Source organism: Xiphophorus maculatus, chromosome 10 (genome assembly GCF_002775205.1).
Source record: "Xiphophorus maculatus strain JP 163 A chromosome 10, X_maculatus-5.0-male, whole genome shotgun sequence".
NCBI classification, from domain to species: Eukaryota; Metazoa; Chordata; class Actinopteri; order Cyprinodontiformes; family Poeciliidae; genus Xiphophorus; species Xiphophorus maculatus.
The window spans coordinates 4,935,961-5,051,662 of record NC_036452.1 but is presented as its reverse complement, the minus strand read 5'-3'; the positions used below and the strand labels follow the sequence as shown (position 1 = coordinate 5,051,662).

At 46.3% G+C, this 115,702-nt stretch overlaps 10 protein-coding genes across 10 annotated transcripts; all 10 read left to right on the top strand.

Annotated features, from left to right (window-relative positions):
* Window positions 1–7,346: 7,346 nt before the first annotated feature.
* Window positions 7,347–23,258, top strand: LOC111609911 (mucin-2-like; the record flags this gene model as incomplete). Its single annotated transcript, XM_023341202.1, has 5 exons — window positions 7,347–7,386; window positions 11,317–12,630; window positions 13,705–14,474; window positions 19,422–21,377; window positions 22,587–23,258. Coding segments are annotated over 5 exons (4,752 nt in total), but the record flags the coding sequence as incomplete, so codon positions are not given.
* Window positions 23,259–24,767: 1,509 nt separating this feature from the next.
* Window positions 24,768–27,047, top strand: LOC111609910 (mucin-5AC-like; the record flags this gene model as incomplete). The annotated part of the gene is made up of 2 exons (XM_023341200.1): window positions 24,768–25,616; window positions 25,854–27,047. Coding segments are annotated over 2 exons (2,043 nt in total), but the record flags the coding sequence as incomplete, so codon positions are not given.
* A 3,378-nt stretch (window positions 27,048–30,425) lies between these two features.
* Window positions 30,426–33,581, top strand: LOC111609909 (mucin-5AC-like; the record flags this gene model as incomplete). The annotated part of the gene is made up of 3 exons (XM_023341199.1): window positions 30,426–30,974; window positions 31,239–32,498; window positions 33,066–33,581. Coding segments are annotated over 3 exons (2,325 nt in total), but the record flags the coding sequence as incomplete, so codon positions are not given.
* Window positions 33,582–34,841: 1,260 nt separating this feature from the next.
* LOC111609908 (mucin-2-like) lies at window positions 34,842–42,515 on the top strand (the record flags this gene model as incomplete). Its single annotated transcript, XM_023341198.1, has 4 exons — window positions 34,842–35,414; window positions 35,811–36,611; window positions 37,203–38,114; window positions 41,805–42,515. Coding segments are annotated over 4 exons (2,997 nt in total), but the record flags the coding sequence as incomplete, so codon positions are not given.
* A 2,367-nt stretch (window positions 42,516–44,882) lies between these two features.
* Window positions 44,883–48,593, top strand: LOC111609907 (mucin-2-like; the record flags this gene model as incomplete). The annotated part of the gene is made up of 3 exons (XM_023341197.1): window positions 44,883–46,274; window positions 46,788–48,169; window positions 48,233–48,593. Coding segments are annotated over 3 exons (3,135 nt in total), but the record flags the coding sequence as incomplete, so codon positions are not given.
* Window positions 48,594–50,825: 2,232 nt separating this feature from the next.
* On the top strand, window positions 50,826–52,849 carry LOC111609906 (mucin-2-like; the record flags this gene model as incomplete). Its single annotated transcript, XM_023341196.1, has 2 exons — window positions 50,826–51,845; window positions 52,787–52,849. Coding segments are annotated over 2 exons (1,083 nt in total), but the record flags the coding sequence as incomplete, so codon positions are not given.
* A 1,906-nt stretch (window positions 52,850–54,755) lies between these two features.
* LOC111609905 (mucin-5AC-like) lies at window positions 54,756–56,311 on the top strand (the record flags this gene model as incomplete). Its single annotated transcript, XM_023341195.1, has 2 exons — window positions 54,756–55,742; window positions 56,264–56,311. Coding segments are annotated over 2 exons (1,035 nt in total), but the record flags the coding sequence as incomplete, so codon positions are not given.
* Window positions 56,312–73,068: 16,757 nt separating this feature from the next.
* On the top strand, window positions 73,069–73,926 carry LOC111609874 (mucin-5AC-like; the record flags this gene model as incomplete). The annotated part of the gene is made up of 1 exon (XM_023340744.1): window positions 73,069–73,926. A coding segment is annotated over one exon (858 nt), but the record flags the coding sequence as incomplete, so codon positions are not given.
* A 16,485-nt stretch (window positions 73,927–90,411) lies between these two features.
* On the top strand, window positions 90,412–92,579 carry LOC111609904 (mucin-5AC-like; the record flags this gene model as incomplete). The annotated part of the gene is made up of 3 exons (XM_023341194.1): window positions 90,412–90,954; window positions 91,594–92,303; window positions 92,558–92,579. Coding segments are annotated over 3 exons (1,275 nt in total), but the record flags the coding sequence as incomplete, so codon positions are not given.
* A 231-nt stretch (window positions 92,580–92,810) lies between these two features.
* On the top strand, window positions 92,811–96,720 carry LOC111609855. The gene is made up of 5 exons (XM_023340647.1): window positions 92,811–93,235; window positions 93,360–93,476; window positions 94,780–94,867; window positions 95,089–95,350; window positions 95,439–96,720. The coding sequence occupies exons 1-5, from the start codon at window positions 93,109–93,111 to the stop codon at window positions 95,604–95,606; spliced, it is 762 nt and encodes a 253-aa protein (XP_023196415.1). The 5' UTR covers window positions 92,811–93,108; the 3' UTR covers window positions 95,607–96,720.
* Window positions 96,721–115,702: the final 18,982 nt, after the last annotated feature.

Here is a 115,702-nt window from a genome sequence, read left to right as displayed (position 1 = left end):
GAAAATAGAGTCAGTGATAAAACATGCTGGTTTCTGTTCTGTTCGGTGAGACCACTGACTGGAGAGATAAGGCATCAGGATTGTGTAATTCTGCCTGTTAGCCTGGTTTGGAGCAGGCTAGTTGCACGGGATAAATCGGCATGGTCACTTATGCGCTGCTGCTTTTGTGAAATTGAATCAAAGCTTAATTCAGCTAGGATATCTGGAAAATCCTGGCTAAATCCGCTTTCCTGGTTTTGAGAAACAGCTGGAGGTTATTACTTGATCTCATACAGAGAATTCCTTGTTATGTTTGAGCGGGGCTGGACGATGTGGCTGAAAAACATATCTGTCAGTATCAATAAATGTTTTTTCTTTTAAATATCTGAAATACTGCAGTTTTCACTCCATGCCATAGGTTTTTTTTAATTATTATTATTTCTAAGCAGTTATGAGGTACGGTGGCGAAACCTTAACCTGCTACTACGCAAGTTCCTCAACAAGTTGTTGCTAGGTAACCAAAGAGTGAGTAAGTTAGTTAATGCCACTTACATGGCTCAGCTGGATGTGACAGGTTTAGTGGCTAAAGCCTTTGCATCCCCTAGAATGCTGGGAGAGTCATGGTTGGGAGAGAAGATCCCAGTAGACCATCAGCTTCTAAAATACCCTGACTGCTGCATTTTAAGTTACTTAAATCTAATTTCTTCCTTTTCTGATGCTCACTGTAAAATTCACCAAGTCATCCTCAACGTCAATGGTTGATTTGCTATTTAAGTTAAGAAGTAACTGAACAGGGTTACCTTAACATGTGGCCGGAGGGGCAATAAAACTAAACATACAATAAACCAGAGGTCATGTTATATTTAAGAAAAGAAACCAAAAGCTTAAATGTTAAAAGTTAGCTAGAAACCAAATCAAAAACGTCTATCCTTTTTTAAATGCGATCGTTACACGTGGTTTTGAACGTTTAAATTTAAAGTTTATTTGTAACTTGATTGACTTGAAATCATATAGCTGAAATGTGCTGAAGTGCAGCACATTTCAGCTGAAATACATACCATTTCAGTAACAGGACAGTTCAAAGTGCTTTACATCATAAAAACACAAAAATAAAGCCATAAAGGCTACATACAGTCAACAATGAACACTTTTACAGCTAGGATGAACACTTTTACAGCTAGGATTCTTGAAGGTTTAGTAAGCTATAGGTTTGAACATCAACTGAAGAGCTCTGTCAGTGACAGACTGCTGCATCCTCAGTGTACAAAGGAGCGTTATCGCAGATCCTTGCTCCCAGCAACTAGTCGTCTGGGGGATTGGTATAAGAATTGCTTGGATGATGACACAAGCATGAAACGTCTCACAGATGTTCACTATCAGATGGCGATCAATTCCAGAGGTGGAGCCATTTTAAAATGTAAATGCATTAGCAACAGTTGCTAGATAACCACTTTTGCATAGCAACCATCTGCTAGTCACTACTACATTTTTATTAAATATTCATACAATCTTTGCAGTTTATCATGTTATCACGTTAGGCTTTGTAGACAATAAATTACATTTTTAAGTCTTCAGTATCAAATGTTGTTTTTAAAAGAAACAGCATTTGGTTCTGAAAGCCTAAATTATTTATACAAAAACAATTTGTCCATTTTTTCAGGTCCTACAAGCATAGTGGTGTTGTGGCTTGTTGGTGGTGGTGGTCTTGTAATATAGATGTTGTCGGTGATGAACTGATAGAAATTGAACATCTTCATAATGCCTTCAATTGCTGCAGAGTCATTTAAATCAGCCATTCATTTAAGCCAGGAGTTCAGCAGCAGGGAAACATGTGAAACATGCAGGACAGGAGGCCCTGACCATGGGACTTCTGTAGAATCAAGACAACATCACGCAACACGCCCATTTACTGCATGTGCATTTTTTTTTTTACAAGCAATTTAGCGATCTTTACTTTGACTCCTTAGGTCCTTATTGCCCAGTAACGCCCTGGGAGGAGTAGTTACTGATTGATATTTCCCATCAGGAATGATTTCACACACATGTTACATTTTCAGACTCTCAGGTGTCATCGACATCATAGTTTGTATTGCCTCCAGTCTTTTTTATGAGATTTAGTTTTTCAAGTTTCTTTCTACAATGGCTAATACGTTGATTGTGACTTTCATCATCTGGATTGCTGTTACCACTATTGGTAAGTGATTGTGGTTTTGTATATTATCTTTAAATTACCCTGTTTATTAAAAGTTGTAGAAAATACATTACTAATACAAATTTATTTGTCTACGTGAGGTTAAAATGGTGGCTGCTCTGATATTAAAGTAGAAACAGCTTCAGTCTATAAGAAAGGTGAATGGAGAGTTTAATAAATGGATTATATCTGTTGGAAAATATAAATTTGCTTTTTTTAGATCCCATAACTAAAATTAGCCCTGGTAACATAAAGGAGACAACCACGATTACTTTGGCTTTAAAATTAATAGCACAGCGCCCAGAAATGTTTAACTTTATCCACATTATGCTGTTAGTCTTTTTGCAAATTGCAACAAATTAATATCTTTCCACAAAATTCTACACACAAATTTTGCGTTTCCAAACCCTCAGAATGCTCAAGAACTGCGCTTTAATTCTGCTCACCCCCGTGAGCGCTCAACTGTGGAGCAATTAATCACCAATAAAATACTGGTGGCGTTTTATTCGACATGCCACTAATGTTGGCCATCAAAGAATAGTTTTTTTTTCTAACTATCCACTTTATTCACATCAATTTCTATTTTCTGAAATTGTTTTACTAGGCAGATCTAGACACTTGTGCACTTTTACCTGGCAGAGTGATACATCCTGTACCTCATAAGTGAGGGTGAAAATCTGCCATAACTGAACAGAGAAAACAAAAAGTCCACAAGAAGATTAAACAGCTATTTACTGTGTCACTGTCGCTTGGAAGAAAACAAAGTTTTATGTATTAACGTCCTTTGTCGTTTAGTTATTTTCTAAATATATTGTGTATTTTTAAAATTTTTGTTTTTTTAATTCTAATTTTCCCGTAACTTTCTACTTTTCTCAGTCTGACTACATCATTTCTAAACATTAAATCGGGTATTATGATCGAACACTTGCTCGTTACTTGAGCAGTGTCTTTCTAACATTTTATTTTTACTCTTGAGTAATTTCTTGGACGGCTACTTTCACTCCTCCTGGAAAACAGCGCGCCTTTATCCCGTTATATTTTATAGAGCCGTCGGTTAAACCTCAAACCCTAAAGCAGCCATGAACATTTTTGTATATTAGTTACTTTGTTCTTGTCTTTACTGCAAGCAATAGGGAAATATAATAAAGCTATAAAAAATAATAATAAATCACACGCGAGTCAATCGATCAGCGAATTACGGACGCAAGAAACCGCGACGTCGGTCACTATCAACATTTATTTAACTCATTGTAAACTTAATTGAACTTCAACTTTGTGTGCTTAAACATCACCTGGAGAAGGTTGTGCGGATCAGCGGCTCCACTCTGCTGGGCTGCAGACAGACTGCCTCTCCAATGCGGCTGTGACTCAGCAGCCTGCGCGACCGCAAAGCGCTGCTGAGTTACAGCAGGGCCGTAACAAAGTTTTTCAGGGACCTAAAGTTATACTTATAATTATTATTTTTTGTGTGTGTGTGAATTAAGGCTACAAGAGACTTCTGGACAAAAAAGAGTTCGTTTTTATAAGTGTGATTTTAATATTTCATAAATGATTCTAGAAGTTTAGGTGATTCTAAACTTCTTCCATTTACGAATAATGGAGGCCACTATTTTAATTTGGACTTTCAAAGCAGCAGAAATCTTTGTTTCCCATATTTGTGCCACAAGGCGATCTTGTCTTGGAGGTGAACACAGAATTACCTTTGACTCCATGCTATCTGACATACCGTCATCTGTAGTAATGGGATGTTTGGCTCTTTTCAGAGAGCTGGCTCTTGTGGCACGGCTCTTTGTAAGGTATTTTACCTTAGCCTGGCAAATACGAGTGTTTCGTAAAAAATGTTCCATTCAGAATATTTCTTTTTTTACTTGTCTAATGTTTTATGTTCTATATCAAGGAGATGGAAAATTACAGACTAATTTTGAGCTTCATCAGCGAAGTATTAAGCAAATGCTGTGAATACTTATGTTTTTTAAATTTTTTAATAAATTTACAAAATACTCAAAAATATTTCCATATTGTTATAAGGTACCATGGTGTGAAACAGCGCCCACCCCCTTCTTGTTTGTCACACATAAAAGTTTGAGAACATCAAAGCAATTGACATCTTATTCAAGGACAACACAGCCACAGAATGCAGTTTTTAAATGGTGTTATGTATTATCGGAGAAAAAAAAATCATGTCCCTGCGTGAAAAACTGATCGGCCCTCTCTTTTAAAACACCTTCCCTGGCTCAGCTTCTCTCATGACTCATTCTAAGGAGATGAGCTATCCTGAGTTATTGCTGTAATTATGCTGATATAGGCTTAGGCTGCTGGAAGATAAACTCACCCTTTTCTTCTTCTACTGCTCTCCAACTTGTATTATTTGCTGTTATTTAAACTGTCAACATTATGTTTTCTCTGGGGGTTTTTTTCCTCTCCATTGAAGCTACATCAAGTTCTGTTTGGGTTTGATTCAGCCAACAACTAAAAGTTGTCTCTGTTCTGCTGCTATCATTTTCATTAAAATAGAAAGCAGTCCCTGAGTTCTTTTATTTCTTTTTGTGCATCTGTTCTATATTCTCAATTGGTCGTGGCAGATGGCCATTCGTACTGAGCCAGGCTCTGGTTCTGCTACAGGTTTCTTCCTGTTAAAAGGGAGGTTTCCTCTTCCATTGTTACTATATGCACATACAGTGATTTATGTAAAGTCAACAACTACATAAGCAATTGTCTACTGTCAAACATGCTCCTCCTGGAGGAGTGAAAGCTGCAAGTCAATGATGCAATCTGATGGCATTCCTTAAATAGAAAACTTTTCAAACTAATTTGAATAATGAGTTGAGGTTTAGGTTAACTAGGCATTATTGGGATAAAGGTGTAATTGAATTGAAGTTACTTTTTAGGAAAGTGTCATAAAAGCAATTAATTATTCAATCAATGAAGTTTATTTCTACAGCACATTTAAAAAACATGGCAGTTCAAAGTGCTTTACATTGGGAAAACAAAAAAATCCATCAACATATGTTTATAGTCAACATATCTGAAAATCAATTACAAACATTACATTTTGCCAAGTGCTGTCAGGAAAATGATCAAAACACATAAAATATGTTGGACAATGTTCCATTTATTATGGTTAAAAAACAACTCTAAACAGGTGGTATTTTAGTCTTGATTTAAATGAACTCAGTGTTTCAGATGTTTGGCAGTTTTATGGAAGTTCATTCCATACATTTGAGGTGCATTGAAGCTCAATGCTGCTTCACTATATCTGGTTCGGGGGATACAGAGCAGACTAGAAAGAAAAGAGATTAATGGCCTGAAAAACTGATACAACAGCAGATGTTTAATGTATTTAGGTGTTAAGTGCCTTTGGTGATGTATAAACTTACAAAAGTAGTATAAAGTATAATCTTTGAGCTACATGGAGCCAGTGTAAGGATGTTAGAACTGGGGTGATGTGCTCTATCTTTTTGGTTTTAGCGAAAACACCAGCAGTAGCATTGTGGATTGGCTATAGCTGTCTGATATACCTGTGAGGATATCTTTAAATCAAATGACTAGATGACATTTATTGTCAATTGCTGAAATTTAGAGAAGTTGAAATAAACTGAATTTTATTTAAACTTTTTTAAATTTCATGATTTAAAAATGATATCATGCCAAGACTGAGCTGTAAAAATAGTTTTCCTGCAAGACAAAGTTACATAGACAACACATTGGATACATTCATAACAAACATAAGTTATCAGGAAATGTAAAAGGTTCATATGTTTTAGGGCGTCCAGTGATCCGCTTGTTTTTCTCCTGTGTTTCTTATCTAGTAATGAAAGCGGAATTGTTGGAAATGTCATCTATAACTACATCCAATGCCACAAGAAGTATGATGAAAACTACACAAACTCCAATGAGAATTTCAGCATCTCCAACAAAAACTACAGCAGCTAAAATGACAACTTCAAATCCAAAAACTATAGCATCTCGAACAGCTAGAATATCTGCAAAAGCACTACAAGATCCATCGAGAGAAAAAGCAGAAACAGCAGCACAAATAACAATCAGAGCAGTTCCAACCACAACCACAGCAGCTGCAACCACAACAACAGAAGCACCAACAACAACCACAGCAGTTCCAACCACAACCACAGCAGCTGCAACCACAACAACAGAAGCAACAACAACAACCACAGCAGTTCCAACCACAACTACAGCAGCACCAACTACCACCACAGCAGCTCCAACCACAACTACAGCAGCACCAACAACCACCACAGCAGCTCCAACGACAACTACAGCAGCTCCAACAACAACCACAGCAGTTGCAACCACAACCACAGCTGTACCAACCACAACTACAGAAGCACCAACCACCACCACAGCAGCTCCAACCACAACAACAGTAGCTCCAACAACAACCACAGCAGTTCCAACCACAACTACAGCAGAACCAACAACCACCACAGCAGCTCCAACCACAACAACAGCAGTTCCAACAACAACCACAGCTGCTCCAACCACAACTACAGCAGAACCAACAACCACCACAGCTGCTCCAACCACAACAACAGCAGTTCCAACCACAACTACTGCAGAACCAACAACCACCACAGCAGCTGCAACAACAACTACAGCAACACCAACCACAACAACAGCAGTTCCAACCACAACTACTGCAGAACCAACAACCACCACAGCAGCTCCAACCACAACTACAGCAGCTGCAACAACAACTACAGCAGAACCAACAACCACCAAAGCAGATCCAACAACAACTACAGCAGCACCAACCACAACAACAGTAGCTCCTACGACAACAACAGCAACACCAATCACCACCACAACAGCTCCAACCACAACAACAGCAGTTCCAACCACAACTACTGCAGAACCAACAACCACCACAGCAGTACCAACCACAACGACAGAAGCACCAACAACAACCACAGCAGTTCCAACCACAACTACAGCAGCTGCAACGACAACTACAGGAGCTCCAACCACAACTACAGCAGCTGCAACCACAACTACAGCAGCAACAACAACAACCACAGTAGTTCCAACATCCACCACAGCAGCACCAACGACCACCACAGAAGCTCCAACCACAACTACAGAAGCACCAACAACCACCACAGCTGCTCCAACCACAACAACAGCAGTTCCAACCACAACTACTGCAGAACCAACAACCACCACAGCAGCTCCAACCACAACTACAGCAGCTGCAACAACAACTACAGCAACACCAACCACAACAACAGCAGTTCCAACCACAACTACAGCAGCTGCAACCACAACTACAGCAGCTGCAACCACAACTACAGCAGCACCAACAACAACCACAGTAGTTCCAACATCCACCACAGCAGCACCAACGACCACCACAGAAGCTCCAACCACAACTACAGAAGCACCAACAACCACCACAGCTGCTCCAACCACAACAACAGCAGTTCCAACCACAACTACTGCAGAACCAACAACCACCACAGCAGCTCCAACCACAACTACAGCAGCTGGAACAACAACTACAGCAACACCAACCACAACAACAGCAGTTCCAACCACAACTACAGCAGCTGCAACAACAACTACAGCAGAACCAACAACAACTACAGCAGCACCAACCACCACCACAGCAGCTCCAACCACAACAACAGTAGTTCCTACGACAACAACAGCAACACCAACCACCACCACAGCAGCTCCAACAACCACCACAGCAGTACCAACCACAACGACAGAAGCACCAACAACAACCACAGCAGTTCCAACCACAACTACAGCAGCTGCAACGACAACTACAGCTGCTCCAACCACAACAACAGTAGCTCCTACGACAACAACAGCAGAACCAACCACCACCACAGCAGCTCCAACCACAACTACAGCAGCACCAACAACAACCACAGAAGCTCCAACCACAACTACAGAAGCACCAATAACCACCACAGCTGCTCCAACCACAACTATAGCAGAACCAACAACCACCACAGCTGCTCCAACCACAACAACAGTAGATCCTACGACAACTACAGCAGCTCCTACCACAACCACAGCAGTTCCAACAACCACCACAGCAGCTCCAACCACCACCACAGCAGCTCCAACCACAACTAGAGCAGCACCAACAACCACTACAGCTGCTCCAACCACAACAACAGTAGCCCCTACGACAACAACAGCAGCACCAACCACCACAGCAGCTCCAACCACAACAACAGTAGCTCCTACGACAACAACAGCTGCTCCAACCACAACTACAGTAGCTCCTACGACAACAACAGCTGCTCCAACCACAACAACAGCAGCTCCAACCACAACTACAGCAGCTGCAATAACAACTGCAGCAACACCAACAACCACCACAGCAGCTCCAACGACAACTACAGCAGCTCCAACAACAACCACAGCAGTTGCAACCACAACCACAGCTGTACCAACCACAACTACAGAAGCACCAACCACCACCACAGCAGCTCCAACCACAACAACAGTAGCTCCAACAACAACCACAGCAGTTCCAACCACAACTACAGCAGAACCAACAACCACCACAGAAGCTCCAACCACAACAACAGCAGTTCCAACAACAACCACAGCTGCTCCAACCACAACTACAGCAGAACCAACAACCACCACAGCTGCTCCAACCACAACAACAGCAGTTCCAACCACAACTACTGCAGTTCCAACCACAACCACAGCAGCTGCAACCACAACAACAGAAGCAACAACAACAACCACAGCTGCTCCAACCACAACTATAGCAGAACCAACAACCACCACAGCTGCTCCAACCACAACAACAGTAGATCCTACGACAACTACAGCAGCTCCTACCACAACCACAGCAGTTCCAACAACCACCACAGCAGCTCCAACCACCACCACAGCAGCTCCAACCACAACTAGAGCAGCACCAACAACCACTACAGCTGCTCCAACCACAACAACAGTAGCCCCTACGACAACAACAGCAGCACCAACCACCACAGCAGCTCCAACCACAACAACAGTAGCTCCTATGACAACAACAGCTGCTCCAACCACAACTACAGTAGCTCCTACGACAACAACAGCTGCTCCAACCACAACAACAGCAGCTCCAACCACAACTACAGCAGCTGCAATAACAACTGCAGCAACACCAACAACCACCACAGCAGATCCAACAACTACAGCAGCACCAACCACCACCACAGCAGTTGCAACCACAACCACAGCTGTACCAACCACAACTACAGTAGCACCAACCACCACCACAGCAGCTCCAACCACAACAACAGTAGCTCCAACAACAACCACAGCTGTTCCAACCACAACTACAGCAGAACCAACAACCACCACAGCAGCTCCAACCACAACAACAGCAGTTCCAACAACAACCACAGCTGCTCCAACCACAACTACAGCAGAACCAACAACCACCACAGCTGCTCCAACCACAACTACAGCAGTTCCAACCACAACTACTGCAAAACCAACAACCACCACAGCAGCTCCAACCACAACTACAGCAGCTGCAACAACAACTACAGCAGAACCAACAACCACCACAGCAGATCCAACAACCACCACAGCAGCTCCAACCACAAACACAGCAGCTGCAACCACAACAACAGAAGCACCAACAACAACCACAGCAGTTCCAACCACAACCACAGCAGCTGCAACCACAACAACAGAAGCACCAACAACAACCACAGCAGTTCCAACCACAACCACAGCAGCTGCAACCACAACAACAGAAGCAACAACAACAACCACAGCAGTTCCAACCACAACTACAGCAGCACCAACTACCACCACAGCAGCTCCAACGACAACTACAGCAGCTCCAACAACAACCACAGCAGTTACAACCACAACCACAGCTGTACCAACCACAACTACAGAAGCACCAACCAACACCACAGCAGCTCCAACCACAACAACAGTAGCTCCAACAACAACCACAGCAGTTCCAACCACAACTACAGCAGAACCAACAACCACCACAGAAGCTCCAACCACAACAACAGCAGTTCCAACAACAACCACAGCTGCTCCAACCACAACTACAGCAGCACCAACCACCACAACAGCTCCAACCACAACAACAGCAGTTCCAACCACAACTACTGCAGAACCAACAACCACCACAGCAGTACCAACCACAACGACAGAAGCACCAACAACAACCACAGCAGTTCCAACCACAACTACAGCAGCTGCAACGACAACTACAGGAGCTCCAACCACAACTACAGCAGCTGCAACCACAACTACAGCAGCACCAACAACAACCACAGTAGTTCCAACATCCACCACAGCAGCACCAACGACCACCACAGAAGCTCCAACCACAACTACAGAAGCACCAACAACCACCACAGCTGCTCCAACCACAACAACAGCAGTTCCAACCACAACTACTGCAGAACCAACAACCACCACAGCAGCTCCAACCACAACTACAGCAGCTGCAACAACAACTACAGCAACACCAACCACAACAACAGCAGTTCCAACCACAACAACAGAAGCACCAACAACAACCACAGCAGTTCCAACCACAACCACAGCAGCTGCAACCACAACAACAGAAGCAACAACAACAACCACAGCAGTTCCAACCACAACTACAGCAGCTGCAACAACAACTACAGCAACACCAACCACAACCACAGCAGCTGCAACCACAACAACAGAAGCACCAACAACAACCACAGCAGTTCCAACCACAACCACAGCAGCTGCAACCACAACAACAGAAGCAACAACAACAACCACAGCAGTTCCAACCACAACTACAGCAGCACCAACTACCACCACAGCAGCTCCAACCACAACTACAGCAGCACCAACAACCACCACAGCAGCTCCAACGACAACTACAGCAGCTCCAACAACAACCACAGCAGTTGCAACCACAACCACAGCTGTACCAACCACAACTACAGAAGCACCAACCACCACCACAGCAGCTCCAACCACAACAACAGTAGCTCCAACAACAACCACAGCAGTTCCAACCACAACTACAGCAGAACCAACAACCACCACAGAAGCTCCAACCACAACAACAGCAGTTCCAACAACAACCACAGCTGCTCCAACCACAACTACAGCAGAACCAACAACCACCACAGCTGCTCCAACCACAACAACAGCAGTTCCAACCACAACTACTGCAGAACCAACAACCACCACAGCAGCTCCAACCACAACTACAGCAGCTGCAACAACAACTACAGCAACACCAACCACAACAACAGCAGTTCCAACCACAACTACTGCAGTTCCAACCACAACCACAGCAGCTGCAACCACAACAACAGAAGCAACAACAACAACCACAGCAGTTCCAACCACAACTACAGCAGCACCAACTACCACCACAGCAGCTCCAACCACAACTACAGCAGCACCAACAACCACCACAGCAGCTCCAACGACAACTACAGCAGCTCCAACAACAACCACAGCAGTTGCAACCACAACCACAGCTGTACCAACCACAACTACAGAAGCACCAACCACCACCACAGCAGCTCCAACCACAACAACAGTAGCTCCAACAACAACCACAGCAGTTCCAACCACAACTACAGCAGAACCAACAACCACCACAGAAGCTCCAACCACAACAACAGCAGTTCCAACAACAACCACAGCTGCTCCAACCACAACTACAGCAGAACCAACAACCACCACAGCTGCTCCAACCACAACAACAGCAGTTCCAACCACAACTACTGCAGAACCAACAACCACCACAGCAGCTCCAACCACAACTACAGCAGCTGCAACAACAACTACAGCAACACCAACCACAACAACAGCAGTTCCAACCACAACTACTGCAGAACCAACAACCACCACAGCAGCTCCAACCACAACTACAGCAGCTGCAACAACAACTACAGCAGAACCAACAACCACCACAGCAGATCCAACAACAACTACAGCAGCACCAACCACCACCACAGCAGCTCCAACCACAACAACAGTAGCTCCTACGACAACAACAGCAACACCAACCACCACCACAGCAGCTCCAACCACAACAACAGCAGTTCCAACCACAACTACTGCAGAACCAACAACCACCACAGCAGTACCAACCACAACGACAGAAGCACCAACAACAACCACAGCAGTTCCAACCACAACTACAGCAGCTGCAACGACAACTACAGGAGCTCCAACCACAACTACAGCAGCTGCAACCACAACTACAGCAGCACCAACAACAACCACAGTAGTTCCAACATCCACCACAGCAGCACCAACGACCACCACAGAAGCTCCAACCACAACTACAGAAGCACCAACAACCACCACAGCTGCTCCAACCACAACAACAGCAGTTCCAACCACAACTACTGCAGAACCAACAACCACCACAGCAGCTCCAACCACAACTACAGCAGCTGCAACAACAACTACAGCAACACCAACCACAACAACAGCAGTTCCAACCACAACTACAGCAGCTGCAACAACAACTACAGCAGAAACAACAACAACTACAGCAGCACCAACCACCACCACAGCAGCTCCAACCACAACAACAGTAGCTCCTACGACAACAACAGCAACACCAACCACCACCACAGCAGCTCCAACAACCACCACAGCAGTACGAACCACAACGACAGAAGCACCAACAACAACCACAGCAGTTCCAACCACAACTACAGCAGCTGCAACGACAACTACAGCAGCTCCAACCACAACTACAGAAGCACCAACAACCACCACAGCTGCTCCAACCACAACAGTAGCTCCTACGACAACAACAGCAGAACCAACCACCACCACAGCAGCTCCAACCACAACTACAGCAGCACCAACAACAACCACAGAAGCTCCAACCACAACTACAGAAGCACCAATAACCACCACAGCTGCTCCAACCACAACTATAGCAGAACCAACAACCACCACAGCTGCTCCAACCACAACAACAGTAGATCCTACGACAACTACTGCAGCTCCTACCACAACCACAGCAGTTCCAACAACCACCACAGCAGCTCCAACCACCACCACAGCAGCTCCAACCACAACTAGAGCAGCACCAACAACCACTACAGCTGCTCCAACCACAACAACAGTAGCTCCTACGACAACAACAGCAGCACCAACCACCACAGCAGCTCCAACCACAACAACAGTAGCTCCTACGACAACAACAGCTGCTCCAACCACAACAACAGCAGTTCCAACCACAACTACAGCAGCTCCAACCACAACTACAGTAGCTCCTACGACAACAACAGCTGCTCCAACCACAACAACAGCAGTTCCAACCACAACTACTGCAGAACCAACAACCACCACAGCAGTACCAACCACAACGACAGAAGCACCAACAACAACCACAGCAGTTCCAACCACAACTACAGCAGCTGCAACGACAACTACAGGAGCTCCAACCACAACTACAGCAGCTGCAACCACAACTACAGCAGCACCAACAACAACCACAGTAGTTCCAACATCCACCACAGCAGCACCAACGACCACCACAGAAGCTCCAACCACAACTACAGAAGCACCAACAACCACCACAGCTGCTCCAACCACAACAACAGCAGTTCCAACCACAACTACTGCAGAACCAACAACCACCACAGCAGCTCCAACCACAACTACAGCAGCTGCAACAACAACTACAGCAACACCAACCACAACAACAGCAGTTCCAACCACAACAACAGAAGCACCAACAACAACCACAGCAGTTCCAACCACAACCACAGCAGCTGCAACCACAACAACAGAAGCAACAACAACAACCACAGCAGTTCCAACCACAACTACAGCAGCACCAACTACCACCACAGCAGCTCCAACCACAACTACAGCAGCACCAACAACCACCACAGCAGCTCCAACGACAACTACAGCAGCTCCAACAACAACCACAGCAGTTGCAACCACAACCACAGCTGTACCAACCACAACTACAGAAGCACCAACCACCACCACAGCAGCTCCAACCACAACAACAGTAGCTCCAACAACAACCACAGCAGTTCCAACCACAACTACAGCAGAACCAACAACCACCACAGAAGCTCCAACCACAACAACAGCAGTTCAAACAACAACCACAGCTGCTCCAACCACAACTACAGCAGAACCAACAACCACCACAGCTGCTCCAACCACAACAACAGCAGTTCCAACCACAACTACTGCAGAACCAACAACCACCACAGCAGCTCCAACCACAACTACAGCAGCTGCAACAACAACTACAGCAACACCAACCACAACAACAGCAGTTCCAACCTCAACTACTGCAGTTCCAACCACAACCACAGCAGCTGCAACCACAACAACAGAAGCAACAACAACAACCACAGCAGTTCCAACCACAACTACAGCAGCACCAACTACCACCACAGCAGCTCCAACCACAACTACAGCAGCACCAACAACCACCACAGCAGCTCCAACGACAACTACAGCAGCTCCAACAACAACCACAGCAGTTGCAACCACAACCACAGCTGTACCAACCACAACTACAGAAGCACCAACCACCACCACAGCAGCTCCAACCACAACAACAGTAGCTCCAACAACAACCACAGCAGTTCCAACCACAACTACAGCAGAACCAACAACCACCACAGAAGCTCCAACCCCAACAACAGCAGTTCCAACAACAACCACAGCTGCTCCAACCACAACTACAGCAGAACCAACAACCACCACAGCTGCTCCAACCACAACAACAGCAGTTCCAACCACAACTACTGCAGAACCAACAACCACCACAGCAGCTCCAACCACAACTACAGCAGCTGCAACAACAACTACAGCAACACCAACCACAACAACAGCAGTTCCAACCACAACTACTGCAGAACCAACAACCACCACAGCAGCTCCAACCACAACTACAGCAGCTGCAACAACAACTACAGCAGAACCAACAACCACCACAGCAGATCCAACAACAACTACAGCAGCACCAACCACCACCACAGCAGCTCCAACCACAACTACAGCAGCTGCAACAACAACTACAGCAACACCAACCACAACAACAGCAGTTCCAACCACAACTACAGCAGCTGCAACAACAACTACAGCAGAACCAACAACAACTACAGCAGCACCAACCACCACCACAGCAGCTCCAACCACAACAACAGTAGCTCCTACGACAACAACAGCAACACCAACCACCACCACAGCAGCTCCAACAACCACCACAGCAGTACCAACCACAACGACAGAAGCACCAACAACAACCACAGCAGTTCCAACCACAACTACAGCAGCTGCAACGACAACTACAGCAGCTCCAACCACAACTACAGAAGCACCAACAACCACCACAGCTGCTCCAACCAAAACAGTAGCTCCTACGACAACAACAGCAGAACCAACCACCACCACAGCAGCTCCAACCACAACTACAGCAGCACCAACAACAACCACAGAAGCTCCAACCACAACTACAGAAGCACCAATAACCACCACAGCTGCTCCAACCACAACTATAGCAGAACCAACAACCACCACAGCTGCTCCAACCACAACAACAGTAGATCCTACGACAACTACTGCAGCTCCTACCACAACCACAGCAGTTCCAACAACCACCACAGCAGCTCCAACCACCACCACAGCAGCTCCAACCACAACTAGAGCAGCACCAACAACCACTACAGCTGCTCCAACCACAACAACAGTAGCTCCTACGACAACAACAGCAGCACCAACCACCACAGCAGCTCCAACCACAACAACAGTAGCTCCTACGACAACAACAGCTGCTCCAACCACAACAACAGCAGTTCCAACCACAACTACAGCAGCTCCAACCACAACTACAGTAGCTCCTACGACAACAACAGCTGCTCCAACCACAACAACAGCAGTTCCAACCACAACTACTGCAGAACCAACAACCACCACAGCAGTACCAACCACAACGACAGAAGCACCAACAACAACCACAGCAGTTCCAACCACAACTACAGCAGCTGCAATGACAACTACAGGAGCTCCAACCACAACTACAGCAGCTGCAACCACAACTACAGCAGCACCAACAACAACCACAGTAGTTCCAACATCCACCACAGCAGCACCAACGACCACCACAGAAGCTCCAACCACAACTACAGAAGCACCAACAACCACCACAGCTGCTCCAACCACAACAACAGCAGTTCCAACCACAACTACTGCAGAACCAACAACCACCACAGCAGCTCCAACAACAAAAACAGCAGTACCAACCACAACGACAGAAGCACCAACAACAACCACAGCAGTTCCAACCACAACTACAGCAGCTGCAACGACAACTACAGCAGCTCCAACCACAACTACAGAAGCACCAACAACCACCACAGCTGCTCCAACCAAAACAGTAGCTCCTACGACAACAACAGCAGAACCAACCACCACCACAGCAGCTCCAACCACAACTACAGCAGCACCAACAACAACCACAGAAGCTCCAACCACAACTACAGAAGCACCAATAACCACCACAGCTGCTCCAACCACAACTATAGCAGAACCAACAACCACCACAGCTGCTCCAACCACAACAACAGTAGATCCTACGACAACTACTGCAGCTCCTACCACAACCACAGCAGTTCCAACAACCACCACAGCAGCTCCAACCACCACCACAGCAGCTCCAACCACAACTAGAGCAGCACCAACAACCACTACAGCTGCTCCAACCACAACAACAGTAGCTCCTACGACAACAACAGCAGCACCAACCACCACAGCAGCTCCAACCACAACAACAGTAGCTCCTACGACAACAACAGCTGCTCCAACCACAACAACAGCAGTTCCAACCACAACTACAGCAGCTCCAACCACAACTACAGTAGCTCCTACGACAACAACAGCTGCTCCAACCACAACAACAGCAGTTCCAACCACAACTACTGCAGAACCAACAACCACCACAGCAGTACCAACCACAACGACAGAAGCACCAACAACAACCACAGCAGTTCCAACCACAACTACAGCAGCTGCAACGACAACTACAGGAGCTCCAACCACAACTACAGCAGCTGCAACCACAACTACAGCAGCACCAACAACAACCACAGTAGTTCCAACATCCACCACAGCAGCACCAACGACCACCACAGAAGCTCCAACCACAACTACAGAAGCACCAACAACCACCACAGCTGCTCCAACCACAACAACAGCAGTTCCAACCACAACTACTGCAGAACCAACAACCACCACAGCAGCTCCAACCACAACTACAGCAGCTGCAACAACAACTACAGCAACACCAACCACAACAACAGCAGTTCCAACCACAACTACTGCAGAACCAACAACCACCACAGCAGCTCCAACCACAACTACAGCAGCTGCAACAACAACTACAGCAACACCAACCACAACAACAGCAGTTCCAACCACAACTACAGCAGCTGCAACAACAACTACAGCAGAACCAACAACAACTACAGCAGCACCAACCACCACCACAGCAGCTCCAACCACAACAACAGTAGCTCCTACGACAACAACAGCAACACCAACCACCACCACAGCAGCTCCAACAACCACCACAGCAGTACCAACCACAACGACAGAAGCACCAACAACAACCACAGCAGTTCCAACCACAACTACAGCAGCTGCAACGACAACTACAGCAGCTCCAACCACAACTACAGAAGCACCAACAACCACCACAGCTGCTCCAACCACAACAGTAGCTCCTACGACAACAACAGCAGAACCAACCACCACCACAGCAGCTCCAACCACAACTACAGCAGCACCAACAACAACCACAGAAGCTCCAACCACAACTACAGAAGCACCAATAACCACCACAGCTGCTCCAACCACAACTATAGCAGAACCAACAACCACCACAGCTGCTCCAACCACAACAACAGTAGATCCTACGACAACTACTGCAGCTCCTACCACAACCACAGCAGTTCCAACAACCACCACAGCAGCTCCAACCACCACCACAGCAGCTCCAACCACAACTAGAGCAGCACCAACAACCACTACAGCTGCTCCAACCACAACAACAGTAGCTCCTACGACAACAACAGCAGCACCAACCACCACAGCAGCTCCAACCACAACAACAGTAGCTCCTACGACAACAACAGCTGCTCCAACCACAACAACAGCAGTTCCAACCACAACTACAGCAGCTCCAACCACAACTACAGTAGCTCCTACGACAACAACAGCTGCTCCAACCACAACAACAGCAGTTCCAACCACAACTACTGCAGAACCAACAACCACCACAGCAGTACCAACCACAACGACAGAAGCACCAACAACAACCACAGCAGTTCCAACCACAACTACAGCAGCTGCAACGACAACTACAGGAGCTCCAACCACAACTACAGCAGCTGCAACCACAACTACAGCAGCACCAACAACAACCACAGTAGTTCCAACATCCACCACAGCAGCACCAACGACCACCACAGAAGCTCCAACCACAACTACAGAAGCACCAACAACCACCACAGCTGCTCCAACCACAACAACAGCAGTTCCAACCACAACTACTGCAGAACCAACAACCACCACAGCAGCTCCAACCACAACTACAGCAGCTGCAACAACAACTACAGCAACACCAACCACAACAACAGCAGTTCCAACCACAACAACAGAAGCACCAACAACAACCACAGCAGTTCCAACCACAACTACAGCAGCTGCAACGACAACTACAGCAGCTCCAACCACAACTACAGAAGCACCAACAACCACCACAGCTGCTCCAACCACAACAGTAGCTCCTACGACAACAACAGCAGAACCAACCACCACCACAGCAGCTCCAACCACAACTACAGCAGCACCAACAACAACCACAGAAGCTCCAACCACAACTACAGAAGCACCAATAACCACCACAGCTGCTCCAACCACAACTATAGCAGAACCAACAACCACCACAGCTGCTCCAACCACAACAACAGTAGATCCTACGACAACTACTGCAGCTCCTACCACAACCACAGCAGTTCCAACAACCACCACAGCAGCTCCAACCACCACCACAGCAGCTCCAACCACAACTAGAGCAGCACCAACAACCACTACAGCTGCTCCAACCACAACAACAGTAGCTCCTACGACAACAACAGCAGCACCAACCACCACAGCAGCTCCAACCACAACAACAGTAGCTCCTACGACAACAACAGCTGCTCCAACCACAACAACAGCAGTTCCAACCACAACTACAGCAGCTCCAACCACAACTACAGTAGCTCCTACGACAACAACAGCTGCTCCAACCACAACAACAGCAGTTCCAACCACAACTACTGCAGAACCAACAACCACCACAGCAGTACCAACCACAACGACAGAAGCACCAACAACAACCACAGCAGTTCCAACCACAACTACAGCAGCTGCAACGACAACTACAGGAGCTCCAACCACAACTACAGCAGCTGCAACCACAACTACAGCAGCACCAACAACAACCACAGTAGTTCCAACATCCACCACAGCAGCACCAACGACCACCACAGAAGCTCCAACCACAACTACAGAAGCACCAACAACCACCACAGCTGCTCCAACCACAACAACAGCAGTTCCAACCACAACTACTGCAGAACCAACAACCACCACAGCAGCTCCAACCACAACTACAGCAGCTGCAACAACAACTACAGCAACACCAACCACAACAACAGCAGTTCCAACCACAACAACAGAAGCACCAACAACAACCACAGCAGTTCCAACCACAACCACAGCAGCTGCAACCACAACAACAGAAGCAACAACAACAACCACAGCAGTTCCAACCACAACTACAGCAGCACCAACTACCACCACAGCAGCTCCAACCACAACTCCAGCAGCACCAACAACCACCACAGCAGCTCCAACGACAACTACAGCAGCTCCAACAACAACCACAGCAGTTGCAACCACAACCACAGCTGTACCAACCACAACTACAGAAGCACCAACCACCACCACAGCAGCTCCAACCACAACAACAGTAGCTCCAACAACAACCACAGCAGTTCCAACCACAACTACAGCAGAACCAACAACCACCACAGAAGCTCCAACCACAACAACAGCAGTTCCAACAACAACCACAGCTGCTCCAACCACAACTACAGCAGAACCAACAACCACCACAGCTGCTCCAACCACAACAACAGCAGTTCCATCCACAACTACTGCAGAACCAACAACCACCACAGCAGCTCCAACCACAACTACAGCAGCTGCAACAACAACTACAGCAACACCAACCACAACAACAGCAGTTCCAACCACAACGACTGCAGAACCAACAACCACCACAGCAGCTCCAACCACAACTACAGCAGCTGCAACAACAACTACAGCAGAACCAACAACCACCACAGCAGATCCAACAACAACTACAGCAGCACCAACCACCACCACAGCAGCTCCAACCACAACAACAGTAGCTCCTACGACAACAACAGCAACACCAACCACCACCACAGCAGCTCCAACCACAACAACAGCAGTTCCAACCACAACTACTGCAGAACCAACAACCACCACAGCAGTACCAACCACAACGACAGAAGCACCAACAACAACCACAGCAGTTCCAACCACAACTACAGCAGCTGCAACGACAACTACAGGAGCTCCAACCACAACTACAGCAGCTGCAACCACAACTACAGCAGCACCAACAACAACCACAGTAGTTCCAACATCCACCACAGCAGCACCAACGACCACCACAGAAGCTCCAACCACAACTACAGAAGCACCAACAACCACCACAGCTGCTCCAACCACAACAACAGCAGTTCCAACCACAACTACTGCAGAACCAACAACCACCACAGCAGCTCCAACCACAACTACAGCAGCTGCAACAACAACTACAGCAACACCAACCACAACAACAGCAGTTCCAACCACAACTACAGCAGCTGCAACAACAACTACAGCAGAACCAACAACAACTACAGCAGCACCAACCACCACCACAGCAGCTCCAACCACAACAACAGTAGCTCCTACGACAACAACAGCAACACCAACCACCACCACAGCAGCTCCAACAACCACCACAGCAGTACCAACCACAACGACAGAAGCACCAACAACAACCACAGCAGTTCCAACCACAACTACAGCAGCTGCAACGACAACTACAGCAGCTCCAACCACAACTACAGAAGCACCAACAACCACCACAGCTGCTCCAACCACAACAACAGCAGTTCCAACCACAACTACAGCAGCTCCAACCACAACTACAGTAGCTCCTACGACAACAACAGCCCAACCAACCACCACCACAGCAGCTCCAACCACAACTACAGCAGCACCAACAACAACCACAGAAGCTCCAACCACAACTACAGAAGCACCAATAACCACCACAGCCTCTCCAACCACAACTATAGCAGAACCAACAACCACCACAGCTGCTCCAACCAAAACAACAGTAGATCCTACGACAAGTACTGCAGCTCCTACCACAACCACAGCAGTTCCAACAACCACCACAGCAGCTCCAACCACCACCACAGCAGCTCCAACCACAACTAGAGCAGCACCAACAACCACTACAGCTGCTCCAACCACAACAACAGTAGCTCCTACGACAACAACAGCAGCACCAACCACCACAGCAGCTCCAACCACAACAACAGTAGCTCCTACGACAACAACAGCTGCTCCAACCACAACAACAGCAGTTCCAACCACAACAACAGCAGTTCCAACCACAACTACAGCAGTTCCAACCACAACTACAGCAGCTCCAACCACAACTACAGTAGCTCCTACGACAACAACAGCTGCTCCAACCACAACAACAGCAGCTCCAACCACAACTACAGCAGCTGCAATAACAACTACAGCAACACCAACAACCACCACAGCAGATCCAACAACTACAGCAGCACCAACCACCACCACAGCAGTTGCAACCACAACCACAGCTGTACCAACCACAACTACAGAAGCACCAACCACCACCACAGCAGCTCCAACCACAACAACAGTAGCTCCAACAACAACCACAGCTGTTCCAACCACAACTACAGCAGAACCAACAACCACCACAGCAGCTCCAACCACAACAACAGCAGTTCCAACAACAACCACAGCTGCTCCAACCACAACTACAGCAGAACCAACAACCACCACAGCTGCTCCAACCACAACAACAGCAGTTCCAACCACAACTACTGCAGAACCAACAACCACCACAGCAGCTCCAACCACAACTACAGCAGCTGCAACAACAACTACAGCAGAACCAACAACCACCACAGCAGATCCAACAACAACTACAGCAGCACCAACCACCACCACAGCAGCTCCAACCACAACAACAGTAGCTCCTACGACAACAACAGCAACACCAACCACCACCACAGCAGCTCCAACAACCACCACAGCAGTACCAACCACAACGACAGAAGCACCAACAACAACCACAGCAGTTCCAACCACAACTACAGCAGCTGCAACGACAACTACAGGAGCTCCAACCACAACTACAGCTGCTCCAACCACAACAACAGTAGCTCCTACGACAACAACAGCAGCACCAACCACCACCACAGCAGCACCAACCACAACTACAGCAGCTGCAACCACAACTACAGCAGCACCAACAACAACCACAGTAGTTCCAACATCCACCACAGCAGCACCAACGACCACCACAGAAGCTCCAACCACAACTACAGAAGCACCAACAACCACCACAGCTGCTCCAACCACAACAACAGCAGTTCCAACCACAACTACAGCAGCTCCAACCACAACTACAGTAGCTCCTACGACAACAACAGCAACACCAACCACCACCACAGCAGCTCCAACCACAACAACAGTAGCTCCTACGACAACAACAGCAACACCAACCACCACCACAGCAGCTCCAACAACCACCACAGCAGTACCAACCACAACGACAGAAGCACCAACAACAACCACAGCAGTTCCAACCACAACTACAGCAGCTGCAACGACAACTACAGGAGCTCCAACCACAACTACAGCTGCTCCAACCACAACAACAGAAGCTCCTACGACAACAACAGCAGCACCAACCACCACCACAGCAGCACCAACCACAACTACAGCAGCTGCAACCACAACTACAGCAGCACCAACAACAACCACAGTAGTTCCAACATCCACCACAGCAGCACCAACGACCACCACAGAAGCTCCAACCACAACTACAGAAGCACCAACAACCACCACAGCTGCTCCAACCACAACAACAGCAGTTCCAACCACAACTACAGCAGCTCCAACCACAACTACAGTAGCTCCTACGACAACAACAGCTGCTCCAACCACAACAACAGCAGCTCCAACCACAACTACAGCAGCTGCAATAACAACTACAGCAACACCAACAACCACCACAGCAGATCCAACAACTACAGCAGCACCAACCACCACCACAGCAGTTGCAACCACAACCACAGCTGTACCAACCACAACTACAGAAGCACCAACCACCACCACAGCAGCTCCAACCACAACAACAGTAGCTCCAACAACAACCACAGATGTTCCAACCACAACTACAGCAGAACCAACAACCACCACAGCAGCTCCAACCACAACAACAGCAGTTCCAACAACAACCACAGCTGCTCCAACCACAACTACAGCAGAACCAACAACCACCACAGCTGCTCCAACCACAACAACAGCCGTTCCAACCACAACTACTGCAGAACCAACAACCACCACAGCAGCTCCAACCACAACTACAGCAGCTGTAAAAACAACTACAGCAACACCAACCACAACAACAGCAGTTCCAACCACAACTACTGCAGAACCAACAACCACGACAGTTCCAACAACCACCACAGCAGCTCCAACAACAACTACAGCAGCACCAACAACTACCACAGCAGTTCCAACCACAACGACAGCTGTACCAACCACAACTACAGCTGCTGCAACCACAACTACAGAAGCACCAACAACCACAACAGCAGCTCCAACCACAACAACAGTAGCTCCTACGACAACAGCAGAAGCACCAACCACCACCACAGCAGCTCCAACAACCACCACAGCAGTACCAACCACAACGACAGAAGCACCAACAACAACCACAGCAGTTCCAACCACAACTACAGCAGCTGCAACGACAACTACAGCAGCTCCAACCACAACTACAGAAGCACCAACAACCACCACAGCTGCTCCAACCACAACAACAGTAGCTCCCACGACAACAACAGCAGAACCAACCACCACCACAGCAGCTCCAACCACAACTACAGCAGCACCAACAACAACCACAGAAGCTCCAACCACAACTACAGAAGCACCAATAACCACCACAGCTGCTCCAACCACAACTATAGCAGAACCAACAACCAAAACAGCAGTTCCAACCACAACTACAGCAGCTGCAACCACAACTACAGTAGCTCCTACGACAACAACAGCTGCTCCAACCACAACAACAGCAGTTCCAACCACAACTACAGCAGCTCCAACCACAACTACAGTAGCTCCTACGACAACAACAGCTGCTCCAACCACAACAACAGCAGCTCCAACCACAACTACAGCAGCTGCAATAACAACTACAGCAACACCAACCACCACCACAGCAGCACCAACCACCACAACAGCAGCTCCAACAACCACCACAGCAGTACCAACCACAACGACAGAAGCACCAACAACAACCACAGCAGTTTCAACCACAACGACAGCGGTACCAACCACAACTACAGCAGCTGCAAAGACAACTACAGCAGCTCCAACCACAACTACAGAAGCACCAACAACAACCACAGCAGTTCTAACCACAACTACAGCAGCTGCAACCACAACAGCTGCTCCAACCACAACAACAGTAGCTCCAACCACAACAACAGTAGCTCCTACGACAACAACAGCAGCACCAACCACCACCACAGCAGCTCCAACAACCACCACAGCAGCTCCAACCACAACTACAGCAGCTGCAACAACAACTACAGCAACACCAACAACAACTACAGCAGTTCCAACCACAACCACAGCAGTTCCAAGCACAACTACAGCTGCTCCAACCACAACAACAGCAGTTCCAACCACAACTACTGCAGCTGCAACAACAACTACAGCAAGACCAACAACAACCACAGCAGTTCCAACCACAACCACAGCAGCTCCAACCACAACTACAGCAGAACCAACAACCACCACAGCAGCTCCAACCACAACTACAGCAGCTGCAACAACAACTACAGCAGAACCAACAACCACCACAGCAGATCCAACAACAACTACAGCAGCACCAACCACCACCACAGCAGCTCCGACCACAACAGTAGCTCCTACAACAACAACAGCAACAACCACCACCACAGCAGCTCCAACAACAACCACAGCAGTTCCAACCACAACTACAGCAGCTTCAACGACAACTACAGCAGCTCCAACCACAACTACAGAAGCACCAACAACCACCACAGCTGCTCCAACCACAACAGTAGCTCCTACGACAACAACAGCAGCTCCAACCACAACTACAGCAGCTGCAACAACAATCACAGCAGTTCCAACATCCACCACAGCAGCACCAACAACCACCACAGAAGCTCCAACCACAACTACAGAAGCACCAAAAACCACCACAGCTGCTCCAACCACATCAGTAGCTCCTACGACAACAACAGCAACACCAACCACCAGCACAGCAGCTCCAACAACCACCACAGCAGCACCAAGAACCACCACAGCTGCTCCAACCACAACGACAGAAGCACCAACAACAACCACAGCAGTTCCAACCACAACTACAGCTGCTCAAACCACAACTACAGCAGAACCAACAACCACCACAGCTGCTCCAACCACAACCACAGTAGATCCTACGACAACTACAGCAGCTCCTACCACAACCACAGCAGTTCCAACAACCACCACAGCAGCTCCAACCACAACAGTAGCTCCTACCACAACCACAGCAGTTCCAACAACCACCACAGCAACTCCAACAACAACTACAGCAGCACCAACAACAACCACAGCAGTTCCAACCACAACTACATCAGCTGCAACCACAACTACAGAAGCACCGACAACCACAACAGCTGCTCCAACCACAACAACAGTAGCTCCTACAACAACAACAGCAACACCAACCACAACAACAGCAGTTCCAACCACAACTACAGCAGCTGCAACAACAACTACAGCAGAACCAACAACCACCACAGCAGATCCAACAACAACTACAGCAACACCAACCACCACTACAGCAGCTCCAACCACAACAACAGTAGCTCCTACGACAACAACAGCAACACCAACCACCACCACAGCAGCTCCAACAACCACCACAGCAGTACCAACCACAACGACAGAAGCACCAACAACAACCACAGCAGTTCCAACCACAACTACAGCAGCTGCAACGACAACTACAGGAGCTCCAACCACAACTACAGCTGCTCCAACCACAACAACAGTAGCTCCTACGACAACAACAGCAGCACCAACCACCACCACAGCAGCACCAACCACAACTACAGCAGCTGCAACCACAACTACAGCAGCACCAACAACAACCACAGTAGTTCCAACATCCACCACAGCAGCACGAACGACCACCACAGAAGCTCCAACCACAACCACAGAAGCACCAACAACCACCACAGCTGCTCCAACCACAACAACAGCAGTTCCAACCACAACTACAGCAGCTCCAACCACAACTACAGTAGCTCCTACGACAACAACAGCTGCTCCAACCACAACAACAGCAGCTCCAACCACAACTACAGCAGCTGCAATAACAACTACTGCAACACCAACAACCACCACAGCAGATCCAACAACTACAGCAGCACCAACCACCACCACAGCAGTTGCAACCACAACCACAGCTGTACCAACCACAACTACAGAAGCACCAACCACCACCACAGCAGCTCCAACCACAACGACAGTAGCTCCAACAACAACCATAGCAGTTCCAACCACAACTACAGCAGAACAAACAACCACCACAGCAGCTCCAACCACAACAACAGCAGTTCCAACAACAACCACAGCTGCTCCAACCACAACTACTGCAGAACCAACAACCACCACAGCAGCTCCAACCACAACTACAGCAGCTGCAACAACAACTACAGCAACACCAACCACAACAACAGCAGTTCCAACCACAACTACTGCAGAACCAACAACCACCACAGCAGCTCCAACCACAACTACAGCAGCTGCAACAACAACTACAGCAGGACAACCAACAACCACCACAGCAGATCCAACAACAACTACAGCAGCACCAACCACCACCACAGCAGCTCCAACCACAACAACAGTAGCTCCTACGACAACAACAGCAACACCAACCACCACCACAGCAGCTCCAACAACCACCACAGCAGTTCCAACCACAACTACAGCAGCTGCAACGACAACTACAGGAGCTCCAACCACAACTACAGCTGCTCCAACCACAACAACAGTAGCTCCTACGACAACAACAGCAGCACCAACCACCACCACAGCAGCACCAACCACAACTACAGCAGCTGCAACCACAACTACAGCAGCACCAACAACAACCACAGTAGTTCCAACATCCACCACAGCAGCACCAACGACCACCACAGAAGCTCCAACCACAACTACAGAAGCACCAACAACCACCACAGCTGCTCCAACCACAACAGCAGTAGATCCTACGACAACTACAGCAGCTCCTACCACAACCACAGCAGTTCCAACAACCACCACAGCAGCTCCAACAACAACTACAGCAGCACCAACAACTACCACAGCAGTTCCAACCACAAGGACAGCTGTACCAACCACAACTACAGCTGCTGCAACCACAACTACAGAAGCACCAACAACCACAACAGCTGCTCCAACCATAACAACAGTAGCTCCTACGACAACAGCAGAAGCACCAACCACCACCACAGCAGCTCCAACAACCACCACAGCAGTACCAACCACATTGACAGAAGCACCAACAACAACCACAGCAGTTCCAACCACAACTACAGCAGCTGCAACGACAACTACAGCAGCTCCAACCACAACTACAGAAGCACCAACAACCACCACAGCTGCTCCAACCACAACAACAGTAGCTCCTACGACAACAACAGCAGAACCAACCACCACCACAGCAGCTCCAACCACAACAACAGCAGCACCAACAACAACCACAGAAGCTCCAACCACAACTACAGAAGCACCAATAACCACCACAGCTGCTCCAACCACAACTATAGCAGAACCAACAACCAAAACAGCTGCTCCAACCACAACAACAGTAGATCCTACGACAACTACAGCAGCTCCTACCACAACCACAGCAGTTCCAACAACCACCACAGCAGCTCCAACCGCCACCACAGCAGCTCCAACCACAACAACAGTAGCTCCTACGACAACAACAGCTGCTCCAAACACAACAACAGCAGTTCCAACCACAACTACAGCAGAACCAACAACAACCACAGCAGTTCCAACCACAACTACAGCAGCTCCTACGACAACAACAGCTGCTCCAACCACAACAACAGCAGCTCCAACCACAACTACAGCAGTACCAACCACCACAACAGCAGCTCCAACAACCACCACAGCAGTACCAACCACAACGACAGAAGCACCAACAACAACCACAGCAGTTTCAACCACAACTACAGCAGCTGCAACCACAACAGCTGCTCCAACCACAACAACAGTAGCTCCTACGACAACAACAGCAGCACCAACCACAACAACAGCAGCTCCAACCACAACTACAGCAGTACCTACCACCACAACAGCAGCTGCAAAGACAACTACAGCAGCTCCAACCACAACTACAGAAGCACCAACCACCACAACAGCAGCTCCAACAACCACCACAGCAGTACCAACCACAACGACAGAAGCACCAACAACAACCACAGCAGTTCTAACCACAACTACAGCAGCTGCAACCACAACAGCCGCTCCAACCACAACAACAGTAGCTCCAACCACAACAACAGTAGCTCCTACGACAACAACAGCAGCACCAACCACCACCACAGCAGCTCCAACAACCACCACAGCAGCTCCAACCACAACTACAGCAGCTGCAACAACAACTACAGCAACACCAACAACAACCACAGCAGTTCCAACCACAACCACAGCAGTTCCAAGCACAACTACAGCTGCTCCAACCAAAACAACAACAGCAGTTCCAACCACAACTACTGCAGAACCAACAACCACCACAGCAGCTCCAACCACAACTACAGCAGCTGCAACAACAACTACAGCAAGACCAACAACAACCACAGCAGTTCCAACCACAACCACAGCAGCTCCAACCACAACTACAGCAGAACCAACAACCACCACAGCAGCTCCAACCACAACTACAGCAGCTGCAACAACAACTACAGCAGAACCAACAACCACCACAGCAGATCCAACAACAACTACAGCAGCACCAACCACCACCACAGCAGCTCCGACCACAACAATAGTAGCTCCTACAACAACAACAGCAACAACAACCACCACCACAGCAGCTCCAACAACAACCCCAGCAGTTCCAACCACAACTACAGCAGCTTCAACGGCAACTACAGCAGCTCCAACCACAACTACAGAAGCACCAACAACCACCACAGCTGCTCCAACCACAACAGTAGCTCCTACGACAACAACAGCAGCACCAACCACCACCACAGCAGCTCCAACCACAACTACAGCAGCTGCAACAACAACCACAGTAGTTCCAACATCCACCACAGCAGCACCAACAACCACCACAGCAGCACCAAGAACCACCACTGCTGCTCCAACCACAACGACAGAAGCACCAACAACAACCACAGCAGTTCCAACCACAACTACAGCTGCTCAAACCACAACTACAGCAGAACCAACATCCACCACAGCTGCTCCAACCACAACCACAGTAGATCCTACGACAACTACAGCAGCTCCTACCACAACCACAGCAGTTCCAACAACCACCACAGCAGCTCCAACCACCACCACAGCAGCTTCAACCACAACTACAGCAGCTGCAACGACAAGTACAGCAGCTGCAACCACAACTACAGCAGCACCAACAACCACTACAGCTGCCCCAACCACAACAGTAGCTCCTACCACAACCACAGCAGTTCCAACAACCACCACAGCAGCTCCAACAACAACTACAGCAGCACCAACAACAACCACAGCAGTTCCAACCACAACTACATCAGCTGCAACCACAACTACAGAAGCACCGACAACCACAACAGCTTCTCCAACCACAACAACAGCAGTTCAAACCACAACTACAGCAGAACCAACAACCACCACAGCAGCTCCAACCACAACTACAGCAGCTGCAATAACAACTACAGCAACACCAACAACCACCACAGCAGATCCAACCACAACAACAGTAGCTCCTACGACAACAACAGCAACACCAACCACCACCACAGCAACACCAACAACCACCACAGCAGCTCCAACCACAACAACAGTAGCTCCTACGACAACAACAGCAACACCAACCACCACCACAGCAGCTCCAACAACAACCACAGCAGTTCCAACCACAACGACAGCGGTACCAACCACAACTACAGCAGCTGCAACGACAACTACATCAGCTCCAACCACAAGTACAGAAGCACCAACAACCACAACAGCTGCTCCAACCACAACAACAGTAGCTCCTATGACAACAACAACAGCACCAACCACCACCACAGCTGCTCCAACCACCACAGCAGCTCCAACCACCACCACAGCAGCCCCAACCACAACTACAGCAGCTGCAACGACAACTACAGCAGCTGCAACCACAACTACAGCAGCACCAACAACCACTACAGCTGCTCCAACCACAACAACAGTAGCTCCTACCACAACCACAGCAGTTCCAACAACCACCACAGCAGCTCCAACAACAATTACAGCAGCACCAACAACTACCACAGCAGTTCCAGCCACAACTACAGCAGCTGCAACTACAACTACAGAAGCACCAACAACCACAACAGCTGCTCCAACCACAACAACAGTAGCTCCTATGACAACAACAGCAGCACCAACCACCACCACAGCTGCTCCAACCACCACAGCAGCTCCACCCACCACCACAGCAGCCCCAACCACAACTACAGCAGCTGCAACGACAACTACAGCAGCTGCAACCACAACTACAGCAACACCAACCACGACAACAGCAGTTCCAACCACAACTACTGCAGAAACAACAACCACCACAGCAGCTCCAACCACAACTACAGCAGCTGCAACAACAACTACAGCAGAACCAACAACCACCACAGCAGATCCAACAACAACTACAGCAGCACCAACCACCACCACAGCAGCTCCAACCACAACAACAGTAGCTCCTACGACAACAACAGCAGCACCAACCACCACCACAGCAGCTCCAAATACCACCACAGCTACTCCAACCACAACAACAGCAGTTCCAACCACAACTACTGCAGAACCAACAACCACCACAGCAGCTCCAACCACAACTACAGCAGCTGCAACAACAACTACAGCACCAACCACCACCTCAGCAGCTCCAACCACAACAACAGTAGCTCCTATGACAACTACAGCAGTTCCAACCACAACTACAGCAGAAGCAACAACCACCACAGCAGCTCCAACCACAACTACAGCAGCTGCAACAACAACTACAGCAACACCAACAACAACCACAGCAGTTCCCACCACAACCACAGCAGTTCCAACCATAACAACAGTAGCTCCTACGACAACAACAGCAGCACCAGCCACCACCACACCAGCTCCAACCACAACTACAGCAGCTTCAACAACAACTACAGCAGCTCCAACCACAACTACAGAAGCACCAACCACCACCACAGCTGCTGCAACCACAACAACAGTAGCTCCTACGACAACAACAGCAGCACCAACCACCACCACAGCAGCTCCAACCACAACTACAGCAGCTGCAACAACAACCACAGCAGTTCCAACCACAACGACAGTGGTACCAAACACAACTACAGCAGCTGCAACCACAACTACAGCAGAACCAACAACCACCACAGCTGCTCCAACCACAACAACAGTAGCTCCTACGACAACTACAGCAGCTTCTACCACAACCACAGCAGTTCCAACAACCACCACCGCAGCTCCAACAACAACTACAGCAGCACCAACAACAACCACAGCAGTTCTAACCACAACTACAGCAGCTGCAACCACAACAGCTGCTCCAACCACAACAACAGTAGCTCCTACGACAACAGCAGCACCAACCACCACCACAGCAGCTCCAACCACAACAACAGTAGCTCCTACGACAACTACAGCAACACCAACAACAACCACAGCAGTTCCAACCACAACCACAGCAGTTCCAACAACAACCACAGCAGAACCAACAACCACCACAGCAGCTCCAACCACAACTACAGCAGCTGCAACAACAACTACAGCAGAACCAATAACCACCACAGCAGATCCAACAACAACTACAGCAGCACCAACCACCACCACAGCAGCTCCAACCACATTAACAGCAGTTCCAACCACAACTACTGCAGAACCAACAACCACCACAGCAGCTCCAACCACAACTACAGCAGCTGCAACAACAACTACAGCAACACCAACAACAACCACAGCAGTTCCAACCACAACCACTGCAGTTCCAACCACAACGACAGCAGCTCCAACAACCACCACAGCAGCACCAACCACCACCACAGCAGCACCAACCACCACAACAGCAGCTCCAACAACCACCACAGCAGTACCAACCACAACTACAGAAGCACCAACAACCACCACAGCTGCTCTGACCACAACAGTAGCTCCAACCACAACTACAGCAGCTGCAACAACAACCACAGCAGTTCCAACCACAACCACAGCAGCACCAACCACAACTACAGCAGCTGCAACCACAACTACAGCAGCACCAACAACAACCACAGTAGTTCCAAAATCCACCACAGCAGCTCCAACAACAACTACAGCACCACCAACAACTACAACAGCAGTTCCAACCACAACGACAGCTGTACCTACCACAACTACAGCAGCTGCAACCACAACTACAGAAGCACCAACAACCACCACAGCTGCTCCAACCACAACAACAGTAGATCCTACGACAACTACAGCAGCTCCTACCACAACCACAGCAGTTCCAACAACCACCACAGCAGCTCCAACAACAAAAACAGCAGTACCAACCACAACGACAGAAGCACCAACAACAACCACAGCAGTTCCAACTACAACTACAGCAGCTGCAACGACAACTACAGCAGCTGCTACCACAACTACAGAAGCACCAACAACCACCACAGCTGCTCCAACCACAACAACAGTAGCTCCTACGACTACAACAGCAGCACCAACCACCACCACAGCAGCTCCAACCACAACTACAGCAGCTGCAACCACAACTACAGAAGCACCAACAACCACAACAGCTACTCCAACCACAACAGTAGCTCCTACGACAACAACATCAGCACCAACCACCACCACAGCAGCTCCAACAACCACCACAGCAGTACCAACCACAACTACAGCAGAACCAACAACAACCACAGCAGTTCCAACCACAACTACAGCAGCTTCTACGACAACAACAGCTGCTCCAACCACAACAACAGCAGCTCCAACCACAACTACAGCAGTACCAACCACCACAACAGCAGCTCCAACAACCACCACAGCAGTACCAACCACAACGACAGAAGCACCAACAACAACCACAGCAGTTTCAACCACAACTACAGCAGCTGCAACCACAACAGCTGCTCCAACCACAACAACAGTAGCTCCAACCACAACAACAGCAGTTCCAACAACCACCACCGCAGCTCCAACAACAACTACAGCAGCACCAACAACAACCACAGCAGTTCTAACCACAACTACAGCAGCTGCAACCACAACAGCTGCTCCAACCACAACAACAGTAGCTCCTACGACAACAGCAGCACCAACCACCACCACAGCAGCTCCAACCACAACAACAGTAGCTCCTACGACAACTACAGCAACACCAACAACAACCACAGCAGTTCCAACCACAACCACAGCAGTTCCAACAACAACCACAGCAGAACCAACAACCACCACAGCAGCTCCAACCACAACTACAGCAGCTGCAACAACAACTACAGCAGAACCAATAACCACCACAGCAGATCCAACAACAACTACAGCAGCACCAACCACCACCACAGCAGCTCCAACCACATTAACAGCAGTTCCAACCACAACTACTGCAGAACCAACAACCACCACAGCAGCTCCAACCACAACTACAGCAGCTGCAACAACAACTACAGCAACACCAACAACAACCACAGCAGTTCCAACCACAACCACAGCAGTTCCAACCACAACGACAGCAGCTCCAACAACCACCACAGCAGCACCAACCACCACCACAGCAGCACCAACCACCACAACAGCAGCTCCAACAACCACCACAGCAGTACCAACCACAACTACAGAAGCACCAACAACCACCACAGCTGCTCTGACCACAACAGTAGCTCCAACCACAACTACAGCAGCTGCAACAACAACCACAGCAGTTCCAACCACAACCACAGCAGCACCAACCACAACTACAGCAGCTGCAACCACAACTACAGCAGCACCAACAACAACCACAGTAGTTCCAAAATCCACCACAGAAGCACCAACAACCACCACAGCTGCTCCAACCACAACAACAGTAGATCCTACGACAACTACAGCAGCTCCTACCACAACCACAGCAGTTCCAACAACCACCACAGCAGCTCCAACAACAACTACAGCACCACCAACAACTACAACAGCAGTTCCAACCACAACGACAGCTGTACCTACCACAACTACAGCAGCTGCAACCACAACTACAGAAGCACCAACAACCACCACAGCTGCTCCAACCACAACAACAGTAGATCCTACGACAACTACAGCAGCTCCTACCACAACCACAGCAGTTCCAACAACCACCACAGCAGCTCCAACAACAAAAACAGCAGTACCAACCACAACGACAGAAGCACCAACAACAACCACAGCAGTTCCAACTACAACTACAGCAGCTGCAACGACAACTACAGCAGCTGCTACCACAACTACAGAAGCACCAACAACCACCACAGCTGCTCCAACCACAACAACAGTAGCTCCTACGACTACAACAGCAGCACCAACCACCACCACAGCAGCTCCAACCACAACTACAGCAGCTGCAACCACAACTACAGAAGCACCAACAACCACAACAGCTACTCCAACCACAACAGTAGCTCCTACGACAACAACATCAGCACCAACCACCACCACAGCAGCTCCAACAACCACCACAGCAGTACCAACCACAACGACAGAAGCACCAACAACAACCACATCAGTTCCAACCACAACTACAGCAGCTGCAACGACAACTACAGCAGCTCCAACCATAACTACAGAAACACCAACAACCACCACAGCTGCTCCAACCACAACTACAGTAGCTCCTACGACAACAACAGCAGCACCAACCACCACCACAGCAGCTCCAACCACAACTACAGCAGCTGCAACAACAACCACAGCAGTTCCAACCACGACTACAGCGGTACCAACCACAACTACAGCAGCTGCAACAACCACCACAGCAGTTCCAACCACAACTACAGCAGGACCAACAACCACCACAGCAGCTCCAACCACAACTACAGAAGCTGCAACAACAACCACAGCAGTTTCAACCACAACCAGAGCAGCACCAACCACAACTACAGCAGCTGCAACCACAACTACAGCAGCACCAACAACAACCACAGTAGTTCCAACATCCACCACAGCAGCACCAACAACCACCACAGAAGCTCCAACCACAACTACAGAAGCACCAACAACCACCACAGCTGCTCCAACCACAACTACAGCAGAACCAACAACCACCACAGCTGCTCCAATCACAACAACAGTAGATCCTACGACAACTACAGCAGCTCCTACCACAACCACAGCATTTCCAACAACCACCACAGCAGCTCCAACAACTACCACAGCAGTTCCAACCACAACGACAGGTGTACCAACCACAACTACAGCAGCTGCAACCACAACTACAGAAGGACCAACAACCACAACAGCTGCTCCAACCACAACAGTAGCTCCTACGACAACAACAGCAGCACCAACCACCACCACAGCAGCTCCAACAACCACCACAGGAGTACCAACCATGACAGAAGCACCAACAACAACCACAGCAGTTCCAACCACAACTACAGCAGCTGCAACGACAACTACAGCAGCTCCAACCACAACTACAGAAGCACCAACAACCACCACAGCTGCTCCAACCACAACAAAAGTAGCTCCTATGACTACAACAGCAGCATCAACCACCACCACAGCAGCTCCAACCACAACTACAGCAGCTGCAACCACAACTACAGAAGCACCAACCACCACAACAGCTGCTCCAACCACAACAGTAGCTCCTACGACAACTACAGCAGCTACTACCACAACCACAGCAGTTCCAACAACCACCACGGCAGCTCCAACAACTACAGCAGCACCAACAACTACCACAGCAGTTCCAACCACAACGACAGCTGTACCAACCACAACTACAGCAGCTGCAACCACGAATACAGAAGCACCAACAACCACAACAGCTGCTCCAACCACAACAACAGTAGCTCCTACGACAACAACAGCAGCACCAACCACCATCACAGCAGCTCCAACAACCACCACAGCAGTACCAACCTCAACTACAGAAGCACCAACAACCACAACAGCTGCTCCAACCACAACAACAGTAGCTCCTACGACAACTACAGCAGCTGCAACCACAACTACAGAAGCACCACCAACCACAATAGCTGCTGTAACCACAACAACAATAGCACTTACGACAACAACAGCAGCACCAACCACCACCACAGCAGCTCCAACCACAACAACAGTAGCTCCTACGACAACAACAGCAGCTGCAACAACTACAGCAACACCAACAACAACCACAACAGTACCAACAACCACCACAGCAGCTCCAACCACAACTACAGCAGCTCCTACGACAACAACAGCAACACCAACCACCACCACAGCAGCTCCAACAACCACCACAGCAGTTCCAACAACCACCACAGCAGCTCCAACAACTACAGCAGCACCAACAACAACCACAACAGTTCCAACCACAACGACAGCTGTACCAACCACAACTACAGCAGCTGCAACCACAACTACAGAAGCACCAACAACCACAACAGCAGCACCAACCACCACCACAGCATCTCCAACAACCACCACAGCAGTTCCAACCACAACGACAGCGGTACCAACTACAACTACAGCAGCTGCAACGACAACTACAGACGCACCAACAACCACCACAGCTGCTCCAACCACAACAACAGTAGCTCCTACGACATCAACAGCACCACCAACCACCACCACAGCAGCTCCAACCACAACAACAGCAGCTCCTACCACAACCACAGCAGTTCCAACAACCACCACAGCAGCTCCAACCACAACTACAGCAGCTGCAACCACAACAACAGCAGCACCAACCACCACCACAGCAGTTCCAACCACAACCACAGCAGCACCAACCACAACTACAGCAGCTGCAACCACAACTACAGCAGCACCAACAACAACCACAGTTGTTCCAAAATCCACCACAGAAGCACCAACAACCACCACAGCTGCTCCAACCAGAACAACAGCAGTTCCAACCACAACTACAGCAGAACCAACAACCATCACAGCTGCTCCAACGACAACAACAGTAGATCCTACGACAACTACAGCAGCTCCTACCACAACCACAGCAGTTCCAACAACCACCACAGCAGCTCCAACAACAACTACAGCACCACCAACAACTACAACAGCAGTTCCAACCACAACGACAGCTGTACCTACCACAACTACAGCAGCTGCAACCACAACTACAGAAGCACCAACAACCACCACAGCTGCTCCAACCACAACAACAGTAGATCCTACGACAACTACAGCAGCTCCTACCACAACCACAGCAGTTCCAACAACCACCACAGCAGCTCCAACAACAAAAACAGCAGTACCAACCACAACGACAGAAGCACCAACAACAACCACAGCAGTTCCAACTACAACTACAGCAGCTGCAACGACAACTACAGCAGCTGCTACCTCAACTACAGAAGCACCCACAACCACCACAGCTGCTCCAACCACAACAACAGTAGCTCCTACGACTACAACAGCAGCACCAACCACCACCACAGCAGCTCCAACCACAACTACAGCAGCTGCAACCACAACTACAGAAGCACCAACAACCACAACAGCTACTCCAACCACAACAGTAGCTCCTACGACAACAACATCAGCACCAACCACCACCACAGCAGCTCCAACAACCACCACAGCAGTACCAATCACAACGACAGAAGCAACAACAACAACCACAGCAGTTCCAACCACAACTACAGCAGCTGCAACGACAACTACAGCAGCTCCAACCATAACTACAGAAACACCAACAACCACCACAGCTGCTCCAACCACAACTACAGTAGCTCCTACGACAACAACAGCAGCACCAACCACCACCACAGCAGCTCCAACCACAACTACAGCAGCTGCAACAACAACCACAGCAGTTCCAACCACGACTACAGCGGTACCAACCACAACTACAGCAGCTGCAACAACCACCACAGCAGTTCCAACCACAACTACAGCAGGACCAACAACCACCACAGCAGCTCCAACCACAACTACAGAAGCTGCAACAACAACCACAGCAGTTTCAACCACAACCACAGCAGCACCAACCACAACTACAGCAGCTGCAACCACAACTACAGCAGCACCAACAACAACCACAGTAGTTCCAACATCCACCACAGCAGCACCAACAACCACCACAGAAGCTACAAGCACAACTACAGAAGCACCAACAACCACCACAGCTGCTCCAACCACAACAACAGCAGAACCAACAACCACCACAGCTGCTCCAATCACAACAACAGTAGATCCTACGACAACTACAGCAGCTCCTACCACAACCACAGCAGTTCCAACAACCACCACAGCAGCTCCAACAACAACTACAGCAGCACCAACAACTACCACAGCAGTTCCAACCACAACGACAGGTGTACCAACCACAACTACAGCAGCTGCAACCACAACTACAGAAGGACCAACAACCACAACAGCTGCTCCAACCACAACAGTAGCTCCTACGACAACAACAGCAGCACCAACCACCACCACAGCAGCTCCAACAACCACCACAGCAGTACCAACCACAACGACAGAAGCACCAACAACAACCACAGCAGTTCCAACCACAACTACAGCAGCTGCAACCACAACTACAGAAGCACCAACCACCACAACAGCTGCTCCAACAACCACCACAGCTGCTCCAACAACCACCACAGCTGCTCCAACCACGACAACAGCAGTTCAAACCACAACTACAGCAGAACCAACCACAACTACAGCAGCTGCAACCACAACAACAGTAGATCCTATGACAACTACAGCAGCTACTACCACAACCACAGCAGTTCCAACAACCACCATGGCAGCTCCAACAACTACAGCAGCACCAACAACTACCACAGCAGTTCCAACCACAACGACAGCTGTACCAACCACAACTACAGCAGCTGCAACCACGAATACAGAAGCACCAACAACCACAACAGCTGCTCCAACCACAACAACAGTAGCTCCTACGACAACAACAGCAGCACCAACCACCATCACAGCAGCTCCAACAACCACCAAAGCAGTACCAACCTCAACTACAGAAGCACCAACAACCACAACAGCTGCTCCAAGCACAACAACAGTAGCTCCTACGACAACTACAGCAGCTGCAACCACAACTACAGAAGCACCACCAACCACAACAGCTGCTGTAACCACAACAACAATAGCACTTACGACAACAACAGCAGCACCAACCACCACCACAGCAGCTCCAACCACAACAACAGTAGCTCCTACGACAACAACAGCAGCTGCAACAACTACAGCAACACCAACAACAACCACAACAGTACCAACAACCACCACAGCAGCTCCAACCACAACTACAGCAGCTCCTACGACAACAACAGCAACACCAACCACCACCACAGCAGCTCCAACAACCACCACAGCAGTTCCAACAACCACCACAGCAGCTCCAACAACTACAGCAGCACCAACAACAACCACAACAGTTCCAACCACAACGACAGCTGTACCAACCACAACTACAGCAGCTGCAACCACAACTACAGAAGCACCAACAACCACAACAGCTGCACCAACCACAACAACAGTAGCTCCTTCGACAACAACAGCAGCACCAACCACCAGCACAGCATCTCCAACAACCACCACAGCAGTTCCAACCACAACGACAGCGGTACCAACCACACCTACAGCAGCTGCAACGACAACTACAGACGCACCAACAACCACCACAGCTGCTCCAACCACAACAACAGTAGCTCCTACGACAACGACAGAAGCACCAACAACAAACACAGCAGTTCCAACCACAACTACAGCAGCTGCAACGACAACTACAGCAGCTCCAACCATAACTACAGAAGCACCAACAACCACCACAGCAGTTCCAACAACCATCACAGCAGCTCCAACAACAACTACAGCAGCACCAACAACAACCACAACAGTTCCAACCACAACAACAGCTGTACCAACCACAACTACAGCAGCTGCAACAACAACTACAGCAGAACCAACAACCACCACAGCAGATCCAACAACAACTACAGCAGCACCAACCACCACAACAGCTGCTCCAAACACAACAAAAGTAGCTCCTACGACAACGACAGAAGCACCAACAACAACCACAGCAGTTCCAACCACAACTACAGCAGCTGCAACCACAACAACAGCAACACCAACCACCACCACAGCAGCTCCAACAACCACCACAGCAGTTCCAACAACCACCACAGGAGCTCCAACAACAACTACAGCAGCACCAACAACAACCACAACAGTTCCAACCACAACGACAGCTGTACCAACCACAACTACAGCAGCTGCAACAACAACTACAGCAGAACCAACAACCACCACAGCAGATCCAACAACAACTACAGCAGCACCAACCACCACAACAGCTGCACCAACCACAACAACAGTAGCTCCTACGACAACAACAGCAGCACCAACCACCACCACAGCATCTCCAACAACCACCACAGCAGCTCCTACCACAACCACAGCAGCTCCAACAACAACTACAGCAGCACCAACAACAACCACAACAGTTCCAACCACAACGACAGCTGTACCAACCACAACTACAGCAGCTGCAACCACAACTACAGAAGCACCAACAACCACAACAGCTGCACCAACCACAACAACAGTAGCTCCTACGACAACAACAGCAGCACCAACCACCACCACAGCATCTCCAACAACCACCACAGCAGTACCAACCACAACGACAGAAGCACCAAAAACAACCACAGCAGTTCCAACCACAACGACAGCGGTACCAACCACAACTACAGCAGCTGCAACGACAACTACAGACGCACCAACAACCACCACAGCTGCTCGAACCACAACAACAGCAGCTGCAACCACAACAACAGCAACACCAACCACCACCACAGCAGCTCCAACAACCACCACAGCAGTTCCAACAACCACCACAGCAGCTCCAACAACAACTACAGCAGCACCAACAACAACCACAACAGTTCCAACCACGACAGCTGTACCAACCACAACTACAGCAGCTGCAACAACAACTACAGCAGAACCAACAACCACCACGGCAGATCCAACAACAACTACAGCAGCACCAACCACCACCACAGCAGCTCCAACCACAACAACAGCAGCTCCTACCACAACCACAGCAGTTCCAACAACCACCACAGCAGCTCCAACCACAACTACAGCAGCTGCAACCACAACAACAGCAACACCAACCACCACCACAGGAGCTCCAACAACCTCCACAGCAGTTCCAACAACCACCACAGCAGCTCCAACAACAACTACAGCAGCACCAACAACAACCACAACAGTTCCAACCACAACGACAGCTGTACCAACCACAACTACAGCAGCTGCAACAACAACTACAGCAGAACCAACAACCACCACAGCAGATCCAACAACAACTACAGCAGCACCAACCACCACAACAGCAGCTCCAACCACTACAACAGCAGCTCCTACCACAACCACAGCAGTTCCAACAACCACCACAGCAGCTCCAACCACGACTACAGCAGCTGCAACCACAACAACAGCAACACCAACCACCACCACAGCAGCTCCAACAACCACCACAGCAGTTCCAACAACCACCACAGCAGCTCCAACAAAAACTACAGCAGCACCAACAACAACCGCAACAGTTCCAACCACAACGACAGCTGTACCAACCACAACTACAGCAGCTGCAACCACAACTACAGAAGCACCAACAACCACAACAGCTGCACCAACCACAACAACAGTAGCTCCTACGACAACTACAGCAGCTGCAACCACAACTACAGAAGCACCAACAACCACAACAGCTGCTCCAACAACAACAACAGTAGCTCCTACGACAACAACAGCAGCACCAACCACCACCACAGCAGCTCCAACCACAACTACAGCAGCTGATACAACAACCACAGCAGTTCCAACCACAACTACAGAAGCACCAACAACAACCACAGCTGCTCCAACCACAACAGTAGCTCCTACGACAACAACAGCAGAACCAACCACCACCACAGCAGCTCCAACAACAACTACAGCAGCACCAACCACCACCACAGCAGTACCAACCACAACGACAGCGGTACCAACCACAACTACAGCAGCTGCAACTACAACTACAGCAGCTCCAACCACAACTACAGAAGCACCAACAACCACCACAGCTGCTGATACAACAACCACAGCAGTTCCAACCACAACTACAGCAGCTACGACGACAACTACAGCAGCTGCAACCACAACAACAGAAGCACCAACAACCAAAACAGCTGATCCAACCACAACAACAGTAGCTTCTACGACAGCAACAGCAGCACCATCCACCACCACAGCAGCTCCAACCACAACAACAGTAGCTCCTATGACAAAAACAGCAGCACCAACCACCACCACAGCAGCTTCAACCACAACTACAGCAGCTCCAACAACAACCACAGCAGTTCCAACCACAACGACAGCAGTACCAACCACAACTACAGCAGCTGCAACAACTACAGCAGCTGCAACCACAACTACAACAGCACCATCATCAACCACAGTAGTTCCAACATCCACCACAGCAGCACCAACAACCACCACAGTAGCTCCAACCACAACTACAGAAGCACCAACAACAACCTCAGCTGCTAAAACCACAACAACAGCAGTTCCAACCACAACTACAGCAGAACCAACAACCACCACAGCTGCTCCAACCACAACAACATTAGCTCCTACTACAACTACAGCAGCTCCTGCCACAACCACAGCAGTTCCAACAACCACCACAGCAGCTCCAACAACAACTACAGCAGTTGCAGCGACAACTGCAGCAGCTCCAACCACAACTACAGAAGCACCAACAACCACCACAGCTGCTAAAACCACAACAGTAGCTCCTACGACAACAACAGCAGCACCAACCACCACCACAGCAGCTTCAACCACAACTACAGCAGCTGATACAACAACCACAGCAGTTCCAACCACAACGACAGTGGTACCAACCACAACCACAGGAGCACCAACAACCACCACAGCAGGTCCAACCACAACAACAGTCGCTCTGACAACAAGTACAGCAGCTGCAACCACAACAACAGCAGATGCAACCACAACAACTCCAACCCCAACTACTGCAACTGCAGCTCCAACTACAACCACAGTAGTTCCTACCACAACTCTGACTACAATCACAGGATCGCCAATTAAAACCACAGCTACTCTATCTACAACCACAGCAGCAGCAACCACTCCAGGTCCCACCACAACATCTGCAGCTCCAACAACCACCACAGCAGTTCCAACCACTACGACAGCAGGACCAACCACAACTACAGAAGCACCAACAACCACCACAGCAGTTCCAACCACAACTACAGCAGAACCAACAACCACCACAGTTGCTCCAACCACAACAACAGTAGCTCCTAAGACAACTACAACAGCACCAACAACCACCACAGTAGCTCCTACGACAACAACAGCAGCACCAACCAAAACCACAGCAGCTCCAACCACAACAACAGCAGCTGCAACTACAACTACAGCAGCACCAACAACAACCACAGCAGTTCCAACCACAACGACAGCAGCACCAACAACAAACACAGCAGGTCCAACAACCACCACAGCAGTACCAACCACAAAGACAGAAGCACCAACAACAACCACAGCAGTTCCAACCACAACAACAGCAGCACCTACCACAACTACAGAAGCATCAACAACAACCACAGCAGTTCCAACCACAACTACAGCAGCACCAACAACCACCACAGCAGCTCCAACAACCACAGTAGCTCCAACCACAACAACAGTGGTACCAACCACAACTACAGCAGCTGCAACGACAACTACAGCAGCTGCAACCACAACGACAGAAGCAGCAACAACAACCACAGCAGTTCCAAAAACAACCACAGCAGCACCAAGCACAACTACAGCAGCACCAACAACCACCACAGCAGCTCCAACCACAACTACAGCAGCTGCAACCACGACTACAGAAGGACCAACCACAACCACAGCAGCTGCGACCACAACTACACCAACTGTGACCACAACTAGAGCAACTCCAACCACAAGCACAGCAGCTGCAACCACAAGCACTGCAGCTCCAACCACAACAACTGCACCTCCAACTACTGCAACTGCAGCTCCCACCACAACCACAGCATCTCCTACCACAACCACAGCAGCTCCGAACACAACTACACCAACTGCGACCACAACTAGAGCAACTCCAAACACAAACACAGCAGCTCCAACCACAACCACAACAGCTGCAACCACAAGCACTGCAGCTCCCACCACAACCACAGCAGTTCCGACAACAACTACACCAACTGCGACCACAACTAGAGCAACTCCAACCACAAGCACAGCAGCTCCAACCACAACTACACCAACTGCGACCACAACTAGAGCAACTCCAAACACAAGCACAGCAGCTCCAACCACAACCACAGCAGCTGCAACCACAAGCACTGCAGCTCCAACCACAACAACTGCAACTCCAACTACTGCAACTGCAGCTCCCACCACAACCACAGCATCTCCTACCACAACAACAGCAGCTCCGACCACAACTACACCAACTGCGACCACAACTAGAGCAACTCCAACCACAAACACAGCAGCTCCAACCACAACCACAGCAGCTGCAACCACAAGCACTGCAGCTCCAACCACAACTGCAACTCCAACTACTGCAACTGCAGCTCCCACCACAACCACAGCATCTCCTACCACAACCACAGCAGCTCCGACCACAACTACACCAACTGCGACCACAACTAGAGCAACTCCAAACACAAACACAGCAGCTCCAACCACAACCACAGCCGCTGCAACCACAAGCACTGCAGCTCCCACCACAACCACAGCATCTCCTACCACAACCACAGCATCTCCTACCACAACCACAGCAGCTCCGACCACAACTACACCAACTGCGACCACAACTAGAGCAACTCCAACCACAACCACAGCATCTCCTACCACGACCACAGCAACTCCGACCACAACCACAGCAGCACCTACAACCACCACAGCAGGTCCAACCACAACAACAGTCGCTCCGACGACAACTACAGCAGCGGCAACCACAACAACTTCAACCCCAACTACTGCAACTGCAGCTCCAACTACAACCACAGTAGTTCCTACCACAACTCTGACTACAATCACAGGATCGCCAATTAAAACCACAGCTACTCTATCTACAACCACAGCAGCAGCCACTCCAGGTCCCACCACAACATCTGCAGCTCCAACAACCACCACAGCAGTTCCAACCACAACTACAGCAGAACCAACAACCACCACAGTTGCTCCAACCACAACAACAGTAGCTCCTAAGACAACTACAACAGCACCAACAACCATCACAGCAGCTCCAACCACAACAACAGCAGCAACAACAACAAACACAGCAGGTCCAACAACCACCACAGCAGTACCAACCACAACTACAGCAGCTGCAACCACAACTACAGCAGCACCAACAACAAACACAGCAGGTCCAACAACCACCACAGCAGTACCAACCACAAAGACAGAAGCACCAACAACAACCACAGCAGTTCCAACCACAACAGCAGCACCTACCACAACTACAGAAGCATCAACAACAACCACAGCAGTTCCAACCACAACTACAGCAGCACCAACAACCACCACAGCAGCTCCAACAACCACAGTAGCTCCAACCACAACAACAGTGGTACCAACCACAACTACAGCAGCTGCAACGACAACTACAGCAGCTGCAACCACAACGACAGAAGCAGCAACAACAACCACAGCAGTTCCAAAAACAACCACAGCAGCACCAAGCACAACTACAGCAGCACCAACAACCACCACAGCAGCTCCAACCACAACTACAGCAGCTGCAACCACGACTACAGAAGGACCAACCACAACCACAGCAGCTGCGACCACAACTACACCAACTGTGACCACAACTAGAGCAACTCCAACCACAAGCACAGCAGCTGCAACCACAAGCACTGCAGCTCCAACCACAACAACTGCACCTCCAACTACTGCAACTGCAGCTCCCACCACAACCACAGCATCTCCTACCACAACCACAGCAGCTCCGACCACAACTACACCAACTGCGACCACAACTAGAGCAACTCCAACCACAAACACAGCAGCTCCAACCACAACCACAGCAGCTGCAACCACAAGCACTGCAGCTCCAACCACAACAACTGCAACTCCAACTACTGCAACTGCAGCTCCCACCACAACCACAGCATCTCCTACCACAACCACAGCAGCTCCGACCACAACTACACCAACTGCGACCACAACTAGAGCAACTCCAAACACAAACACAGCAGCTCCAACCACAACCACAGCAGCTGCAACCACAAGCACTGCAGCTCCCACCACAACCACAGTATCTCCTACCACAACCACAGCAGCTCCAACCACAACCACAGTAGCATCAACAACTACTGCAGATGCAACCACAACAACCACAGTAGCAGCAACCACAACTTCAGCAGTACCAACGACAACCATAGCAGTTCCAACCACAACAACAGCGGTACCAACCACAACTACTGCAGCTGCAACGACAACTACAGCAGCTGCAACCACAACATCAGCAGCACCAACAACCACCACATCTGCTCCAACCACAACAACAGTAGCTCCTACGACAACTACAGCAGTTCCTACCACAAACACAGCAGTTCCGACAACAACTACACCAACTGCGACCACATCTAGAGCAACTCCAACCACAAGCACAGCAGCTCCAACCACAACTACACCAACTGCGACCACAACTAGAGCAACTCCAACCACAAGCACAGCAGCTCCAACCACAACCACAGCAGATGCAACCACAAGCACTGCAGCTCCAACCACAACAACTGCAACTCCAACTACTGCAACTGCAGCTCCCACCACAACCACAGCATCTCCTACCACAACCACAGCAGCTCCGACCACAACTACACCAACTGCGACCACAACTAGAGCAACTCCAACCACAAACACAGCAGCTCCAACCACAACCACAGCAGCTGCAACCACAAGCACTGCAGCTCCAATCACAACAACTGCAACTCCAACTACTGCAACTGCAGCTCCCACCACAACTACACAAACTGCGACCACAACTAGAGCAACTCCAACCACAACAACAGCATCTCCTACCACAACCACAGCAGCTCCGACCACAACTACACCAACTGCGACCACAACTAGAGCAACTCCAACCACAAACACAGCAGCTCCAACCACAACCACAGCAGCTGCAACCACAAGCACTGCAGCTCCCACCACAACCACAGCATCTCCTACCACGACCACAGCAACTCCGACCACAACCACAGCAGCACCTACAACCACCACAGCAGGTCCAACCACAACAACAGTCGCTCCGACGACAACTACAGCAGAGGCAACCACAACAACTCCAACCCCAACTACTGCAACTGCAGCTCCAACTACAACCACAGTAGTTCCTACCACAACTCTGACTACAATCACAGGATCGCCAATTAAAACCACAGCTACTCTATCTACAACCACAGCAGCAGCAACCACTCCAAGTCCCACCACAACATCTGCAGCTCCAACAACCACCACAGCAGTTCCAACCACTACGACAGCAGGACCAACCACAACTACAGAAGCACCAACAACCACCACAGCAGTTCCAACCACAACTACAGCAGAACCAACAACCACCACAGTTGCTCCAACCACCACAACAGTAGCTCCTAAGACAACTACAACAGCACCAACAACCACCACAGTAGCTCCTACGACAACAACAGCAGCACCAACCAAAACCACAGCAGCTCCAACCACAACAACAGCAGCTGCAACTACAACTACAGCAGCACCAACAACAACCACAGCAGTTCCAACCACAACGACAGCAGCACCAACAACAAACACAGCAGGTCCAACAACCACCACAGCAGTACCAACCACAAAGACAGAAGCACCAACAACAACCACAGCAGTTCCAACCACAACAACAGCAGCACCTACCACAACTACAGAAGCATCAACAACAACCACAGCAGTTCCAACCACAACTACAGCAGCACCAACAACCACCACAGCAGCTCCAACAACCACAGTAGCTCCAACCACAACAACAGTGGTACCAACCACAACTACAGCAGCTGCAACGACAACTACAGCAGCTGCAACCACAACGACAGAAGCAGCAACAACAACCACAGCAGTTCCAAAAACAACCACAGCAGCACCAAGCACAACTACAGCAGCACCAACAACCACCACAGCAGCTCCAACCACAACTACAGCAGCTGCAACCACGACTACAGAAGGACCAACCACAACCACAGCAGCTGCGACCACAACTACACCAACTGTGACCACAACTAGAGCAACTCCAAACACAAGCACAGCAGCTGCAACCACAAGCACTGCAGCTCCAACCACAACAACTGCACCTCCAACTACTGCAACTGCAGCTCCCACCACAACCACAGCATCTCCTACCACAACCACAGCAGCTCCGAACACAACTACACCAACTGCGACCACAACTAGAGCAACTCCAAACACAAACACAGCAGCTCCAACCACAACCACAACAGCTGCAACCACAAGCACTGCAGCTCCCACCACAACCACAGCAGTTCCGACAACAACTACACCAACTGCGACCACAACTAGAGCAACTCCAAACACAAGCACAGCAGCTCCAACCACAACCACAGCAGCTGCAACCACAAGCACTGCAGCTCCAACCACAACAACTGCAACTCCAACTACTGCAACTGCAGCTCCCACCACAACCACAGCATCTCCTACCACAACAACAGCAGCTCCGACCACAACTAGAGCAACTCCAAACACAAACACAGCAGCTCCAACCACAACCACAGCAGCTGCAACCACAAGCACTGCAGCTCCCACCACAACCACAGCATCTCCTACCACGACCACAGCAACTCCGACCACAACCACAGCAGCACCTACAACCACCACAGCAGGTCCAACCACAACAACAGTCGCTCCGACGACAACTACAGCAGCGGCAACCACAACAACTTCAACCCCAACTACTGCAACTGCAGCTCCAACTACAACCACAGTAGTTCCTACCACAACTCTGACTACAATCACAGGATCGCCAATTAAAACCACAGCTACTCTATCTACAACCACAGCAGCAGCAACCACTCCAGGTCCCACCACAACATCTGCAGCTCCAACAACCACCACAGCAGTTCCAACCACTACGACAGCAGGACCAACCACAACTACAGAAGCACCAACAACCACCACAGCAGTTCCAACCACAACTACAGCAGAACCAACAACCACCACAGTTGCTCCAACCACCACAACAGTAGCTCCTAAGACAACAACAACAGCACCAACAACCACCACAGTAGCTCCTACGACAACAACAGCAGCACCAACCAAAACCACAGCAGCTCCAACCACAACAACAGCAGCTGCAACTACAACTACAGCAGCACCAACAACAACCACAGCAGTTCCAACCACAACGACAGCAGCACCAACAACAAACACAGCAGGTCCAACAACCACCACAGCAGTACCAACCACAAAGACAGAAGCACCAACAACAACCACAGCAGTTCCAACCACAACAACAGCAGCACCTACCACAACTACAGAAGCATCAACAACAACCACAGCAGTTCCAACCACAACTACAGCAGCACCAACAACCACCACAGCAGATCCAACAACCACAGTAGCTCCAACCACAACAACAGTGGTACCAACCACAACTACAGCAGCTGCAACGACAACTACAGCAGCTGCAACCACAACGACAGAAGCAGCAACAACAACCACAGCAGTTCCAAAAACAACCACAGCAGCACCAAGCACAACTACAGCAGCACCAACAACCACCACAGCAGCTCCAACCACAACTACAGCAGCTGCAACCACGACTACAGAAGGACCAACCACAACCACAGCAGCTGCGACCACAACTACACCAACTGTGACCACAACTAGAGCAACTCCAACCACAAGCACAGCAGCTGCAACCACAAGCACTGCAGCTCCAACCACAACAACTGCACCTCCAACTACTGCAACTGCAGCTCCCACCACAACCACAGCATCTCCTACCACAACCACAGCAGCTCCGAACACAACTACACCAACTGCGACCACAACTAGAGCAACTCCAAACACAAACACAGCAGCTCCAACCACAACCACAACAGCTGCAACCACAAGCACTGCAGCTCCCACCACAACCACAGCAGTTCCGACAACAACTACACCAACTGCGACCACAACTAGAGCAACTCCAAACACAAGCACAGCAGCTCCAACCACAACCACAGCAGCTGCAACCACAAGCACTGCAGCTCCAACCACAACAACTGCAACTCCAACTACTGCAACTGCAGCTCCCACCACAACCACAGCATCTCCTACCACAACAACAGCAGCTCCGACCACAACTAGAGCAACTCCAAACACAAACACAGCAGCTCCAACCACAACCACAGCAGCTGCAACCACAAGCACTGCAGCTCCCACCACAACCACAGCATCTCCTACCACGACCACAGCAACTCCGACCACAACCACAGCAGCACCTACAACCACCACAGCAGGTCCAACCACAACAACAGTCGCTCCGACGACAACTACAGCAGAGGCAACCACAACAACTCCAACCCCAACTACTGCAACTGCAGCTCCAACTACAACCACAGTAGTTTCTACCACAACTCTGACTACAATCACAGGATCGCCAATTAAAACCACAGCTACTCTATCTACAACCACAGCAGCAGCAACCACTCCAGGTCCCACCACAACATCTGCAGCTCCAACAACCACCACAGCAGTTCCAACCACAACTACAGCAGAACCAACAACCACCACAGTTGCTCCAACCACAACAACAGTAGCTCCTAAGACAACTACAACAGCACCAACAACCACCACAGTAGCTCCTACGACAACAACAGCAGCACCAACCAAAACCACAGCAGCTCCAACCACAACAACAGCAGCTGCAACTACAACTACAGCAGCACCAACAACAACCACAGCAGTTCCAACCACAACGACAGCAGCACCAACAACAAACACAGCAGGTCCAACAACCACCACAGCAGTACCAGCCACAAAGACAGAAGCACCAACAACAACCACAGCAGTTCCAACCACAACAACAGCAGCACCTACCACAACTACAGAAGCATCAACAACAACCACAGCAGTTCCAACCACAACTACAGCAGCACCAACAACCACCACAGCAGCTCCAACAACCACAGTAGCTCCAACCACAACAACAGTGGTACCAACCACAACTACAGCAGCTGCAACGACAACTACAGCAGCTGCAACCACAACGACAGAAGCAGCAACAACAACCACAGCAGTTCCAAAAACAACCACAGCAGCACCAAGCACAACTACAGCAGCACCAACAACCACCACAGCAGCTCCAACCACAACTACAGCAGCTGCAACCACGACTACAGAAGGACCAACCACAACCACAGCAGCTGCGACCACAACTACACCAACTGTGACCACAACTAGAGCAACTCCAACCACAAGCACAGCAGCTGCAACCACAAGCACTGCAGCTCCAACCACAATAACTGCAACTCCAACTACTGCAACTGCAGCTCCCACCACAACCACAGCATCTCCTACCACAACCACAGCAGCTCCGAACACAACTACACCAACTGCGACCACAACTAGAGCAACTCCAAACACAAACACAGCAGCTCCAACCACAACCACAACAGCTGCAACCACAAGCACTGCAGCTCCCACCACAACCACAGCAGTTCCGACAACAACTACACCAACTGCGACCACAACTAGAGCAACTCCAACCACAAGCACAGCAGCTCCAACCACAACTACACCAACTGCGACCACAACTAGAGCAACTCCAAACACAAGCACAGCAGCTCCAACCACAACCACAGCAGATGCAACCACAAGCACTGCAGCTCCAACCACAACAACTGCAACTCCAACTACTGCAACTGCAGCTCCCACCACAACCACAGCATCTCCTACCACAACAACAGCAGCTCCGACCACAACTACACCAACTGCGACCACAACTAGAGCAACTCCAAACACAAACACAGCAGCTCCAACCACAACCACAGCCGCTGCAACCACAAGCACTGCAGCTCCCACCACAACCACAGCATCTCCTACCACAACCACAGCATCTCCTACCACAACCACAGCAGCTCCGACCACAACTACACCAACTGCGACCACAACTAGAGCAACTCCAACCACAACCACAGCATCTCCTACCACGACCACAGCAACTCCGACCACAACCACAGCAGCACCTACAACCACCACAGCAGGTCCAACCACAACAACAGTCGCTCCGACGACAACTACAGCAGCGGCAACCACAACAACTTCAACCCCAACTACTGCAACTGCAGCTCCAACTACAACCACAGTAGTTCCTACCACAACTCTGACTACAATCACAGGATCGCCAATTAAAACCACAGCTACTCTATCTACAACCACAGCAGCAGCAACCACTCCAGGTCCCACCACAACATCTGCAGCTCCAACAACCACCACAGCAGTTCCAACCACAACTACAGCAGAACCAACAACCACCACAGTTGCTCCAACCACAACAACAGTAGCTCCTAAGACAACTACAACAGCACCAACAACCATCACAGCAGCTCCAACCACAACAACAGCAGCACCAACAACAAACACAGCAGGTCCAACAACCACCACAGCAGTACCAACCACAACTACAGCAGCTGCAACCACAACTACAGCAGCACCAACAACAAACACAGCAGGTCCAACAACCACCACAGCAGTACCAACCACAAAGACAGAAGCACCAACAACAACCACAGCAGTTCCAACCACAACAACAGCAGCACGTACCACAACAACAGCAGCACCTACCACAACTACAGAAGCACCAACAACCACCACAGCAGCTCCAACCACAACTACAGCAGCTGCAACCACGACTACAGAAGGACCAACCACAACCACAGCAGCTCCGACCACAACTACAGCAACTGCGACCACAACTAGAGCAACTCCAACCACAAACACAGCAGCTCCAACCACAACCACAGCATCTCCTACCACAACCACAGCAGCTCCGACCACAACTACAGCAACTGCGACCACAACTAGAGCAACTCCAACCACAAACACAGCAGCTCCAACCACAACCACAGCATCTCCTACCACAACAATAGCAGCTCCAACCACAACCACAGCAGCTCCGACCACAACCACAGCATCTCCTACCACAACCACAGCAGCTCCGACCACAACTACACCAACTGCGACCACAACTAGAGCAACTCCAACCACAAACACAGCAGCTCCAACCACAACCACAGCATCTCCTACCACAACAACAGCAGCTCCAACCACAAGCACAGCAGCTCCGACCACAACCACAGCATCTCCTACCACAACCACAGCAGCTCCGACCACAACTACACCAACTGCGACCACAACTAGAGCAACTCCAACCACAACCACAGCATCTCCTACCACAACAACAGCAGCTCCAACCACAACCACAGCATCTCCTACCACAACCACAGCAGCTCCAACCACAACCACAGTAGCATCAACAACTACTGCAGATGCAACCACAACAATGACAGTAGCAGCAACCACAACTACAGCAGTACCAACGACAACCATAGCAGTTCCAACCACAACAACAGCGGTACCAACCACAACTACTGCAGCTGCAACGACAACTACAGCAGCTGCAACCACAACTTCAGCAGCACCAACAACCACCACATCTGCTCCAACCACAACAACAGTAGCTCCTACGACAACTACAGCAGCTCCTACCACAAACACAGCAGCTCCAACCACAACTACACCAACTGCGACCACAACTAGAGCAACTCCAACCATAAGCACAGCAGCTCCAACCACAACCACAGCAGCTGCAACCACAAGCACTGCAGCTCCAACCACAACAACTGCAACTCCAACTACTGCAACTGCAGCTCCCACCACAACCACAGCAGCTCCAACCACAACCACAGCAACTCCAACTACTGCAACTGCAGCTCCCACCACAACCACAGCATCACCTACCACAACAACAGTCGCTCCGACGACAACTACAGCAGCTGCAACCACAACAACAGCAGCTGCAACCACAAGCACTGCAGCTCCAACCACAACAACTCCAACCCCAACTCCTGCAACTGAAGCTCCAACTACAACCACAGTAGTTCCTACCACAACTCTGACTACAATCACAGGATCGCCAATTAAAACCACAGCTACTCTATCTACAACCTCAGCAGCAGCAACCACTCCAGGTCCCACCACAACATCTGCAGCTCCAACAACCACCACAGCAGTTCCAACCACGACGACAGCAGCACCAACCACAACTACAGTAGCATCAACAACTACTGCAGATGCAACCACAACAACAGGAGTACAAACAACAACGACAGTAGCTGCAACCACAACTACAGCAGCACCAACAACTACCACAGCAGTTCCAACCACAGCAACAGCGGTACTAACCACAACTACAGCAGCTGCAACGACAACTACAGCAGCTGCAACCACAACTACAGCACCAACAACAACAACCACAGCAGTTCCAACATCCACCACAGCAGCACCAACAACCACCACAGCAGTACCAACCACAACGATAGTAACTCCTACGCCAATAACAGCAGCACCAACCACAACTTCAGCAACATCAACAACAACTACTGCAGATGCAACCACACAAACAGGAGCACCAACAACAACGACAGCAGCAGCAACCACAACTACAGCAGCACCAACAACCACCGCAGCAGCTCCAACCACAACAACAGCAGTTCCAACCACGACAGCGGCACCAACCACAACTACAGCAGCACCAACAACAACAACTGAAGGGCCAACCACAAGCACAGCAGTTTCGACCACAACTACAGCAACTCCAACCACAACCACTGCAGCTCCAATTACAACCTCTGTGGCAATAACGAAAAGCACACCTGCTCAAAACACAACTACAACAGCTCCAACAACAAACGCAGCAACTTCAACTGCTATAGCAGGAGAAACGACATTTACACACCCTCCAAGTATGTTTTCTACTTTACAAATATACACAATTTAGCACACATAGTTTCATTAACATAGCTGAAATTACTTAATTAAATCATGAAATTCTGACATCGTACCTTTGTGTTTCTTATCTCAATTTTAAAGATGCATGTGCTTCAAATCCATGCCTCGGTGGAAGCACCTGTGAGGAACGTGATGACCACACCTATGTGTGTTTGTGTGTAGCTGGAGAAGTTTACAGTCCTCAAGGCTGTCAAAAGGGTATGTGTATGAATGTGAAGTAACAAGGAATTGTAGTACTTTGCTTAAGTAAGGCCTTATGGTGTTTACAAAATATGTTCAGTAAACAGACTTAGCTGTTCATAAATCAACAAGTTCTTTTTTCATTTCTTTTTTGTGTATCACTTAAGTTTAAATACTGAAAGTAGTGCCAACGTTCCACCAACACAGAACATGCAGTGTGTAGGGCAACAAGTGGGAGCACAAGAAAATGTAATTTTTGAAAAAATCATCATCATATTTAATGATTTTATATAAAGACATGTTTAAAACAAAAGAGATTGCTGGATGATGGTTGGATGTTGCTCACATTCTGTGCCCCTCTGGTCCACCTTTCCTTATACTGATGCTGTTTCACAGAAATCAGAGCAGCCATGAGCAACACTTGGTGGTGGCTGATAGGGAAAAATTAGGAAAAAAAGTTTAGAATTGTTCTGGTTTCTGGTGGATGTTAATATTGTTTAATTTGATACAGAGGTCGCGATATTTTCCGTATTCAAGCGTTTTTTTTTTTTAAACGACCGGAAAATTTAAAGCCCGTCCGTCATTTGACAGGTTATAATTAACACCGTCGTCTGGTGCACTTGGGCAGACATTATAGACTTTATGCAAAGATTTCATCGCAGAGTCAACTAAAGTCAATTAATTTACAAAGTCCTTTTTGAAAATTATCTAATGGACACTGAACTAAATGCGTCTTTCTGGCAGTGTGTTGAAACGTTATGGACCGGACGCTTTGGAGTGAGTCTGGTTAGGAAGCGCATTCCAAACCTTTGGTAGACATGGCGCGTTTAATTCAAGTCTCCATTACAGACCAGAGAAAACTAAGGAGAATACAAAATTGTTTTAATCCATTTATAGTCTAAACAAAGGAGCCGCCAGTTTATCTTGAGGAAATAAATAACGGTGCAGACGTTAATTTGACCATAACACGCGCAGTGCGCTGCACAACCAATGCAGATGTGGCTCCGCCGCTGCGAAGAATTAAACTTAACTCACTCTGCAGTTTCAACATGTGGAGCCTTCTTGATGCACGTTACCCTTACACACCCAGGAGAGTTCAATTGATCAGTTTGGATCAGACAGATCCAACTGACAGATGAACTAGCGGAGATTTCTCTGCAGATGGGGCCCAGGAGGAATTTGAGAGACGCTATTGTTCAGACCCCAACGGGTGAAGTGCTCGTAATTTAAGTGGAGTCGTTTGAATGAATTTATTATAAGTTATTGGGGCCACAGTCAATGGTTTTTGTCACTATGGAGAAAAGTTAGATGCGTTCATCTGCTTTATGTGTGATGGTATCTGGATTCACGGTTCAACTAGGTGAATATTAACTAAACTGCATAAAAATGCAGCTAAATAGCCGATGTTAATATGGTTATAATTTGACGGGTAAAGATAGTACATGTCCAATTTTTTTTAATGTTGTCTGTCAAGATGACGGATAACAAAAAAAAAGTCTAGCGCGAACTCTGATTTGATATTTCAGATATTTTGACAACTAATGACAAGGAGAGCAGACATTTTTGTGCCCCGGTTTGCACTTGCTTTTCAAACCCGCTAAACACAACAAAAAACAGCACCCATTAACTGGTTCAACTTTGATAAATTGCATTATAGATTGAAAGTCATTATACTTCCATGTCTTCCTACCCGTAATTTTTCACTTTCTGATATTCATTTGAGCATAGAAGCAAAATACATTTCCCTGCTATACTGCTCATTGTTTTGCTGAAGCAATTATGCTAGTGCTATCTCTTTGTTAGATCCTGTTTGCGTATGCTATCAAGTTTGCACCTGCTCTTATACATGCAAACCTTTAAAGATGAGGACCTCATTTTTTTTCTTCAAAACTGAATTTTCTTTATAAAATCTGTTTAGTCATATTTTTTTCTGATTTTGAGGCACAAAGGCTAAGACTCACTGCTGACTGCTTCTTTGTTGATAGACTGGTGGTTGATCTTTGTGATCGTTGCATCTGTCTTCGGATCCCTCCTCATCATCATGTTGATTGCTCTGCTGTTGGTAGTAAAGAAGTAAGTTTGAACCCACTTTGGTCTTGTTTTTTTGTTCTTTTCTAAATCTGCATTCTAACCCTTGTATTAGATAACAATTTATATTACTTATGCAAGGTCATTTTAAAATTAAGTGATTTTACCAATTATTTACCAATGGTTGTAGAAATCTAACTATAAACACAACACTCTACAACACTGGAGACAGTTGCAATACTTTGTTATTCTTGTTTTTCAGATTCAAGAAGAAACTCTTCAAGAACAAAGAGAAAGACATTTGGAAACCCTTCCAAGTTCCGTCCTTTTCCAAGGGCCCACCATCCTATAGCAGCAGTGATAACTTTTTCACCTGGGTCAAAGAATCAGCAAACAGCCCAGGAAATGATGGGGTCCCACGAATCCCACGGGCCAAACTCAGTGCCAATTGGGACAGCAGGCCCAGCTCTGAGTGGACTCCGAGTAACAGCCGACAAAGCTTGATTCCTTCGGGGATGAACTCGGTGGGTACACCTCTGCACGAGATACTCTGAAAAAAAACATCTGTGTTTTATTCATTCACAAATTATGATCTGTCTTCTTCTCTCCTGCAGCGATTCAGCGACAGCCAAGGTGACATGTTTCCATTCTCCCAGAGTCCACCCAGGAACATCCCCTACGAGGAGGTCCAAGCCAGCAATAGCCCTTATCACCAGATCCGAGCCACAAACCCTTACGCCAAGACCCAAGGCCAGACCAGCCCTTATTTAGTAATAACCTAATAAAGAAAAGGTACAGTGAATCACTTCAGGGGTTCAAATGTTGATATTTTTCCAAAAATCCTCTATTTCATTAGGACCCCACTGACAAATGTTGCAAACAAGAGCATATCATACGAAATGTGCAATGTAATAGATATTGTTATATCATTTGTTCCTTTACTGCTTTAGCTTCTCTTTTTGACTAAGCCTGTCGCAATAAGCATTTAATCGCATGATAAATTAATATGAGCATAATCATTTCCATTCTGACGATTGATATTTTTTGACAGGAAATTTTGTTTACAGAGACTTCATAATGCATTTTATTTATGGTTTCCGTTGAGTGTGGTTTTTGTTTCCTTTATATTTATTGATTTTGGTTTGTATTATATTTTGGATATTTAAAATGTCTCCCAGTTCCAGTGTGGAGTGTTCTGGTCAAAATTAAAAATCATTAGCTTTTGAGAAGGCAAACTTACACTGTTATGCCCTTGCAAATATAGTACTTGAAAATATTCTTAAGACAACAATATTTTTGTTTCTTGGAATAATTTTCGGGGCAGTTTATCATCCAGTAAGATTTGTAATTATGTTCTTGCATTATACCATTACTATATTGCTTGAAAATAGTCTTAGAATAACAGTATTATTATCATTTATCACCATCATGACAATTTATTGTCCAGACAGGGCTTGTGTGACTTCTGCCCTGTTAAGCTGCCATAAAGCAGTCTGTGTTTTATTGTCAAAATCATAAAATTAGGTTAATAATTCCAACATTGTGAGTCACTCAACCTCTCAGTTCTGTATGTTAACTGAACATAATAAATACATAATTTATTTAGTGTTTATACTCACGGAGCAAAAACTGATGCTCTTGCCCAGTTTTTTGCTCATTTGTTCATCTATGAATTTACTAAAGTTCTGATTTTTGTTGTAGCTATTTTAGGTTGAATTTTATTCTCAGTGGTATATTTAGCTAAGTTTTGGTAAATGAGATGAGCTGAATATTGCTCTAAATCAGAAAATGCGAAAATTTTCAGCATCTTTCAATGTGTTTTGTATAATATTAAAATCTATTTATCACATAATTCAAACAGTTCAGAGTATTTTAACATAGTTTATATATTTATTCTTTCCATATTGACTTGTTTGATATTGTATTTAACACATTAACATTGGAACTATAAAGTTTGGATTGCCGGTTTTTGAGTCTCACGAGTTTTATAAGGATGATTTTGCTGTGATGTACTCATTAATGTTTATATTTTTATACTTATATACAGTCTAGATCAAAAGTTTGCAAACTCACCATGAGAAAACTGTTATATTCAATAAATATAAGAGAAAATAGTTTATTTTAGTAACTCAATTCACACTGAAAGAGATTATTTAGACACACATCAACTGATGTGTCCAAGTCTATACTTTTGTTAATTATGATTTTTGGTTTGTTTCAAATGTAAACATGACATTTAACACCAGACAATTAAAAACATCTATGTGCATAATGAGTATGTTTAATGTTTAATATTTACTTTAAGATTATTATTTGTAAGAGGCACATTTAATCTCATTTGTTGAAAAAGACTATGACTTGTGTTAAATTTGGGTTTATATTAATGCATGAAGCACTTTAACTGTTCTTGTTTCGAGTTGAAATATTTATACAATAAAACAACAATTTTTAAAAACAAGTACTGAGTTGAAAGTTTGAATATATTTTCTCTTTTTTCCGTCCTGCTCTCCTTTTCCCAGGTGACAGAAAACTTGATTGTGCTTGAACAATTTTTCTCCTCTAGATGGAACCAGTGGCATAATGTTCCCCTTTTTCCCTCAGTGCTTCCTGCCTTCAACTGCCACATATGTTTCTCATTTCCTGGATCCTGCTGCTACTTAAGATAACTCCAGAAATCAGCTCAAATCAAATCAGAGGAAGTGTTATGATGGTTATTTTCAAAAGGAAAGGAAAAATGCAAATAAATTAAATCAGGGGGAAACGCTCAAAGGAACATGTTTGTTGTGAATAAATATCCAAAAAAACCAAAGGACATATGAAATGACAGGCCTCGTTATTGATAAAGCAAGGAGACAGATTGTATGGGGCTCCTGAACTGGCAAACTTTCTGGTTATCAAAAATACATTAAATTTACTTCTGGATACCATACAGAAGAAAAGCTTCGTTTTAACATGAAACAGTTTTCAACTATTTGACTTTTCAATAAAAGTCAATATTACCACATCGAGTATTTTGAACAGTAAGGCTCTTTTTGTTTTGTTTTATTTGGATGGGGGTTTTTATTTTTATTTTTGTTATTTCAATTTGTTTGTTTCAGCTCAGTTTAGTTCATTCTTATTAAATATAATTACCAAAAAGTTTATGTAGAAATTTCCTATGCAGGAGATTGATGCCCTCATTTTCTTTTCATTGTTTTGTTCCACATGTGGGAAATTCATGTTAAAAATGATGACTGACACCAGCCTTTTAAACGTGAATTGTGAAAGCCTATCTGAGGTTGTAACAATTCTTTCTAACAATACGGAGAAAGCATGATTGAAGTGTTTCAGGACCGAGCCAAGTGTCCTCTTTTCCAGAAATCAAAATTTGGTCACCATGTTTTAGGAAACGCAGAAATGCAGAGCGGTCTGCCGTCAGCATAGCTGTGATAATTCAACTTTCTCCCAAGGATTCCACCTTATGGAAGCATGGACTGGTTGATAGTGCAGGACCTAAATTAGAGTCTTGGAGAACACCATTGTTGACCATTACTTATTGGCTTTAACATTTGGAAGCTGCCCTTCTTAGATTTACAAAACAACATATTTTGTCTTAATCCATCTTATATTATGTAGTCCGAGTGGGATTTACAAAAACAGGCAAAATAAGAAAAAGATTACCAATTAAAGCATCTACACTGTACATGGACACCACTCTTAGTGTAATCTCTACTAATACTGGTCAAAACACTTAAATTGTCTTGCTTAATCTGATTACTGTCAATTTTTGATGTTTACAATTTATCAGCTATGAAACCTGTTTGTAATGGACGTGGCGCCTTCTCCAGGTTGAAGCTTCCTGTGATGATGACATAACATGAGATGACCCTTGTTTCCACCAACACCCAATATGATGTTGAACTGGAGCCATGAAGAGAGTATCATGGCAAAGAGGATCCACGTCAAAATAAAAATGATACTTCAGGTGACATAAAACTTAGTTTTATCTCACTTAGGTTGCATCTCTGATATCAGCGGCCAGTAATTTAGTCGACTTCATCCTATCTGCATGAGCATTTTATTTGTATTGGTTATCCATGTGATGCAGTTATTTCATAACAACCAGGCGTCTCCAAATCAAAGGTCAATTTATATTTAGTCCTTGTTTTCTGGCAACCAATTGTTACATTATATAAGCGGACCAAAACATCCCCTCAAGGATGGTCCCACCCTATGGTAACATGAATGTGTTTAAACTGTTAGGTCAACATAATCTCTCTGAAGGATACTTTGATACTTATGTGTCACGACAAACATTTGGTTACCAACAGATCAGGGTGGTAACCAAGCTATGCACAGTATGACCTTTGATTTTAAGACATCCTTTATTATTAAACTACTCAGTCATAGGCATAAACCAATAAAAACATACCTAAATGAAATGTGCATGAAGTCAGCATAAACTCAACTAAATTACTGAGATCAGGTATGCATGCTAGGTGGAAAATGAGGGTTTTTATGCATTGCTGCTCATTAACAGAAATTTATTTTATGTTGACTTGAATCCTCTTTGTCACGATTCTCTCTTCAACACTTGATCCATTTCAGGTGTTGAAGAAGGGGAAAAAAGGTGGTTTTTATTTATCCATGTTATGTCATCATGGCAAAATGGTTTGAAGGTATTTCTCGTATCATCCTGATTATTGGAAACTTCACCCTGGACAGGGCTCCATGTCCGTCATAGACAGGTTTTAAAGCTGAAATTGCATAAACTGACATAAATAGCATTCAGATTGACCAGTATTACCAGAGACAACATTAAGAGGGACTGATCCTCATGTATAAAAACAAAGCAGTTGTTTATATTGGTCATTTTTTCTCTTATTTTATGGTGTTATCAAAATTATCTAATTTAGGTCCATCATTTTAAACTGATCTATGCTGCCATAAGGCTGAAATATCACAGCTATGATGTCTGTCTGATGACAGACAGCTCTACCTTTCTGAGTCTCCTAAACTAGGGTAACCAAATTTTGATTTCTCAAAAAGAAGACCCAGTTTTAAAATACTATAGGATAAGTTTTAATCTTAACATATAAAATGTGCTTTCTTGAAGTGGTTAGAAACAATAGTTGAAAAGCAAATTTTAGATGGGCTTTCAACAAAAAATACTTTAAACATGTCCAAGTTCAGTTTATTTACTCAGTTTGTAACAATTAATCAAGATTGTTCAGTCTATGTGATTCTCAAAGGAGCAAAAGTGCAAATAATTCATTGGGATTTGTATTTTTAGACTCAGTGGTAAAGGTTTGCTGAAACTGTGAAAGTTGGTTACTTGTCAGCTACAATAACTTATTCCTTTTCAAAAAGGTATAGCCTTTTGTAGTGGAAAAATTAAAGACATTTTTTTGTGCAGAAATTGCAGCAAAATTGCCTTGTCAGATTTAAGGGATTAGTGCCTAACACTTTGCATTTGGTATAACACTAACAGTAACTTATAATGAGAACATGTAGTTGACGGAAGCATTAATTATGCTCTCTAGGCAGGCATGACCCAAAGTGCATCACCATGTCCACATTTGAATGGCCCAGAAGATGCAAAATACTGGTTGTATTGCTATCTTATGTAATATTCATGCATTGTGTCATAATGTAATTAATCCTCTTTTCAAAATGTGACTGAAACCGCATTATGTAATAATTTCATCAATATGTAGTAATAATGAAATCCTTGAACACATTTTCTAGTACTTTTACGCTGTATTATTTAGTTGTTACGTTTTGCATTGGTCAGTACAAATCAAAGAGGTAACTATAAAAAAAATTATAATGTAATTAAGTGGCACACAAACAAGTGTTCGTCCTATCAGCCTATTAACAGTCCCCTAATGGCAGTCATGCTGTAGATCACAAGCTTTTAATTCTTTGAAACTTCTGGTTATTTAATTGCCTATTCAGACTCATAGTCAGATCCTTTGATATTAGCGTGTAATGTAAGGTAGAACAGTCAAGACACATATGCAGCTTTTTTCAATGCATTGGCTTTTAGAAAAAAATGATTAGAAATAAATTTTTTAGACTCAAATATTAATATATTTGTATCTCTAGTTTCCCTTCAGGTGTTTTCTTGGAGAACGAACAAAAGGTAACTTGTCAGGCCAAATTATTTTCAACAAAACTCACCCTACATGAGATGTATATGTGTACGAACATAGTAAACAACATACATTTTTAAAAGTATTTACAGAAAAGAAGCAAAACTCTGAAGCACACACAAATATATCTTGATTTACAAACTGCTCTGTTTTCTCAAACTCACAGGGGGTTGTGACAAATGGCCATGCACTCGGAGGCAGGTTCAGGTTCTGATTGAGGTTTCCTTCTGCTAAAGAGAGATTTCTTTTCTGTTATCATTATCTAATTTAAGAGACTGAGAAAGGTAGAGCTGTCTGTTATCAGCATAGCTGTGATAATTTCACCCTATTATAACATGGAACGGTTTAAAGTGTTGGACCTAAATCAGAGCGTTTGAGATCACTAATGTTTATCATCATTTATTGTTTTTAACATTAGAAAATCGTACTATGTAGATGTAGAAAAACATATATTGTCATAATCCAACCTATAATATGTACCTTGAGTAGAATTTAGGCAACAGGCAAGATAAAAGAATAAATTACCAATAAATACAACTATTCTTAATTCCAAAGAGTTTCCATGAGCATAATCTGGTATTGATCTACTTATTGGTCCAGACACCCAAATTTATTGCTCAATTTGCTAATCATGTCAGGTTTTGACGTTTTTAGTTATCAGCTTTGAAATCTGTTTGCAATGAACATGCAAGATTGTCCAGGGTGTAGCTTTCCTATAATCAGCATGATACATGCAATACCTTCAAGATATTTTGCGATGATGAGATAACATTACATGCGTGTGCAAACCACCCCTTTATTCCACCCACACCCAAAGTGACGTTGAAGAGCAGCAAGCATTGATGATAGTGTCGTGACAAAAAGAATCCAAGTTAATATAAAATGGATTTATGTTCCATAAAATTCAGGTGACATGTCATTCATTTTAAGTCATTCAGGTGACATAAAAATCTTAATTCTGTACTAAATCCAGCATCCATAATCTCAGTAATTTAGTTGAGTTCTTGACAACTGTTTATGCCTGTGACTGAGTGATTTCACAACAACTGACGTCTTAAAATCAAAGGTCATGTTGTATATAGTTCCACCCTGTTTACCTTGGTAACCAAATCATACATATTGTAAGTGGGTTAAAATATTATTCAGAGAGAATATATTGAGACTTATTACAAATAATTTACACATTGATTTGGGATCAAAAATATTTTATTGTAACTCATATTAATTCAGGATTCTTCAGAGTTTCTGTAGATGATGATGGCTGTGGGCAGGACGGATCTCCTGTAGTGGTCTGTATTACAGCAAATTTGTAGAAGCCTCTGACTGAAGACACCCTATTTTTCTGATTTCTTGGGACTTTGCTGCTGTTACACCTGGATTTTCCGACTGTGCAGACATAAAGGATATTTCTGTTCTACACCACTTGGTTCTAAAATGTTTTCAATTTTATCTGGGTCTGGAAACTGCAGCTGTTTCTGCTTTAATGGAGCATTTGTTTATAATGTTCCATTATTGTTGTTTATAAATAAAATTATCTTGTAGAAAAATACATCAATATTGTAATAATATTTTTACTCTGGTTTCTGCATTTTTTATATATATTTTCTCTTTCCTTCTTTCTTTCTTTTTTTTACCATAACAGTCAAAAAGTGTGATGAACTTTACATGTATACCTTTCCTTTTATTGTGTTCCATGTCTTTGACCAATGACATTGTCTAAAATCTGTGGCAGATACAGTTTAGGGTGTTGCATAGCAAATGGAATATGAAAATTTAAAAAAATATATATTAAAAACTTGGCCTTTATTTTTTGTTTTTCTCTGCAAACACATTTAGGTTCTTATCTCTAAAAGGCACGGGTGTGTAGAAAGGTGGGTGGAAACGGGTGCCCGAAAATGTCTGCAATAAGTGGCAAGACGGAAGCAAAAATACAACAGAAGATATTGCTTGACAAAAATTTTGGAACATTTAGAACATACAAGAAATAAATAATGAAAATAAATGACAAATATCCCTCAGCAATCCTAATTTTGAGCTATAGAATTGCTGAATAATTCCATCCTGTCATAAAGTTCAATTCAAATGTCTAGAGGTTTATTTAGATTGGTTTTAAATGTGTGTACTGTTCTATTGTAAATGTTTGAGATAATTATTTGAAATAAGTTTAGTAGTAGTATAATTATTATTAGTAAAACTCCATGGTCTCTCAACTTCATCTTATTTTTATGGTCACTCTCCTCTCCATCACCCTCCATGATAATACAGGCAAAATGCTAATTTGAATAGGGTGATCTGCACCACTTATTGACCTTGTAGAGATTAGTTGATGCTACATGCCCAACAGTTGCACGCAAAATCTTTTTTCCATAAGCAATATAGTGATCTTTACTTAGTATCTTTTAAGATCAGGCCCTTATTGCTCAGCAACACCCTGGAAGGAGTGGTTACTGATTAAAACTGTCACATCAGGGATGAACGACTCACACTCGTCCACACAGTTCAAACTGCCTTCAGTCTTTTTATGCGATTTTGTCCATCAAGTTTCTTTTTGCAATGGCTAAAACATTAACTGTGACTTTCATCCTTCTGATTACTGTTACCTCTTTTGGTAAGTGGCTATGTTTTTATATATCTTGTTTAGACGCTATTGTGAAGGAACACATTTCTATGCTTTGAATATTTTATCTGTATGACGTTAAAATAATATCTGATCTCAAATTAAAGCAGAAAAAGTTGTAGTGTGTAAAGACTTCAAAGGCAGGTTAACAGACAGTTTAGGAGAGAGACTATATCTATTATATTATATATCTAATATTAATTTCCTTTTTTAAATCTTGTAACTGAAATTAGCCCTGATAACATCAAGGAGAAAACCATAAAACATCAGTTTACTTTGACATAAAAAATTAAAATAGGATAATTTAAATTTTTTACAAAAAGGATTCACACTTCACTCTATCCACATTTTTCTGTTACAGTCTAGTGTTCAATCAATCATAGCTTTATTAAAGACACAACTAGGTACACATGAGAAAAAAAAGAGTAATAGTAATAATAATTCAAAACATAAAATCACATAAAATATAGTAATCACAAATACAGTTACTGACTTACAGAAAAGCTGAATGGCCAGTGAGTTAAATTTATTTCCTCAAAATTTTAAACACCTTTATCCAATTGCTGTAACATATGAGATGAATATACATGGATATGTGACTGTGTGACAAAAATGTAAACTGGTATTGATAAGTTAAAATGTCTGCAACCAATATGCTGAATCTCTAGAGATAGAAAATTAAAATCACTGCATCACACACAATAGAATTTTTCATTTGTTAATTCGACAATAATGCAGAATTGGTGGATGAAATCTTAACGAAATGAATAATCATTTCTAACTCAACTTCTTTCAATGAATATTGTATTTCTGAAGCTGGAACAACAACTACTACAGGAGCTCCAACCTCAACCAAAGCTTCTCCAACCACAACAACTGAAGCACCAACAAAAACCACAGAAGCTCAAACTACAACAAAAGCAGAACCAACAACGACAGCAGCTCTAACAACAACATCATCAGCCCCAACCACAGAGACAGCAGCCCCAACCACAACAACAGGAGCACCAACCACAACTACAGCAGCACCAACCACAACTACAGCAGCACCAACAACCACCACAGCAGCTCCAACAACCACAGCAGCCCCAACCACAACAACAGGAGCAACAACCACAACTACAGCAGCACCAACAACCACCACAGCAGCTCCAACCACAACGACAGCAGCACCAACCACAACTACAGCAGCACCAACAACCACCACAGCAGCTCCAACCACAACCACAGCAGCTCCAACCACAACCACAGCAGCCCCAACCACAACAACAGGAGCACCATCCACAACGACAGCAGCTCCAACCACAACCACAGCAGCCCCAACCACAACTACAGCAGCTCCAACCACAACCACAGCAGCCCCAACCACAACAACAGGAGCACCAACCACAACGACAGCAGCTCAAACCACAACCACAGCAGCCCCAACCACAACTACAGCAGCACCAACAACCACCACAGCAGCTCCAACCACAACAGTAGCTCCAAAGACAACGACAGCTGCACCAACAACCACCACAGCAGCTCCAACCACAACAACAGGAGCACCAACCACAACGACAGCAGCTCCAACCACAACTACAGCAGCACCAACAACCACCACAGCAGCTCCAACCACAACCATAGCAGCCACAACCACAACTACAGCAGCTCCAACCACAACCACAGCAGCCCCAACCACAACAACAGGAGCACCAACCACAACGACAGCAGCTCCAACCACAACCACAGCAGCTGCAACCACAACCACAGCAGCACCAACAACCACCACAGCAGCTCCAGCAACAACCACAGCAGCCCCAACCACAACAACAGGAGCACCAACCACAACTACAGCAGCACCAACAACCACCACAGCAGCTCCAACCACAACAACTGTAGCTCCGACGACAACTACAGCAGCACCAACAACCACCACAGCAGCTCCAACCACAACAGTAGCACCGACCACAACTACAGCTGCACCAACAACCACCACAGCAGCTCCAACCACAACGACAGCAGCACCAACAACCACCACAGCAGCCCCAACCACAGCAACAGGAGCACCAACCACAACCACAGCAGCTCCAACCACAGCAGCCCGAACCACAACAACAGGAGCACCAACCACAACTACAGCAGCACCAACCACAACGACAGCAGCACCAACAACCACAACAGCAGCTCCAACCACAACTGGAGCACCAACCACAACTACAGCAGCCCCAACCACAACAACAGGAGCACCAACCACAACCACAGCAGCTCCAACCACAACCACAGCAGCCCCAACCACAACAACAGGAGCACCAACCACAACAACAGGAGCACCAACCACAACTACAGCAGCACCAACCACAACAACAGCAGCTGCAACCACAACGACAGCAGCTCCAACCACAACCACAGCAGCACCAACCACAACGACTGCAGCTCCAACCATAACCACAGCAGCCCCAACCACAACAACAGGAGCACCAACCACAACTACAGCAGCACCAACCACAACTACAGCAGCTCCAACAACCACAGCAGCCCCAACCACAACAACAGGAGCAACAACCACAACTACAGCAGCACCAACAACCACCACAGCAGCTCCAACCACAACGACAGCAGCCCCAACCACAACCACAGCAGCAACAACAACCACCACAGCAGCTACAACCACAACAGCAGCTGCAACCACAACTACAGCAGCACCAACCACAACAGCAGCTGCAACCACAACAGTAGCTCCAACGACAACTACAGATGCACCAACAACCACCACAGCAGCTCCAACCACAACAACAGGAGCACCAACCACAACGACAGCAACTCCAACCACAACAACAGGAGCACCAACCACAACGACAGCAACTCCAACCACAACCACAGCAGCTCCAACCACAACCACAGGAGCACCAACCACAACAACAGGAGCACCAACCACAACGACAGCAACTCCAACCACAACAACAGGAGCACCAACCACAACCACAGCAGCTCCAACCACAACCACAGCAGCCCCAACCACAACAACAGGAGCACCAACCACAACGACAGCAGCACCAACCACAACGACAGCAGCACCAACCACAACAACAGCAGCTGCAACCACAACGACAGCAGCACCAACAACCACCACAGCAGCTCCAACCACAACCACAGCAGCCCCAACCACAACAACAGGAGGACCAACCACAACTACAGCAGCACCAACCACAACAACAGCAGCTGCAACCACAACGACAGCAGCACCAACCACAACTACAGCAGCTCCAACCACAACCACAGCAGCACCAACCACAACGACTGCAGCTCCAACCATAACCACAGCAGCCCCAACCACAACAACAGGAGCACCAACCACAACTACAGCAGCACCAACCACAACTACAGCAGCACCAACAACCACCACAGCAGCTCCAACAACCACAGCAGCCCCAACCACAACAACAGGAGCAACAACCACAACTACAGCAGCACCAACAACCACCACAGCAGCTCCAACCACAACGACAGCAGCCCCAACCACAACCACAGCAGCAACAACAACCACCACAGCAGCTACAACCACAACAGCAGCTGCAACCACAACTACAGCAGCACCAACCACAACAGCAGCTGCAACCACAACAGTAGCTCCAACGACAACTACAGATGCACCAACAACCACCACAGCAGCTCCAACCACAACAACAGGAGCACCAACCACAACGACAGCAACTCCAACCACAACAACAGGAGCACCAACCACAACGACAGCAACTCCAACCACAACCACAACAGCCCCAACCACAACAACAGGAGCACCAACCACAACGACAGCGGTGCCAACCACAACAACAGCAGCTGCAACCACAACGACAGCAACTCCAACCACAACCACAGCAGCTCCAACCACAACCACAGCAGCCCCAACCACAAAAACAGGAGCACCAACCACAACGACAGCAACTCCAACCACAACCACAGCAGCTCCAACCACAACCACAGCAGCCCCAACCACAACAACAGGAGCACCAACCACAACGACAGCAGCACCAACCACAACGACAGCAGCACCAACCACAACAACAGCAGCTGCAACCACAATGACAGCAGCACCAACAACCACCAAAGCAGCTCCAACCACAACCACAGCAGCCCCAACCACAAGCACAGCAGCCCCAACCACAACCACAGCAGCACCAACAACCACCACAGCAGTTCCAACCACAACAGCAGCTGCAACCACAACTACAGCAGCACCAACCACAACAGCAGCTGCAACCACAACAGTAGCTCCAACGACAACTACAGCTGCACCAACAACCACAACAGCAGCTCCTACCACAACTACAGCAGCCCCAACCACAACAACAGGAGCACCAACCACAACGACAGCAACTCCAACCACAACAACAGGAGCACCAACCACAACGACAGCAACTCCAACCACAACCACAGCAGCTCCAACCACAACCACAGCAGCCCCAACCACAACAACAGGAGCACCAACCACAACGACAGCAGCACCAACCACAACAACAGCAGCTGCAACCACAACGACAGCAGCACCAACCACAACTACAGCAGCTCCAACCACAACCACAGAAGCACCAACAACCACAACAGCAGCTCCATCCACAACTGGAGCACCAACTACAACTACAGCAGCCCCAACCACAACAACAGGAGCACCAACCACAACCACAGCAGCTCCAACCACAACCACAGCAGCCCCAACCACAACAACAGGAGCACCAACCACAACTACAGCAGCACCAACCACTACAACAGCAGCTGCAACCACGACAGCAGCACCAACCACAACTACAGCAGCTCCAACCACAACCACAGCAGCACCAACCACAACGACTGCAGCTCCAACCATAACCACAGCAGCCCCAACCACAACAACAGGAGCACCAACCACAACTACAGCAGCACCAACCACAACTACAGCAGCTGCAACCACAACGACAGCAGCACCAACAACCACCACAGCAGCTCCAACCACAACAGCAGCTGCAACCACAACTACAGCAGCACCAACCACAACCACAGCAGCCCCAACCACAACAACAGGAGCACCAACCACAACCACAGCAGCTCCAACCACAACCACAACAGCCCCAACCACAACAACAGGAGCACCAACCACAACAACTAGAGCACCAACCACAACTACAGCAGCCCCAACCACAACAAAAGGAGCACCAACCACAACGACAGCAACTCCAACCACAACCACAGCAGCTCCAACCACAACCACAGCAGCCCCAACCACAACAACAGGGGCACCAACCACAACTACAGCAGCCCCAACCACAACAACAGGAGCACCAACCACAACGACAGCAACTCCAACCACAACAACAGGAGCACCAACCACAACGACAGCAGCTCCAACCACAACCACAGCAGCCCCAACCACAACAACAGGAGCACCAACCACAACGACAGCAGCACCAACCACAACAACAGCAGCTGCAACCACAACGACAGCAGCACCAACCACAACTACAGCAGCTCCAACCACAACCACAGCAGCACCAACAACCACAAAAGCAGCTCCAACCACAACTGGAGCACCAACTACAACTACAGCAGCCCCAACCACAACAACAGGAGCACCAACCACAACCACAGCAGCTCCAACCACAACCACAGCAGCCCCAACCACAACAACAGGAGCACCAACCACAACTACAGCAGCACCAACCACTACAACAGCAGCTGCAACCACAACGACAGCAGCACCAACCACAACTACAGCAGCTCCAACCACAACCACAGCAGCACCAACCACAACGACTGCAGCTCCAACCATAACCACAGCAGCCCCAACCACAACAACAGGAGCACCAACCACAACTACAGCAGCACCAACCACAACTACAGCAGCACCAACCACAACTACAGCAGCACCAACCACAACTACAGCAGCTGCAACCACAACGACAGCAGCAACAACAACCACCACAGCAGCTCCAACCACAACAGCAGCTGCAACCACAACTACAGCAGCCCCAACCACAACAGGAGCACCAACCACAACCACAGCAGCTCCAACCACAACCACAACAGCCCCAACCACAACAACAGGAGCACCAACCACAACAACTAGAGCACCAACCACAACTACAGCAGCCCCAACCACAACAACAGGAGCACCAACCACAACGACAGCAACTCCAACCACAACCACAGCAGCTCCAACCACAACCACAGCAGCCCCAACCACAACAACAGGAGCAACAACCACAACTACAGCAGCACCAACAACCACCACAGCAGCTCCAACCACAACGACAGCAGCCCCAACCACAACCACAGCAGCAACAACAACCACCACAGCAGCTACAACCACAACAGCAGCTGCAACCACAACTACAGCAGCACCAACCACAACAGCAGCTGCAACCACAACAGTAGCTCCAACGACAACTACAGATGCACCAACAACCACCACAGCAGCTCCAACCACAACAACAGGAGCACCAACCACAACGACAGCAACTCCAACCACAACCACAGCAGCTCCAACCACAACCACAGCAGCCCCAACCACAACAACAGGAGCAACAACCACAACTACAGCAGCACCAACAACCACCACAGCAGCTCCAACCACAACGACAGCAGCCCCAACCACAACCACAGCAGCAACAACAACCACCACAGCAGCTACAACCACAACAGCAGCTGCAACCACAACTACAGCAGCACCAACCACAACAGCAGCTGCAACCACAACAGTAGCTCCAACCACAACTACAGCAGCACCAACAACCACCACAGCAGCTCCAACCACAACGACAGCAGCCCCAACCACAACCACAGCAGCAACAACAACCACCACAGCAGCTACAACCACAACAGCAGCTGCAACCACAACTACAGCAGCACCAACCACAACAGCAGCTGCAACCACAACAGTAGCTCCAACGACAACTACAGATGCACCAACAACCACCACAGCAGCTCCAACCACAACAACAGCAGCTGCAACCACAACGACAGCAGCACCAACCACAACTACAGCAGCTCCAACCACAACCACAGCAGCCCCAACCACAACAACAGGAGCACCAACCACAACCACAGCAGCTCCTACCACAACCACAGCAGCCCCAACCACAACAACAGGTGCACCAACCACAACAGGAGCACCAACCACAACGACAGCAAATCCGACGACAACTACAGCTGCACCAACAACCACCACAGCATCTCCAACCACAACTACAGCAGCTCCAACCACAACCACAGCAGCCCCAACCACAACAACAGCAGCTGCAACCACAATAGTAGCTCCAACGACAACTACAGATGCACCAACAACCACCACAGCGGCTCCAACCACAACAACAGTAGCTCCGACGACAACTACAGCTGCACCAACAACCACCACAGCAGCTCCAACCACAACAACAGTAGCTCCGACGACAACTACAGCTGCACCAAGAACCACCACAGCAGCTCCAACCACAACTACAGCAGCTCCAACCACAACCACAGCAGCCCCAACCACAACAACAGGAGCACCAACCACGACAGCAGCTCCGACGACAACAACAGCTGCACCAACAACCACCACAGCATCTCCAACCACAACTACAGCAGCTCCAACCACAACCACAGCAACCCCAACCACAACCACAGCAGCACCAACAACCACCACAGCAGCTCCAACCACAACCACAGCAGCTCCAACCACAACCACAACAGCCCCAACCACAACAACAGGAGCACCAACCACGACAGCAGCTCCGACGACAACAACAGCTGCACCAACAACCACCACAGCATCTCCAACCACAACTACAGCAGCTCCAACCACAACCACAGCAACCCCAACCACAACCACAGCAGCACCAACAACCACCACAGCAGCTCCAACCACAACCACAGCAGCCCCAACCACAACAACAGCAGCTGCTACCACAACAACAGCAGTTGCAACCACAACCACAGCAGCACCAACGACAACTACACCAGCACCAACAACCACCACAGCAGCCCCAACCACAACAACAGTAGCTCCGACGACAACCACAGCAGCACCAACCACAACGACAGCAGATCCAACCACAACCACAGTAGCCCCAACCACAACAACAGCAGCTGCAACCACAACAACAGCAGTTGCAACCACAACGACAGCAGCACCAACCACAACTACACCAGCACCAACAACCACCACAGCAGCCCCAACCACAACAACAGGAGCACCAACCACAACTGCAGCAGCCCCAACCACAACAACAGGAGCACCAACCACAACGACAGCAGCTCCAACCACAACCACAGCAGCCCCAACCACAACCACAGCAGCCCCAACCACAACAACAACAGCTGCAACCACAACAGTAGCTCCAACAACAACTACAGATGAAACAACAACCACCACAGCAGCCCCAACCACAACAACAGGAGCACCAACTACGACAGCAGCTCCGACGACAACTACAGCTGCACCAACAACCACCACAGCATCTCCAACCACAACTACAGCAGCTCCAACCACAACCACAGCAGCCCCAACCACAACAACAGGAGCACCAACCACAACCACAGCAGCTCCTACCACAACCACAGCAGCCCCAACCACAACAACAGGAGCACCAACCACAACGATAGCAGCTCCAACCACAACCACAGCAGCCCCAACCACAACAATAGGAGCACCAACCACAACTACAGCAGCACCAACCACAACAACAGCAGCTGCAACCACAACAGTAGCTCCAACGACAACTACAGATGCACCAACAACCACCACAGCGGCTCCAACCACAACAACAGTAGCTCCGACGACAACTACAGCTGCACCAACAACCACCACAGCAGCTCCAACCACAACTACAGCAGCTCCAACCACAACCACAGCAGCCCCAACCACAACAGGAGCACCAACCACAACGACAGCAAATCCGACGACAACTACAGCTGCACCAACAACCACCACAGCATCTCCAACCACAACTACAGCAGTTCCAACCACAACCACAGCAGCCCCAACCACAACAACAGCAGCTGCAACCACAACAGTAGCTCCAACGACAACTACAGCTGCACCAACAACCACCACAGCAGCTCCAACCACAATCACAGCAGCCCCAACCACAACAACAGGAGCACCAACCACAACTGCAGCAGCCCCAACCACAACAACAGGAGCACCAACCACAACGACAGCAGCTCCAACCACAACCACAGCAGCCCCAACCACAACAACAGGAGCACCAACCACAACGACAGCAGCTCCAACCACAACCACAGCAGCCCCAACCACAACTACAGCAGCTCCAACCACAACCACAGCAGCCCCAACCACAACAACAGGAGCACCAACCACAATCACAGCAGCTCCAACCACAACTACAGCAGCTCCTACCACAACCACAGCAGCACCAACCACAACTACAGCAGCACCAACAACCACCACAGCAGCTCCAACCACAACTACAGCAGCTCCAACCACAACCACAGCAGCACCAACCACAACGACAGCAGATCCAACCACAACCACAGTGGCCCCAACCACAACAACAGCAGTTGCAACCACAACGACAGCAGCACCAACAACCACCACAGCAGCCCCAACCACAACAACAGGAGCACCAACCACAACTGCAGCAGCCCCAACCACAACAACAGGAGCTCCAACCACAACGACAGCAGCTCCAACCACAACCACAGCAGCCCCAACCACAACAACGGCAGCTGCAACCACAACTACAGATGAACCAACAACCACCACAGCAGCCCCAACCACAACAACAGGAGCACCAACCACAACTGCAGCAGCCCCAACCACAACAACAGGAGCTCCAACCACAACGACAGCAGCTCCAACCACAACCACAGCAGCCCCAACCACAACAACGGCAGCTCCAACAACAACTACAGATGAACCAACAACCACCACAGCAGCCCCAACCACAACAACAGGAGCACCAACCACAACGACAGCAGCTCCGACGACAACTACAGCTGCACCAACAACCACCACAGCATCTCCAACCACAACTACAGCAGCGCCAACCACAACCACAGCAGCCCCAACCACAACAACAGGAGCACCAACCACAACCACAGCAGCCCCAACCACAACAACAGGTGCGCCAACCACAACTGCAGCAGCCCCAACCACAACAACAGTAGCACCAACCACAACAGTAGCTCCAACGACAACTACAGATGCACCAACAACCACCACAGCGGCACCAACCACAACAACAGTAGTTCCGACGACAACTACAGCAGCACCAACAACCACCACAGCAGCTCCAACCACAACTACAGCAGCTCCAACCACAACCACAGCAGCACCAACCACAACGACAGCAGATCCAACCACAACCACAGTAGCCCCAACCACAACAACAGCAGTTGCAACCACAACGACAGCAGCACCAACCACAACTACACCAGCACCAACAACCACCACAGCAGCCCCAACCACAACAACAGGAGCACCAACCACAACTGCAGCAGCCCCAACCACAACAACAGGAGCTCCAACCACAACGACAGCAGCTCCAACCACAACCACAGCAGCCCCAACCACAACAACGGCAGCTGCAACCACAACTACAGATGAACCAACAACTACCACAGCAGCCCCAACCACAACAACAGGAGCACCAACCACAACTGCAGCAGCCCCAACCACAACAACAGGAGCTCCAACCACAACGACAGCAGCTCCAACCACAACCACAGCAGCCCCAACCACAACAACGGCAGCTCCAACAACAACTACAGATGAACCAACAACCACCACAGCAGCCCCAACCACAACAACAGGAGCACCAACCACAACGACAGCAGCTCCGACGACAACTACAGCTGCACCAACAACCACCACAGCATCTCCAACCACAACTACAGCAGCTCTAACCACAACCACAGCAGCCCCAACCACAACAACAGGAGCACCAACCACAACCACAGCAGCCCCAACCACAACAACAGGTGCGCCAACCACAACTGCAGCAGCCCCAACCACAACGACAGCAGCTCCAACCACAACCACAGCAGCCCCAACCACAACTACAGCAGCTCCAACCACAACCACAGCAGCCCCAACCACAACAACAGGAGCACCAACCACAATCACAGCAGCTCCAACCACAACTACAGCAGCTCCTACCACAACCACAGCAGCACCAACCACAACTACAGCAGCACCAACAACCACCACAGCAGCTCCAACCACAACTACAGCAGCTCCAACCACAACCACAGCAGCACCAACCACAACGACAGCAGATCCAACCACAACCACAGTAGCCCCAACCACAACAACAGCAGTTGCAACCACAACGACAGCAGCACCAACAACCACCACAGCAGCCCCAACCACAACAACAGGAGCACCAACCACAACTGCAGCAGCCCCAACCACAACAACAGGAGCTCCAACCACAACGACAGCAGCTCCAACCACAACCACAGCAGCCCCAACCACAACAACGGCAGCTGCAACCACAACTACAGATGAACCAACAACCACCACAGCAGCCCCAACCACAACAACAGGAGCACCAACCACAACTGCAGCAGCCCCAACCACAACAACAGGAGCTCCAACCACAACGACAGCAGCTCCAACCACAACCACAGCAGCCCCAACCACAACAACGGCAGCTCCAACAACAACTACAGATGAACCAACAACCACCACAGCAGCCCCAACCACAACAACAGGAGCACCAACCACAACGACAGCAGCTCCGACGACAACTACAGCTGCACCAACAACCACCACAGCATCTCCAACCACAACTACAGCAGCTCCAACCACAACCACAGCAGCCCCAACCACAACAACAGGAGCACCAACCACAACCACAGCAGCCCCAACCACAACAACAGGTGCGCCAACCACAACTGCAGCAGCCCCAACCACAACAACAGTAGCACCAACCACAACAGTAGCTCCAACGACAACTACAGATGCACCAACAACCACCACAGCGGCACCAACCACAACAACAGTAGTTCCGACGACAACTACAGCAGCACCAACAACCACCACAGCAGCTCCAACCACAACTACAGCAGCTCCAACCACAACCACAGCAGCACCAACCACAACGACAGCAGATCCAACCACAACCACAGTAGCCCCAACCACAACAACAGCAGTTGCAACCACAACGACAGCAGCACCAACCACAACTACACCAGCACCAACAACCACCACAGCAGCCCCAACCACAACAACAGGAGCACCAACCACAACTGCAGCAGCCCCAACCACAACAACAGGAGCTCCAACCACAACGACAGCAGCTCCAACCACAACCACAGCAGCCCCAACCACAACAACGGCAGCTGCAACCACAACTACAGATGAACCAACAACTACCACAGCAGCCCCAACCACAACAACAGGAGCACCAACCACAACTGCAGCAGCCCCAACCACAACAACAGGAGCTCCAACCACAACGACAGCAGCTCCAACCACAACCACAGCAGCCCCAACCACAACAACGGCAGCTCCAACAACAACTACAGATGAACCAACAACCACCACAGCAGCCCCAACCACAACAACAGGAGCACCAACCACAACGACAGCAGCTCCGACGACAACTACAGCTGCACCAACAACCACCACAGCATCTCCAACCACAACTACAGCAGCTCTAACCACAACCACAGCAGCCCCAACCACAACAACAGGAGCACCAACCACAACCACAGCAGCCCCAACCACAACAACAGGTGCGCCAACCACAACTGCAGCAGCCCCAACCACAACAACAGTAGCACCAACCACAACAGTAGCTCCAACGACAACTACAGATGCACCAACAACCACCACAGCGGCACCAACCACAACAACAGTAGTTCCGACGACAACTACAGCTGCACCAACAACCACCACAGCAGCTCCAACCACAACTACAGCAGCTCCAACCACAACTACAGCAGCTCCAACCACAACCACAGCAGCCCCAACCACAACAACGGCAGCTGCAACCACAACTACAGCTGCACCAACAACCACCACAGCAGCTCCAACCACAACTACAGCAGCTCCAACCACAACCACAGCAGCACCAACCACAACGACAGCAGATCCAACCACAACCACAGTAGCCCCAACCACAACAACAGCAGTTGCAACCACAACGACAGCAGCACCAACAACCACCACAGCAGCCCCAACCACAACAACAGGAGCACCAACCACAACTGCAGCAGCCCCAACCACAACAACAGGAGCTCCAACCACAACGACAGCAGCTCCAACCACAACGACAGCAGCTCCAACCACAACCACAGCAGCCCCAACCACAACAGGAGCACCAACCACAACGACAGCAAATCCGACGACAACTACAGCTGCACCAACAACCACCACAGCATCTCCAACCACAACTACAGCAGTTCCAACCACAACCACAGCAGCCCCAACCACAACAACAGCAGCTGCAACCACAACAGTAGCTCCAACGACAACTACAGCTGCACCAACAACCACCACAGCAGCTCCAACCACAATCACAGCAGCCCCAACCACAACAACAGGAGCACCAACCACAACTGCAGCAGCCCCAACCACAACAACAGGAGCACCAACCACAACGACAGCAGCTCCAACCACAACCACAGCAGCCCCAACCACAACAACAGGAGCACCAACCACAACGACAGCAGCTCCAACCACAACCACAGCAGCCCCAACCACAACTACAGCAGCTCCAACCACAACCACAGCAGCCCCAACCACAACAACAGGAGCACCAACCACAATCACAGCAGCTCCAACCACAACTACAGCAGCTCCTACCACAACCACAGCAGCACCAACCACAACTACAGCAGCACCAACAACCACCACAGCAGCTCCAACCACAACTACAGCAGCTCCAACCACAACCACAGCAGCACCAACCACAACGACAGCAGATCCAACCACAACCACAGTAGCCCCAACCACAACAACAGCAGTTGCAACCACAACGACAGCAGCACCAACAACCACCACAGCAGCCCCAACCACAACAACAGGAGCACCAACCACAACTGCAGCAGCCCCAACCACAACAACAGGAGCTCCAACCACAACGACAGCAGCTCCAACCACAACCACAGCAGCCCCAACCACAACAACGGCAGCTGCAACCACAACTACAGATGAACCAACAACCACCACAGCAGCCCCAACCACAACAACAGGAGCACCAACCACAACTGCAGCAGCCCCAACCACAACAACAGGAGCTCCAACCACAACGACAGCAGCTCCAACCACAACCACAGCAGCCCCAACCACAACAACGGCAGCTCCAACAACAACTACAGATGAACCAACAACCACCACAGCAGCCCCAACCACAACAACAGGAGCACCAACCACAACGACAGCAGCTCCGACGACAACTACAGCTGCACCAACAACCACCACAGCATCTCCAACCACAACTACAGCAGCGCCAACCACAACCACAGCAGCCCCAACCACAACAACAGGAGCACCAACCACAACCACAGCAGCCCCAACCACAACAACAGGTGCGCCAACCACAACTGCAGCAGCCCCAACCACAACAACAGTAGCACCAACCACAACAGTAGCTCCAACGACAACTACAGATGCACCAACAACCACCACAGCGGCACCAACCACAACAACAGTAGTTCCGACGACAACTACAGCAGCACCAACAACCACCACAGCAGCTCCAACCACAACTACAGCAGCTCCAACCACAACCACAGCAGCACCAACCACAACGACAGCAGATCCAACCACAACCACAGTAGCCCCAACCACAACAACAGCAGTTGCAACCACAACGACAGCAGCACCAACCACAACTACACCAGCACCAACAACCACCACAGCAGCCCCAACCACAACAACAGGAGCACCAACCACAACTGCAGCAGCCCCAACCACAACAACAGGAGCTCCAACCACAACGACAGCAGCTCCAACCACAACCACAGCAGCCCCAACCACAACAACGGCAGCTGCAACCACAACTACAGATGAACCAACAACTACCACAGCAGCCCCAACCACAACAACAGGAGCACCAACCACAACTGCAGCAGCCCCAACCACAACAACAGGAGCTCCAACCACAACGACAGCAGCTCCAACCACAACCACAGCAGCCCCAACCACAACAACGGCAGCTCCAACAACAACTACAGATGAACCAACAACCACCACAGCAGCCCCAACCACAACAACAGGAGCACCAACCACAACGACAGCAGCTCCGACGACAACTACAGCTGCACCAACAACCACCACAGCATCTCCAACCACAACTACAGCAGCTCTAACCACAACCACAGCAGCCCCAACCACAACAACAGGAGCACCAACCACAACCACAGCAGCCCCAACCACAACAACAGGTGCGCCAACCACAACTGCAGCAGCCCCAACCACAACAACAGTAGCACCAACCACAACAGTAGCTCCAACGACAACTACAGATGCACCAACAACCACCACAGCGGCACCAACCACAACAACAGTAGTTCCGACGACAACTACAGCTGCACCAACAACCACCACAGCAGCTCCAACCACAACTACAGCAGCTCCAACCACAACTACAGCAGCTCCAACCACAACCACAGCAGCCCCAACCACAACAACGGCAGCTGCAACCACAACTACAGCTGCACCAACAACCACCACAGCAGCTCCAACCACAACTACAGCAGCTCCAACCACAACCACAGCAGCACCAACCACAACGACAGCAGATCCAACCACAACCACAGTAGCCCCAACCACAACAACAGCAGTTGCAACCACAACGACAGCAGCACCAACCACAACTACACCAGCACCAACAACCACCACAGCAGCTCCAACCACAACCACAGCAGCCCCAACCACAACAACAGGAGCACCAACCACAACGACAGCAGCTCCAACCACAACCACAGCAGCCCCAACCACAACTACAGCAGCTCCAACCACAACCACAGCAGCCCCAACCACAACAACAGGAGCACCAACCACAATCACAGCAGCTCCAACCACAACTACAGCAGCTCCTACCACAACCACAGCAGCACCAACCACAACTACAGCAGCACCAACAACCACCACAGCAGCTCCAACCACAACTACAGCAGCTCCAACCACAACCACAGCAGCACCAACCACAACGACAGCAGATCCAACCACAACCACAGTAGCCCCAACCACAACAACAGCAGTTGCAACCACAACGACAGCAGCACCAACAACCACCACAGCAGCCCCAACCACAACAACAGGAGCACCAACCACAACTGCAGCAGCCCCAACCACAACAACAGGAGCTCCAACCACAACGACAGCAGCTCCAACCACAACCACAGCAGCCCCAACCACAACAACGGCAGCTGCAACCACAACTACAGATGAACCAACAACCACCACAGCAGCCCCAACCACAACAACAGGAGCACCAACCACAACTGCAGCAGCCCCAACCACAACAACAGGAGCTCCAACCACAACGACAGCAGCTCCAACCACAACCACAGCAGCCCCAACCACAACAACGGCAGCTCCAACAACAACTACAGATGAACCAACAACCACCACAGCAGCCCCAACCACAACAACAGGAGCACCAACCACAACGACAGCAGCTCCGACGACAACTACAGCTGCACCAACAACCACCACAGCATCTCCAACCACAACTACAGCAGCGCCAACCACAACCACAGCAGCCCCAACCACAACAACAGGAGCACCAACCACAACCACAGCAGCCCCAACCACAACAACAGGTGCGCCAACCACAACTGCAGCAGCCCCAACCACAACAACAGTAGCACCAACCACAACAGTAGCTCCAACGACAACTACAGATGCACCAACAACCACCACAGCGGCACCAACCACAACAACAGTAGTTCCGACGACAACTACAGCAGCACCAACAACCACCACAGCAGCTCCAACCACAACTACAGCAGCTCCAACCACAACCACAGCAGCACCAACCACAACGACAGCAGATCCAACCACAACCACAGTAGCCCCAACCACAACAACAGCAGTTGCAACCACAACGACAGCAGCACCAACCACAACTACACCAGCACCAACAACCACCACAGCAGCCCCAACCACAACAACAGGAGCACCAACCACAACTGCAGCAGCCCCAACCACAACAACAGGAGCTCCAACCACAACGACAGCAGCTCCAACCACAACCACAGCAGCCCCAACCACAACAACGGCAGCTGCAACCACAACTACAGATGAACCAACAACTACCACAGCAGCCCCAACCACAACAACAGGAGCACCAACCACAACTGCAGCAGCCCCAACCACAACAACAGGAGCTCCAACCACAACGACAGCAGCTCCAACCACAACCACAGCAGCCCCAACCACAACAACGGCAGCTCCAACAACAACTACAGATGAACCAACAACCACCACAGCAGCCCCAACCACAACAACAGGAGCACCAACCACAACGACAGCAGCTCCGACGACAACTACAGCTGCACCAACAACCACCACAGCATCTCCAACCACAACTACAGCAGCTCTAACCACAACCACAGCAGCCCCAACCACAACAACAGGAGCACCAACCACAACCACAGCAGCCCCAACCACAACAACAGGTGCGCCAACCACAACTGCAGCAGCCCCAACCACAACAACAGTAGCACCAACCACAACAGTAGCTCCAACGACAACTACAGATGCACCAACAACCACCACAGCGGCACCAACCACAACAACAGTAGTTCCGACGACAACTACAGCTGCACCAACAACCACCACAGCAGCTCCAACCACAACTACAGCAGCTCCAACCACAACTACAGCAGCTCCAACCACAACCACAGCAGCCCCAACCACAACAACGGCAGCTGCAACCACAACTACAGCTGCACCAACAACCACCACAGCAGCTCCAACCACAACTACAGCAGCTCCAACCACAACCACAGCAGCACCAACCACAACGACAGCAGATCCAACCACAACCACAGTAGCCCCAACCACAACAACAGCAGTTGCAACCACAACGACAGCAGCACCAACCACAACTACACCAGCACCAACAACCACCACAGCAGCCCCAACCACAACAACAGGAGCACCAACCACAACTGCAGCAGCCCCAACCACAACAACAGGAGCTCCAACCACAACGACAGCAGCTCCAACCACAACCACAGCAGCCCCAACCACAACAACGGCAGCTGCAACCACAACTACAGATGAACCAACAACTACCACAGCAGCCCCAACCACAACAACAGGAGCACCAACCACAACTGCAGCAGCCCCAACCACAACAACAGGAGCTCCAACCACAACGACAGCAGCTCCAACCACAACCACAGCAGCCCCAACCACAACAACGGCAGCTCCAACAACAACTACAGATGAACCAACAACCACCACAGCAGCCCCAACCACAACAACAGGAGCACCAACCACAACGACAGCAGCACCAACCACAACTACAGCAGCATCAACAACAACTACAGCAGCTCCAACCACAACCACAACAACAGGAGCACCAACAACAACCATGACAGTTCCAACCACAACGACAGCAGCCCCAACCACAACAACTGGAGCACCAACAACAACGACAGCAGCACCAACCACAACTACAGCAGCATCAACAACCACCACTGCAGCCCCAACCACAACAACTGGAGCACCAACAACAACTACAGCAGCTCCAACCACAACCACAACAACAGGAGCACCAACAACAACCACGACAGTTCCAACCACAACGACAGCAGCCCCAACCACAACAACTGGAGCACCAACAACAACCACAGCAGCACCAACCACAACAACTGGAGCACCAACAACAACCACAGCATCTCCAACCACAACTACAGCAGCTCCAACCACAACCACAGCAGCCCCAACCACAACAACAGGAGCACCAACCACAACCACAGCAGCTCCTACCACAACCACAGCAGCCCCAACCACAACAACAGGAGCACCAACCCCAACGATAGCAGCTCCAACCACAACCACAGCAGCCCCAACCACAACAATAGGAGCACCAACCACAACTACAGCAGCACCAACCACAACTGCAGCAGCCCCAACAACAACAACAGGAGCACCAACCACAACGATAGCAGCTCCAACCACAACCACAGCAGCCCCAACCACAACAATAGGAGCACCAACCACAACTACAGCAGCACCAACCACAACAACAGCAGCTCCAACCACAACTACAGATGCACCAACAACCACCACAGCGGCTCCAACCACAACAACAGTAGCTCCAACGACAAGTACAGATGCACCAACAACCACCACAGCGGCTCCAACCACAACAACAGTAGCTCCGACGACAACTACAGCTGCACCAACCACAACGACAGCAGCCCCAACCACAACAGGAGCACCAACCACAACGACAGCAAATCCGACGACAACTACAGCTGCACCAACAACCACCACAGCATCTCCAACCACAACTACAGCAGCTCCAACCACAACCACAGCAGCCCCAACCACAACAACAGCAGCTGCAACCACAACAGTAGCTCCAACGACAACTACAGCTGCACCAACAACCACCACAGCAGCTCCAACCACAATCACAGCAGCCCCAACCACAACAACAGGAGCACCAACCACAACTGCAGCAGCCCCAACCACAACAACAGGAGCACCAACCACAACGACAGCAGCTCCAACCACAACCACAGCAGCCCCAACCACAACAACAAGAGCACCAACCACAATCACAGCAGCTCCAACCACAACTACAGCAGCTCCTACCACAACCACAGCAGCACCAACCACAACTACAGCAGCACCAACAACCACCACAGCAGCTCCAACCACAACTACAGCAGCTGCAACCACAACCACAGCAGCACCAACCACAACGACAGCAGATCCAACCACAACCACAGTAGCCCCAACCACAACAACAGCAGTTGCAACCACAACGACAGCAGCACCAACCACAACTACACCAGCACCAACAACCACCACAGCAGCCCCAACCACAACAACAGGAGCACCAACCACAACTGCAGCAGCCCCAACCACAACAACAGGAGCTCCAACCACAACGACAGCAGCTCCAACCACAACCACAGCAGCCCCAACCACAACAACAGCAGCTCCGACGACAACTACAGCTGCACCAACAACCACCACAGCAGCTCCAACCACAGCCACAGCAGCCCCAACCACAGCCACAGCAGCCCCAACCACAACAACAGGAGCCCCAACCACAACAACAGGAGCACCAACCACGACAGCAGCTCCAACCACAACCACAGCAGCACCAACCACAACTACAGCAGCATCAACAACAACTACAGCAGCTCCAACCACAACAACAGGAGCACCAACAACAACCATGACAGTTCCAACCACAACGACAGCAGCCCCAACCACAACAACTGGAGCACCAACAACAACGACAGCAGCACCAACCACAACTACAGCAGCATCAACAACCACCACTGCAGCCCCAACCACAACAACTGGAGCACCAACAACAACTACAGCAGCTCCAACCACAACCACAACAACAGGAGCACCAACAACAACCACGACAGTTCCAACCACAACGACAGCAGCCCCAACCACAACAACTGGAGCACCAACAACAACCACAGCAGCACCAACCACAACAACTGGAGCACCAACAACAACCACAGCAGCACCAACCACAACTACAGCAGCTGCAACCACAACCACAGCACCTACAACCACAACGACAGCAGCTCCTAACACAACTCTGACTACAATCACAGGATTGCCAATTAAAACCACAGCTACTTTATCTACAACCACAGCAGCAGCAACCACAACAACAGGAGCACCAACTACAACGACAGCAGCTCCGACGACAACTACAGCTGCACCAACAACCACCACAGCATCTCCAACCACAACTACAGCAGCACCAACTACAACGACAGCAGCTCCGACGACAACTACAGCTGCACCAACAACCACCACAGCATCTCCAACCACAACTACAGCAGCTCCAACCACAACCACAGCAGCCCCAACCACAACAACAGGAGCACCAACCACAACCACAGCAGCTCCTACCACAACCACAGCAGCCCCAACCACAACAACAGGAGCACCAACCACAACGATAGCAGCTCCAACCACAACCACAGCAGCCCCAACCACAACAATAGGAGCACCAACCACAACTACAGCAGCACCAACCACAACTGCAGCAGCCCCAACAACAACAACAGGAGCACCAACCACAACGATAGCAGCTCCAACCACAACCACAGCAGCCCCAACCACAACAATAGGAGCACCAACCACAACTACAGCAGCACCAACCACAACAACAGCAGCTCCAACCACAACTACAGATGCACCAACAACCACCACAGCGGCTCCAACCACAACAACAGTAGCTCCAACGACAACTACAGATGCACCAACAACCACCACAGCGGCTCCAACCACAACAACAGTAGCTCCGACGACAACTACAGCTGCACCAACAACCACCACAGCAGCTCCAACCACAACTACAGCAGCTCCAACCACAACCACAGCAGCCCCAACCACAACAGGAGCACCAACCACAACGACAGCAAATCCGACGACAACTACAGCTGCACCAACAACCACCACAGCATCTCCAACCACAACTACAGCAGCTCCAACTACAACCACAGCAGCCCCAACCACAACAACAGCAGCTGCAACCACAACAGTAGCTCCAACGACAACTACAGCTGCACCAACAACCACCACAGCAGCTCCAACCACAATCACAGCAGCCCCAACCACAACAACAGGAGCACCAACCACAACTGCAGCAGCCCCAACCACAACAACAGGAGCACCAACCACAACGACAGCAGCTCCAACCACAACCACAGCAGCCCCAACCACAACAACAAGAGCACCAACCACAATCACAGCAGCTCCAACCACAACTACAGCAGCTCCTACCACAACCACAGCAGCACCAACCACAACTACAGCAGCACCAACAACCACCACAGCAGCTCCAACCACAACTACAGCAGCTCCAACCACAACCACAGCAGCACCAACCACAACGACAGCAGATCCAACCACAACCACAGTAGCCCCAACCACAACAACAGCAGTTGCAACCACAACGACAGCAGCACCAACCACAACTACACCAGCACCAACAACCACCACAGCAGCCCCAACCACAACAACAGGAGCACCAACCACAACTGCAGCAGCCCCAACCACAACAACAGGAGCTCCAACCACAACGACAGCAGCTCCAACCACAACCACAGCAGCCCCAACCACAACAACAGCAGCTGCAACCACAACAGTAGCTCCAACAACAACTACAGATGAACCAACAACCACCACAGCAGCCCCAACCACAACAACAGTAGCACCAACCACAACAGTAGCTCCAACGACAACTACAGATGCACCAACAACCACCACAGCGGCACCAACCACAACAACAGTAGTTCCGACGACAACTACAGCTGCACCAACAACCACCACAGCAGCTCCAACCACAACTACAGCAGCTCCGACCACAACTACAGCAGCTCCAACCACAACCACAGCAGCCCCAACCACAACAGGAGCACCAACCACAACAACAGCAGCTCCAACCACAACCACAGCAGCCCCAACCACAACGATAGCAGCTCCAACCACAACCACAGCAGCCCCAACCACAACAATAGGAGCACCAACCACAACTACAGCAGCACCATCCACAACAACAGCAGCTCCAACCACAACCACAGCAGCCCCAACCACAACAGGAGCACCAACCACAACAACAGCAGCTCCAACCACAACCACAGCAGCCCCAACCACAATAGGAGCACCAACCACAACTACAGCAGCACCAACCACAACAACAGCAGCTCCAACCACAACCACAGCAGCCCCAACCACAACAATAGGAGCACCAACCACAACTACAGCAGCACCAACCACAACAACAGCAGCTGTAACCACAACAGTAGCTCCAACGACAACTACAGATGCACCAACAACCACCACAGCGGCTCCAACCACAACAACAGTAGCTCCGACGACAACTACAGCTGCACCAACAACCACCACAGCAGCTCCAACCACAGCCACAGCAGCCCCAACCACAGCCACAGCAGCCCCAACCACAACAACAGGAGCCCCAAGCACAACAACAGGAGCACCAACCACAACGACAGCAGCTCCAACCACAACCACAGCAGCCCCAACCACAACAACAGGAGCACCAACCACGACAGCAGCTCCAACCACAACCACAGCAGCACCAACCACAACTACAGCAGCATCAACAACAACTACAGCAGCTCCAACCACAACAACAGGAGCACCAACAACAACCATGACAGTTCCAACCACAACGACAGCAGCCCCAACCACAACAACTGGAGCACCAACAACAACGACAGCAGCACCAACCACAACTACAGCAGCATCAACAACCACCACTGCAGCCCCAACCACAACAACTGGAGCACCAACAACAACTACAGCAGCTCCAACCACAACCACAACAACAGGAGCACCAACAACAACCACGACAGTTCCAACCACAACGACAGCAGCCCCAACCACAACAACTGGAGCACCAACAACAACCACAGCAGCACCAACCACAACAACTGGAGCACCAACAACAACCACAGCAGCACCAACCACAACTACAGCAGCTGCAACCACAACCACAGCACCTACAACCACAACGACAGCAGCTCCTAACACAACTCTGACTACAATCACAGGATTGCCAATTAAAACCACAGCTACTTTATCTACAACCACAGCAGCAGCAACCACAACAACAGGAGCACCAACTACAACGACAGCAGCTCCGACGACAACTACAGCTGCACCAACAACCACCACAGCATCTCCAACCACAACTACAGCAGCTCCAACCACAACCACAGCAGCTCCAACCACAACTACAGCAGCTCCAACCACAACCACAGCAGCCCCAACCACAACAGGAGCCCCAACCACAACGACAGCAGCTCCAACCACAACCACAGCAGCCCCAACCACAACGATAGCAGCTCCAACCACAACCACAGCAGCCCCAACCACAACAATAGGAGCACCAACCACAACTACAGCAGCACCAACCACAACAACAGCAGCTCCAACCACAACCACAGCAGCCCCAACCACAATAGGAGCACCAACCACAACTACAGCAGCACCAACCACAACAACAGCAGCTCCAACCACAACCACAGCAGCCCCAACCACAACAATAGGAGCACCAACCACAACTACAGCAGCACCAACCACAACAACAGCAGCTGTAACCACAACAGTAGCTCCAACGACAACTACAGATGCACCAACAACTACCACAGCCGCTCCAACCACAACAACAGTAGCTCCGACGACAACTACAGCTGCACCAACAACCACCACAGCAGCTCCAACCACAGCCACAGCAGCCCCAACCACAACAACAGGAGCCCCAACCACAACAACAGGAGCACCAACCACAACTACAGCAGCTCCAACCACAACCACAGCAGCCCCAACCACATCAACAGGAGCACCAACCACGACAGCAGCTCCAACCACAACCACAGCAGCACCAACCACAACTACAGCAGCATCAACAACAACTACAGCAGCTCCAACCACAACCACAACAACAGGAGCACCAACAACAACCATGACAGTTCCAACCACAACGACAGCAGCCCCAACCACAACAACTGGAGCACCAACAACAACGACAGCAGCACCAACCACAACTACAGCAGCATCAACAACCACCACTGCAGCCCCAACCACAACAACTGGAGCACCAACAACAACTACAGCAGCTCCAACCACAACCACAACAACAGGAGCACCAACAACAACCACGACAGTTCCAACCACAACGACAGCAGCCCCAACCACAACAACTGGAGCACCAACAACAACCACAGCAGCACCAACCACAACAACTGGAGCACCAACAACAACCACAGCAGCACCAACCACAACTACAGCAGCTGCAACCACAACCACAGCACCTACAACCACAACGACAGCAGCTCCTAACACAACTCTGACTACAATCACAGGATTGCCAATTAAAACCACAGCTACTTTATCTACAACCACAGCAGCAGCAACCACAACCACAGAAGTTGAAACTACTACCACAGCAGCTCCTACCACTCCAGGTCCCACCACAACATCTGCAGCTCCATCAACCACCATAGCAGCCCCAACCACAACAACTGGAGTACCAACTACAACCACAGAAGCTCCGAAAACAACCACAGCAGCTCCGTCCACAACTACAGCAGCTTCAACAACCACAGCAGCTACAACCACAACAACTGGAGCACCAACAACAACCACAGAAGCTCCGAAAACAACCACAGCAGCTACAACCACAACCACAGCAGCTACAACCACAACTACAGCAGTTCTGACCACAACCACAGCAGCTACAACCACAACTGTAGCACCATCAACTACCCCAACAGCTCCAACCACAACCACAGTTGCTTCAACAACAAAGACAGCAGCTCCAACCACAACCACAGCAGAGCCAACTACAACAATTGAAGCACCAACAACAACCACAGCAGCTCCAACCACAACCACAGCAGCTCCATCCATAACTACAGCAGCTTCAACAACCACAGCAGCTACAACCACAACAACTGGAGCACCAACTACAACAACTGAAGCTCCAACCACAACCACAGCAGCTACAACCACAACCACAGCAGCTCCAACCACAACCACAGCAGCTACAACCACAACTACAGCAGTTCCGACCACAACCACAGCAGCTCCAACCACAACCACAGCAGCTACAACCACAACTACAGCAGTTCTGACCACAACCACAGCAGCTCCAACCACAACTGTAGCAGCATCAACTACCCCAACAGCTCCAACCACAACCACAGTTGCTTCAACAACAAAGACAGCAGCTCCAACAACAACCACAGCAGCTCCATCCACAACTACAGCAGCTTCAACAACCACAACAGCTACAACCACAACCACAGCAGCTCTGACCAAAACCACAGAAGGTCAGACACTCTCTACCACAGCACTTCCCACAGGCGCACCTGTCACAAGCACAATGTCTACCACATCAATGGCCACAGGCATACTCTCTACCACAACGCCTGTCACAGGGACACTGTCTACCACAGTTACTCCATCAATAACCACAGAAGTAGGCCAAACGACAACTACAGTTCCTCCCGGTATGTTACCTAATTTATAAATGTATTAATAAAATTTATAATTATAAATTATGTAAATTATTAAGGTCTTACTAAATAGCTGAAATTCTTACATGGTGTTCTTTTGGTTCTTGTCTTAATTTAGGCGTGTGTGCTTCAAACCCATGTCTTTTTGGAAGCACTTGTGAAGAACGTGATAACCAGACTTACGTGTGCTTGTGTATGGCTGGTGAAGTTTATGGTCCTCAAGGTTGTCAAAATGGTAAGTATCTTAATGTAATGCAACAAGGAAATATTGTGCTTCTCATAACTAAGTGCAGAGAATTGTTCATCTAGACAATATGATAAATTATTTCAGTGTTTGCTACAGGTCTTATAGTATTCATAAACTGTTCATAAAACAGACTTATCTATTCACAAATCAATAACCTCAGTGTTTTTGGTGTCTCTTTTCAATTTTAATATATGAAAGCAGTTCCAGCCCTCCACAAATATGGTTTATACACCAATGTAGGCAGAGCATTTGGGCACAAAGTATTCAGTGGGCACTAAAAAAGTATGCTTGTAAAAAGTCATGATCACTATGTTGACGATGACATGTTTAAAATAAATTCTGTAGAGAATATTTATACAGTATAAACAAAACAAAAGGAACACATTTTTGAATAAATAGATATAAAGAGTCAGGGATGTAAAAGAGAAAAGAGAAATAGCCAAATAATGGTTTTCCTCTCATTATGCTCAGAGCAACTCTGAGCCCCACTTGGGTGCTCAAAGATTAACAGAGGCAAGATTTTTTTCTTTTTTAGGGTTTGTCACAATGACAAGCACAAACTGCATTTTAAAGTACAAAACAGTTGTAGTGGTCAAAAAATATCAGACATTTATCTGTACAATTTAACAATACTTAAAGAGAAATGGGAAGACAGTTTGTAATTGTTTTACTGCTTGGCAAAAAAGATGGAAAGGTATCATTTTACGCAGTTATTTAAGACTCGAGCAACACTAATCTTTGCTTTGAACAAATGAAACTGTGAGAAATGATAAATACAAAAGATACAAATGAACCCTTTGTCATCTGTGTTTTTTCCCCCTAAATTATCTTCTGGCAAAAAAGAGTAGGCGATGTTTTTCTTTTTTGTCTTTTGTTTTGCCAAAATCACTTATGGCAAAATAAATAAATAACTTAAGGCATTATGGCATTATTTTGGGAATGTGACAATTTGCATATCCTCCTCCCAATATTTTACACTTTCCGATGTTCAGCATTTGTTCTCCATATTCATGAAGGCACAGATGTAAAATGGATTGTGCCTGCTATGATGCTCATTTTGCAAACAATATTCTTTGAGCCCTGTTGGTATGAGGTTTTTATACATGCAAACCTTTTAAAGATTCAGCCCTCTTTCTATTTTTCTGAATATTATTTCAAAAACTATTATACAATCTTTTAAATAATTCTTCAAAATACTGAGGCGAAATGCTTGCTAACATTTTGCGTGATCTTGTTGTAGCAAGACCATGCAGAGTCTGAGACTCATTATTGCCTTCTTCTCTGTTGTTAGACTGGTGGTTGATCCTTGTGATCGTTTCCTCTATACTCGGATGTCTGCTGTTCGCCTTGGCGATCAGTCTGCTCGTGGTAGTAAAAAAGTAAGTATGAACGCTATCCATTTATCACCCTGGTTATTTTTTTATTCACCTTTGTCTTGTTAGTTTCTAACCTTTGTATTAGACTATAAGCTATGTTAAGTGTGCTAAGTCTTTTCAAAATTGGGTTATTTTGAAAATGAATTAGTACTGGCTGTACAAAATCTAACTATAAACACAACACAGTAGAACAGATGAATTTGCAATTACTGTCTTTTTTACAGATTCAGGAAGAAAATCTTCAAGCGTGAAGAGGAAGATATTTGGAGACCCTACCAAAACCCTGCTTTTGACAAGGGTCCACCATCCTACAGCAGCATCAATGGCTTTTCTGGCTGGGTCAAAGAACCAGCGAACAGCCTGGTAAATTCTGCGGCCCCACGAATCCCACGGGCCAAACTCAGCAACAACTGGGTCAGCAGGCCCAGCTCTCAGCTGACTCCGAGCAACAGCCGACAAAACTTGATTCCTTCAGGAATGAACTCGGTGAGTACACCTCTGCACGAGACCCCGTGAAGACAAACATCTGTTCTGTTCACCACCAAATTATAATCTCTCTTCTTTTCTACTGCAGAAATTCAGCAACATCCAAGATGACATGTTTCCATTCTCTCAGAGTCCACCCAGGAACATCCCCTACGAGGAGGTCCAAGCCAGAAGCAGCCCTTATCACCAACTCCGAGCCAAAAACCCTTCCGACAAGACCCAAGGCCAGACCAGCCCTTATTTAGTAATAACCTAAAAAAGCAAAAAGAACTGGAATCATTTCAGGGGATCCTTCAGTGATAGTATAATATGTTATATATATGAAGTATATAATTACTAAGTCCAGAGTCACCCAACCTCTCATTTCCATATGTTATCTAAACATAAACACATCATTTTTATGTTTATCCTCACTGAGTTTACAGATGAGGAGTTCTTACAGAGTTTGTTTTTTTTTTGTTCATGTATGATTTTACTGAAGTATCTTTAACCATAATCTGAGTCTCACTTTATGTTTAAGCACTGGTAAATGACATGAGCTGAAAATTTCTCCAAATGTATTTATTTATTTATTTTTGGTCAATTTTAACCTTTATGTGCAAAAGTAAGAAAAAAAGAAGAAAAGAACTGCTGAAAAAATAAAACAAAACTAGAACAGAGATAGATAAATATTTAAATTCTTGTCAATGGCAAGAACACAAGGGATCCAAAGTGTGCACTGAATAAAAGTGTAGAAGCTTATTCAACTTCACTTTTTTTTAAAATACCTACAGCATCATCAAAATCAAAACAGCAAAATCTTTCCTGTATACAAACATATCTCCAAGGTATTCCAGCTAAGTCTGTAGAAAACCTGTAAAACATAATCAAACCATATTGTATTTGCTTAGCAAATGAGTTGTATATATATTATTTAATGAATGAAAAACAGTTTTAACTCCACACAACACACTAACTAAAGTTAGTGAGATGTACAGTTGCTTTTAATATTTGCCTTACCTTTAGATTTTTAGACAAAACATTCTCTCTTAATTCAGTTTGTTTTTTTAATTTTGAACCACTTCTGTATACTCCTTGGAAGAAGTTTATTATACGCTTTGTACTGAGAAATGCAATTCAGAGAACGAAGGTGTTCAGCACTTTAAAGTGTATTTTGAAAAGTGATGAACACTTTATATTGGACACTTTATATTTATTTTATAATTAATTGTTTGAGCAATGTTTGTATATTTATTCTTTCTTATTGCCTCATGTGATATTTAAAGTATTTTTCTCATGTAATAAGGTATTTAACTGAAAAACTGTAAGTCAGAGAGAATACATCTCTGATAGAATTTTATATGGGAACAATAAAGGTCGTATTGTTGGTTTATGAGTTTCAAATGTTTAATAAGGGTGATTTCCTATGATGGACAATTTTATTTTTAATATTTATGGCTCTAATTCAGACAGATTAGATCAAAATGTTTGCTCATCAATGTATCTTTGAAAAATGTGTTTATTGCAATAACTCAATTCACCAAAACACGTTTAGATTCATTTGACATACTAACATTTTCCATTTTTAACTATGAGAATTTTTTTGTTTAGTTACAGAAAATGAAAAAAAATGACATTAAGACACTTCAGCCCAATGAAAAACATTTTAATACAGAAATGTGGGATTAATAAAAGTATATATGATGACATTAAGGTTATTTTCAAAAGGTGCATTTTATTGACTGGGTTTTTAATAATGAAGCACTTCAAATATTTTTGTTTCTGGTTGGAATATTTATACAACTAATTGTGACCAATCTAATTTATTAAACATCAAGAAATCAGAGTCCTGTATTGTCACATTATGTAATAATGTTTTAAATTCTGCATTCAATAAGTAGACATCATCAAAATCAGGTTATGCAATAAGTTGGCTTCTTTGGCCAACTCTTTGAGCAAATTTTCTACGTTTTTGTCTCATAATGTATTATGTAATGCTAAAATTTTAATGTTAAGAGTTAAGAGCTTGTGGTGAATGAACAGGGAAAAAAAATTAGATTTGAATTAGAAAAAATATAATATAATGAAAAACATTATTAATAATTGGACATCAAATAATTACAGACAAAATTATACATAATGTAAACAAAACATATAACTATCAGAAGTAAACAAATCAAATAGGTAGCTAGTAGTATTTCAAAATTCCATCCATACATCCTAGAATTAAATTCATTACCAAGTTTAGCATTAATTACGAATTAGCTTCTACATTGATTCATTCATAATATGTTGCACAGCAGGGATCAAGTCATTCCTTAAAAATATATTCAATGCTCTGTACCGAAATTAAGCTCAGGTATCATAGGCATTTCACTAACGATGCAACAAGCACTAACATAAAAAAACGTCAAAACATCATAAATATAAATATGGGTCAAAGGCAGTTTACCCGATTTATTAAGGACCCTTAAAAAAATCACTTGTGCCATCTTGGATATTAAATAGTTTTTTTTTCTCACAAACTTATCAAAAAGTTCCAAGTGATACAAGAGACAAAATGGGACTTAAAATCATGTCCTAGAGAGATTTATAACTTTAGACAAGAGTCCAAGCAGCCTAAATGCCGAGCACCTCACTGGCAATTCCATATTAAGTTTTCATCCAGCTTCAAAATGTGAGACAGAACTCTTCACTTGAGCAACACACCTCCAGCAGCAGAAACTCAGAATCCAGCGCCGGAAGTGGCTTCTTCTTCTTCTTTTCTATTATGGCGGATCGCAAGCAACTTCAAGGTGCATATCGCCACCTACTGTACATGAGTGTGTAGCACAATTACTTTACATCTATTAAATTCTATTTTTTTATTTTGTATTCTGTAGATAAATAAATATTCATTTCCTTAATCTGTAAATATCCACTATGTTCCCTTCATTTCCCAATATTCCTTTAAGACTCCATTCTTATCCTGTCCTTCCAACCATTCTTCTCAATTTCTCCCTGTCAGGTTCATATGTTTTACAATTCATCAATACAGTTTTACATTTTCTTTCTCTCCACATCCTTCACATTTATCATTATTTTTTCCTCCCTATTGGACATAACATGTCATTTAAATAGGTATGACCTATTCTTAATCTGATCATTATTAGTTCTTCCCTTCTATTTCTTTCAGTAATATTTTTAATTAATAGTGACTTTTGTACTTTATATAATCTTCTTCCTTTCTTGTCTTTATTCCACCTTTTTTGTCATATTTCTATTTCTCAACTCTTAAAAACGGATTTCCCTACTTCTGTGCTGAAGTGTGGACCAGAATGTTTTTCTTTCTTTAAACTAACTTAAATTCTTATATATATATATATATGGATATAATGCTGTTTCCTTTAAAAAGTTAATAACTACTTTATTTATCTTGTCATGTTGAACTAATATTTTTTTCACTATTAATGTCTCCACATCATATTTACTAATGTCTTGTTTCAAATTTTCTCAACTTAAATATCTACAAAAGCTTGACATCATGGCGAGATCCAAATAAATTTCCGAACAAGTGAGGAAGAAAGTAACTGAGCTCTCTCAGTCTGGAAAGGGTTGCAAAGTCATTTTTGAAGCTTTGGGACTCCAGCAAACCACAGCGAGAGCCACTAAATGCCAAACGGTGAAAACAGGGGAACAGCAGTGAACCTTCCCAGGAGTGGCTGGCTGTTCAAAATTAAAGGCATTTTGTAATAGTTTCTGGTGCATTATGAAATAATATTGTAACATTTTGTGTCAATTTAGGACACTCAGAAAGGTAGAGCTGTGTGATATCAGCTTAGTTGTGATAATGAATACTGTCTCTTAATGATTCCACCCTATGGATCCACTGGTCGGTTCAGTGTGTTGGACCTAAATTAGAGTTTCTTGAGAACACCTACGTTAATTATTAATTATTGTTTTTAACATTTGGACACTGTACTACTTAGATTTACAAACATATATTTACTTAATCTTAACCCAACCTATGGTATGTACTAACAATATGATTTATAAAAACAGGAAAAAAATGTTTTTGACAATTTAGCATGATACGTGGACGACCTTCAGGTCATTATGTGATGATGACGTAACATCCTTTTTCCATCCGCACCCAAGATGGCACTGAAATGGAACAAGCAATGAAAAGTGCAAAGAGAATCCAAGTTTTTTATAAAAGTTACTTTGTTTAACGAATGGCTGACAATATAGCTAAACTTTACACTTCCCACTTAGCGTGCATCCCCAATCTCAGCAGTCAGTAATTTAGCTGAGTTGATGCTAACTTCATTCAGATTTTATTTGAGTATATTTTTTACAGTGATTTGATAAGAAAGTATATTTTTATATAAAAGGTCAGATTGTACATCTGTAATCTGTTTTACCAAGGCTGTCAGATTACATCTGTAATCAGATCTGTAATCCATACTCAGTCATTTATCCATTTATAATCCATTAAAGCAGAAACAGCTGCAGTCTATACCTTTAGGACGACAACAACCACAGAAACTCCAACCACAACCAGAGCACCTTTAACAGCAACCACTACAGCTGCTATAACAACTAAAGCAGCTCCAACCAGACTTATGTGTGTTTGTGTCTGGCTGACGAAGTCTATGGTCCTCAAGGCTGTCAAAAGGGTAAGTGTCTAAATGTGAACTAACAAGGAAATATGTTGTTTCTCATGAATAAGTGTTGAGAAATATTAAGCTTATGAGAAATCACTATCATTATAGTGATCACAACGATGTGTTTAAAATAAAATGTTGTGCATGTTGATAGATGTTTTGCATCAAGAGAAAAGAAAGCCAGATGATAGTTGGACGTAGTTCACACTGTGTCTCTGTGGTCCTCTTCTTACCCACAATCTTTGGCTCACAATGATTTGCATTGAACCACAGCAGCCTTGACCACCACTTGGTAGCTCAAAGCTGACAAAAATAATTTTACTGTTGTAGACAAAATAAAAAAATCTCCATCAATTATTCACACTAAACTGCTTTGAACACATGAAAGCTATACATACAAATGCAACAAAGACATGAGAAATGATCCCATGTTCAGTTCAATGATTTACATTGAACCACAGTTTTAGAGTCTGGTAATATAAAATAATATGCAACTTAATGCTCTGCAGGTTTTGCAAATATTTGGTTTTACAGTTCTTCTCAGTTGCTATGGTGCATTTCTAAAATTACCATAAACATCTGCAAACAGCCGGTGCCTTTCTCATCAGAAACTCATTAGAAACTGCAAAACCTAGTTGATAACCTGCGAAAATAAGTCACTTGATCAAAATGGATTGTTTATTCCTCACAAGCCAGTAGTGCTTTGCAAAATGTTATGTATAACTGTTGAAGCAAGCTCCTAAAAAGGTTGAGACTCACTGACAACTTCTCGTGTCTTTTTACAGCCTGGTTTTTTTTTTCATTCTTATCATTTCATCTATCCTTGGATGCCTGCTTGTCGCAGTATTGATCACGTTGCTAGTGATAGTGAAAAGGTTTGTTTCAATCCTGTTCATTTATTACCTTAGTGACTTTTAACAATCACCTTTGTCTTGTTTGTTGGAAGCTGCATTCCAACCTTTGTATTAAACTATAAGCTGTGTTACTTATAACTGGTCATTTTAAAGTTTTTCGGTTTTTTAAAGACACTAGAGCAAGACAGACACTGTTGCACTACTCTTTGTTATTCTTTTTTCAGATTCAAGTTGAAAAACTTCGAAACCACAGAAAAAGATATTGGGAAACCATACAAAATCCCTCCGACTGTCAGGTCTCCACCATCCTATTGCAGCAACAGCTTTTCCACCAGCATCATAGACCCAACAAACAACCTGGCAAATTCTGGGATCCCACGAATCCCACGGGCAAAACTCAGCAGCAGGACTAACCCGGAGATGACTCCAAGCAACAGCAGACAAAGCTTGATTCCATCTGGGAGGATCTCAGTGGGTACACATCTACATATCACACTGTGAAGAAAAAACATTTGCTTTATTTGCTCACAAATTATTTCTCTTTCTTTGCTGCAGCGATTCAGTGACAACCAAGATGACGCGTTTTCTTCCAAGAATCGGCCCAGGAACAACATCTACAAGCAGGTATAATGAAACAGAAACCTTTATGCCCAGAACCATTACGCTCAGCTGAGAAGCGAGACCAACTCGGAACCAAACAGGAACATATCATCTGGGATGTGCAATGTAATATAGAAGATATTGTTGTATCGTGTTCCTTTACTGCTTTTGCTTCTATTGTTTAACTTCTATTCTCGCTTGTTATAAACCAGTGTGGCTTTCATTGTCGAAAATCAGGAATGTTGTTTTATACTTCCTAGATTATACGTCACCAAGCCTCTCAGTTCTGTATGCTAACTGAACAAAGATACTTAATTTAATTGATGTTTATTCCCACTGAGCAAAATCTCAGATGAGGAAATCTTGTCCAATATTTTTTTTCATTTCTTCATTTATGGATTCACTAAAGTTGTTCATAATGTGTTGCACAACAAGAGTCAAGCCATTCTGCATTCAGTACTCTGTTTGCTTGAACCAAAAATAAACCCAGGTATCACTGGCATTTCACTAAAAATGCTTTGAGCATAGTAGCATACAGGTGCAATGAGAAGCAAAGACACTAAGTCAGGGGTCTCAAACTCCAGTCTTTGAAGGCTGCAGTCCTGCAACTTTTAGTTGTGCTTCTGCTGCACCACACCTGAATAGAGTAATTAGGTCATTAAGGCTCTGGAGAACTTATCTACACAAGAAGGAGGTAATTAAGCAATTTCATTCCAATGTTTTGTACCTGTGGCATATCTAAAAACTGTAGGACAGCGGCCCTCGAGGACTGGAGTTTGAGACCCCTGCTCTAAGTGCTGCAGAATATATTAAATCCCCCCCCCCCCCCCCCAAAAAAAAAACCCTAAACAAATCTCTTTTTTTAATAATAAAAAAGATAAATTAATAGATGGTGTTTATCAGCTTCTATTTACTCTTAAATGATAGCAGATGTTAGTAAAATGTTGAAATCCTACAATTAATAATAAGAATTTTTAAAGAATTTTTTCTCTTAAATGGACAGGCACATGAAAATTACATACCATATTCTAGGTGAAAATGACGATTATATAATTATTTTTTCCCAAATAGGGCCTTTGTTTTTGTATTTAATGTTTGTATCCCAGTTGCCTTTTTGGGGTTAAAAGAAAAAAGTTAGTATATGTGTAATTAGTCATGTAAGTTTTTTTTTTAAACATTCTAAATAATGAAGTAGTTATGTTAATTTCTGCATTGCAAAATAAAAAAAAATGCCACAAAGTAAATGAATTCGAGTAAAGAATCAATTGTAGATCAGTTGAGTTCACATTTTTATAAAACATTTACAATAGAATTGGTAAAACGTTTCTTATTAAAGCAAACCTATGTGATCAAGTCAAGTAATTGTCAGTAGATATTTACTCGTTGCGTCATTGACTTTATACCGATGTAGTGACAACGAAGAGGAACAAACTCCAGTTTAACAGAAGAACAACTCTTGCAAAACCTGAACCTAGCTCAATGTTAGCGTCAATCTGCAGTGACTGACTGGGGGTTTGAGAAAACAGAACATGCACATGTGTAAAAATTGAAAACACAGCCACACAGGCACTGATCCGGGAATACTTTCTATATTGATGCAATGTAAAGAGTTTATGACAGTAGAAACTGTTTTAGTAGCTTCATTCAGCAGATAAAGACAGCCAAGCAGATAAGCTCTTATCCAGTTCTCAACTCCACAGGATGAAAGAGCATAGAAAAGAAATCTCCATGGAGAAATACACAAACAGTTAGATCTGTAAGACAACTCTGCCGTAGGGCAGAACGAAAATGGTGTAAAACTCAACTCCACGTTCATTGTGACATCTACAAGGAAAGACTACGTAACTATCATTTAACACTAAAACATGCAAGAGAGGCTTTCTTTGCGGATGTCATAAACAAAAACATTAACAATGCTCAAGCTTTATTTGCAACAGTTGACAGAATCATAAACCCTCCTGTGACGTTACCGCCTGAATTCCAATGTACTGACGCCTGCAACCAGTTTTCCAGCTTCTTTTCAGAGAAAATTCAAAAAATCAGAGGATTAATCTATACATCCACTATAAAGTCAGTACCAATGCTGTGCCCAAACAAAACAAATACAGGAAAAATGACCCAATTCCAACTACTTAATTATAAAACCCTACAGGAAATTATAAGTCAACTAAGCTCCAGTTCCTGCTGTCTGGATGTCCTAGATCTATAACTCTAGAACATTTCTTTAAGAAAGTCCTGCCTGTTATTGCTGCTGATCTGATCCAAATAGTAAACTCTTCGCTCTCGTCAGGCGTTTTCCCCCAGGCTTTGAAAACAGCAGTAATCAAACCACTTATAAAAAAGAACAATCTGGACAAATCACTACTGCAGAATTACAGGCCGATCTCCAACCTCCCATTCCCATTTAGTATTGAACTTCTGTAAAGACTCAAAATAAAAGAAATTCTGTTATTTTCTTGTACCATTTGCAGTCACCAAACTGTCAGTGAAAGTGCATTACTCTGTTGTAGCATATACACATTATTTCATGTAAGAATTCATTTTACATTGAAAAAACTTAATTGAAAATGTTTCTTCTGCCTGAATGTGTTATTTTGCATATTTATTTCTGCTATTTTTTAAGTTTTATTCATTAAAATACCGGAACTTGCACAACTTTATATTTGGTCTAAATTTAGTTGGAATTTTTAATCATTTACTCAGTAGACTTTGATCACTGCAAAGTTTTGTTTCATGTGAAGCAAAACTGGTTTTCTCGGGTAACTGTTCTATCATAAGTATCATACTGAATGTTATCATGCTATCTTTCAAACGACAATAAAACATGGCAGCTAATGAGCCATGCAGTTCCTGAACAGCTTTGTTAAACATTACTCAGGAAGTAAAACATTACAATACAAACCCTTATATAGTCCAATAATAAGAGAATTACAATGAATTGAATAAAATGGGTGCATTTGGGGTAAATGATATGTACATTTACATATCATTAGCATTAAATGTTGTAGGGCCACAACATTTAATGCTAACATTTCAATCTGCTTTCATTTCTGTGTAGAAGCTGTGCTCACTATTGCTTTCTGTTTATTGTCACAATAGACCAAATAGAGCAAAGTCAGGGAGGAGACGTTGGACAAGAGCCAGGGGTGATTTTGGGTTGGGTTGAGGGTGGGTTTCTGGTGAATGCCCTATTGCTCTCCAACCAGGGGAAACTCTGTTGCGAATGGGAAACATTTATTTGACTTCTAAAACATGTTCTTCATTTGTGAAGGTTGAATAAAGAACTCTGAGACGCTGGAACTGCTCCGACTCAGAAACTACAGTACAATACTTCGACTCTTCAAACCTGGACTAGATTATGCTGCACTAATAGTAGAATATGTAAAGCCCCGTTGTTGACTCATGAAACTTTTATTTGACTTTACTTTTATTTCCCAGAAAGAGCTTCCTCAGAAAATGACAAAATATGTTGGCTCCTTGGATGCTGTTCACAGCATTTTATGTTTGGAAAAAGTACAATTCAATACATAAGACTATTTGATCTTGCTAAATGAATTAAAAATATTTATTTTATGGATCCTGTCTACATTGCCTTATTTCAAAATTTTTAGTGGATCTATAAAATACAAAAAAAATGATCTTACTTTTATTTTTGCAAAATGATTTTTCCTGTAGAGTGAAAGCTGTGTCGGACGGATTTTACATGTACAAAAACAGGAGAGTAATGGCTCAAGTAATATTGGCTTGTGAAAATTTGCCTTCAGGAAAATTCTTAAAAATAAACAGTAGCGTTAATATAATACCGAAGTTACTGCAGCACCTTTGAATGCTGCTATAGAGCTACCATTGGAATTTACACACATAAACTCAAGCATAACTATCTTCACTTATTGATCTTTCACAGCCAGAGGAGACACTTATTGAGTTGCCTATCAATAAGTGTTGCTATGACAAAAAAATTTACATTTACAATCAGTTACCTTTGTAAATGCAAACTACAAGGTAAATAGCAACACATGAAACATGAAACATGAAAAACAAGGATTCGTGTTTTTGCGCATCACGAGAACTGAGAAGTAAGAACTTAAGAGTCTTTGCAGCTTAATAAAAATCACTGACTCATTGCATGAAGTTAAACCGATACATTGTGACTTGTTTATGATTTTACTTCAGAACTGTTTAGTTTTATTGGTAAAATAAATTTGTTTAACTATTGCATAAAAAAGGGGTTTATATTGCATATTGCTGTAACTAAGAATGTTGCTGTATTATGTTTTACTATACTTTAAAGGGACAACTCACAACATAGGCCTCTGAAATGAGAGGTTTTCTTGGATAAATAAGAATTTTTTTAGGTACACTGCTCTTTGAGAAAAGCTGTGTGAAGACAAACAAAGACACAATGTGTGGTTGCTGATACGGTTGCTGATCTCTGCAAGTTGCAGAGATAAGACAGGATATTCGATCTAGAGATTCACAGCAAACGGTGAATTTGCTGCCTTTGAGATGCAAAAGAGTTCACAATCTAAAAGAAGAGGAAAAATAATATAACAAGGAAAAATGGATGAATTAGTGCTTTGCCTCAATAGTTATGAGCACTGACTCTAAAAAAGTCAACAGTAAGACAGGATCTAGATGACATCCTCAAAGAATAAATTAGCATTATTCAGATTCAGAGTGAAGTTTCTGGAATACATATTGTATATGATAAATACAGTAGAATTGATAGTCTGCCTCCCTGAATGTTCATTCAAGGAACAAAAGAGGGGTTGATTTGGCCTCACTGACTCTGTATTTGTATACTAGGTTTCCAGTGTTTCACCTGCAATCTCATATTGCTCAAAAGCTAATTCCATTCACTCCAAAACATCCTCAGTCAAAAGACAAGAATCAGCTGAATGTGCAGCCACACAAGCAGTAGTAAAGGTCACGACAGAGCAAGAATATTATCCAGGAACTAAATACTAAGACTTGAAGCTGAAGATAAACTGATAGCTGCAGAAGAAGAAACTGCTGTGATAATGCGGTACCTTCAAAGAGAAAAAGATGAGATTGTGAATGTCAAGAGGCAGCTCTTCTAAGGGAACAACGAGAACGGGATGGAAAAAGAGTTTGAAATTTCAAAAAGGTTTGAAATGAGAGATCCTGCGTTTGGAGGAGTTAAAAAGGCTAAATGCAGCCGAGATTCATCCAATCCAAGAGTCTAAATCACACAAATCCAAAGTCGCCTTGATGTTACTTTACAATTTCTGGTTTGCATAACAAGATCCATTGTGTGTGTCATAAAAGGAAACGACTTAGCCTGCGCACATTTCTTAAAAGCCTTTTTATGACAGAGTCAAATTTGTTGTGAAAAATAGGACCTGTTGGGGACACCTGCTCAAAGCATCATCCCATCGGCTTGCATGAAAATTGCTCAAGACACGAACAAGAAGCCCTTGTCCTTTTGTTAACTAAAGTAGTTGTAGTTTTATTTCTCTGACAGAGTTAGATCTAAATTAGAAACGAGTGCTATCCTTGAAATCGTTCTAATGTTTCCAAATCTCGTTTTAATCATGTCAGTTTGTGAAGGCTTTGAAACCTGTTAGTAATGGACATGCAGCATTGTTCAGGGTGTAGCTTTTCCTATGGTACGTATGATGCGTGGTATACCGTCAAGGCATTTTGTGATGATGACGTAACATCATTTTAACTGTCTGCTGTCATGCTCAGTGTCTGCTGCTGACACTCAGGATGACTTTGAAATTGATAGTGTCAGCGCAAAGAGGAAGAAAGACAAGATAAAAGTGATCTCTGTTAATCAATAGCAGTGCGACTACAGTTCAGGTCCCATAAAACAATACGTTTCTCACTTCGTATATAACCTTTTCTTAGTAGATAGTAATTTAGCTGATCTCCTGCCAATTCCATACTCATTTTACTTTAGTATACTGATTGACTTCATAAGACATCTTAAAATCAAAGGTCAGATTGTTCATTGTCCCACCTTGTTTTACTGGAAACGGAATGTGATGTGTATTATAGGTGGGTCAGAAAATGCTATTGAGACTTATTACAAATAAATCATAAACTATTTGGTGATGATTTTTCAGTCTAAAGTGGATATAAAAAGTCTACACCCCCCTGTTATCAGGTTTTCATGATGCAAAGTGACAGCAAGACAAATAATTTCACAACTTTTTCCTCCTTCAGTGTGACCTATACCCTGTACAACGTATCTGATTAAAAAAAACAAACACTGAATCATTTAAAGGGGGAAAATATAAAATAAAAAACATGGTTGGATAAATATGCACACCCTTAAGCTAATACTTTGTGGCACCACCTTTGGCTTTAATTATGGCACTCAGTCTTTTTAGGTAGCATGACACATTTTGGTGTGGCAGAATTTGCCCACTCTTCTTTGTAAAACCACTCCAAATCTGACAGATTATGAGGACACCGCCTGTACACAGCCCTCTTCAGATCACCCCACAAATGGTCAATGGGATTTAGGTCTGGACTTTGACTGGGCCATTCCAAAGTTTAAGCGTTTTCCGGTAAAGCCATTCTTTTGTTGATTTAGGTGTGTGCTTTGAGTCATCTCCTCTTGATGATGACAGTCTCCACTGTGTTCCACAGTATATTTAATTCCTTGGAAATGCTTTTCACAGAGCCGTGCAGAGACCTTTGGAGGAGCAGGGGCTCAAAGTTAAAAAAGGGCACATTGAACAAGATCTTAAAACATCGTACAATAACATAGCAACAACTCATATTAATCAAGAATTTAATTGGATCCTGCTATATCATTGCCATCATGGAAAACAAATGTAGTCTATATTTTCCCCCAACAGGTGTAAAGTTTCTGTTTCTGCTGCTGACAGTCCTGGAGGGCTGAGTTGATCTGAGGCTGTTGCTGTTAAACAGACCAAAGGAGAGAAGGTCACTGGTTATGAAGTTATGAAATAAGCAGTGATAGTCATAGTACCGTATCAGGATATCTGATATATAGACAGATATTCTTTATATCTGTCAGTGGGACCGACTCAAGCTGCCTGTAGCGAACCGGGCATTTAGCAGCCTGATTAAGTTAAAGTCAGAAGTTTCTCTGCAGCCGAAGCATTTCTGTGTTTAGGGGCGAGGCAGGTTTTTTCCCGCTATTGCGAGGACAATCACGAAACTATAAATAGAATAGAATAGAATAGAATTCACTTTATTGTCATTGCACTGTCACAAGTACAAGCAACAAGATGTAGTTTGCATCTATCCAGAAGTGCTGTACAAGATATAAATATTTATTTACAGGTGTACAAGACTATGTATGTATGGACTATAAGGGGTTATAGCAAAGAGATACAGATATTGTGTATAAATATAAATATAAATATAAATATAAATATGGGAGCTATATGCACAGATTATACAGAATATACAAGAATGTTAGGAAATGGATTATATACGTACAGTATATAATATAATACAAGATAAACTGATTTTTCTAACGTCAACATCAGACCTACGTTTTTACTCACAAAACAAGGTAAAAAAAAAAAAAAAAAAAAAAATATATATATATATATATATATATATATATATATATATATATATATATAGTATGTTTTAGTACTAGTATAGTACTAGTATGTTTTGCTAAATTATTATATTTAGCTAAATACTATTGCAGAGGGGCACAAGCAGGCCTTCTGACAGACAGATTAAAAAAATTAAAAATTTGAAAAACCTTTTTCAAAAAGGGCACTAGGGGCATCAAGGATAAAAGGGGCGGGGGCTCAAGCCGCCTTCACATAAGTGTGTGCACACTTATGTGAACGAATTATCTCAGTTTATTTTTAGTTCACCTCCCTGAATGATTTCTTCTTGTTTTTCAATTGTGTTATTCAGGTTAAAGGTCACACTAAAGGCGGAAAGAGTCTTATTTGTCTTGCTTCTTTTTTTTCACGTCATAAAACCCTGGTATTTGAACAGGTGTGTGCAGACTTTTTTATATTCTGTGTATTCATACTTGAGTAAATAAATCAAGCTTAAGAAAGGGAGAGCTACAAAAGCATTAAAGAACTGGCAAACAATGTAATCTTTGTTCCTCTGGGTTATTATTAACATCTTTCTGCAATCTATGAAGTCACAGGCCGAGATATGCGTGAGAAATCAAAGCAGACCTATGCTTAAATATTTGTTTTGAAACACTGTCACTTTCGATTTGATTGTGTAACAATCTCCAAACTCTTTGCAACTTGTAAGGAAATTAATAAAAGAATAAATATTTCATTGGCAAGTTTTAGTCATTCTATAAAGTTATCTACTCTACACAAGCATATTTGACACATTTATTTAGTACATTGCTGGGTTTAAGAAATACTTACTTCATTTCAGTTTTTAAAAAATACATTAGAGAAATTTACTATTTAGTAAAGGGCAAAACTAACCAAATGGAAAATAAGTGAGAAACCTAACACCACAAAAAATAGGCAAGAATAAATAAACAAACAAACAAATAGATTTATAACTTATAAATTAAGTGTTATTAAAACCAAAACCATCTTATATTGTTTGTGGCGTAGATTCACTAAGCGGTAAGGAAACATCCTCAGAGATTTCTTTCCACACTGACATGATAGCATCGCATGTTTTTTTGACTGCACTTCCGTGTTGCAATTCCCCGGATTTCACAATATCCCAAACGTGTTCTGCTGGATGAGTCTGGAGGTTATCACGTATCACTTGCAGTGTAATCATTCTCACGTTGAGAGGATATGGGCTTTGTGACATGAAGGGATTAATGTGGTCAGCAACAAGCCATACAGTGGATCTGTTGGTAACACTGTTGTCTTTCAGCAAGAAGGTCCCGGGTTTGAATCCCAACCTTTCTGCATGGAGTTTGCATATTCCTTGCTTCCTGACATAGTCCAATGACGTAACTGTTAAGTTGAATAGTCTCAGTCGCCCTTTGGAGTGAATTTGTGTGTGCATGGTTGTTTGTCCTTTATGTCACTGTTTTGCCCTGCGATTGACCGGTGACCTGTCTATAGTATACCTCACCCAATGACCGCTTGAGATAGGCCCCAACTCTCTCACAAGCCTTAGAGGAGCAACACTCAGGAAGGCCGTGGCATTAAAATGATCCTCAGATTGTACAAACGAACCTAAAGTGTTGAGTGAACCCGAGTTTACAATACAATAAACCAGATTTGCGTTTTCAAAAGAATGAGTGAAGATCCCAGTTGATCTTCAGTTTCAAAAATACCCAGACCAGTTTGTCTGGCACCAAGTCACATTCAAAGTTACTTCAATCTGATTTCTTCCTCCTGTTGATGCTCACTTTAACACTCACCAAGTCATCCTCAGCATTCATGTTATGTTGGTGTTAACAAATAACAGATCAGGTTTTTGTTGTCAGGTGGCTGGAGGTCTAATAAAACTACACATACAATAAACTAGAGATCATTTTACATTTTCGAAAGAATGAGTGAAGATCCCAGTTGATCTTCATTTTCAAAAATGATCTTCAGTCAATAAATGTTAAGGGTAAATGTTGCTTGAAGTCTGACCCAAAAGATTCATATGTTTTTTATTTATTTATTTTTTTATTTATGTTTTTACTGTTAATTGTGATTTCGGAAATGTAATTGTTAAATGCCACATTTTTAAAACTTTAGATAAGTTATAAGTTAGAGAGCCTTGGATTCTGTTATCATCACTGCTCCCAGAAATGTCAAAAATACCCTGCTGGTCTTTGCACTCGTTTGCACAGTTCTGGTCCTTTCAAATAACATTTCTGCTGTTATTTGCATATCTCTATTGTTTTATTGTCACTTATTGTAAAATGTCTTTTAACGGACAAGCCCACATGAACATCTTGTAGATTTTTTTATTATGCTATTCAGTTTCACATTCCTTTGAACCAGAGTATACTATGGTTTTGATTGAACTTTAGTGAATTATGTTGAAATTTTGCCTTTACAGTACTGTATGTTATTTTTAATTCTGTTTTTTAAATTCAGTTCAGTTCAATTCAAATTCAAAAATATTTTGTTGATTGGAAATTAAATGTAGTAACACATATTAATTAAACTTTAAAAGAGTTGTTGTAGATAGTGATGACTGTGGGCAGGAAGGATTTCTTGTAGCAGTCAGTACTACAGTCAATTTCAAAAAGCCTCCGACTGAAGACAATGTTTATTTATGACAGTCTCACTAAGGGAATGCTCTGCATTGTCCATAATCTTCTTGACTTTATATAAAATTGTTTTTCGTACCAACATCTCTAGATATAATAGATGTTTTTATTGCTTTATTTTGTGTGCCTGGATCGCCTGTCCCTTTGCTGCTGCACCTCTATTTTCCCACTGTGGGACCATGAAGAATATTTCTATTTTATCCTAGCCTTACTGGTTCCTAAAATTATATTACCTATAAGGAAAGGTTAATTTCTAGATACATTTGACTTTCTAGAGCTTTATTTATGTAGATTTTTAAATGTTTTTATTCTTCTGTTGCAACACTGAGATACTTATTTAAATGAAATAGTTTTTGTTAACTTCATGATTTTCAACTTCAAATTATTTTCATGGCCACTCTGCTCTCTGACACTCTTCATGTTGACAGCCAATAGCACAGACGCAATCTTAATTTAAATAGGGCAGTCTGTGCCACTTTTGCAGCAGTAATCAATTATACATGCAGTCTTTGTAGACTGCCATCAAAACGGCCAATAATTGCACGTACATTGCTTCATTTGTTAATGTTTTTTCCATTAGAAATATTGCACTCTTTACTAAGTCTTTTAAGGTCAAGACTCTAGACTAGAGCTAAACAACGCCCCCTGTGGAGTGGGGAGTGGTTACTAATTCAAATTTCCTCATGAGAATGGCTTCTCTTCATTTCTCATGTTACGCTTTGAGGCTCTCAGGTGTCATTCACACATGATTTGTATTGTTTTTTGTCTATTTATGGGATTTTTTCCTTCATGTATTTTTTACAATGTCTAAGACATTGATTTTGATATTTATCTTTTGGATTTCTGGAACCAGTGTTGGTAAGCTTGAATGTTTTTATGCCTTATCTGTGAATTACCCTGTTTAGAACATGTTGTGAAGGAACATATTATATCTGTACAAATTAGATTTTGCTTGATCTAAGTCAAGTTAAAATAACGTATGTTTTTATTAAAGCAGAAACAGCTGCACCCTATAAAGATGTAAGGTAGGAAGATGAAAGGATAGTTTAACAGGTGGATTATAACTATTGTAAAATATTTATTTACTTTCTTGGATTTCATAACTCATTAAAAAGACAGCCATGAAAAAAATGAGTGCCTCAGGCTGCAAGAAGTTAAAAATCAATACGTCTATTCACATAATGAATAGCACAATGCAAAAAATATTCACAGCTTGTCACTTTTCTTTATTCCAGATGTATTTAAATTAATTGATTTCCTTAAAATTCTAGACATCAACATCCTATTATGACAACTTGGAAAAATGTTTCTGACTGTTTTTGCAAATGTATTAAAAATAGAAAACCAAGAAATCACATTTACATAGGAATAAAAGAATTCACAACCTTTGGTTGTCAATCAATCAAATCAATCAATCAAATTTTATTTGTATAGCACATTTCAGCAGCAAGGCATTTCAAAGTGCTTTACATCATATCAAACACAGAAACACAATGCAACATAGAATCAACAATCAAAACACGACATTAAGTCAAGTTACATTTCAAATACAATTCTAAACAGGTGGGTTTTTAGTCGAGTTTGCGTCCATAGAAGGTTTACCTGTTACACTCCTACTGTGTTATATGGAACAAAATACCTATTGCTATTTTTATTCCCACTCACGCTCACAATCACACAGTTTAAAACGATGTAAACAGCCTTTCAACAGGCTTCCGGCACAAGGCTCCGTACGCCTCTTTCACGGAATTTCGAGCAGGGACTCCATCGTCCCTCACGGATTTTTGTGCAATTCTATGGTACCTGTTAGTGTCTAGAATTTACAGGGTTTCCGTTACGTGCAATGACCCTCAGTCACTCGCAGTTTTTCTTCCGACAAGAGGCTCCGTACACCTCTTTCACGGAATTTCGAGCAGGGACTCCATCGTCCCTCACGGATTTTTGTGCAATTCTATGGTACCTGTTAGTGTCTAGAATTTACAGGGTTTCCGTTACGTGCAATGACCCTCAGTCACTCGCAGTTTTTCTTCCGACAAGAGGCTCCGTACACCTCTTTCACTGAAAAATCAGCTGGACTAATTGTCCAGCTTAATTTTGGGAGATCAGTGATCAGCCGATGCTTATATGTGAAGCTGATACTATCCACCGATCTTATTTACCTCAACGAAGGTCTAAAAATCAACCACTGTCCTCTTCCAGCCCACCCGGTCATGTCCTCACATTTGTGGTTAACAACAGTCGACCCACTGTTGCCAAGTCATTGACTTTCTTGTTATATTTAGCAACAACAGAGGAAACAAAATTAGTATTGGTCAAAAACTGAATCGACTGGTCAAGCTTTTTAAAGATTGGTAATCGGAGATCTGCTAAAAAACTGTAATTTATGCACCCCTCGTTAATACTTTGTGGATCCACCTACGGCAGAAATTCCAGCCTCAATTCTTTTTTATTTTAATGCCTCAAGCTTAGCACACCTGTCTTTAGGCAGTGCTCATTCGGACCTTAGTGGCAAATTACATTTTCGGCATCCTTCCCCAAATTTGTACCTCTAGAAAGGCACACACAAATCAAGCCATTTGCACTGTAGAAACCACTAAAGGTGGAAACAAATCAATTCTGAGCTTTATCAACAAAGTGTTAAGCAAATGCTCTGAACACTGATGTAAACGTTATTTTTGTGGTTTTCTAATTTTAATAGATTTGCAAAATCCATCCATCCATTTTCTAACACCCTTATCCCTAGTGGATTTGGGAGGGATGGTGGTATTTGTTGAATACAACACACGCAAACACAAAATGCAGTTTCTAAATGAAGGTATTTCTTATTAAGAGAAACAAAAAATCCAAACCTATATGGCCTTTTGTATAAAGTGATTAGTACCCTCGGATAAAAAAAAAAACTTAACTGTGGATTTATCACAGCCTAGTTCACTTTCTCTTTATCACTTTCCAGTTCTCCCTGGTTCTGCCTCTTTCATGTCTCATTCTAAGGGCGTAGTCTACCCTGAGTTATTTCTCTAGATTATTTACCATAGGTTACTGGAGGACAAACTGATCACTTTTCTTAACTTTCCTCCTTCATTACTCTGCGATTTGTGTTATTTGATGTTATTTAAACTGTCAAGTTTACAGTTTGTCAGTTTATTTTTCTTTCCTTAGAAGCTACATCTGGTTTGGTATTCTGCTTGGCTGTGATGCCTTCCTGCAGGGGAGCATCGACTGAAATAATTGTGTCAACAGTTAACAGCCATGACAGCATTAGTAATATTGGCTAATATTGTTAATGTCAACACTCCCAGGCCAGGCCAAAAAGAAAAACATAGTTGAACTGAACACTCCCCTCTTGTGTCTTCTTGAAATGGTTTGTTCCTATGGTGTTTTTAGCAGCAGTCAGTACAAGACAATGACAACTGTGATCATCACTATGCAGCCAAGAAAAATATTGACATTAGGTTTTCAAAAAAGAGGGAGAGAGGGAGAAAGAGAGAAAAGAAGGCATACAAAAGAATTGTGTCAATTGGTAATCCAGTTTTTCTCTCAAGAGAGGTGGGTAGACTATGAGAATATCAACTATTTACCATAATTAGCTTAGCTACACACTACTATCTGCCTCCATTTCACCAGCATTTAATCAATGGAGGAACATATTCACCAAACTATTCATATATTTAACTTGTTCCTGTACCTCTTACAACACTTAGCAAGAGATGAATTGATCAACAACAGCTTTAACCCCCCACACCAGCCTAAACTCCTACCTATTCCAGTGAAAAAGGTGAGCAACATTAACAAGCTAGTTAGTATCATTCCAGGGAACGTATGTGGATTTAACCCGTCTTTTCGCTCTTATTAAAACTACCCAACAAAAACAATGTATTTATTACTGACAAAAAAAAATCAAACAATCTTTATAAAATGATCATAGAAACCGTCTGGACTGGAGGCTGGACAGTTTGAACAGTGAGTATCTTACCTTAACTTGCATTTAAGTTACAGATATTAGCTGCCACTTTCCCTCATGACCTGCCCCTTTTCTACTCCTAAGTGAAATTAACAAAATGATACTACATAGCATATTATAGACTGTTATTTGTGGGGA

Coding starts and splice junctions, on each gene's coding strand:
- LOC111609855 (XM_023340647.1), top strand. CDS start 93,109: ATGTCTACCACATCAATGGCCACAGGCATACTCTCTACCACAACGCCT. Junction 93,236..93,359: donor GACAACTACAGTTCCTCCCG/GTATGTTACCTA, acceptor GTCTTAATTTAG/GCGTGTGTGCTTCAAACCCA. Junction 95,351..95,438: donor TTCCTTCAGGAATGAACTCG/GTGAGTACACCT, acceptor TTTCTACTGCAG/AAATTCAGCAACATCCAAGA.